At 34.4% G+C, this 144,179-nt stretch overlaps 1 protein-coding gene across 2 annotated transcripts; it reads left to right on the forward strand.

Annotated features, from left to right (window-relative positions):
- Positions 1–24,698: 24,698 nt before the first annotated feature.
- Positions 24,699–99,126, forward strand: HGF (hepatocyte growth factor). Of its 2 annotated transcripts, none has more exons than XM_090286719.1 (18): positions 24,699–24,920; positions 31,518–31,683; positions 35,045–35,157; positions 36,723–36,837; positions 42,147–42,274; positions 48,329–48,449; positions 49,820–49,938; positions 65,172–65,346; positions 68,408–68,535; positions 75,183–75,285; positions 78,279–78,412; positions 87,975–88,013; positions 89,213–89,309; positions 94,143–94,217; positions 95,017–95,163; positions 95,695–95,801; positions 95,919–96,064; positions 98,844–99,126. In XM_090286719.1, exons 1-18 carry the CDS (start codon positions 24,833–24,835, stop codon positions 99,018–99,020), a joined length of 2,178 nt encoding a protein of 725 aa, XP_090142845.1. In that variant the 5' UTR covers positions 24,699–24,832; the 3' UTR covers positions 99,021–99,126. The 2 variants fall into 2 exon arrangements, with proteins under 2 accessions (XP_090142845.1, XP_090142844.1); XM_090286718.1 differs by having other exon boundaries at positions 24,771–24,920; positions 42,132–42,274.
- Positions 99,127–144,179: the final 45,053 nt, after the last annotated feature.

Here is a 144,179-nt window from a genome sequence, read left to right on the forward strand (position 1 = left end):
TTAATAAATTTGAGGATAGGTAATGGAGACAATAGAAAAATATAAAATATTATTAGAGAAGTACACGAAATGAGTGATGTGAATGTGAAAGGAGTAATAAAAATAAAGTTGTGAAAATTATTTTTTTGTTATTATTTTATTTAAAAATATTTTTGTTTATTTTCCCACTATTATTTAGTCTTCTTATAATCCCCTCCCCCTGCAATCATCACACTGTTGTCCATGTCCATGAATCCTTTTTCCTTTTTACTCAATCCCTCCATACCTTGACATACCCCCACCTTAGTTTGCTGTCATCCTGCTCTTTATGAGTCTACTTTCCTTGTTAGTTCAGTTTGTTCATTAGATTCCATATGAGTGAAATCATATGGTATTTGTCTTTCTCTGACTGGCTTATTTCACTCAGCATAATGTTCTCCAGGTCCATCCATGCTGTCACAAAGGGTACAATTTTCTTTTTTATTGCTGAATAGTATTCCACTCTATAAATATCCTATAGTTGTTTATCCACTCATCTACTGATGGATACTTGGGCTGCTTCCATACCTTGGCAATTGTAATAACGCTACAGTAAACATAGGGATGCTTATATCTTTCAAATTAATGTTTTGGGTTTTTTTTTTTTTTTATATATATTCCCAGAAGTGGGATCCCTGGGTTAAAAGGCAGTTCCATTTTTAATTTTTTGAAGTATCTCCATACTGCTTTCCACAGTGGCTACACTAGTCTGCATTCCACAAACAGCAAATGAGGTATCCCCTTTCTCCATATTCTTGCCCTCACTTGTTGTTTTTTGGTTTATTGGTGATAGCCATTCTGAAAAGTGTGAGGTGGCATATTATTGTGGTTTTAATTTGCATTTCTCTGATGATTGGTGATGTTAAGCATCATTTCAAATGTCTATTTTCCATCTGTATGTCCTCTTTGGAGAAGTGTCTATTCAAGTTCTTTGCCCATTTTTTAAATTGTGTGTGTGTGTGTGTGTGTGTGTGTGTGTGTGAGAGAGAGAGAGAGAGAGAGAGAGAGAGAGAGAGAGAGAGAGAGAGAGAGAGAGAGAGAGAGTTGTAAGTTCTTTATAAATTTTGGATATTAACCCCTTATCAGTTGTATCTGGGAATATGGTCTCCCAATATTTGTGGGTTGTCTTTTTTATTTTGTTGATGTTTTCCTTTGTTGTGTAAAAAATTTTTTCTTTTGTTTCCCTTGCCTGGGGAATATATCCAATAAAATATTGCTACATGCAATGTCCTAGATTTTTCTGCCTATGCTTTCTTCTATGATTTTTATGGTTTTGGGTTTAACATTCAAGTCTTTAATTCATTTTGAGTTTATACTTCTGTGTGGTATAAAAAGGTATTCTAATTTCATTTTTCTGCACATATCTGTCCAATTTTCCCAACACCATTTATTGAATAAACTATCTTTAACCCATTGTATGTGCTTGTTTCCTCTGTTGAATAATAATTGGTTACAAAAATGTGGGTTTATTTCTGGGCTCTCTATTCTGTTTCATTGATCTATATGTCCATCTTTTATTTTTATGCATTTGCTTTTATGCATTTGTTACCATGCTGCTTTGGTGAAAATTATTTCAAAAAATAAATAAGTTGGTATTGGGGACTGATTTAATATAAGAAGGTAAAAAAGAAGAGAACGTTAAAATGATTGATGTTTCTTCTTTAAGAAAGTTCTACTAACAGAGGTAAGAAAGAAAGGAGTGAGGGTGTGAGAAGACAGTGTATTATCTTTCAGACATTAGGAGGACTTTCAAAATAACCACATAGAGAGTGTTCAGTGGTTTCCATGCCAAACCCAGATTGCAGGAAGAGTTAGAAATGTGACATAAGGGTATTATAGTCTGTGGAACTGTACAGAAAGCAAACATCTAATTATTATGATAATAACAACAATAGTAATAATAATAAGCAAATACCCTCTGTCTTAGATTAAGTTCCACAGAAGCAGCCTTTGAGACACAGACACGGGTCTGAATGATTATTAAGGAAGCATCCGAGGGGAAAGCAGTACTTGAAGAAAGAAGCCAGGACAGGGAGGTGGGATAAGTTAAATAAAACAGTGTTGTCAGATAAACTCTTGAGACAGTGGTTTCTGCTTGATATTGCAGGGGCACTCTGAAATTTACATTGTGTCCCAGGGTTGATCCTCAAGACAAGGAAGTTTGGTACCCTCTGTATTTCTTACAGGCCATTCCAAAGGGATAAAAATTCCCAAGCCCTAGCTGCCACCATAAAAAGAAGAGTCATAGGTGCTGAGTATTGAAAGTGAAGTCACATAGTGGATGGGTAGATAGGAAGGGCACAGGAGAGTGGAACAGCAACATTATCCACTACTATTTAAACCTAGTGGTCATTTTATGAGTTGTTTCAGCAATATTAGGCACTGTTTGATGTAGGAAGGTAGCATGAGATGGCTGAAAAAGTTGAGTAGGATTGAGAAATTTGGCTTTCAGTCTTATCTTGGTACAACATAATGAGAAGTGAAAAGCTATTTTACTTTTATGCTACAGTTTTCTAATCTGTTAAATAGATAAAATCACATTTACCTTGCTGCCTGGGAAATATTTTGGTGTAAAAAAAAAAAAAAAAGCACAAAAATTTTCAAACCAGAGCTGAAGACTGTTATCAAAAGTTCCTTTTTGGGCCCTGGCTGCTGTGGCTCAGTGGATCGAGCGTCAGCCTGTGAGCCAAATGTTGCTGGTTCGATTCCCAGTCAGGGCACATGACTAGGTTGCACTTTAGGTCCCCAGTTGGGGGCACAATTGAGAGGCAACCACACAGTAATGTTTCTCTTCTTCTCTTTCTCCTTTCCCCTCTCTCTAAAAAATAAATAAATATATATATATATATTTTTTAAGTTCCATTTTGGGGGTACTGCAAATATTTTTAAAATGACAATCATGACTAAAACCTATAAAAACCAAATATTATGATCAAGCTCTATAGTACTAATACAAGAGTGATTGAAGGACTGGAGAGAAATCAGTTTTAAATAATGATTAAAATGTTTCTCTTAATTATAAATTCCAAATGTTCAAACTGAGATGAAAGGAGATTTCTTTTCTGCCATGAAACAGCTAAGAAGTTTATAAAAGTAAATGCAGTGTTGTATTTTCTTCATGATTTAAAGTTACATTGTGGAGGACTTCTGGCCAAGACTGAGGCGTAGACAGACATACTGTGTCTCCCTCCAAAACTAAGAAGGAATACAACTACCTCAAAACTAGAAACAACCAGAAGTTCCAGAAAATCAAACTGCATGGAAGTGCAACAAACAACGATATAAAGAAGAATACTCACCCAGACAGGTAGGAGGGGCGGAGCCGGGGCAGAGAGGACACGGTGTGGTGGTGGCAGCAGCAGCAGCAGCAGTGGCAGGCCAGCAGAAAGCACAGTTACACATTTTAAGAGGTCAGGAGGGACACCTGGGAAGCGTTCTCAGCTCCTCACCAAACCGCAGAGCTCATGATCCCAGCACCGGGGAAGATCAAGCCTCATGCTTTTGATTGTACAAACCAGTGGAGTTGGGGTGGAGGCAGAAACTGCCAGCCTCCCAGCAGAGTCTGCTTGTTTAAAGGGCCCACACAGTCCTAGGACATCCGCAGACACATCCACTCTGGGAACGATGGCCAGGGCAATAGCTAGAGGGGTGCCAGTCTGATGCAAAAGTGGGAGAGGTGCCTGGGAAAGGGGCAAGTGCCGGGCAGGTGGCATTGTTCCCTCTCGGACGCCTCTCCCACATACAGCACCACAACGTGGTGAAACAGGTCACCCTGTACTGATGAATCCCTGAGGCTCTGCCCCTTACAACACAACAAGAGCCACAGCTCTACCTGAAATATGGAGGCAAACAAACACAGGAGCCTGTCAGAATGAGGAGACAGAGAAGTATGGCCCAAAAAGGGGAACGAACAGATCAAGGTTCCAGTGGGAGAACTAAGCGACAAGGAGATAGCCAACCTAACAGATGAGGAGATAGACAACCTAACAGACGCAGGATTCAAAATGCTGGTGATAAAGATGTTCACAGACTTGACAGAGATGCTTGAGTGTGGCAAATGCATAAGAGAAGAAGGGAAGGCTATGCTAAGTGAAACGAAGGAAAACCCACGCCAAACCAGTGGTGAAGGGAAGGAAATCGGGATTCAAATCAATGATTTGGAGCATAAGGAAGAAAAAAACAGTCAACCAACGCAGAATGAGAAAGCAAGAATTGAAAAAAATGAGGAAAACTTCCCAAATTTTGTGAAGGAGTTGGACATACAGGTCCAGGAAGCACGGAGAGTCCCGGGTGAGCTGGACCCAGAGGGGAACACACCAGGACACATCATGATTGAGATGCCAAAGGTGAAAAATAAAGACAGAGTCCTGGGGGCAGCAAGAGAGAGGTGAAGTTTGTCTACAGAGGGGTGCCTATTGGACTATCAGCTGATTTATCAGAGGACACTTCGCAGGCAGGAAGGGACTGGCAAGCAGTATTCAATGTGATGAAAGGCAACCTGCAACCAGGATTACTCTATCCAGCAAGGCTATCATTTGGAATGAAAGGACAGATGAAGTGCTTCCCAGACAAGGTAAAGCTAAAGGGGTTCATCATCACCAAGCCATTATTATACAAAATGTCAAAGGGACTTACTTAATAAAAAGAAGATCAAAACTATGAACACTAAAATGACAATAAACTCATAACTATCAACAACTGAATCTAAAAAATAAAAACAAAATCCAACTAAGCAAACCAGAATAGGAACGAAATTATAGGTATGGGGATTATTTGGAGGGTTATCAGCTGGAAGGGGGGAGGGGGAGAAATGGGGAAATGGTGCAGGCGTTAGGAAGCATAATTGGTTGGTACAAAATAGACAGGGGGAAGTTAAGAATAATATAGGAAAGGGTGAAGCCAAAGAACTTATATGCACAACCCATGGACATGAAATAAGTGGGGTGGGATTGCTGGAGGGAAAGGATGTACTGGGCAGAGAGGAGCAAAGGGGGAAAAAAATTGGAACTACTGTAACAGCATAATCAATAAAATATACTTAAAAATTTTTTTAAATCTCTTTTCTATTATGTCCTCAATAATGCCCATCATATAATGAGCTAGAGAAATTTACCTACTTTTGTGATCACAAATGTCTCCAGTGAATGATACAATTTATATTTCTTAAATAGTTTAGTATTTTGATTTTTTTTCTATATATCACAAATGGGATGAAATAGTTAAATTTTCAGTTATTGATAAAGTATCTTCATTTTTTAATTGTAAGATGGTGTTGAACCAATTATCAACATATTTTAGTTATCAAGATTGCTGAGAGAATATTAACCTTATTAGACAAATTTACAAGATTAAAAAATATATTTAGGATTAAAAGAAGAGATCTTTTTAAGATGCTTCATTGTATATACTATTTATGAAATATTTTATTTTGTAAATGTCACAATATTTGCTGTTCTGTAGAATCTCGAATTTTGCTCAGCATTTCTGGTTCATTGCTCTGTTACATTGATAAGACACAGCAGGACTGGTGGGTGGTCCAATCCTTACACTGATTTAATTGGTAATCTGTGTTTTTTAAATATCAAAGTTCTGAATTTGTTTCTAGGGCAATTAAATTCTGCCACCTATAAAGACTTAGAGAATGATTTAATCATAAAATGGAACAGAATACCTACAGGCAAGATTAAGTACTAAGAACATGCTTACAACATGGAAGAAACAGTGTCGAGGAAGGCAGCTGGGCCGCATCACTTTCTCTTCATCCAAGTTGACCACGTGTGACCAGGGATTTCAAAGCTAATGTTTTCTTACTAATGCCCTATTCCCCCACATCAACTAGCTTGTTGTTTAGTCTCATAGACATTCTGCTTAGCCAGTTCCATTCAGGATTTTCTAGTTCTCTCCCATTTGGCTTTGGCAATGCATGCTTGTGAATGGGTGATATTCTAAAAAGTTTCCATGGGGAAAAATGTTGACTATAGATCTATTCTAATTTTTATTTAACAGAATTCCGTTTAGTAAGACTTTCTGAGAAAATAAATATAATGCTGATAATAATAATAGTAGCTGCAATTTGTTGACTACTTAATATGTGCCAAACCCTGACTGAGCTAAATACACAGTATATTTAACACTTAAAACAACCTTAAAAGTTAAATATGAATATTATCCATCACTTTTTAGAGAAGATAATCAGTTTACTTACAGATCATGACAATTAAGTAGTAGAGCCATGATTAAGCCTTCTATAACTGACTCAGGGCTGGGGACCTGTGGTAAGTATTTTCATGGGTATAGATGATTATTTCACGAACTCCTTGGGACTTATGAGAAACTCATACATTGACTAAGTAATACAAAAAAGTATACCATTGAGTACTGTATTTTTAGTAGGTGCTATAGGCAACTGTGGAAAATCAAAAGATAAATGTGAATCTGGGAATCTTCAGGCAAGGTGGTCAAGCTTTTGCCTATTTAGAAGAGAAAGATCAAGAATTGGAGGTAGGAGCATTGAAATGAAAGATCAAGTTAGAGGGAAAAAGAATGAAACTTTTCAAAGACATCAAGAAAACAGCTTGGCTCCTTCTGAAGGGCCAGAGCACCAGTACCAGAGATTCATGAACACTTTCTGTCAGCCTAGTGGTTTTCAAATGCCTCCTGGAGCCCTGCAATTCTCAGACCCAAGTGACCCCATGCCTGCTTCCATTCAAATTGCTCTGCCTCTGTCTGCACATATTGTATATAGATATACATGCTGGCAGACAGCAAGCTTAATCTAGCACCATAGATTGGTTCAATGCCTTATTGCTTTTCTTAAATAGTTAATATCCATGACAGCTTCTATCTTTCTATAGGTTTGTAGTACATGTGAAAGGCTTTCATGGCATCATACGCTTTGATCTTTTTCACAACCAGGAGCATAGTAGGTGTTCAGTAAATGAATGTAAGTAAAAAAAGAGGAAACTCTATTGTAGGTACAGCAGGAACTCCAGCTTTATTTGTCTCCCAAGAACAAGATTTCTAAACTTTCAAAACTTTGTCTTCTATTACTGTCTTTCTTCTCCCAGAATAGATTTGGCAACAAAAAATATAGTGCACCAGATCTCTTTTTCCCTGCTTGTAATTATTTCCTCCAATCAGGAGGTAGTTTCAAGGGTGGCCAACATTGTCAATCACCCTCTACCCTCCTTTGAAACTCCTTGATTATGGGAAAGTGCTTTGCATGTAATCATTTCCTCTTACTCACTAAAACTTCCTGTGTTCCATATGCTGTGTTTTGAATTTGGGTTTTTAAACTGGCTTTTCCACTTTCCTTACATTTAAATATATATATATATATATTTGGAAGGAAAAGAACAAAATTGCTTTTAAGTATGACCACACATCTAGCTGTCCAAATTAACTTACCCAGCATGTATGGACTCATAGGATTGGGGCAGACAGTAGGGATGGTTTGGGCATCAGAATGAGGAGCTTTTTTGGCTGAGGGTTAATCTGAGACTGCAGATTCAAGAGAGATCACAAGCTGGGAACTTGGTAGCAGGCTGTTACATTTGAAACCATTCATTTAGTCAGAAATTCCTCTGGCATCAAATTCTGGGTTACTTTATGGGTGATACACTTCTCTGGCCTTTAACTTAATTTTTTTTTAAAGGCAATAAGGAAACAAAACCAAAAACAAATAAAGCAACCACAGCAAAAGACTCTCTTTTCTGGACCTCCCAGTGTAGGGAATAATAGCTTCAAAAAGAGATTCTCTCTTGATCTTGGAGGGCTATGACCTGCGCTATGGTATTATAGTCACTCTGTTGGCAAAGTCTGCAGAAAAAGCTTCCAGGATCCTGATCACGGGTAGTGTGGGGTGTACAGGACTAAGTAAGAACTCCCTTCTAATTGGCTTAGTGATGGCACTCCTATCAGAATAACTAGTCACTCAAACGACACGGTGCCAAGGGTCACAGATTTTTCCCTTAGAGACTCAATCATAGGCAGCGTGATAGTCTTCTTACAACACACTTCTTATTTAAAAGTTCACTGGAGACTATATCAGCATCATGTGAAAATGAATATACACATTTATTAACACCTACCATGTTATAGGAACTGTTCTAGGCACTAGTTATTCTGAGATGAATGAGACCTGGCTTTGGCCTCCAGGAGATCACAGGTGAAAGGAATCCTAATGGGGTGATTAGAATCCCCCTTCTGTCATTCACAAAGCTCAGACATCCGTTCCCAAGGACCTATTTGCGGTGGAGCAAGAATCAAATGGTACCTGAACTGTCAAAACTGTTTTCCATGATAGTTTTTGTCTCCTATAATCTATTCTAGACAAAATTTCCAGGATTAATGTTCTAATATCCCAATTTCAATTTGCTTAATGTGAGAGTGCTATAGACAGCAGAATTCTAAATTTTTCATTTTATCATCTAAAGATTAGAGAAAAATTCAAGACATGATAGGATTTGAATCAGATGGTGACACTGAGAATAGAAGGGAAAAAATTTACCAAATATTTTATATAATCAATAAAGTGCTTTCCTATATTATTATTTTTTTTAGTTCCATAAACAAAAGGGGTAAGGAAGATTATTTGACAGTCATTAGATGCCGATTAAGTTCTTTTTGTGTTGTATCTTCCCTTTATTCTTTACCAAGTATTGTAAAACAAGTATGTAGTTTATTTTATTTTATTCTATAAGGTAAAGGAACTGAGATTAAAATAGGTTGTTACATCCCTGAGGCCATAGGTAATAAATGGTGGGCCACATTTTAAATTAGTTTGCTTCTTTCCAAAATCAATGTTATTTCCACTAGAAATGTATATAATGATTACCTCTGCTTTACAGATGAGAAACTATGTTTTATGGAAGTCATCTAACTGGTCTAGGATGACAATCCAAGGAAGTAAGAAGGGGAAGATAGAAGAGCACCTCAAAACAACAATGGCCAATGCTTCCCCAAAAGAAAGGATGTGAGTCTCAGCTAATTCATGATTCTGAGCTCAGTAATTTGAGAAGTGGTAATGTCACCAGAAACATTTTAAAGTTAAAAAGGTTAGCAGTTTTAGAGAGGATGTTAATATGGTGGCCTGTGAAACTGACTCTGAGTTGATATCCAGATAATTATTAAGATGACTGGAAGGTAATGGAAGAGAACTGAGAGGGTAGATCAAGCAAGAGGTCGTTCTGGAACAGAGTTTTATAAATACACTTGTAGCTGCTCTTCCCTTTGTCTGGAATTCCCTGTCCCAGACTTTCCAAAATGATTTACTTTTCATATTATTATCTTACCTCTCTTCTTACCTCTCCCACTTAGTCTTCCCTTGTCCGATCTAAACTTTTCATGCCTGGCTGCCCCATCACTCTAGCGTATCAATGTGTTTTAGCTCCTTCCTATCACTTACTATTATCTGAAATAACCTTAGTCATTATTGATTTACATGTTTGCTGTCTTTTCCCACTAAAATATCATCTTTAGGTGATCAGGGACTTTTGCCTATCTTACCAGTGTATCTTCAGAGCCTATAACTATTGTTGGCAAAAAGTAGTCACACAATAAATTTTTATAGAAAAAAACAACAAAAAAACAGTGAAATAAAAAGGAATGGGTGTAATAATTCAACTCAAATATATGTGGGTCTCTGAGTTAATACTAAGGATTCGTAATTTAATGAAGCATATAACTTGTCATTAAGGAGCTAAGCCAAGATACTAAGCAGTATTCCGAGGAAAGGTATTTAAGCATAAGAACAAAATGAAGGACTAAATTCTGGAGAGTAGCCAAAGATGTAATGTCAGAAGACAAAACTAATGCAATTAAAAAGGAAAATAAAAGCACATAGTAAAAGTGTCATAATATAATTTCATAGGCACCAAATAAAAAGAAGTTTTGTGGTGAACATTTGCAGTATAGAATAAATAATTAAATTGTAATTTATAGTTAATTTCAAAGATAAAATAATATATAGAGCCTACTTAGATGCTAACTTATTAACTCCACTTTCAGTTTTCTTGTCCTATTCAAAGATAAATAATAAGTTAAAATTTTACTTTTTTTTTCTTTTGGCCTCAAACATTCCTGAAGTGTTTCTATGGTGATGTTTTAAATACAAATTTTCATACTGTTTTCATATGATATTTATATAGTATAATATCTAATAACAATAGAAAAAATATGATAATATGTGCTACATGTGACCAGTTAAGTGAAATTATCCTTCTATCATCAGAACACAATATTTAGCCTGCTATATATTACCATTTTCTTCTGAAATTGTGGCCCTATTTGGAGATAAGTTTAACATTGGTGGTAGTTCAATAGCTGGAAAAGATTAAGAAGAATGAAAACAATATTTATCCTGGCACAAAATTTAAATTACATTTTAATTATTACCATTTAAATTTTATTTTTGTGAAACTTACACTCAATCTGTAACTCATGGGGTAATTATGTACTTAATAGTTTAGTCTCTAAATTTGTTTGAGTTTTGGCTACTTTGTTTTGAATGCCTTTGATGTTACGATATATTCAATGGAAGGTAAAAAATGTTGGCTTCTCTTTGTTTTTATTTCAAGAATTAAAGTAAAATAAAGAATTAAATAATTCTATTTTTCCAAAGTCATTTTTCTTTTTATCATCATTTTAAATTATAGATCCATCAGCAAAATTTATATCCTTTCTTTATAGGACTAGATCTTATGCACATTTTTAACCACAGTAGCAGAAAATTAGATTAATCATGAGCACAGTAAATGTAGCACATTTTAAGCCATTAGTTAATTTGTATGCTACTGAAAAAAATATTTTTTATCCTTAAATCTAGTATATAAATAAAGATATTAAGTTAAAAATGGATTTGTCTTTAAAAAGTGTTATACTCTCAGAAATCCTTCATGAATAATTATCAAAATTTTTAGAAGTTAAAGCAAAGATAGTTTTGGAGATGACACTTTTAAGAATAATGACATTAAACTATAAATTATATTAATGAATATCTGTGAATTTCTACTTCTAATCTTCCTGCATACATTTCAAATATGAGAATGTATATGTATATGTATGCATTTATTTTCAATTAATATTTTCTTAATTTCTTAATGAGGAATTTAAAGAATGGTGATTAAAATGTATTTTGTTTCTTTAATTATTATAAAAGATTTCTTATCCACTGTTTCATTGTTTATGTTGAAATAACCAGTCTGATATTCTATACCTAAAGCCAGGTAAGCCATTATAATACAGGAATGATATACCAAGAACTATATAAATTCAAGATACAGGTGAAAACAATTTTAAGGCATCATGTATGTGACAGCATCATTTATTTAACATGCCTATCTTCATCTTTCTTCCTCATTTTCATGACACCAATTTACCTCAGTGAGATTTGGATTACATATTCCAGAATAAACAGAACTCAGGCTGTAGTAAATCTGTTTTATAGCTTTTTTTCCAAAAAAGAAAAAATAAATGGTAAGTCTATGATAGACAAATACTGAAGGAACTCATTATTTCACCAGTTAGTGGCAACCTGCTTTGCTCTGCTGCTTGGCTTTCAAGAGGTTATTTTTCTTACTCATTTTAAACTTTATTCTGAAATATGATTTTTTTCTTTGCAGGCATTCTGCCAAACCTTAATAAATTTAGAAAGGTCTGACAAGTCTGTTTATATTTTTGTGAACTATGAAGATCAGGAGTTCCTGGAGTAGATGTGAAAAGAGTGTTAGGTGTCATTTAGTTAATTTAAAACACATTATTGGACAATCATTCTTGATCATAATGGTATAATAATTAAATTTTATTCCAGTTGAAAAAAAATGGAATGTGGGTAAGTATTTTAAAGGTTTTTCTTTGTAATTTATGGATACTTTTTGATATTTTTTTATTTTACATTCCAAAGAGCTTTTTCTTAATGATATGTATTTTTTGCTAATTATGGTGAATTTCAATTTTGAAAAAAAAATTCTATGACCAAATGTTTATCTGTAAATATTACATAGTCAAATCTTATGTAAATATATGAACTGATATAACCTTATAAGCATAAGTTAAAGAATAAATTACATGGAAAAATAACACTTTAAAATTATGTAAGAATAGTTTTACTACATTGTTTAATACTGCTATAAAGTACATTTTTGCACATTTTATATTTTATTGTTTCTAAATATCTACAAAGTATGTAAGAGAAGTTTCACAAGGCTATTTGAAGAAGTGATACTGATTGGGCACTGAGAGACCACAGTGAACAAAATGTGGAGAATGAAAATTTGCATCTGGATAGAGATAGTATGCTTTGCTCCTCACATTACCCACCCAGTGGGCTATTATGAGGATTAAATGGTATACTGTTACATAAAGTTATTTCCCAGTTTTGGATTATAATAGTCAACCGATATGACAGATTCATGAATTGAATCCAATTAACATCTCTATAATTTTTAATTGTGTGGATTGAACCATGTTTATAGTGTTTCATTCTCCTCTGGAGAATTTAAGAGGGTATTTGAACATAAGAGCTGATGATGATAATGGTTAAAAGGACTGGAATAAGATGCATCACTTGGAGAAGCAATACGCATGTTTATGTGATATTTGAAAGAGAGTAATCTTACTTTCTTTGGTTCTGGGAGGCAAAAATCAGGAAAACATTACAGTTATAAGGTGGCAGATTTCTGATCAATATGAAAAAAATTTCTTACAATACAAATTCTCAACATCAGAAAAAAGTACCAAAAATGATGGTGAGTTTTTCTCGTCATTGAAGAAATAAAAATATGAATGGCTACTAGTTGAAGGTGTCATGTGTAGCAATGAGTGAGTAAGATTTAAGAATCAATGTTTTATTTCCATATCTAAGAAACTTTTAAACACTTTTAGGGTTCAGAAAAATGGGAAGTTACATAGATGTGTATAAGGTAGTAGGCAGTCCTGAGTAATGATTAAGAGAAATAACTAATTGATGCTGCCTCCTATCAGATGGAGAAATTAGTTATATTATTCATGGACAAATTTCTCCCCACTTTTCATGTTTAATTCAAGCTTCAGTTGGAATCAAACCTTTGTCGTTTGTCCTTAAACTACTGTGAAGTATTTGTCTTTTTTTCTTTTTTCTTTTTTGTTATTGGTTATGACATAGGCTCCAGGAGCAGTATGTGAGTGTTCCAGTCTTAGATTTGTCGTATACTAGCTGTCTGTAGTAAAACTCAGTATCTGTGAAGAGGAGATAATAATAGTACCTATCCATATGTTTGTCATGAGGACTTAAGGAAGTATTTTAAAAGTATAAAATATAAAATGTGCTTAGAATAGTGTTCCAATAAATGTCTGTTATTATTTATGATTTGGAGTTAATCTATTTAAATTATTTACAGCAAGATCAGTGAAGGAGATAACCTGGTGATTCCCCATGCATGTTTCTTAAATTAATAAAAATGCCATTTATAGTTATTTTTAAATTAGAAACTAGAGTGAAAATAATAATCTTACAGTACTGGAAATGGATAAATATTATTGACTAGCCATCATAATGACAAAAAGGTAGGATAACTGAGGATGAAAGGAGGATAATAAACCCAGTTCTACTTCCATAACAGTTTAAAGAACACGAGAAAAGTAATAAAAAGAATGGAGACACAAAATTAAATGTAAAAATACATGAAATAACTTTATGCATGTCCATGGCTCTCTCAGATTATCATTGTTAGGCATGTTGGTAGAATATAATTCCTTTGGTTGAGGATCATGTCTTCTATATCATTGTATGATCTCATATTTATTAATACCTTGGGCACTCAAAGGTTATTAATGTATTTTTCCGGCAGGTGCAAGAATTGGAGTAGGTTTTAACTATGATTTATGTTTGTAATAAGATGTGTAAATACAACAGTCATCCAAAAAATAGTAAATGGGCCAATAACGTGGAACAGGGAATAAAAATACTTTCAATTACCCACTTTACACCCCGACACGTCCTAAACGATGGGGCCAGGGTTCTTAGCAAAACCCATCTGTGTTTGACAGACTTTGTGTAACTTTTATAACTATTTTTCTGCTCCTTTTAAATAAGTCATTTGGTAATTTTTTACACTGTTACATCAATTTTTCAGTTACATTTTGCACAAGATCTTTGGATTTACATCCCAGCGGAGGCTCCTGGAAGCCAAGGGTATCAGATAAACTTGGCCTGGAAGAGTGCCAGACACAGAAAGGAGCCTCCAACAAGGATAATACACACTAGTTGTAAAAGCCTCCTTCTTTAAGAGTCTGAATAGATAAAGGAAAAGACAGTTTTGCAACTTCTTCTTTCAAAGATACATATCTCTGTCTTTCAAAACAGCACGGTTGTTTGTTAATGTTCCTGCAATGGCAAGTGTAATTTTCATGCTTTCTCCTGATTAATTGAGTAAACAACACATTGCAAAATGTTTTTCTCAGGGCAGTTAATGCATCATTGCACAGAGCAAGGCAGAAACCACTGTGTGGTTAAGATTGCTATCACACTCTAATCAGTACAAATAGTTAAAAAACAAACAAACAAAAAAACACCCAAACTTCCCTATTATATCATTCAATCGAGATTTTTGGAACACTTACTAAATGAAAAACATAAAGACAGGTGATTTGGAAAGATATAACGAAACGTAAGGTTTAGCTTCTACTTTTAAAGAGTTTACAAACTCTATACTCAGGGAAGTAATATATATTAGATATATTATATATAAAATATTTATATGTTTTTATTGCTATTGTAACCAATTATTACAAACTTGGTGTCTTAAAGCAATACATATTATCTTTGTTAGTGTACGTCAGACCTATGACATTGGTCTGACTAGAATGCAATCAAAATGATGGCATGGCAGTGCTTCTTCTGGATGCTGTGAGGGGAGAATCTGTTCCCCCGCCACTTCAGCTTCGAGAGGCTGCCCCCATTCCTTACTTTGTGGTCGCCTTCACTCATCAGCAATTTGCATTTCTCTGACCCTTCTTCAGTCATCCTGGCTCTCTGAACACAGCTTGGAAATGTTCTTTGATTTAAAGAACTCCTGTGATGAGGCAAGGTCCACCTTGATAACCCAGGATAGTCTTTGATCTCAAGATCCTTAATCTTAAATGCATATGCAGAGCCTCTTTTGCTATGTAAGGTTACATATTCATTGGGTAGAGGGATTAGGACATGGACATTTTGGGAACCTTCTTGTTCCTACCACAAGATATAGTCACTGTGGTGTCTTTAGCACCTAGCTGAGTGCTGCATTAACGTTTTGAATCGAGATGTATAAAACAATATGTTAAAGATACAAGGAAAGTTTTTTGGAAATAGACACTACTTGTACAATTATTTGGAAATATGAAAAAGCAGTTAATATTTTAGAAGAGACAAGTCCTTATATAGGACTGGGCTATGGCTACAGAAATATCTAATTTTTCAGAGTGAAAGATTTCAAGTCAAAAGATTTAATGACTTAAATTTAGAATTATTATAAGTATATGCATATATACTTATATATGCATTATAAGTGAATATATTATAAATATTCTATTCAATGTTTTCTTAATTATTGAAAATAAATTCTAATGTCAATGCATATTAATAATGCCTAAGTTTAGCTGTTATAAATCATATACTATTAAGAAGGTACTTATTATTGAAAAATTAATCCCTGCCTTTTGTCATCTAGTGGTTATGGATTGAATGATGCCTTCTAACCCTGTTACCAAATCTGTTGCCCCCAGAAAACAACAAGGATGCCAGCCTGTTAAACCAAGCACGCCATTGTCTGGGGATAGCCAACTGACCTGGAGTCTGCAAGAACCTTCCCCATGTGGGAAGGCCACCCTTCCCCCCACACCCCCACTCTTATTAGGGATTTCTGGACCCAAGGGTAGGTAGGACAACGACCATGTCCAGCTTGAAGCAGCTAGAGGAGCATGAGACCTTCACTCATTGTCCTTTATAAGATTATAAAGGGTCTTAAGTCTGAGATGGAGGGATTGTTAAAATAATTAATTAATTAATTAATTATCTAAATATATATATATATATATATATATATAAGGGTGAAGCCAGAGAACTTGTATGTATGACCCATGGTCATGAATGGGGGCAAGGGGGTATTGCTGGGGGAGGGGTGGTGCTGGGCAGAGGGGAGCAAGGGGAAAAATTTGGAACTATTGTAACAATATAATCAATAAAATGTACGTAAAAAATTTTAAAAGAAGGTACTTATTAGAGCTGAAATGAATCTCAATAGAGCATCAATGGATGTGGATCTTGGATTTTGTTTTAAATTAATGTCTAAAGAAGTATATCTGAAAATAGGGGATCTTTTAAAGTTCTAGAAAGTAGAACTTTGCTTTCGGTTTTAATTTTTTTCTCTTGTAAATTGACAGACTTTGAGTTACTTAAATATCTAATAGTTTAATAAATGGTAAACTGGTTTTTCTTAGAGTAGTTTGTGATGGATTGACAAAAACAGACTTTATTTATGCATTTGTATGTGTGTATGTGTATATGTGTATATGTGTGTCTATACATAAAATTAAATGGTGAATCTATTGCTATCTTCTCATGCTGTTTGAAGACAAGCATCAAACATTTTGGATATGTTAAATGAAAATTAATAAAGCCTATTCAGAGTCTAAATAGTTTTTGATAGTCACTAAGATATTCCAGACAGTACTATAGTTTCTAGTGGACAATATATGTTCAGTCATATACTCTATCCACTTTAATGTAAAGTGAGTGGCTAGCGTGTATTGTTTGGAAATAGGAAAAAAACAGTTCACATTTTAGCATTGAGAAATTCAGTCAATAAGAATGCTTGTATTTAAACCCATTCTTTACTGATTTAATGGAAGAAAACATGAGTACTATTAATTTCTGGATTCTATAATTCCCTTAAGTAACATCAAGAAAATTATTTTAATGACATTTATCTAGGCCAGGTGGCAATGCAAAATTGAGCATGACCAAAATTTTTACATATTAAAATATCAAGTTATTTTACTTATACATAATTTTTCACTAGCAATATTTTATAACATGGAATTCTAGAGCTTTTTCTTCTTCCCTCAAATAGTTTGTGCATGTATGCTATAAAGAAATTAAGTTTCTATCTCATGTCACTTAAAATTTATTATAAAGTATTAACAGGCACTTCAGATTAAATAACTGTTAAACACTAGAGGGTTTCCTAATGTCATTATGCCAAGAGCATGTCTTCATTCTGTATTTCAATTTAGGTATTTTCTGTTTGAGATATTAAATGACCAAAAGAGTATATTAAATGTTTCAATATCAACAAAAATAATTACTAAAATTATATAATGTTCCTAAATATTTCCCACCTTGCTTTGTATTACTATTCTCCAATTGCCACTATAATTAATAATGATCAAATATATAATTATAAGCAACTGTTGCAATCCTTTTTATATAACCTTTATTATCATGTGCAGAAGAGTAAAGTGAGTTAATTTGTTTAGGTTTGCTCAGTTACTAAGAGAATAAGACTTGAACCATCTGGTTTTGACTTTGCACTATATCTTTGCATACATTAAATCATGGGGCATTAGAGCTACATATTGTACAGAAATCATGAATTAAATATTACACAAGACACAATGTTTTCCTCTAAGTAACTCGCAGAATGAGGCTAAATAACAATAACATGTAATAGCACTTTGAAGAATTAAGAAGTTGTTTCTAAGGAAAGAAGACAAAAAAAAAAGCTTGAAAAAATATTAGTACACCTTTAAACATAAGAAATGCTACAACAAATCTACTATTTGGGGGACAGACAGAGATAGTTAAAGAAAGTATTTTATTTACTTTTAAAAGAGAAGGTTGTGACCTCTTATTTATAAAAATAAAAAAATAAAAAATAAATAAACCAACCATGGAAAAGAGATTCAGAAAACTCTACGAACATTTTTCTTTTATCAGGGGAGAAAAAATGTTTAAGATAGCTCTAATCTGGTGTTCTCCATGTGGGTGTTCTGCTAAATGTCATCACCTATTCGATATATGAGGTATAATTCTGTTTTAAAGTTGCAGGGTGAGAACATTTGGTTCATTCCAGGATTATTTTTCTCCATTCAGGATTAGATAAAAACATTGAGCCACATACCTCATCTGTCCTATAAGTTCAGCAATTTTTCATAACTTTATTATTTTCCCCTAACATTATTATGAATTATAAAAGCATATACATACAGCACAAGTATACAATTAACAGTTTCAGGAATCACGAATTTGTCTCCTCATATTCAGTGCTACACGGCTAGAGAAAAGCAATGTTTCTGAGAGATTTAATAGTTAGTCCCTTAGCTCCAAAAAGTCTCCAGGAGCTCTGTGAGTGTACATACTCCCAAACATGAGAAAAGTAAGAAGTCTGCCAATGACTCTACCATTTAGAATGAGAAGTCCCAGACTCATAGATTAGGAATTTAAGTATACATTTCTTTAAAAATCTAAACCATACCGCCTTATTATGAACAAACTAGATATAAATTGAGTCATTTAAAAAAAATTACCAAGGCTATTATGTTGTATGGGACCATGGTATCACAGCATTAGTTAAATAGCTCTTTGAGTAGGTCAATAAATCAGAAGAGCTGTGTGCACTATAATATATTATAAAGAAACACTTCCCCTCACACCCACGGACACATACACACACATTCACAGAACACAGTGCTCCACCAGGTGAAGCCTTTCTCTCAAGTTTGAAATGTAATTCCTGGTATTGAGTGCCATCTGGTAAATGGAGTTGCCCTCAGATATCCCCAAGACCACAATAAACATGCAACATGTACATATAATAAAAGGGAAACCTCAATTTTATTATATAGCTTTTGAGATGCAAAACAAATGGATTAACCAGTTGCTTTTAAAAGTACTTTATATTCTGGTATTTCAGTTTTCTTACACTAATGATTTTTATCCTCATTAGATTCTAAACTCAGAAAAAAGAAATTAATTTTCCAAATTTATACATTTTACTAATATCCCCATGTCCAACATACCAGGTGTGGAATGCTTAGGCTTTATAAGTTTGGGGGCACTCCAGATTTAACAAAGCAGCCAGCACCTGGAAAGACATAAAAGCTGGCCTCTAAACGCAAGGTGACGAGTGTTACTTAACTAGGCCCCCTGGATTCAGAGAGTGGTCCCTCGTGGCTCAGAAAAGAAAACTGAAAATGCAGCATCACAGAGTTTCGTTTTAGCTCAGATTTCCTGGTGCTCTCAACTCCTATCTTCTCTCTACTCCCAAACGGCAAGAGCAGCTCCAGTCATGACTGTCCTTTTGTTTTGTTTTTAGAAGAATTTATTTTAATATGCACCCACCATGCTATTGCTTTATCAAAATCGGTGAACGACACACACAAAAAATGATAATTTCTACTCCAGTACATAAAACATATTTCTAGAGAAATACAAATCCTGCATTTTTACGTACTTGACAATTCCTACTGTGTGGTGATGTCCTTCAACTGTTACTGTCATTTTCCTGGATGTCGTCTTGTGGTCTCACCACAAGTTCTGCAACACATTTCCCAAGAGTGTGGCAAAAGTCACGGGTGAGTGCTTGAGTCTATGATTTGACTGAGTAAACATTAGTCTTTTTAGTGGTTAATCATTATTAAATTTAATTTTTTTACATTATATCTAAGGATGTCAGTTGTTTTCAATTAGGTCATTTTAAAAAATGTTAGAGATTTGTTACATTCCCAGATCCTATCCATACTTGAACGTATGAATTGCATCACATTCTTTAGTAGAAGGTGTTTGTTAAAAATACCTATTTTTAAAAGACTTTTCTCATGACCAGTTTCTCTCTGTTTGTGTCTGTAGTGCGTGCATGACATATCCTCCAAACAATATGTCAGGCACACACTTTATAATCAAAAGACAAAGGAAATGAATTCCTGTTATCCTTGTTCAAACTATGTAAAATAGAAAGTGTGGGGATTTCAAACTAAATGTCACCAACTAGAAATATTCTTTAGTATACTCTTTTTGTCACATCTTTAACAGTAATTCATTTTCTTGCTCTGCTCCTCTGGTTGAGTTCATACTCATATTTAGATGACATTTATTCCAGTCACCTTAGACTACATCTACAATGATGAAAAAATTCAATATCTGCTTTGTCCCTTTGACAGCCCCTAGCCACACACATTTGGGTATTAAGTTCTTGAAATGTAGGTAGTGCAACTTTGAGTTTAGTTTTAATTTTCCTTAAGCTTGAATTTGTATGGCCACATATATTTTGTGGCTATCATAATGATAGCATCGAGGCCCAGGTTTTTATGGGGCCATTGTACCCACTCTTCAAAGTTTTTACAAATAAATATGCCATTATGCCTGCTGGTCTCATTGTGCTCTATCTATCCAAAGTTATAGTTGAACCATTACTCAATGTGGAACATTAGACACACTTTTGTATTTTGTTTTCTGAAGAACAATTGCCCAGTAACCATATTCCATCCCTGAAACACATATTCCTTCCTCATTAGGAGCTCCTGTCATAGATACTTGTGTCTTTGGTCTGTTTGGCCCGTTACAACAAACTCCACTAGTGGTGGCTTATAAACAACAAAAATTTATTCCTCATAGTTCTGGAGGCTGGAAATTCAAAATCAGGGTGCCAGTAGATTTGTTGTCTAGTGAGGGCCTGCTTTCTGGTTCACAGGTGGTGCCTTCTCAGTGTGTCTTTACTTGGCGCAAGGGCCTGTGGAGCTTTCTGGGTCCTTTTATAAAGGCACTGATTACGTTCACAGGGATGCCACACTCATGACCTAAGCACCTCCCAGCAACCCCACCTCCTCATACTGTCATCTTCAGGGATAAGAACTCAATATTTTAATTTTGAGGAAACACAAACATTCAGATGAGACCATTTTTTATATAAGTCATGGCAAATTAGTATGTCAAACAACAATTTTTTGCACATTCTCTAAACTGAGCTGTATTATCTAAAGGAATTTACCCAAATTATAATGTATTTTGCAATATTTCCTACATTAAAAGTAGTCAACACAAATTTCTCAGTGGTGAGGCCTATAGATGAAAAATTATCATTTAGAAGATGGAATTAATTAGAGGAGAAAGAATGAAGAGATATGGTTACATGGGAAGCATAAGCGATATTGAAGATTACACAGGTGCTTCTTTCTTAGATGTGGAAGGTTAGAATCACATGAAAGTATGATGACCACTAAAGTATTCAGTAAGTAGAATAATCAAATTTTAAAGCTGGGGGAATGCTGACAATCTCTCAGTCTGGATCTCTGTCAATGTGGCATGGTGTTTGAGTAACAGTGACTTCATACCTGGAGAACTGGCCTTAACCTAAAGCAAGTTACTTATTATCTCTAAATCTCAGTTTCCTTATCTATCAATCAGTGGCAATAATAATACATAACTCCTATATATGTAATATATAAAATTTTTTACTGAGTGAGTGCATTTGGTAAGTGAGATAAGCCATAGGAAATGTTTAGCACAATATGTGGTACACAACATCCTATTTTAGGGGTAGGTAGCTGAGGTATAGGGAGATTAATTAACTGTCTCAATAAGAATTCAGACCAAGAGTAGTACCAGCAAACAGAATGGCACCACACAAGTGCCAGTCACTTAATAAATGAAATGACTAGTCCAAGAGCACAGAATTCATCAGTGGTCTGCAGAATACAAAGTCACATCAGCTTTTTCCCAGCATAAATAGATGTAAATATCACTTGAGCTTGATAAACATGAAGGTTTTGAAGACAAAGTTTTGTTTTTGTTTTTTTTTTTAACCAAGTGCAGCCTTTTGAAAAAGTATAATTATGTACATTTTCCATTCAATCCATCTTGTTTCCATGGGATAATGGAGACCAAATCTAATGACAGATTAAAAAAATTATATAGGTAATTTGTTTCCATCCTCTATTTAACTAATTACATAAACTCTAAAATTTTAAAGTGTTCTTCTTGCAAGATTCTCTGTTTTACCAAACAATTTTCAGACACATTTTTTGGGGGGATTTATACAAACAGTTTAACTAACACCTAAGGAATATAAAGGCAATAGCAGAAGATGGGGAAAACATCATTTTTATAATTTAGAAAAAACAAAGAGAATGTGTTATCAAGAAAAAGTAAAATAATAGCATGTTTAATAGTTTATTTCATTTATATATTTCATTATAGTTTGAGAAATTTTAAATTATTTATTGGTTTATTTTGTAAATTAGTACTGAGCATCTTCTACATGTTCTGTCTTAGGCTAATTTTGGTGATTATAATCTTGAACAAAAAACATGTGGTTTCTCTCACGGAGCTTACAGAAATTAGTCACATCTTATGGGGAGTGCCCAGCTCTGCTTAAATCTCAAACCTGAATCTTTATTCTTTTGGGATCTTGAGCAAGTCATTTAAGAATAATTTCCTTTAAACTATAAATGGAAATTATAAATGAAAATTACAATAATTCTCTTAATATAGGTTTATTTTAAGGATTATATAAGACAATCTTTTAAAGAGTACTTGGCACAATGTTTAGCATACATTACAAGTTCAATGCATATTAGCTATCATTTCAAAATAGAGAAAACTAGTAACCTGTAAAAAGAGTAATATAAATATATAATGCTAAATAGGTTTATGCATTTATTATATTTAATGTGACAATAAAAATTAATGGAAATATGTGACTTATTAAATAATCTCTTATCTAGGATAGATTTTGCCCCAAGCCTGAGGTAATAATTGAAATTATGCTTATAGCCCTGATACTGCTGTGTGTGTGTGTGTGTGTGTGTGTGTGTGTGTGAGGGGGGAGAGAGAGAGAGAGAGAATGAGAAAACACAAAAACTGGTCTCCTTCATTCTTGACCTATAAGAATTTACTTACAGAAATATCTAGCTTTTTTTGAAAGAGTTTGAATCCCTATAAAGACCAAGAGACGCTGCAGGACTATTCAGGATCACGTTCATGCAATACACTAAAATAGAGATTTTACAAAGCCTGTAATGGAAAGTAAATGGATACTCCGAACATCATGGAGAGGATAACAAATGATTTTTAAGTTTGACTGGTTTGGTTTCCATACAGAGAAAATGATCAGAGAAATGTTAACAATAAAAAGGTGATATAAAGTGGATTCCTCAAAGTAGTTCTCTTCATCCCCAGCTTCTCTAGCAATCCTGTAACCCTGTTTTTTTTTGTTTTTTTTTTTTGTTTTTTTTTTCTGGAGGTGAGGATGGGTGGAGCTGGGGGGTGAGGAATGAGAGCTGGACACTGATGAACGGCTGCTCTGTGGATGGCTTAATTTTTTCCACTAGCCCTTCTGTTCGGCGGCACAGTGCTCCAGAGTCATTAGCATATTCTGCCCACTTTCCCTTCCTTTGTCCACAGAGGCGCTGGTTTCCACTTGTAGTCATCTCAGAGACACACTTGGCAACTATCCCTCCAAATCCATTAAAAATAAAGCAAGTGCTTGCCCAAGTAATCAGAGTAGTGCAAAGACAATTCCTCTCAATGAAATGGGAAGTCTGGGGCAATGAGTTCACAAAGAGTCTACAGACGTGAGCCGCGTCCGTCACCTTACTCCGCCCCAGCCCCCCAAGCTCTTCATCCCTCCGCTTACTTTTGGGAAGCTGATGGGTGAATGCAGGGAAGGAAGCTGAAAAAGAGGGGTTCATTCATTACTCATGTATTGAAACAGCTTGAGAGATGGTCGCACATCAAATAGGTATACTGTATGTGTGTGTGTGTGCATACGTGTGTACAAGGACTCACAGCCCATGCTATATTTGTCTGTCATGGATAGGCAGTGGATAATTCCAATTTCTTACACATTTTGAGAACACGACCAGATTTTATCAGACCCCTGATCAGACAAGTTTCTTTTATGCACTTTGAGTGCATTTGTAGTTGACTGGAGGTGGGGGTAGGGGAGCTTAGCACAGCTTGTGAAAAGTAACTGTCTGCTCTGAGCCCTTTGCACTGGGGCATCTTACCCACCTGACATTGTGGGTACTTTTGTTTTCCTTGTTTGTTTATTTTTACTGTACAATACCACACCCTTTTATTACCTAACCTCTTTCTACCTGGGAAGGACCTGCCAGCGCTCTGCCTCCCCCGCCTGCCGCCCCCTCCCATCTCGGGTCTCACACCCTAGGGAACCTGGATCAGTGTTTTGAATCCCTGGACTGCTCTAGCCGTGAAACAAGACAGATCAGAAGCTAAGGCACATTTGACTGAAAAGCAGCTCTTTGCTTTCTTCTTATGCTGCTTCCCCTTCCTCTTTTCCCAAATAGATATGTAAACACAAGTATTCTTTTTGTTTAAATTTAGCAAATTGGCCCTCTGTCTGTGCCTTGATTTAGCTATTGGGCTGAGCCTTGCTCCTCCCTTCCCTACTCGGATCCCAGCCACTGGGATCTGGAGCTAGAGCTTCCAAATTGAAGCTGGCCCCAGGCCAGGTGACCTTTTCTTTGTAAGTTTCTTTCCTAAGCAGAGTTGGGGGGGGGGGGGGGGTGGAGGGGGGCGGGGAGCTGGGATCTGTTTGGTGCTGTTTGGAGGGGTAGTGAGGAAAGGAGGAGGGTGGCAGAGAGTAAAGGGCTGTTGTTAAACAGTTTCTTACCGTAAGAGGGAGTTCAGACCTAGATCTTTCCAGTTAATCGCACAACAAATTTAGCTCATCGCAATAAAAAGCCGCTCAGAACCGACTGGCTCTTTTAGGCACTGAGTCGAAACAGGATTCTTTCACCCAGGCATCGCCTCCAGTGGGATCCGCCAGCGTCCAGCACCATGTGGGTGATCAAACTTCTGCCAGTGCTGCTGCTGCAGCATGTCCTCCTACATCTCCTTCTCCTTCCCATCGCCATCCCCTACACAGGTTAGTTCTCTCTTCTTCATCATCATTATTAGTTTAACTCTCTCCTACTAACCTTTGCTTTACCTAACACTCTCTCTTTACCCTATTCGCAGCATCCTTTCTTAGCTCTGTGAGTGGTAAGGTGGTTTTAAATTTTCCTTGTCATTTCTTTTGATCTATTTCTATTTGCAAAGCAGTTAAAATGATAATTAACAGCCCCTCAGGGTGTCTCCCCCATCCCCACCCCCTACTGACCCAGCCCCTTCATACTTAGCCTCAGAGTTGTGGACTGTGGGATAGGAATAAAGTGCTAACACTGGCTGGAACTTGGCTGGTTTGGAGAAGTTTAAAGCTGTGTAGAAGGTCTGGTCTGAAGAAGGGAGAGTGATGGTCAGGACAGCAGGGAATCATTTTCTTCCAGAGGATAATTTTCCATGACAATCCACTACCCTCACATCACTTGGTCAATACTCAGAGCCAAATTATGGCTTTTTGCAGGTTTACATTTGGAGAAGGCAGGTTAAACTGAATAGATGCATGTTATGAAAATGAAAGAGAAAGCCTCCCTTCTAAGATCTCATTCTTTCTGGGTATGGATGCCTGCCCTTTTGAAACTGCAGGGCAAGGAAGGCAAACATTTGTGCGACTTTGACGAAGGCTGCAGAACTTCTTTCAGTGTCTCATTTTCTCCCCTGAATATACAGGTTGGGAAGGAGTTGCTTGGGAGTTCAGATTGCCTGAAAGTTGAGAGATTTCATTTGCTGCGTTGGGAAGTTTTCTCTTGTAATCAGGGCAAGAGGAAACATCTGCATTTGGTTGTATTATCATTGTAGTGGCTGGGATGCCAACAGGAGAAGGTAGTGAGCATCATGGGTGGGCACAGGGGAATAAAAGGATGGAACAAAAACCCAGATGGTAGACATGGACTTTTTAGAATCTAAAACAGAGAAGTGGTTATGTCTTTTGAGATAAGTTAAATATGAAATTCATCAGACCTCTGATACAGTTTCTTATACAATACAAAGGTTGGAAACATCAAGGATTTGCTAAATAATAAGAAATCATTCAATCCACCTGGCTTTCTTCTATTTTGTAAAGTGGCCCTTTGGAAAACAACATGTGGGAAGGGTCTGTTTGAAAGCATTTAGGTCCGATTTCTCAAGAGGTAAAAAAGAAGTTAGTGCAGTCACCAGGTTATCATGCTTGAGATGTGTCATGTTAAGAGATCCTTAACAAGACATTGCTGGTTTAGGGGAGTTTGAGCATAAATTGGAATCATGGCTAATATTCTGAGGGTTTTCATTTTTAATGATTAACATGTTGATGGTGTGAAATAGACTACAGGTACCTGAAATCGTCTGTGCTAATGCAAGCATGGGCAACACAGTGTAGAAAACCCAAACAGTAGATCAACCATAGACAATGTCTATTTGTTTTTGGCATGCATTATGAAGTTTTGGCAGGAGATATATATTCATAATTATATTTCACATTGGCTAATGTTGAAATGACTGCGCTTCCTGAGTATAGAGAAAATGCAGCCCAAGAGTGTGCTGGCAGGCAAGGAGAGGCCAACTGGGAATTACAGATATGCTGTGAATAATTCCTGAAGCGGATAATGCTAAAATTGTCATCAAAAGAGGGTCTGCCTTTGTTTGGGTGGCAAGTTTATTTTGATAGTTTTTTTTAATAACATTCTTCAAAATGGGAAACATGGACAGCCCTCTTAGAACATACAAAAAAAGCTTGTTCTTTTTTATACCAGCTAACAAACATTTAGAATTTTTTGTTGTTGTTACTTTCTTCAGTTATACTTTTATCTCATGCATTTATATTGTACATATTGTTAAATAATGCAATGTAGAAAAGAATTGAATACTATAATGAGGTGACAACTAGTAATGACCGAACGTACTATGGAGATATCTTATTAGAAAAAATTTAAAGAAATATTCAATACAGTGGAACCAAGCCATTTTTATAGAATTTGGTCTACAGAGAATTACCCTCCATCTCCTCCTACCTACACTGGAGACAGATACCAATTTCCTTGTAACAACTGAAGCATTAAATGAGTACCTAATATGAGGGATGTAAGATGAACAAATGAGATAAAAACCTACACTACTGAGCAAGCTCTAAAATTAAAACCTATCTAATTCTAATATGATTGACATTATTGGACTCATCTAACATGAGGAAACTGAGGTTTATCTTAGTTTAAGGGATAGAGCTGAGATTTTTACCCAAATCTATGTGAATGAAATATATGAGATTTTTAAAAAAGACTATTTATACTAAAGCCAATAGCAGTAAAGTCAGTTGAAACTGCCTTAAAAAATCAATTTTGCTAAGAACTGTAAGAAACACTCTGCTTTAGAAATACTATTATACTGTGATTGAGAGAGTTCATTTCTAGGTTAAAGGATCAAACCAAGTTTAGGCAGTACATGGTACCCCAGCTAAGTATATAAAAAGATGGGTAGTGGTACAGTCAGCACCTAAGTCAGGGGAACACAGTGACCAAAGGTGTAGAGGTGGGAGAGTACAAGAAAGGGCAGCTAACCACGTGAGGCTAGTATACTGAGTACCTGAGGTGTGTTATAGGACTTGTGATTAGAGAAGTAATGTATGATAGCATGCCCCAGGGGTGAATACTATGCTAAACTACTCTATTCTGCATGTCATGGGCAGCCAGCGAATGTTTTGAGTTGACAAGGTACCTGACGGAAGTTGTATTTCAGTATTGTTGTCTTGGTTGCTGTGTGGAGGGAGAGGGGTAGGCAAAGGAAGAGACCAGGAGGTGTCTATACAGTGAAATGCTGAACAAGGCGGGGGAATGAAAGAGAAGGAGGGACATATTTTGGGAGGCCCCTGATCTCATACTGAATCTCACTTCATTTTGTAAATATCTTTGGAAGAGATCATTATGCTGCTTCTCAAATAGTAACATTTGATTTAAGCCTGACATTATCTCTTTCTTCTTGGTATCTTTGTTGGTGATACTATTGCCTTCTCTGAAGAAGGGGAGATGATTGTGAAATCCAAGTCCTAGATAATAGCAATTAAAATCTGGACCAGTATTTATGATTCTTGTCTTTGAGAAGTTTAAAATCTCCAGTCACAACCATTCCCTTCCATCAATTATTTGTATACTTTCATCTTAACATCTTGCCACTTCAAGCTGTTAATCACTAATCATGTGGGTAGGTTTGTCAGAATGTGTGTGTGGAGCCAGATTCCTGCTTCTTTCCACACCCTGCAAATCCTTTCCTTGCATGATTTTCCTTTGAAGTCAATGGTTAGTCCATACAGAGAAGAAAATATATGAGGTACTGAGAGAAATGAGTGTGAGGCCCAGGGACCAGAGGGAGAAATGTGTCTTTCTACAAGCACCTTGATACATTTGACCCTACTCTCTGTAGGTTTTCACTACCACCTTAATGATTTCAATTCTAAAATAGGGACTTGAGGTTCTTCAGAAAATATAGCTTCCAGAATGTTTTCCCATACTGGGAGAAGAGGAAAAAGGCGTTGCAATTTAAAGTACAGGAAAACATGACAAAGTTGGAATGATCTCTAACCCTTTGATATCATTTCAATATTTTGTTTATAAACTTCAACAAACAGTCATGCACAAAAAATAGTAGGGCAAAATCTGATCCAAAGATTATTTTTGAGTTTCTTCCCAAATTAAGCTTTTAACTGTTTTCAGTAAAACAAGCATCAGTTGTTAATACATATGGAAGAGAAAGTTGAAACCGTTTTCTGCAAAGAAATTTTATTTTCGGATGCTGTGTTTGAATGACTTCTGTTTTGAATTTTTCTTTTATTGAAGAAGGAATTACTTTCATAGATGTGTGGATTACATGATGTACAACTAGCTTGAACTTCACATTTTTGAGTAATTAGTTACTGACCCAGTAGAACGGATTGAATTTTAAGGGAAAGCTTCTAAGTCATGAGAAATAAATAGTGAAAAGGTAATCCTGATATCTGTTTCCGATTGCTCTTGATTAGCTTTGTAGCCCCAGACAGGCTTTGCACCCCTATTTATTATCTAGCAGAGGGAAATTATAGATTTATTTGTTTTTATAATGTTTTTTAATCTTTAGGTGAAAGGTAGTGATGGAAAATTTTATCAGCTAGCAGGAGTAGACTACTTTTATGCAGTATAGCCACATATTAACACATTTCAATAGGACAGGTGAGGAGCTGTAGAATTACACACAACCAACAAACACACAGACCTGTTCTTTCTCTCAGCAGTCTTCAATGCTTGCTTCCTATTCCATGGTATTGAGAAAAGAAACCAGAGCATTGACCAGGGGTTTTATTTTACTTGATAATTAGTAAAACTCATATCTGACCTTAATGTTTATCTTAGACTTTAAGAATTTCTCTCTCACTTAGATATGCATAATAAATACATTATATTTGAGGTCAGTTAATTCAATACTTTAAGTTAACATAATTTATTTGAGAAATAAATATGTATACACATAGATATAATTATTTCATTTTGGTGTATAGTTTTTTTAATACATATTTGCATCTATTAGCTATATCTGTTCCTAAGAAATTTTTACAGGTAGTGAGATAATTATTATGCTATGAAACATTTCATAGCACCTGAGAAATAGTGCACTAAGGTCAAAAGAAGGAGGACCTCTTGATGAAGAAATTCATCTCCCATTAACATGGTCCTGTGGTAGAAACCAAAATTTGATAATAATTATACCACTTTTTTTGCTTATGAGAATAAGTTTCACTCTTATGCCAGATTTTAAAGAATACAATTTCAAAAACAAAAATGAAAACATTGCATTTTAATAACATTATCCATATTGGTTTCCATAGTTTAAAAAGCTCCTTTTATTTCAAATAAAATATAACTTTTATTTTTTAGATCAAGTAACTGGCATATTAGCATTTCAGGTAATTAAACAAAGTCATTCAGCAAGTCAATGAGAATGCCAGAATTGTATCATCTGTCTGCCAACATTACGTAAGACATTTGGTCTACACTCAATAAATAACATGCTGATAGATTATTTGGTTGATTGAATTTCTATGTTAAAATGTCTTTTAAATTATATCAGTTGTACCATAGCCATTCAATCTTGTAGGGCAAAGAAAAGTTAAAAATGAAAGCATTACTATAGAAATTAGTACCAGTCTTTTGGGCCTTGTGCTCTGGAGTTTTATAGAGAACAAGAAATTTAGAGGAATTCATGTTTTTTCTTATTATTGTGAACTTCAGGTTAGGAGAGACTTTAATAAGTAGCATCTGTCCATTTAATATACCAACTAGAGCCAGTGGTTGCTGGCAAACTTAAGAGTATAATGCCATTCTTGGTACCGCACCCTGCTAGCTATATTTCCAAATTTTCACTGTTTTCTTGACACATTTCACCACGTATAAAAGCCAAGAATGCATTTCCTGTTCTCATGTCCCAGTTTCTTCTCTACTAATAGTCCTAAACTAAATCTTCAGGAAATATTTACAAGCCTTAATTTCACATATTTTTTTAGAAATTCTTACCAAAAAAATGGCATCATAAGGGTTTAAGAGTGGGAGTTCTGAAGTTAAACTGCTGGGTTTCAGATAAGATCTTCTCCATCTTAAAAATGAATATATTATCACTGCCTTTGTTATAGGGTGTTCAAAGGATTAACAGGCAGAGGAGGGGCACCATCATGTCTTCATGTCTACATGTCTATCCTTATATCATAGCTGCAGTCTCTTAGACATTTGATCCTCATGGTAAAGATGGTGATCATCATTAGAAACCAGATAATTTTAGGCAAAATGAGAATAAAGAAGAAAGTTCTTGATGCTTTCATGTTAAGTAGATTACATCTTTTAGGATGTTTTAGTTTGTTTTCAAGTTTTTAAGAGGAGGTTTCATGCTACCTAGGGGCCTTGTAGAATACTTTCATGAAGAAAAATTGTATTGCTACATTAAAGGATGAAGTTTTACATCATTGGATTTGCAGCATTTGGCTTGATTTCAAGACAAATAGTTCAGTGATATAAGAAATAGTGCCCCAAAGCAAAGAAAACACTTATGTAGGAAATGAGAAGGGCTAAAATATGAATAGTATGAAATGTTTTAAAGAGCAAGTCTGAAGAATTTGTCCACTGCACCATTTTTAGTGAGAACTTTCTCACCTGTCTTTGAATTGGCTTATCTTAATTAATTAATAGTATTACTTACTTATGGACTGATTATATAAGGAAAAGACAGATTTAATCATAAAGCATGATATGATATGCCTTGATCATTGCTTTCATACTGTTTGAAGACTATCATGTTAATTATTTCCTTACAGTGTACTCTGTCCTAATTTTTAAAAACAGCCTTCATTTGAAAGAATGTAGATTAGTGACTCTAAATGACAATTTGTTTATTCTTTACTGGTTACAATATTCCTCTCTTGTTCTTAACTATCTGAGACTGTCATTCCCCACCTCACTCCATCATCAAGCCCTGAAGATCCAGTATGTTGTCAGATGAAATCATCATCTTGTAGATGATCCTTAAGGACATTTTTTTATTTTACATGAGCCTTAATGTTTATTCTCCATGTTTTTATTATTATTATTATTAATAGAAGGACAGAGGAAAAGAAGAAACACACTTCACGAGTTCAAAAAGTCATCAAAGACCACTCTATTTAAAGAAGACCCATTACTGAAGATTAAAACAAAAAAAATGAACACTGCAGACCAATGTGCCCACAGATGTATCAGGAATAAAGGACTTCCCTTTACTTGCAAGTAAGTGTCTTCATTTTGTTCTTAGGATAATTTTCCAAATAAAGCATGTACTTATTATCATCATGATTTTTTTTGTATTCAATGTAATTTGCCCTTAAAATTTTAAGCTTGGCTTTAATTTTAAACACATTACAACAGAAGACATCTCTTAGATGATGGAAATTGGAGTAAGGAAGTGCATATTAACTGATATCTTAGAATACACAGTGCCTCTGGTTATGGAATTTATATTTTCTCATCTCATAAACAATTGAATTTTAGGAACTAAAATTTAATTAGGTTGACTTTTATCTCTCAACATTTAAAAATATTCTATTCAGAGTAAACATTTTTTTTTCTTGCAAGAAGTGTAAAGAAATTTTCAGAATATAAGTTGGGCAACAGCCAAAATTTACTATAATTTAATGTCATTGTCTTTGGGGATTTAAATAAAAGGTGTTGAGAGAATTAGATTAAAAAAAAAAAAAAACAACCTAGAGGGATTGGTGTCAGTAGCAGAGGCTTTTTAAGAGAGGTTAGGGTTAGTGATGATGATGCTTTAGGTGAAAAGTGACGGAGTAATTTGAAGAGGCATGAAAGGACTCAGTTTGTTATCTTGCGCAAATCCCTGTGTGACTGCACAGGGAAGAATTCTGTACAACGTTGCCAGTGATCCCAGAGGATACAATGTAAAATTTTGGACCATGAAGGTGACAATTTCATCTGAATAGTCTTCCTAACTGCTTGAGGAAAATGCATTTCCTGGTTCTTCTCCATACACATGTCTCCCCTCACTTAACTTACCACCCATTCATTCCCTACATCATCCCACATTTTATAGGATTGAGCATGACACCCTGTGAATTTTAAATTCTACTCTATTACATTTGGGTCATGACACGTAATGTGAACACAGATTTAGTAAAGTCATGGCAAGTGGTCTTAATTCCATCTTGCCTTTCTCAGAGAAATGAGTATTATGGACCAGAGGGGAAAGGACATGGTCAGAGAAGGTCTTGAACAGATCTAGAGGAAAGAGAGACTATCTCCTTTCTCTTCATATACAGCTCCTCTGCAAGTATTTTTATAGCCAAACAGCCACTTTCAGGGAGATATTTCTTAGCAAGGAGAGTGGGGGTATTGCCTTTGCAAGTATATCCCTATGTCGATTCTGTTTCTTTCCCTGACTTTCTGATAAAATCTTGAGAGAGTTAAAGGTAAAGTAGAGAAAATCACTCTCAATCAACATCTCTGGAGATGTTCTTCTGGCACCTGAGGAGGCTGGGGGTACTCTATTGTCCTCTCTCCGGGTTGGAAGGGCTGGGCAACAGGGACTGGAGAACCTCATCTCACTATTGGTTTTTAACTCTGAATCTGAAAATACACACTCCTGGATGCACAAGTAAGGAAAGAATTGCTGCCTTTTGATTTTCACATTAATCGGCCTAAACCTATTAAAAACAAAACAAAACATAAAACTTTTTGTTGTTGTTGTTCTTTTATTTAGGAGAAACTAAAATGTGTCTGCTTCATTGGAGAACACATGTGACATGACTAAGAAATTTTTACATATCTCATGTATATGAGGTTTTATATTTTCCTTCCATATTCTGGTTGTATTAAATTTAGTCACATGTAATAATAACCATGTCCAGCCCAACTTCTGCCTGGAAATTGTGTCATCCTTGTAGTTCATCTATTGCATTATGGGTATATTATACATATGTGTTTGGAATCACTAAAAACATTAGTTATTCAGAATTAAATAGACATACTGTGATACTCTGAAATTAGATTCTTAATGGATGAAAGGATCTTTTTGCTGACTTGTTATATGAACTAGAATCATTGGAAAACAATGGCAAATCGAGGAAAATGTTTGGAAAATACTGATAAAGCTGTGTGAAAGTATCTGTAATTGAGTGGTCAGGGGGTGGAATATTCTCAAATACTGTTTTCTTTTGAGAGGGGATCAATAATATTGATTTTATAGAGATTGAACTTTTTCTTTGTTGGGTTGGAAAGATGACCAGAATGCCTGATTCTAAGCTCTTCAGAAAATTGCTCTTCATCAATTGGCTCAGGAGAAAAACACAGGACGCTTTTCTCTCCTGCCATAAACAACTAGAAAACTAGACTAAATAAATTTATAAAATGCAGATGAAAATTAAAATAAGCATAAGATAAAGATTTGTAAAGCCAAACTTAAAAGAAGATATAACTCATGAAATTTGACAGTTTGAATCCAGTCCAAATGGAGGTGTAAAGATATAAGGAAGCACTTTCCTGAGAGAATATATAGAGAAAAACTAAATGAAATCAGACTGGAAACCCTGTCCCCCACTTTCCAGATGTAATCATATCAGTTTTCACAGAGAAAAATCTTGCATGTTACTAATGGGGCTCCTGCAAGGTGATCTCATGTCAAAGCCATATGGAAAAGTAGCTTATATATGTGGTACACTTTTATTTTAACATGAAGTTAAATGGCAAATTATTTAGTCTATAGCATTAAAATTTATTTTTAGATGTTTAGTTTTTTTCCCCATGTATTTTTATCTATGTTTCCAAGGTTATTTAACACCCTCCCTGACACCCTACTATAGGGACATAGGGAATTTAACATGTATTGCATAAGCATACAGTCAACCAGATCAAAATTTATGTCTATTATTAGCCAATTCTATCTTATCAAGTTTATTCTGCCACAGCTGCAAAAATAATTGTATGACTTGCTCTTAATTACTATTTCAGCTGTATAATGTTTTTATAGGTAGTTATTTTGAAATATCTATATGTAAATCAAAGCACAAAATTTATGAATGTAATGTTCTGAAGTTAGAGATATAGAATGCAATATAGTAAATAAAACAAAATAATATTTCTAAAATTTTATAATGTCTTTTTATATTTGTTTTATAAAACTTATTTTCCCTTATTTAATAATATTTTAAAGTTGTCAAATACTAAGAAATAAATTACTAAATTGAAATATCTAAAATTAAAAGATTATATTTTTTCAAAAATACATGGACTGGACGTAAAAATTCTTATTTTTAGAAAATATGTGTACTTTTAAAAGTTAGATACTTGTACATGGTAGCATTGTAAGTACCATAGTGAGAAATTTTAATACAATTTCTTAAAGGAAGGAAAATAGTTCAGAATTCCAAAATCATTTTTTGTATTGTAAAAAATGGTAACATTTAAAATGTAGAGGATTTTATCAAGTACTTTACTATTCTTGGTTAATACATTTTTACATTAATCATTTTTATTCAGAAAGACATTTATATTGCCCTCCTTGGTTAAACCATGTGCCCATTCTTTAAAAATTATAAAAGAATAGTATTCCTTCTTTTCATTCAGATGTTTTTTTCAGGGCCTTTGTTTTTGATAAAACAAGAAAAAGATGCCTCTGGCTCCCTTACAACAGCATGTCAAGTGGAGTGAGAAAAGTGTTTGGCCATGAATTTGACCTCTATGAAAACAAAGGTAACTGGCCTCTCCCTAAATGTCATAATGAAATAAAGTATAAAGTGTATGTAATTTCCTGTCACAGTGCTCTTTCCCACTGATTTTTCTATTATATACTGGATTTGTTATGCAGCTAATTCATTCATTAAGACAGATGACATGAGGACCTTAATGATATTCACTATGATACTTCGGAGTAAAAAGTTAATTTCCCCAACTTTCTATAAATTGATTATCTCTTCTCTCTTTGTCTATTTCTAGGAGCTTCTCCTAGAACTGGTATTCTCCATGTTATGCTTTAGAAAGTGCCACCTAAAGCTATCACTTGAAGACATCTTATGTTACAGCAAATTTGGGGCTTATTATAGTATTTTAAATTTTAACAGCTTCCAATAGCTAAGTTATAGTAATGATTGTTGATAATAAAAAAGTGGATATATTGAAAAAATTAGTTGGATCTATTAGTTGGATCTATTTCTAATTATTATGTTCTTCAAAAAATAATTGAGACCAAATTACTTGTTAATTTGTCTATGTTGGTATTCTGATATTATATCCACAAGATATTTACTTTATTCAAAAGCAGAACTATATAAATAATTGAAGAATGTTAAATAAATGTGAATTTAACAAAATAAATCTCCCATCACAAAAAATAACCATGGATTGTATTTATGATAATAATATTTATTTTAATTTCAATGTTTCTTTAAATCATATTGTTTTACTATTTGGGTATTTGTTAATATAAACATATTTTCTTATTAATAGGGTATATGTCTAAATTAAATTAAGATTAATTCCTGGTAGAAAATAAATTAATCTCTATACATCCCGAAAATTCTACAAATTCAAAACATTACTCATCATCTAGTATAAGACAGTCTTCAGTCTTCTAGGTTGCTAACGATTGTATTGTAGTTGATAGAATTATATTGTTTGACAGATATAGACAGCATGTTTCAATTTGATTGCCCTATAATTTAATAGTTGAAATGTTAGCAAAATATGAAAAAAATCAGCATAATGTAATATCTCTTTCACACACATTCGTGCATTTACAAAAACCAACACAATTTTACTGAGATAAAGACAAATTAGTTATTTTTATTATCTTAAAGTAACTTTCTGAATTCATTATAGTTTTACAAATGACTTAATTTTCACTTTTAACATTTTCTTAACATGATCTGCATGGTTGAGCAAATCATTGTGCCTATTTAAATTTGTCTGGGCATACAAGGATACTAAATTGTAATGAAAAAAACAAACAATACAGATAAAAAATAAATTTGGCAGTTGACTGTAAAGACTATGTTAAGTATATAGGCCAATTTCTGCAGTAATCTAGGTATTTGCTCACAAAATGAAACTTCTCAGTAGTCTTTTTTTGTTTGTTTTGAATTATTCTGAAATGTATTATTTTGAAAATACTAGTAGAAGCTTTAGGTAACATATTTTAATACGATCTGAGATTGTTTTTAAGCATTAATTGCTTAGAGATATGAATGAGAATTTCTTTTTCTTTTAAACATATACAGCATAGTTCACTCATAGCATTTTTCTCTGCTTTCTTCTGATAGATTATATTAGAAACTGCATCATTGGTAAAGGACGTAGCTACAAGGGAACAGTATCTATCACTAAGAGTGGCATCAAATGCCAGCCCTGGAATTCCATGATACCCCATGAACACAGGTAAGAACAGCATGAAAAAGAGAAGATAAACCTGTTACTCCTTCAGATTAATCCTACATGTAGTTCTATAACTTAGCCAACTTTGCTTAATTATATTAGGCCAAGAATTATGTGAACTCATGACTGACATTTAGCCAAAAACTAATAAGTTTATCATTAAGGTGTGGCCTAGTGTTATTTTATATCAAAACCTCAATTTTTAGCCCTGGCTGGGTAGTTCAGTTGGTTACAGTGTTGCCCCAACATGCCCAGGTCACAGGATCTACTCCCAGCAGGCACATAAAAGAGTCAACCAATGAATGCATAAATAAGTGGAACAACAAATCAATGTTTCTATCTTTCTCTTTCTCCCTTCCTCTCTCTCTCTCTCTCAAATCAATAAATTTAAAAAATAAAAATAAAAACCCCCAAGTTATAGATCTTGGTGTTTGTGAAAAAGGAATGAAAATGTAACTTTAAAAAAAGATCTTATCCCTACTTTGCCTTTGAGAAAGTTCATCACTCTGAAGCTGAAGTGAAGAGGTTGACTATATAAATTAGGGATGGACAACATTCTGACCTTACCCTGTTCAAGGAAAAATGTTCTTTAACTTGGTGGTTCTCAAACTTGGCTGCACATTAAAGTCACCTGCTAGAAGCCCTTAATGAATTCTACCACTGAGGTGTCAACATAGACCAATTAAACCAGAGTCTCTTGGAGAAATAACCCATGCACCAGCATTGTTTTATAATGCTTCCTAAATGATTCCAAAGAACAGTAAAAATTGAGAACCTTTGCTAAAAACTCATGTCTCAGGTTGACCAGCTTTCCCATCTTCCCTATAGCCCAATGACTGGAAAAGCTTTTCATTCCTTAGGAATTAAATGTCTATACTTAAGGATTCTGTTCATTATAACAGATGAATGCTATTTGAAGATGAATAAACATAATATCCATAGGCTCATTAGCCTGGAAGTTTTAATCCTAATGGAGAAACATAGATATCTACTAGCCACTAGAGAACTAAATATAGCGAGTTTTCAAAATTTATTTCACAAATAATTTTAACAGGAACTAAAGTAGTTGAAAATAGCTCTCCTTGGTTGTTACATGCATTAGAAGATTTAGTTTATCATGTGCCAGTTGCCTTGCTGAGCAGTATACCTACCTGGTTTATGTCATTTAATTCTCCCAAGAACCACATAGTAGGGGGTTTTATTAATTCTATTATATATATAGTGAAACCGAAGCACAACGAGCCTCAGTAACTTTTCAAAGTCATTCACAGCTAGTAAGTGGTTTGGCCAGAATCTGAGTCCAGCTAGTGTCACCCTATAACCTTTGCTTTTAACGACCATGGCGTGATACACTTAGCAGGTCAGTAGGACACGTGCTGTGACTTGTTTTTACAATAGTGAGGATAACTTTGCCTTCATGAATCCACTTTTTATTCCATTTCATTAATTTTTGCAGTGTATAATTATGTAAGATGATTTTATGTCAGTAAACACAAAGGAGGTAATTGGCCCACATACAAAGAAAAAATTTGTTGCTCCACATTGGGATCAAAACTGTGATCTCAGCCTAATTAACACCAACTAGAAATTGTTCAGACTGATCACTTTTACCGTATTTCAATAACAGAAAACATTATTTTTTCGAAATTATTTACTTTTAATTATATACAAATATTTCTGCAACCTAGTATTGTCCTTCTGTTACAAAAACAAACAATACAATTGGCTTTGTCCTATCATAAGTATTTGGATGGTGTCACTCCCAGGATAGTGAGGAAACCATTTTATTTAAACAGATAGATCAATGCTTTTCATGAACAAAGGAATAGCATTTGAAATCAATCCTGCCCTAGTCCAGGAGAGTGCCTTGGACTGACCCAGTAGAGGTCTTATTTCAACCCAAATTCTCCATGATTGTGATTCTCTGCTAGAGGAGTAAATCTGAAATAGATCTCCCTGGGAACAGACTTTCCAGTCCAATCAGCTATTTTTCCAACAAGGATTTCCTTGAGTTAGGACTGAGAAGATCTTGTACATTAATCAAAAATATTTAAAATACAATGGGAGCAACACTTACCATCAATGAACAGATTATTGCAATATCTGCATGATAGCTTAACATTTTTAAGTGTTAACTAAAGATTAACTTCATGGGAAATGGAAAGAGAAATATATATGTCTCTGTCTAGAGGAATGATTTGCTGTTGACTCCCTAGATTGAAATATTTTATAAGTGGCTTAATGGGAAGATGATGATAGATGATGAAATTAGTATAGAAGCTTAACTAGAAAATCAGGTGACCTGATATCTACATCTCTATCCTTCATTGGCCACCCTGCATTCATTAATAAAGCAGATGATGGAACAGATCAAGTTTCCTATGAACACAGTTTATATTAAAAGAAAAGAAAAGGTGACTAGCACTCCAAAAGATCTAATTTATATTTCAAAGTACCTTTACATATAACTCAATTTTAATTATGTCTTACTATCTCTCTTAAAGCCTTGCTAACAAGGGCAAAGAACAAAATACAGTATATATGTAGTAAAGGTCTATTACAGAGCCTATTGATTGGCACATAGATTTTGTATAACAGATTTTCATAAACATTTGTTGAATGAACACAAGTAAGTGAAAAGAATGGGACTAGGCTTCACTCCTCAATCACGTATGGGATGCTAAAGAAAAGCATGCTAACCCCACAAAACAAAAGAAAACCAGTTAATTTGGATAAAAAGCCAAAGAATGAGGAGATGACCCAGAATGCTCCTTTCCCTGCATGCCTTAAAGAGCAATTTGATATTCATTGATGCAGAATTATGGAAAGGAGCACACCTTTTCTCTTCATTTCTCATTTTGTTAACTCCAGTGGAAAAACCATATTCATCTTTCAGTCATATTTAGGTTTGATTTCTACTTTATCTCCCTTCCTACTTTCATTTTTCCTACTATACCATTTACTGATTAATTCACTGTGTTTTCACAGCTTCTTTTTGGCTTTAAAACCCACTGGAAATGTATATGTGTGTGTATATTTATTTGTGTGTGTGTGTGTGTAGAACAAAAATCTTCCCTAAAACTGTTGATATTTGTATTCATTTAACATGTGCTAAATCTATTAGTTCCTTTTATAGTTTTTATTTATTGATTTGAGAGAGAGAGAGAGAGAGAGAGGAAGAGGGAGAGGAAGAGGGAGAGAGAGCAAGAAAGATCCATTTGTTGTTCTTCTTATTTATGCATTCATTTGTTGATTCCTGTATGTGCCCTGACTGAGGACTGGACCTGTAACCTTGGCATATTGGGATGATGCTCTAACTAACTGATCTGCCTGGCCAGGGTGTATTTAGTTTCTTAAGTAAAGTTAATATGTAAAATGATACAAAATAAAGGACCTCATAATAATCCAATTCACTGCATTCATCTTGTAAATCTAGAAGTTGAAAACCCAAAGAGTAAATATATATATGTATATTTACATGGTAGCAATGTAGGTTTTTATTAATAACTTATTCTTACTACTCTATTGAGCTTTTCCATAAGATAGAGTTATAAGGGAATTTTCTAAGGTAAATTTGCTTAATGCATTATGTTACAAAAAAACATAAGATCAGTTTTGATTCTATCAAAATGATGAATATTTCATTATAAATCTACTATGAAAAGTTGGAGAACTAACAAAAACAAACAAAAATAAAATTTAAGCAATGGCATAAACAAAAGGTATCCTAAATTATTCTGGAATAATGGGGCTAAAACTAAGACACAGATGACTTCTTTTAACTTTGAAAATTAAAGCTGTTAGGAAACTGTGAAGTCATTATGATTTTTATTGTATTACTCTGCTGTGCTTCATGTTCAAGTGCAATTTGCAATTTTATTGCAAAATGTTGCTTAGTACCTGATGTACATCCACATTCATAATGATGATTTTTTTCATTAGAAGTTTCAATGTGAAAGGAACACATTTGAATGGTTTCTAACAACAGACTGATATCCTTGGACTTTTAATACTATTTAGAATTCAGAAGTCAGTAAAAGTAGAAAAAAAGGCTTTATAGTAAAAATGGAATTTAATATTGAAAATGCTACCAGATTTTTAAAAAGTGTTTACTAATGTTATCTACAAATGTACATTCTTTATTTATGATGTTTTTGGTACCATCTAGCAGACAAATGCAACATCATTGAGATCAATGCCACAGCAGTACGAAGAATAAAAAAGTTTTTGATTTCTGATATGGTGTTGAAATACTTTATGCTAGTTAACAAAACTATGACTAGGGCATTAGAAATTTTAAATGAAAGTGATGTATTGCAATCTCTGCACCCAATGGCCCACTATTAGGAACTAAACCTGGAAGCACAAAGTCTCAGTCACAGTGAAAATAACTAAAATTTTTGAAGAGAAGAGCAATTATGTTCTTTAGTTCCACAGAGCAAAGACTACTAAGTGGAGTGTGCTTAATAATAGATAGCATTTATTGTCAATTACTCTGTCATCTCTTAGAACTTTGCAAACAACCAGGTAAGGTGTAAGATGTTGTAAGTTATGGTTATATTTATTGTAAAGGTAAGCTAACAGGCTGAGAATAAATTACCCACCAGCTCTCCAGTCAGTAAGAGAGTTGAAATTCGAGTCCAGATTTAATTTGATTGTAGACCTTTTGTTCATGTTCATCAATCTATTTCCCAGTTGTGCAGAAAATAAGAGGGCTATTCTTCATAATAAAAGCAAAAAACAAACAAGTAATTATGTGGGATAAGCAGTGTAATTGTGAAATTTCGAGGTCAGTTGCAGTGTTTCTCCGGTTCTCTCCTCAGTAGCCTGGCTCAATCGCTTGCTGTCTCTGAGTGAGGCTTTGAAATTGTGGTTCAAACAATGCTCATTAGGTTCTCTCATGTATAGCTTTTTGCAAATCCAGAGATGAATAATTCTTCATGATTTTGAATATGTGATTAAGTTAGGTAAATGTTTATAAAATTTAAGGATTTTTAAGATTGGATGCAAATGACAATTCAAGTTAATATACTGGATGGGGCAAAAGCGGGTTTACAATTGTTCATATGGAAAAATAATACAGTAATTAATACATAACAATACAAGAATAAACTCTGTGCTTTGCATACTCACAAAAACTACAAACCTGCTTCCCCCCACGCTATTTATGGGATGTCCGAAATAGAATAAAGTTTTCTCTACTTTAAGGAAAAATATACCCACTAATTAGTAAAAATAATAGACCAAAGGTAAAGTTGCATGCGCTTATACTGTAATGATTATCATTTTAAAACTAGCTTTTTGCCTTCGAGCTATCGGGGTAAAGACCTACAGGAAAACTACTGTCGGAATCCTCGAGGGGAAGAAGGGGGACCTTGGTGTTTCACAAGCAACCCAGAGGTACGCTACGAAGTCTGTGACATTCCTCAGTGTTCAGAAGGTAAATGAACCTGAATGCCGTGTGGGGGCGCTCTGCTCCTCCTTTGTGTACAACTGCAGCTCGCGTGAAAGGTTGACAAAAACGAATCAAATCCCCCATAAATATGTTGTTCATTCAAATACAACTATGGAGAGTTATTTGAGCATGTTATGCAAAGTTTTAAAAACCGAATGTCGAATAATGGAGCGAGTTATTGGTCTGTGAGTTTTAATAGAGCCTGAGGCATTCTTCTGGGGAGAGTAAAAAGTGTGGGCTTCTTCATTTACTATCTGGAGCTAGCATACCTCAAAATCTGTTCCCATACATCAGCTGAAAGGAGCTAAATGAAGCTTACTCCTTTATGAGTAAAGCTAATTCTCTATTCATCCAGCTCCTGCTTCCACAGAAATTTTGTCAAACCTACTCCGAAGTGGTGCCGCAAGGGTATAGGGACCCAGAAGAGAATATGGGAGAGGTTCCCTGGAATTGGATACACCTGTGTGCATTTTGGTGCAAATGGGACTGGAACCAAATCTAACACATAGACTGGAACACCATTCAGAACAGTATCTGAAGAGATTAAAGTTGTCCTGAAGGCAGGCACCCTAAATCCATGTCTATGTTTTTACCTCCTCTCACAGCGTAAGAGGGCACTGCCCTTACTTTGCAGTGGAAAACTGAATGACTAACAAGAAGGAAGAGTAACCATTTCAGCACTGCATGTGGTTTTACTTTTCTTAGTTATCTGACTACCAAAGACCCGGCTTTTTAGTTCTGTCAGACACTAAAATTTGAAAATCCAAATGAGACATGGATTAAATTCTGATAGAAATTCAGTAGGATTTTGAAGTACTTGTGGGTGGGGGTCTGCTGAAATCCTGTCCAATTTTTATAGTAAGGTATCCTACCAATTTGTTATTAACAATCTTTTTTCTTTCATAAATATCAATTTAATATTAGGTTGATATTATCAAATAAAAAGACCATTTGTTAGTTAATTGTCACAGAAAAGGTGAATGTGTTTTCTGTTGTCAGTTAATTTAAAATTCTTGACTTCATGTGCTAGAGCCAGTTCCATCTGTTTGTAAATTCTTACTTTTCATTCATTCCATATCATACTCTGTTCACTATAACCTCTTCGTTGTTTTCTTTTCTTTTAAAAATAATAAACTGATCTGTGATAACGTTATGAACAAGTCTGTTTTGTATGAATAAGTCTGTAATTAATGTTTGTCTTAAATTTACACATGAAAAAAAATAACCTACTTTTTAGAAACTCTCCATTATCACAGCGTTCTGATGTTGCACATCACTGGTTTTTTCTGACCTGGAAACGTACTTTCAAGGGAAAGTAACTTGGTCAAACTGTAAACAGTTTAGCATTTATGTTACCTACCTAATTGTGTGAGGATGTGATTTTTCAACCCCTGGCTTATAAGAACTTTCATCAAAATACACTGGTATAATTATGAACTGAAAGACAAAGTAGAGTAAATGTGCTAGAAAAGAAGTAATTGTGAAACTCACATTTCGTGTTATTCTTATGTCATTATACTATACATCTCTAATATCCTCTAATCATTTGAGGTCATTGCATCTCCCTTGAGAAGATCATTGCTCATTAGTATAATGGTACATGATGCTGTTGGTTACCATGTCACTGAAGGTTGCAGATATGCTTTTTCTGGAAATAATTAGAGATCTCACAGTAGCAGAATAACCCTCCTGTGAGAGAAGTAAACCAACACCTGCGCTATAGGCTAAACATATTTCAGGGAGTATGAACTGAGCTGTGATTCTCGAATTAATTTTATAATGAACAATGTTTTAGCAGGATTTTAATAAAGAGGATATAAAATATGAAGCATTGTCAATACATTAATAAAAACAGCTTTTTATAAAATAAATAGTTAAAATACACAAGATAATGTACTTATCATGTAAATATCTATTAAAATACAAATATGAGGAGGAAACCTCAAAATCCAGAATGCTACTTTAATCTATGGATATACATTTATTAAATGGCAATTAACAAGGGTTGCAACATTATGGATGAGGTAGTAATGATCAAATCATTTTGTATGTTTAAAATTAAGCATGAAAAATACCTGAGGTCAAACTTTAAACTGTTCTTTTAAAAAGACATGTAGAACAATATATACTTTTTTTGGAAATACTTATAACAAACACTTAACTAAAGAATCATATGAAATTTGTCTGAAAGTTCGGTTCATAGAGGATTATATATATATATATATTCTGACGTTCAATGGTTAATATTATTTTCTTATAATTTAAGCCTTTGAAATATAGTAAGCATCCCCATAGAAAATATTTTTTCATATTTAAAATATTATATAATTATGTAATGGAAAAAGGACATTAATGTTTGATTTGAAGAGTGTAGAAAACCGAGGTATGAAAATCTAGTGTCTTATTTTAACATTTGCTTGGGATTTAAAATAAAGCCACCACTAGTCATTGGAACAGATGTTTTTTTAATGATTGCCAAATATTCAAGTAAATACATTTTAAGCAATAATCATTAATTTTTAATGTCTTAAAGTTAAAATATCAAGTAATACTGCCATAACTTGATGTGTTAATTCCATAGTCTGAGTGGACAAAGAAGTTTAAAAACAAAGATTTAAATAAAACTATTATTTATAAATATGGATTTGTGAGAATATCCATATTTTAAACATTCAGTCTTTCTGAAGTAATCACCAGCATGGAATTTTCAGAGAGATACCTTGAAAATATCTATTTTAGTCTGCAACTCAGATCACCTGTGCTTTTATGGTCAAGAAAAATGGAAAACAGTATTTTTGAGAGAGTTGGTTAATAAGAAAGATGTTAAGTTAATTATACTTATGATACAATTTGTGTATAGTTTTTATAGTTTTCTACTACTATTTAGGTCAGAGTTATATTTAGAAAATTTTTTCCACTTTTTAATAGAAATATTTAGTGTGTGTTTATGTGATCTGGAACAATATTTTACATTTTATTTTGGTTTTGTTTTAAATGGAAGAACTTGCTAGAAGGGTTAAATAATACACTGGCTATAACAGAGATAGCCAACAGAAAATAGAACAGGGGGAGCAATCCTCACTCTCTTGTACTGTTGTATAGGCTATGATTTATCCTGGTTCCTTGAGTAGGTGGACTTGGTTTCTGACTGTACTGCTTAACTTTAAATGGGAGAACGTAAGAAGAATCTTAGAATTCTGAAAGTTTGAAATATGACTGTGAGCTAAAATTTTGGCATTCTTGAGTTAATTTCTATGACTAACTTGATGGTTTGATGCAATGGTAAAACAACAAACTTTAGCCTTGGAAAAGATGACCAATCTACTTGCTTTGCCATGGCCTCCTTTTCCATATCATCCAATAGGTGAAAGTCCAACAGGTGGGCAGCCTACTGTTGTAAACAAGAGGGTAAAGGGTAATTAGGGCAATGTTAAAAAAGTCAGGGAGCCTAACTTCCTAAAATTATTGCTATCAGTTTAATTTAAAGTATGACCAGTTAAAGTGTATAAGGAACATGTTAAAATACGTAGAACACGAAGGCAATTAGGGAGAATGGAAAGAACACTGAACTAACTGTAAGTCAGAAGACCTGTGTTCCAAGTACAAGTTTGACATATTCTGTTTTAGGTAAGTCCTTTAAAATTTTTGTGAGTTTTTCCTCACTAGAAAGATTAAATAATTTATTATATATTAAAATCACTGAATAATAAAAGAATATATAACAATAATATATTTAACATCTCACTCTATCACAGAATACATTTAATTTTTGCCCCAACAACAACGTTCATTGACTACCAGAATCTAACATTATTCTTTAAATTTTTTTCTTTTAACTTTTGTTTATGCTATTCCAATTGTCCCAATTTTTCCCCTTTACCCATCTCCACTCAGCCTGTCCCCCTTCCCACAATCAATTCCCATTTAATATTATTATTATTAACCTTTATTACTTTAAAAAATCTCACTAGGTCTGAAACTGCATCTGTAATTATCTCTTCACTATAAACATAACATACTAATTCATAATTCTATACCATTTTGCCCCTTTATAGCTTATCCAACTCTCATCCATCCTTCATGGAACAAGTAAAATCCATTCTCGTCCGAAAAGCCATTACTGCTGAACACTTATAACTTTTAGAGTAGAGCAGATTACCTACAAACCTGCTACTCGACATGAGGTCCATGGACCAGAAGCATCAGCATTCACAGGGAGCACCCCCACCTCCAATACACTTTGTGAGAACTCACCCTTTAACAAGATCTCAAAGTGACATGTTATGCATATTAAAGTTCGAAGCATTGGTCTACCACACTCAACCTAGAAAGTTGTCATAAGAAAATTAAAAATCTTAAAGTCCAGAAAAAAATGTTTCATAATGATCCCCATAGTACAGCTTCCTGAAAATAATTTTATTTACTCTCATATAAAGCGATATATTCTTATAAACTGCACTTGCTGAAAGAGACAAAGTAGGTATATTCTAATTCCTTGAGTGCTATATACAAAGTTGGAAATTGCATATCTGATACTGATCTCTTATGTATGACCATAGTATTTTATCCTACTTTTTCATTTAATTACATTCAATTTTTTATTCAATTTCATTTATTTCATTACAAAGAAGCAAAAAAATAATGATAAATATCACATCATTTTCTGTGAAGATATCAAGTCTTATATTCTTTTTAAAAGAGCGACTAAATAAATCTGTACCTCATTCCAATGGAAAGCTGAAATGTGATAAGGCACAATCTATGTTGAGCGTTTCAGTGTGGAAATGACCTTGGCCAAACAGAGAACCTTTATCCATATGCTCTTGGACCCCTCTTATTTATAGTTCAGATGCTTACTGACTGTAGTCTGGTGAATCTCAGGATCAAATAAGAAGCAGCTAAATTGGTCCCCATCTTAGTGCACAAATTAAAGTATATTAAAAGGAGATGGATCAAGCCAAACAGTTTCATGCTTTGGGAAGTTAATAGTTAATGCCCTATTAGATTATAAAAATCAAAGGTTCAAAAGTGATTATTCTGCTATTGTATCCTAAACCATTACAAATGTTCATTAGGCTAGATCTTGGTAGATAAAACTAAACATTGATATCTTTGCTCCCTTTCAGCTACAATTAGATGATCAGTGATCACAAGATACAAATGATGTGTTTGGGGAAGTTTGCCTTATCTGTAGGAAAGCCAAGCAATGATTTATTCCACAGGTTGCCTGCTGTGCTACAAATCAACCTGTCCATTTGAGACGTCTCTTTTTTAGCTAGTTGATGTGATTCAGAGTTTTCAGTGTGACTTAAGAGGCCATCCAGAAGAGAACTATTAATTAACCATATAGAATCATCAGTAAGATCCTGCATAACTAGATCAGTTTATACATTTTAAAAACAGTGAGTACAAGGAGTTCAATATCAGGTCAACTTCCATCCTAAGCTAGATAAGAATAAAGCCTGCCCAGTTATTCAACATGGATGTTCATTAACAGAAAGGAGCTGTCATTTCTTCTTGTAAAGTATTTGTGTTATTTGAATAGCACCAGATTTCTATCCAATCTATCTTGCCCTGATTTTGGCATTAGCTGTAGAAGTAAGATGTATATTCCTTTTCTGGGTATGTAATTGAAGGGTAAATTGAGAGAGGAGCATAATTGTACTGACAGTATAGATACTGCCATTCCTCATATTTTAGACCAGTTAAGAGAAAAACAGCAAAGCTCTATTTGATTCCAGTTCCTAAGTACCCTTTGGACAGTTATTGAAAAATTAGGAAGGTAGTGTCCTGGCCCTATGATAAATCTATATGACACTAAGTATAAAAATTCCATTTAAGCTATATGAAAAGTTCTGTAAGCAGTATTTTATGTTATTTTTTATGGACATTAAGCCCTAATTTAAAGTTAAAATTATATGTAAGATTTTCTAAAAATCTCTTTGCTAAATAGGTGATTTACTATTCTTTAAATAAAACAGTGGTGCTCTTGATTTTTCCCTCAGAAGCAATTAACATGCCATACTTTAATTTTATTAGTGGAATGCATGGCCTGCAATGGGGAAAGTTATCGAGGTCCCATGGATCATACAGAATCAGGCAAGATTTGTCAGCGCTGGGATCATCAGACGCCACATCGGCACAAATTCATGCCAGAAAGGTAAGATACCACCAAATCACGCTATCAATGATCGATTTCTCAAAATTTTTTGCTCCATAAGAAACTGAAATAGACATTCTTTTTATACGATGTACTCTGGAAAGCCTTGGACGAAGGGACTTGTGACAAGGTATATGTGAATTCTGGTGCACCTTCAATTGGTCTTGGCTGATGAGATTAATATTCCCAGAAATCAGGATGGTCCTGCTGAGCATCAGTGGAACGTGAAAGAGAATCATTAACAGAAGCTTCCTCTTTCTCTTCCATATCAGAAAAAAGACAGGAGCCCATTTAATAGTGACCACTTTGACAAGCTTGAGCTGTGAGAAGAGGCATTATTGCTAAATAGAAGTCAATCTTCTAAAGCCACATCTTCTGTGAGTTAGGTACAGTGGGCTCACATGAATGACAACATGACAGGGGTCACGCCCATGGAAAGGGAATGAAAGGTAGAGTAATCAGTTTTTTGGTTGCTTTACCCTGGTGTTTTTTGAAATTGCCAATCTGGAGAAGTCAGGTAACCAAATCTACTTTCTCCTCAGGAGTCGGTTTGGAACTTAAATAGTTCAAAAGAAATGTCTACTTTGGCCCACTCATTTTACATGAAACATTTTAGTTGAAAAAAAAATTATCTTATTTTTTATTATAAAGAATAAAAGCACAGATAATTACAGAGGAAGCTCTATCCCTATCTTTGTTTAGAAACTACTGAAAGGTATTTTTCTTCTCTATATTTTTGTTTATTGTTCTTCTAAATAAAATTAAAACTCTGCTTTATTTTTAAGTGCATCCCTTGTCTTTCAAGTAAGAGCAGAAGGGACATGGTAGCAATTAAAATCAAGTCACCAATGCAGGCCCCAGTTAATTTAAAAGGACAAGGGTATACAGAAAGGGGTGTGATGGAGTTTGTCTCTTCTCTGGTAGAGGTGAGGGCATGACCTAGAAAGGCTCTCATTCCAGAATTGAGCTATCATTAGTAACATCCATTGGAACTTACCCTTCGGTTTAAACTTTAAGCCTGCTATAGAAGAGGACCTGTTTTCTTAAGGAGCATTTTACATGCGGTCACATTTAAGTAATATGTCCTTAATTGGGCTTTTTAAAAAGTGGACTCATTTGGGACCTCAACTGGTAGACAAGAACCAAATGGACTTATCAGCAAAGGTGATGGTACTGTATACTTGGTGGGATATGTAAGTTAATAGCATTACCAGTCAGTGATTAGCAGTCCTTGTAAGGCAAAACATAAAGAACTTGTTTGTTCCCCAGCTAGCATTATCCGAGCTAAAGCAAAAGTTATTTTGTGAGCTGAGGGCTGGGTGGTGTTTCCAGGCAGATTTACATGACACTTTTGTTGGTGTGGTTTGCAGATATCCCGACAAGGGCTTTGATGATAATTATTGCCGCAATCCTGATGGCAAGCCGAGGCCATGGTGCTATACTCTTGACCCTGACACCCCTTGGGAATACTGTGCAATTAAAATGTGTGGTAAGTTAGAGTCAAATTTATTGCTTCCTTTTCCTCTCACAGATTGGATCTAAGCAGGTGATTATTAGTGAGACAGGTTAACAACTATTTTACTTGATGCTTTAATGTGTGTAGTTTTTAATATTTTAAGAATGTGTTACATAATCCTGCCCAAGTCCTTATTTTGAAAGAGATAAATATGCAAGTATACACATACACACTAAACATTTATACTTATTGAAAGACCTAAACATTCTCATATTATCAAAAATAAAGAAGAAAAATTCACAGAAGGAGAAAAGGATCAGGGAATATGTGCCATATCATATAGGCTGTAAAAGTTAAGGCCTTAGATTCTTACCTTCCAATCTACATCCTTTCCCTACCTTTCCTCATCAGATATAACATGAGCTGTCAGCTCACTGTGAACCTCTTCTGGTGAATGGCACAGCTGCAGTGATGAATAACAAGTCTACTAGAAGACTCACAGATGTCTTTTTAAATCTCTAGTAGCTGATCCCCACCTGTCCCTGTACGCAACCTACATTCTGTTTCAACCTCTTTTAGTAGTCCCAACAATTCTTTTCTAAAAATATATCCTGTTCTTTACCATTCTCCTGAATTTGTAATAAAAAAAAAAGTTTCTTACTTACTTTGTGGTATCCCTTTAAATCTCTGTGCTTGGTCCTCTCCTCCATGGTTAACTCACATATTTCACTTTTTTCAAATAATGCTACTGAATAATAATTAGATATATACATGCATTTATTCCTATGAGTACAGGTCTTATTTTTTTCAATTGAATCCTAAAATGTTTCAAGATGAGTAGAATTGCATAAATTTAGTAAGGTATAATATTGTTATGAACTGGCTTGATAATATACATATATATATATATATATATATATAATCAGGTACCAGCACTCAGGATGATAACTATACAGTTATGAGGCTATGGACATGTGTATGTGTATTTCCCTGGAACAGTAGGAAGAGGGGGATATTCCTTTAACAAACTTAAACCTAATTCAATGTTATCCACAGTACGACACTGCCAGGTAAATCTCTCTTCACTTAGACATGCTAATAAGAGTGTTTTGGATGACTCAAAGCCCATAGATAGGGGACATGCCTGGCACATGTGAAATAACTGCAGAACCCGGAAGGCCCTCAATGCGAACACAATCTTGCAAAAAAAGTGAATCATCTGTTTGGCCCTCTAAAATAAAGATGACTCCTGTGACAGTGATTCTCTCTATACATCGAATTAGTTCCACTTGTTGACTTTTAAAATCTTGTTACTCTTTCCATCACACTAAACTATTTAGGTACAACTGTTTTCATTCCTTTTTGTGTGTGTTTTTTAGGCATTCTTAAAAGTCATCTTTGGAATAAGACCAGTATAATACACACACACACACACACACACTCATGTGCACACTCACCCTTCAACTGACACACACACACACCAAAAATATCCAAATGTAGTCTTCTCTTCATTTTCCAACCAATTTTTGGTTATTTTTAAAAGACATTGGGAGAAGAAAGAAATAGAGTGAATATAATAACACTCCCTAATTATCAGACCTCTTTTTTCTTTTCCATCCAAGAAAGAGTTAACTAATTATGCAAGTAGCATGCAATAATTCTCATGGCTTTGCTAAACAGAGGTTGGTGTTAATAGGATGTCAATTCTAAAAAAATGGAAGAACTTGTACATTAAACATACAGAGTTAAGATTAAAATAATCTTCTGAGCTTTGGAAATATTATAGAAATAATTTATTACAGAGTAGCTTTTAGTTTATGAAATTACACAGAAAGCCCACATTTTTGATGCCCAGAGGGAAGGGGGGGGCAGAGGCTGGGTTGAGGTGGGCAAAAGGGGTGCAGAATGGGAACATATGTAATAGTGTTAATAATAAAAATAAAGAAAAAAATTTAAAATTAATAAAAGTTGACATTTTGGAATTCTGGAAACTGAGAGATAATGTTTTATGAATATCCTTTTAAATATTTTGGCTTCAATATATAATGGAACCTGTAATGCAAAATCAAGAATTTTGGTGGTGGTTTCAATTGTGTGTTATTTTTCCACTGCTGCATAACAAATTACAAAAAGCTTACTGGCTTAAACAATATCTTTTTTTTTCTCTCACAATTTTTGTTGGTCAGTAGTTCAGGCATGACTCAGGTGGGTTCTCTGCTTAGGATCTCACAAGGCCGCGATCCAGGTGCCTGCCAGAACTACCATCTCATCTTAACACTCAGGGTTCCATTTTAAGTTCACTGGGTATTGGCAGAATTCAGTTTCTTGTCGTTGTAGTGCTGAAATCCTAGGCTCCTAGACAATACCTGTTGTTTCCTCTGATATGATCCTCTCCACAATATGTCAGTTTACCTCTTCAAAGCCAACAAGATAGCTTTCTGTTACTTTGAGCCTCTGACCTCTACACCCTCTTTTAAAAAGCTTGCTTAATTAGGAAAGGCCTACCTAGGGTACTCTTCCTTTAATTAACTTAGAGTCAACTGATTAGGGACTTTAATTACATCTATAAATTCTCTTCATTTTTATGAAGCCAATATAAACTAATAAGCTAATCACAGGAGTGGCTCTCCCATAATGTTCACACCCTCACTCAAAGGGAGGGAGTTATATGGAGTGTACACAAGTGGGTGGGAATCTTGGGAGTCATAATTGCATTCTATATATCACACACATATTTAAATGCACTGGTTGTAACAGAATATCGATTAACACTTTTTATATGTATTTTTAAAAATTTAATTTTTAATATTTTTATTATTGACATTATTACAGATGTCTCCCATTTTCTCCCCCTTTTCCCACCATATTGTTTTCTTCACCATATTATTGCCTGTGTCCATGATTGCATATATACATATATGTTCTTTAGCTAATCTCTTCCAGCCTCCATCCCTCCCCTCTGACATCTATCGGTCTGTTCCATGTGTCCATACGTCTGGTTTTATTTTGTTCATTAGATCCCACATTTGAATGAGATCATATAGTATTTGTCTTTCTCTGACTGGCTTATTTCGCTTACCATAATATTCTCCAGGTCCATCTATGCTGTCACAAAGGGTAAGAGTTTTTTTCATTTTTATAGCTGTGTAGAATTCCATTATGTAAATGTACCATAGCTTTTCTATCCACTTATCTACTGAGGGGTACTTGGGCTATTTCCAGACCTTTGATACTGTAAATAATGCTGCTATGAACATAAGGGTGCATATAGTCTTTCTGATTAGTCTTTTGGGAATCTTAGGTTATATTCCAAGACTTGGGATCTCTGGGTGAAAAGGCAGTTCATTTTTAATTTTTTTTGAGGAAACTCCATACTGTTTTCCACAGTGCCTGCACCAGTCTGCATTCCACCAACAGTGCACTAGGGTCCCCTTTTCTCCACATCTTTGTTGATTTATCGATACTCTGTTCTGGCATGTGTGAGGTGATATATCATTGTGGTTTTAATTTGCATCTCTCTGATAATTAGTGACGTTGAGCATTTTTTGATTCTTAGATGAGCTTTCTGGTTATCTCTCAGCCCAATTACTTTCATTCATTTTCAGTTTTCAATATGTTTGGAAAAAAAGTGGAGTTTATTATGTCACTTACCTTCTTTAAAGTTGGAGGTAAATTTTATTATATATCATATTAGAAAATCATAATTGCCACCATTTATTTAACACCTACAGAAAGGTGTTTTTCATCTACCAGTAATTCTTATTTCAGTTCTACAAAATGGCTGTGATTAGGCCAGTGAGGAAAGGTGTGTAAAGGCATGAATGAGTGGAACATGGTAATTAGGTTGATATGGGTAGGGATGGGCTGAAAACAGAGAAGCTGAAGATGACGAAACAAAATAAGAGTGATGGGAGGCAGATCAAATAAGACCCCGAAGTAGCTCCTTTACTTTCCGTGAGAAACATTGAAAAATTAAGCAAAGAGAGTGGTCATATCTGATTTGTGATATTGAATAGTAGTCTCCAAATCAGTGTCAATGGAACCCAGCGGGGCACAAAGGTCTGTGGGCATGGAAGCTTCAAGGGCTCAAATTCTACCTCCTCTACTTCCATATGAATTCTTTCCCAAAGTCTTCTACTGAGACACATGTGTTCCTAAGGAATCAGTCAAGTTTAATATGTTACATTACTGAAAAAAGGCCCATCCTTTCTGAATTTTAATATGATACATGGAGTTGAAAAAATTAGGGACACTGAACAAAGATCCCTTTGAAAATACTATACATGCTGCTTATGGTTTATGTACTACCAATAATGATATAACTCTATCCAGAATATATACATATACATACACATGTATATACACATGTGTTTGTGTGTGTGTTTAGTGAATGTGTGTTTTTATCTCTTAGCATTTTGTAGTCCCAAGAAATTTAAAAAATAATTTCCATATAAAAAAATATTTTAGAAGACTATGATGGGGCCTTCATAAATAAAACAGACTTCAACATAAAATATATTACAGTAGAATAATACTCTTTGGATAAAGTGGAATGGAAGTGATTCAAGGAGAAAAAGAGCTTGAAAATGTTCATTTTTAGCCACAAACTGGTAGGTATCAAAATACTGTGGTATTTACAGTTTATTAAATCCATTAAAAAATAACATTTTTTGCTTAAAAATGTCAATAGTTATGCTAGAAATCACATTTTTGCAACTATTTTAACTTATATTAAAAGTGCAGAGGTCAACTTATAAACAGAGGAAATATAAATAATTTTTCAAAGTATTTTAGTAACAAGAGAAAAAACAAAAACAAAGAGCCAACAACATAGGAAGACCATTGATCTGGAAGAATTATACTATACGCTTCAAGTCGTTGGCATGGAGAGGGTGGAGGAAGGAGGCAGGTGGGTCTGATAGGATCTGATTTAATAGGGCAGTAAGACATAAAGATAATTGAACTAAGGCAGTAAGCTGTGAGTATAACAGGGTGAGGAAGGATGTGAACACTACTAACGAGGTAGAATATCCAGGATAATGACAAATTGTGTGTCGTGGGGAATAAGATAGGGAAATAGAAAAGTTTAAAATATTTCCTACATTATTGGGTAGATGCTGCATATTTGAATTAAAAGTTTGAGGAGAACGATAATAGGTTTCATTCTCCTTATATTAAAATGCAGGTGATTGATGTATGTACTCATAGCACATCTAAGTTCAGTCTCTTGTGAAGGTCATACAAAGTCGTAAGTAAATAAAAGTGATAGTAAAAGTCTTAGGCCTAACAGGAATCCCAGGTAGCACATAGAGAACACAAAGAGCGTTGTTTGCCCCTTATTGTAGGATTTATTTAATAAATATTTACTGAGTAGGTCTTTCGTGTCAAATGCTTTTTCAGGTTGTGGCAATATAGCAGTGAACAAAACTGACTAAGGCCTATGATAAAACTGAAACTTTAGAACTTTAGCACGAACTAAGAAAGTGAAAGCTGACGTGGCCTTGACATTAAGATATTCACACCTTCTCCAGCCAAGGTTTTGAATACTGCTCTCAGTTACTTTTATTTGTTAAAAAGCTGAATGAACCACAAATTTGTTCCTGTCACTTTGCTTCCAACCTTCTAATCTTACAATCACTGTATCACTGAAAGCAAAGGCTGAATGTTGCTTGTCACCTGATGAACATGTGCCAGGGTTTTCTAGGACAGGTCTTCTCAGTCTTCCTTCACACCACATTCCTCAGAAGGGGTTGTCTGTCCAGTGGCAGCAGCTACATAGATTCTGCCTATATAACTTTTAACAGATTTCAAAGCATTTGGAGTTTTAAGACATTGCAAACACAAAAGATTGAACGTCCTGTACAGTGCCTAGATGAAGTATTGATGTTCTTAGGGTTTTCCCTTGTAATAACTTTATATTCTGAAACACAGTTTGTTCAGTGATTTTCAGGAAGGAATATTAATATTTGTTGGGACTGATTGTATTTTTCTGAACTGAATTTTAACAGTTCTCTGGCAATTGAAAAAGTTGTTGTTGATGTCCCTCGTGAACTCTCATTGATGATTTAAATCAGTTGTTCACAAAATTCTTGGGCTGAAGGTATCTTTGCAATCTTCAGCATTGTTGAGAACACTAAATTGTCAGTGTGGGGTATATGAACCATTATTTATTGTTTTGGAAATTAAAATAAAACGTTTAAAATTTTATTAATTTCCTAAAAATAGGCTTATTGAATGGTAATATAACCTATTTTAAATGAAAAATAACCTTTTTTTTTAGAAAAATAAGGGAAACAATGGCATTGTTTTGGATTTTTTTTGCAAATTCTGATGTTTTTGTAACTTCTTTAATGTACCCTTAATTAGAAGAAGACCACTGAGTGTCTCACATTTGCTTCTGCATTCAGCAGTTTGGGATATCATACACTAAGTGCATCTGGAAATTCCACTTATAAAAATTGATGTCTTAGCATTGTTATGAAAATAGTTTTGAACTCCTAGATCCCTGAAAGGATTTCCAGAGCTCCAGGTGTCTCCCTGCAATTTTTTGTTGTTGTTGTTGTTGCATGTTAGACATGTAAGGTTGATGCAGTCCCGTTAGCATACACTAATTAGAACATGCCTGTCAGCTGCTCCTCACCTCTCACCACCAACTCACCTAGTTGGGGATCTTTTCTATCATTCATTATTTTTATCTCTGATTTTCTTTATTTATGCTGTAGGATGGCTAATCTGCTTTTTAAGTTCTTTTGTATGATTGTACCACCATTACACGGTTTAAATGCCAACACCTAGAATAATCCTAGACATGCCGTTTTCTTCATTCCTCACATTCAGTCTATCAAGACCCGTCAATTTTATCCTCCACGTACTGCTCAAATCTGGCTATTACACTTCATCAATGTCTCCGTTATCCAAGAGAGCATTATTTTACATCTCGAATATTTGAATGACCTTGTGAGTGCAGCTGTACCCATATTCACCAGTTTCCCCTCCAATTCCTTCTCCACAGTGCAAACAGTATGTATTTTGAAAATCTGAGTATATTATTCCCCATACCTAGCATACACCACTCACACAAACCAGTTAAAAATCCTTCAGTGATTTATTTTGACCTCAGGACAAAGATGGAACAAAACCATCTTTTCCTCCTACACCCACATCTCTAACCTCATATACTGCCACATGTCTCTCCGTGCTCTCTGTTCCATCCAGAAGAGATTCTTTCTCATACCTTAATATTTTCCATATTGTCTTTATAGGTCCTTTACCCTTGCCAACCCCTCTGCCTTGAAAAACGTTCTTTCTTCCTGAGTTAAAAGTTCAACTCAGTAATTGAAACCCCCCCCCAAAAAAAAAGTTCAACTCAGTCATCATTTCTTCAGTTATCATTTCTTCATTCAACCTTCCTGACTTGGTCAAATTCCTTATTATATATTTATAGCACCATAAGCCTCTTTTTCCATATGCTTCTTAGGGTGCAGTTTTTACACTTATTTCTAAAATTATTGGTTAATAGATCTCTAAAAATTTGTAAGCTCCAGCAGAGCAAGAACTATGTCTCTTTTTGTATCCCACAGTGCTAACTAAGCACATTGTCTTGCACATGACAGAATTTCCAAAAATTTGTTGAATGAATAAACGTGATCTTCCTACACAGTAATGGTTTTCACTTTCTTTTTGTGACTCCTGGAATTTCTTCAATGCCTCTTGACTTTCATATGAAAACATTGTCTCCCAGGAAGATTTGCTTCATACCTTCTTCCCATCACCTCATCAACTCATCCTCAGGTTTCATGCTTTCCTGGCCTAATTTTTTGTTCCTTTGTTGCTGGTTGTCTTGATGGTCTTTCCTTTACCAACAAAATAGACAGGACTTTCAATGATTTACCTTACTTTTCTCGTCATGTTTCTTTTCCTTATTATTTTTAAACTTCTCTATATGTAAGTGTCCAGAGCCATTTGAATTTTTAACAACTTTATTGAGGTGTAATTGATCTTAAATCTTCACATATTTAATGTTACAATTTGAGGGATTTGAACATATCCTTATAACTATGAAGCCATTTCCAAAATCAAGGTAATAAACATATCCATCGCCTCCAAAAGTTTCATTCTGCCAACCTCCTGCCATTTGTTTATTTATTTATTGTGGTAAGAACACTTAAGTTGAGATCTAGTATCTTAATTGTTAGCCTGCAATACAGTATTGTTAACTATAGGTACTATGTTGTCCAGTAGATCTCTAAAACTTACTCATCTTGCGTAACTGAAACTTTGTACCTGTTGAAAAACTCCCCATTTCAGAATTCTGACCTAGGCAGATCTTTGATAGGTAGGATTGCTATTTAAAAGTGTTGTTATGGACAGAATGTGTCCCTCCCTCACATCACACATTGAAGCCTTAACCCCTGTTGAGTCTGTATTTGGAGATATGGCTTTTAGGATACAATTAAAGTTAAATGGGGTTAAATGAGGATTAGTGATCTTATAAGGAGAAGAGATCATTCTCACTCTCTCACTCCACCATATGAGGACACAGTGAGAAGGCAGCCATCTGCAATCCAGAGACCAAATTGCTGGCACCTTGATCTTGGCCTTCCCAGCCTCCAGAACTGTGAGAAAATACATATCTGTTGTTTAAGGCCCCCACTCTATGGTATTTTGTTATAGCAGTCTGACCAAGCTAATGCATGTTGCCATTGGTAATTAATAAAGGGAACCCTTCCTCATAGTAACCAATGTACATCAGTAACATTTTAAGAGAATATTTACCTTTTAAAATTCAGTGTGTTTGTATGTTGAGAAAATAATTTCCTAAAGTTATATACAAATACATTGAAATTATTCTCTTTTTTAAAGAAACCTGGTTATTTCTCTGAATTTTATTAATCCTTCCAAAGCCAGGCAGGGATTTATAGAAACAAAATATTCTTATTGTAGTCTGAGTCAGGAAAAATAGTGCTATCATACCCTTTCTCAAGGGAAAGATCTTATACTTGGAGGTTTTTTCCAAGTCATCTACTAAAGAATAAGAGTATAGAATTGAAGACCTTTCATGAAAGTCTTGTCTCTTGAGCATTTTATACCAGAAAAGGCTTGGATAAAGTCCAGGGAAATGTTTCAGATAGGAAGTGTAGGTTCACATGGAAAGCAAACGTGCAAGCAATTTGAGGTTTGCTTTGGAGGTCTTTATACTACTTTCCCACATCAATTTTAAAAGAAGAAGCTCTTTAAATTTACATTGAACCCGATCCTGTCTTTTGTGGACCCAAGAGTACAAGTCTGTTGACAGGAGAGTAGCTTTACACACTGTTCTCAGTCTCCAGGGACTATCCTAAGGACACCCTGCATTTCAGTTGCTCTTCAATAGCCGGAAATAAGAAGTGGGTTGGATTGAAGGAAGAAGCAGGTATTTGTCTAAGGGCCTCTGAAGCAAATTGATCTTCTCTATAGGCAAAATAACAGCAATAGCATATCACCCCTGGATAAAACAAATTTGGGGGATGTAGGGGAAGTGTAAATGTAGGGGTTTACTTATCTACCATGTAAATGTTACAGAGCCATGGTGTGGCTCTCTGTAATGAACATGTGCATTTGAATTCTCCAGTTGCCATTCATTGACCTCCATCAGGGCTATATAGTCTCTCTGCATAGATTTGGCTAGCCTTTCACAGAGAAAATGGATCAGATTTATTAGTCATCTTGTTCTACTGGTCTCTTTTTTTTCAGGGGGTCAGATGTTTATCCCAAGAATTACATCACAGTTAATGTTCATTCTCTCAAAAAAAATCTTCTTAAAACTTAAAGTTCCCCACTAGCAATCAGATCATGGCACACCCACACCAACAAAGTGAAATGAATGTTCCAAGAGGCATCCATTATATTTGATTGTATTCTAGCAGGAGAATAAAACTTTCAATAGCAAATGTTGTTTTCCTTAAAGCATTTTCAAACAGAAACCTTTGTGTCAATCATCAAAGAAAAACATTCTCTCTCTCATGGGCCACTGAGGATCTTATAAATATCTTTGCATCTGCTCCAAAGGGTGGTCAGTACTGACACCGCTGGCAAATGTATTATTTGTGAGGAACTCTCAGAATAGTCCCTGGTATTTTCAGTGTGAGCTTTGTAGATATAACCTGCAAAAATATTTGTGTATGTGGGGATGCAGCATTTTAAAAACATGTTGCTTTGGCTGGACTTGATCAGCTTCAGCTGATATTTGGGGATGTTTCTGTGCTTATTTAACACTTCACTTGGCTACCAGAGACTCTTCAAACCCATCCCTTAATTCAGGTACTACATTAAAACATTAAGTCTAAAGGAATAGCTTTCCCAACATTTAGTGGCTCTTCCCAAATTAATTGTCATAAAACATTTGTTTTGTTTTTGTAACAATTTTTAATATTTATATAGTAGGACATCTGAAGAAGTTTATTTTATTACAGTTCAGGAATAATTTATTTTGTTTGAATAGTAAGTGCATGTGTAGGCAGCACAGATCAAACATTTATATAACAGTTAAATGGTCTATGGACAAATCATTCATCATGGTCCTCATCAAATAGTATTTATTAAGCAGCTGCATGAGTCTCATAATAACTATTTATCGAGGGAAACTATTTAGTTATCTTCTACTTATTTATATTTTTGCCTTTGTTATTTACTCTTATGCATTGCTTGCCATCAGAACTAGGCAGTTCTTGTTTATGGGGTTACTTCCAGCAATCGAATGTCAAATGGGATAAGTGCAGATGTACTAACTTTAGAAGGTACTTTTTAAAGTAAAATGCTATCTAGATACTGCTAGTTTGTAGTTAAAGTCATAAATAATATTTCCACTGGATTAAAGCACAAGAATAAGTAAAACCATCAAGTTGTTTGAGGTTATATATTTGAAAGTATGGATGCTTATTAAAATAAAAGACAAAAATAATATTATCATTTAGATTTTTTATATTTTAACTGAGGCTTGTTTTAGTTCAGACTGCTATAACAATACCATAGACTGGGTGGCTGAAAACAACAGACATTTATTTCTCGCAGTTTTGGAGTCTGGAAAGTCCAAAATCAAGGTATTTGCAGATTTGGTAACTGATTCATAGATGGCCATCTTCTTGCTGTGTCCTCATATGGTAGAATTAGTTGGGGAACTCTGTGATGTCTTTTATAGGGGCATGTATCCCATTCATGAGGGTTCTGTCTTTTTAACCTAATCACCTATCAAGGCCCCATCTCCTAATTCTATCATATGAGCAATTAGGACTTCAACATATAAACTTAGGGGAGACACAAATATTTAATCTATTGCAAGGCCTACAGAAAAGTTATAGTTATTCTGTACCATATTCTGTTAATGCACATAGTTCTTTGTATTCTGTAACTTGTAATTTTGAAAGGTTTTAGGTTCCATCTCCAACTTAGAATTTGTTAAATAATCCAAGTTATTTAAATCAACTCCAAGATTTTGGTTTTTATTTAACCATTTTAACTTATATTATCTTTTTGTAAATATTTAGTGACTCCTTAAGATAAGATTTATCAAAGGTTTTAAAATAAACTAATGAAAGTTTAGGAAAAAACTCTTCAACATAATTGTTCAAATAATGATTCTATGATTGCTACTTTTAAAACTGAAAGATTCCTTAATAAATCTCATTGGGAACCTCTGCAGTTGAGGTGCAAAGTTAAAATCAACAATATAGTTCTCTGAACTTGACACTGAAATTTTAGTGGATCAATCAGCAGTGAAATATTTTCCTTTTTATTCTTATGTAAGTAGTATTTTCTTTGACTCAGGGTTTTGTGATATAGATATTTCTTTTCATAAATTTACTTTCTAAAATGTGAAAACTTTGCCCTCAAATTAGGGAAATACTTATTTCTACTGGCTTTTATAATTTAGCATTCCTGTTAATATTTTCTGATGATCATGCGATTGCTAACTCTTTGAATTTTCCTGGTATTAGTTTCCTAATGAACTATGATAATATTTAAGTTAATTATCTCATAAAGAGCAGTGTAATTAAAATTGTTTTTGAGTTTAGAGCTCTAGGTATTCTTTCAAATTTTAACATCTATGGGTCATTTCTATTATACAATAACATCACTCTATAAATAGTGTTAGTAAAAAAAATTTACTTTGAGAATGCAATTATTCTCTAGAAATGACACCTTATATTTAATCTTATATTAACATTATAGGCATAACATTTTGCTCTCTCACCCTCACACACACAGGCATAGTTTTAAAATAAGAGGCTACATTCGTATAGTAGGGAAAACAGCCCTCTGAACCTGCGTCCACATTTAAAATCCATCAAATAATGGCCAAGTCCCTTATCATCTCTGAATATCACATTCCTTTTTTTCACTGTTTGGGTTGGTATCTGGCTAATCATACTGTTGTCCAAGGAGAAGAAGAGCCTCTTAGTCTCTGATGGGCTGGGCTCAGCCTCATCCTAGGTTCCTAGTGAGATGTGTTGGGCCCATCTCTAGCTAAGGGTGGCCCTGATTGACAAGACTGTGTTTTTCAGGTACATGTTCACAGTATCAGAGCAATAACTGAGCCTGGGAAATAAACTCCCCAAACTAGGTTTTAAACTCTTGCTCCCCCCTCCCCAAACTTCTTTAGGAACTGTTTTCTAAAAAATTCTGCACTCTATTTTCCTTCTAAAAAATAAAAATACTTCAACCAGGCTCCTAGCGACAGATGGGTTTCCATCAAGCCCTAGGGTTTGTTTTTTGTTGTGCATATGTGTGAGGGTGGGTTTATTCTTTCTTTTTTTTCTTTTTTAAATTAAATAAAAGCTAGTGATGACTTCCTTTAAACTGTCCACATAAAAATAAAGAGTTATAGTTTCAGCCTTGAAAAAAAAAATGGGCCAGTAATAAACAAATAAAACTACACACACACAAATAAGTAGGAAAGTAAAAGAGTAGAGTACCCAAGACAGGCAGTGTAGGTCTGTGCAAAGCTAGTGGAAGTGTTTTCACTTTGACTGCTCTAACTCTGACCTTTCTCCCATTGCCAGGATTCTGAGTCCTGACCAAGGTCACAAGTTTGCTGCCCAAGGAGATTGTGTCCAAGAAGTGAGGGAATCAAAACTTTTCTTCTTTAAATGTTAAGCTAATGAATTGATGGATTCCTGGGGATCATTGATTTTTGTCTTCTTTCACATCATAGTTTTATATATAGATATGAAATATAGCAGTACAAGCTTGAGCTTTTATCTGTTTTAGAGTTATCATCCGTTAAAGACTTCCCCCCATAGTCTCTTCAAGTAATTTAACAGTAAACTCAAATCATTGGAAATGTAGTAGTTTAGTGGCATTTTTTTTTAATGAAATATGTACAGTTTCTTAGGGCCTATGAAATACATCTTATTTTCTATTTATTGAAATAAATTTAGTAGGTAATATTATAATGATAAAGGACTTGTTAATTAGAACAAACTTTTTCTATATACAAGCCATTTCTCCAAGTCCAATCATTTTTGTTCTTCCTGAATCAATATGTATTTTATATCTATCTATCATCTATCATTTATCATCACTCTCATATCTATCATCTCTTTAACTATCATCTATCTAATCAACACTCAAAGACCACTTAATGGGTCAGTCTTATCTCTATTTGAATTTCCTATTTAGGATAATTCTGAGCCACATTTTTTTTTCTTAAGATACATACATTAAAAAAATAAAGCATTTAAAAATGAGCTGAAGTTATTAAAAGGATGATGTGTAGAAATTTGTGTATACAACATATTCCAGTGGTTGGAATGGTCATTAAATAATCCTCTTCTTTTTTTTTTTCACAAAGCTTCATGGAGTAACACCAAAATTAAGCTCTATGTAGTTTCCATGGAATTTAATGAAATAAAGTATTTGGCAACACAAGGTAGTAATTATCTATAAGAAAGATATACATTTTAAAAAATTAAAGAGACACTTTAAAAGAATTTACATTATTAAGCAACACTTTTATAGACATCCCCAGCCTCTGAAGTAATGTCTAATTTTGACTTCCCCTTTGGAAAAATGATACATCTAATTCCAGATTACGGTAGATGAATCAAAGACATTTATTAAAATCTTTAACTGTCTTGGAAGGTGTCAACTAGAGTTTTATCCAGCAATATCTTGAATGACCACTGGAATTGTAAAGGTAATTGAGGAGTTTACACTAACTTTACTCTTGCGAACTATAAACATTTCATGTATGTTTTGAGAAGACTTATTAGTTTTACTTGTTCCAGAATGTTTTAAGTTATATTTTGTTTAAGTGGGTAACATTAAGAACAAAAAGAAAGTCCTAGCTGTGGTAAAAATTTAATTTTGTAATTTTTTTTTTACTTTTTAACTGATTTTAATGATCTTTACATAGTATGGTAAGACTTGCAGTTGGACTAAGAAAAGAGCAAGAAATAAGTCTGCCTAGGAGTAAGTAATTTGCTTTTATAATGCCAACAAGTTGATTAAAAAGAAAAAATTAGCATATCAGCTTAGAATATATTTGTAATGTAAGAAGAAGACCCTGGTTAATACCATGATGAGTTTTATATGTATTTAAGCAAATTAATTTTAGGAATAATGGTATAGTTATTTGAGAGACACTGTATATTCAGCATATATAAGTTATGCCTTTAAATAACTTTTCAAGAAAACCTAATTTGGTGTTTGTAAGGAAAATTGGAAAGGAGATAGCAATAATGATAAATTAAATTTTTATAACCCTGCTCTCTAGACCAACATTAATTTTCCTTTTCTTAATTTTTTTAATGGCCAAATTTAGACGTTACATTATTAAAAAGCAGAGTGCTTTTAAAATGTTCTACTTGATTACTGTATTACTCATAGATGCTTTTCAATTTCCAAAGTAAGAAAAATTATTTAAAAAAACATGTATGTGGTACTAAAATGTTAATAGAGAGGTTTTATATCTAATATTAATAAATTAGTTGACAGGTTCAGGAAATTTAAGTATTATTCATTGATTTTTTTTAAACTGGTCTGGATAAAGCCAAGCTAAAATATTCTCTTTAATAAGCACAAAAATTTTGCAGCTGAATCCACCTTGTCAACTCATTGTTTTAGGTTGAGTATGATAGTAATAATAAAAAATTGAATTTATTATTCCAGTCAATTACTATAAAAACTTATGTGACAAAAATCCCTGGTAATACAAATGCAAATGAACACTCAGAAGAAAATGACAGGTTGAAAGATTTTATGTAGTTTATATTTCTTTTCACGAATAGCTCACAGTACTATGAATGACACGGATGTCCATATGGAAACAACTGAATGCATTCAAGGTCAAGGAGAAGGTTACCGGGGCACTGTCAATACCATTTGGAATGGAATTCCATGTCAGCGATGGGATTCTCAGTATCCTCACCAGCATGATATAACTCCTGAAAATTTCAAGTGCAAGTGAGTAAATTAGGCAAATATTATAAATTTCCAGTAAGCCCTGGGGAAATGAGTCAGGGTGGTTACTTTTTAGTAGTCTGTGTTTGTGATCCTTAAACTTTAGTGTCCCTAAGGATTATCAGGAATTAAGAAGAAGATTAATCCACTCAGAGATTTTAATATTTGAACTTCAAATATATATTTTAACAAGTACACTAGGTGATTCTGAATCAGATGATTAGGGAGCACATATGTAGGTTTCTGGTCACAGCTTTGTTCTCACAGATTTATTTAGTAAACCTTTTTAAATTTTCATATTAACTTTAGGGGAGTTTACATACTTTTTCTCCTACAAGAAGAGGAATACCTTGATTTAGGCTGACATTTTAAACTGATGTCTTGCCAGCCTTGAAACAATTTTTTTTTTAATTTAAATGAGTATTTTCCTATTCTTTCAAATTTTTCTTTAAAAATGTGGGTAAGTGAAACAATTGTTTAGATGAATCAAGCCAAAAAAATTTCCCTTGAATATCAGTTATGTAGTTGTATGTGCCTTCTCTGTGGCTGCTTTTTTTCACCACTTGACTTTTGTTGGAGAGACTGCCACAATGCCATGTGTTTTTAAATTGTCCACCTTGTTATTGGGAAACATAAAATGATTGCTTTTAAAATTTATAACACACGTGTCATTCATAGTGGCTTTGCTGAAATAGCACCTATAAATAACATATATTGGCTTTATGTAATTGGATTTTAATAAGAGAGCTTAACATTTCAAGATGGAGAATTATGAGCACTAGTTGGCCCATCCACTGGAGAGGGGAGATATTTTATGGTTTTATTTTGTTTTTAGTTAATTTAATGTATTTACTCAGATAGTAAATATTCATCTGTTATGAGTTTTTCATTATTTTATAAAAACAAATTTATAGTTGTCATTCTGGGTTTATTTCCCACCATTTTCTTCACAGCAGTACACTATTCCTGACCTATGTATTTCACACCTTAAAAATAAATATGGAAGTAGAGAAAGCAAAGAAAATGAGCAAAGGTTAGTTAAGAGAGACAAAGAAGACAGTGTCAGTGCCATTCACAGTTTGTTAACTTCTAATGACTGGAAATACTCAAGTATAAATTCATGTATGCATGAATATCCAATCAGATTCAACTGTAAGGAAAGGAGAATAATTATAAAAATTTAATTCATACATTTCACAATAAAAAAATTATCAAAAGTTTAGCTGTTATTTGTTATCATAATTTAAGTAATCTTTTCTTCATTTAGTTGTTTGGTCAAGATAACCAAACTTACATACCAAAAAGCAAAAAGTGAGCTTTGCTATAAAACAGATAAAAATCTGACTCAACATTTTTCTCAGAATATTGATGCATTTAATATTTGTGGTCTTGTAGAGAATAGGGTGCTGCTCAGTTGTCTCTGTATTAAACACTATTTGCCTCAATACTAAGATTCATTAATAATGACAGTTTTTAAAACTATAATGCATCTATAGTTCCTGTGATGCATCTACATGAATTATATAATGATTCATTTGTTTTAGCAATTGTAAACAATTCTTTCATCAAGTGAAGGGAAAGATTTTAGGAAAAATATTTGGGCACACCTTGACTCTCAGACTTGCTTAATTTAGATTAATGACGTGCTTCTAGATGGATTTTGAAAGTGGGCCTAAACTAAAAGTTTTGTTAGCCTTAGATCTCCGTTTAATTATCTTGCCTTAATTAACAATTCAAAACAATTTAACTAAGAAATCTTTATCTAAAATTATAAATTTGTGCAAACTTTATGTAAATTTAAATGCACATATTTTGTACTGTCATAAATTTTTGAAACATAAATATAAATTGGTTTGAAAGAAATAAAAGATTTTCTTTATCTTTCCAGTTAATAATTTTATCATTTTATAAGAAGGCTAATGGCTTGAACATGGGTTATAACTATAAAAACTTGCTGTATTGGCAATCACTGTTCTTGTAACCTTAAACAACAAAGTTTGTGTTGGGACCTTTTTTTAACTAGATAAACTCAAGGTTTTATAACCAAACTCAAGTTTATTCCTTTAAAAACTCCTCAGTTTCTAATGGTCAATTTGGGTATTAATAAAATTATAGTACTTCTAATTGGACCTATGTAAATAATGTAGTTTCCAATAAATTGAATATTAATTTTGTAAAGTTATTAGCCATGGATCTAAGAAAAGAAAGTACAAACTTGCTTCATATTAGAGAACAGTTTCAAGCAAAGAACATTATAAATTCAATATTTTATTTAAAATTAAGCTTATATTAAGATTCACATTAAAATCCTTTTACATACAGAACATATTTGTATAGACTTTTTCCTTATTGAGAACTCTAAATAATTAACAAATCACTGGTAAAATAAAGGATGTATGTATACTACACTGACATCTTCTATATAGTTAGGTTTCTATAGTATAATTATGCCTTCATTTTACAAAAAAAAATATTTATAAAGATTTGGCTAACTACTCTAAATTAAGACATAACTAGTTTGAGGTTAAAGTAGATACATAGATGTAGCCAATTAAATAAATCAAGGTAACAACTCAAAATAGAACTAGCTACATTTTCTTTTTCAAATGTTTGAATATGGGAAACTTTGATTTTAAATTAGAGGAGTTAATAGCCTTTCTTCTGCAGAAAGATACATGTTGTTTCTACATTATATATGAACCATAAAAACATAATAAATAACAGGTCAGTTTTTAAAGCTTGTAACCATTCAGAGTCCAGTTCCTGAGAATGAGTGAGAAGAATGAAGTGGCACTAGTTCTCCCTTCTGTGAAGCAATAGTGTTTCTCTGGAACTCCAGGCCTGTGAAAGCAAAAGGATACCGATATCTGACAACATTTATTTCAGTAATGGAGGCAGTATCAGTTGTCTACTGAATTCTAAATTCGTAAGACAATCCTAAAACTAAAACATAGAACTCTAATTATAGACATGCACACATACTGGGGTTCTAGAAATGTAATAGTGCTGATCCCATCCAGGTAAGAACTTGGGCAATTTACATTAACATGCTTATTCTCAATAGGGACCTAAGAGAAAATTATTGCCGAAATCCAGATGGGGCTGAGTCACCCTGGTGTTTTACCACTGATCCAAACATCCGAGTTGGCTACTGCTCCCAAATTCCAAAATGTGACGTGTCAAGTGGACAAGGTAATAGTTGACATTTTACAATGTGGCCATGATTAAATTTAGAGGAAATGCCTAAAGGGAGTACACATTTTACAGCAGAAGACCTACTTCTCATTGTACTGCTTTCTCTGCAGAGCAAGCAAAGTCACCAAATCTAAAGCTGAACTTATTTATCATATTCATTTGCTCAGCATTTATTTATCTGTTTGCATGTTTACCAGTGCCAGATGCCATTCTAGGCACTGGTGATATCCGGGAAACAAAACAAAATTCTCTGATGACATGCATGGAACTAATTTCTAATAAACAGAAAACAAGCCAAGAAAAAAGGTGGGGTTAATAAATTAATGAGTGCTAGAGAGAAAAGTGTCCCAGTCAGAAGATAGGGGTTTTGCTACTTTATGTTTTGTTTCAAAAGATTATATATATTAAGGAAATATTTAAAGAGTCCCAGAAAGAAGTGCTGGAGCAAAATGTACCATATGTACATATTTATAAAGAGCATTCTAGGTAGAGAAAATCTGCAGCTGAAAATGGCATGAGATGGGGGGAGTGCTTGAACAGTTTAAAGGAAAAAGCAGCACTTCATTGTGGCTAGTACAGAATGAGCAAGTTAGTAGCAGGAGACAAGGTTACAGAGCAACTGGGCTAAAATTGCATAGGCCTTGTAGGAATTAGAAGGATTTACACTTTTATTCTGAATGAAAAGAAACTGTTGTAGGGTTCTGAGAAGAAAATTAAATGACCTGTCAAACTTAAATTTTAACTGGCCAATTCTGGCTGCATTATGGAAAGTAGCCAGGACTTCTGACAAGAGCCAAAAAAAGAGAATCAACTGAGTGACTGTTTCAATAATTCAGGCACGAGATGAGAGTGATGTGGACTGGGTGTTAGCCATGGAGATGGTATGTAGTGGTGGAGTTTCTGATAAGTCACCATTACACTTGAAAACATAGATGCCATTGAAGACAACTGTTTCAGGAAGCTGCAGTAGAGAAAAGTCAGATTGAAATAGGTTTAAAAATAAATCATTTGTCAAAGTATAATAATAATGTTGGGCTCTGGGCATTTATTGCTATACAATTAATTGAGTTATATTTTTCAAATAATAATGTTTTTCACATAAATTTAATTATGATGGTCATGGTGAGTCCTAAATCATCCTAAAATATCCAAAACAAATTTAAAGCTTCATTTCTATACATGCTCATCTGTTTTTTTTACTTCTTTCTCAGTAACATTTTCATGGAAGAGTTGTAGAGAAAAGAAGGGATGAATCCCTTTTCAGTCAATTTCATTGTTCTTTGGCAGATTTTAAAGATCATTTAGAAAGGAATTTAGAACCAATGATTAAGAAAGTTTTGGTACCAGCTGGATGTTCTGTTCCTATCTGGTTCATTTAACTTGTTACTGATAATTTGTGATAATAGAGGCAAATGAGAACAATTGTTTTATAAATGTCTGGTATATATTGAGTTCTTTTATATACAGTACATATATATTACTTACTTAAAGGATCAGGTAATATAAAATGAGCATTTTGGATTTTAGAAGTTAAGTTGGTGTTATTGCTTATCTATTAAGTACACACAGTAATAGATGAAAAAATTAGTTTTATGGAATTTAAATAACTTGCCTAAATACTCAGGTTAGTACATCTGGGATTGGTTATACCTCTCCTTAAGATGATCTTTCCATTACTCGATGCTTTCTTTCTTTTATTAACACTTTAACAGTGTATTCCATTATTTTTCTTTAATAATGTATTGTACCTGGTGCATTGCAACAAAGTGCAGGCTCTGTGCAGCAATTTAAAAATGAAGAAGACCTACTTAAGAGACACAGTTAGCCGACTCAACATACAGCTGTGATATTTTAACACTGTTATGCTATTGTATGCTATTGCCAAGCTAATGGTATGCATTGTTATATAGGTGATATGTATGCACACACGGACATAGACACGCACGCACACACAAACAAAAGGATGTTGCTCATATTCTCTTCATATAACAGAAAATATAAATTACACTAACAGATTGATGAGTTAGAAACTTCTCAAATCTTGCAAATCTAAATTGACATATGTATAAATGCTCTTCTATGTGGATATTAAATAACTGTTTAAAAATAAAAACTGCAATTGCAGAATTTCTTTAAAAATGCTGATAAAACACCATTTATTAGATTACACTTAAGACAGTAAGCAGAAGACAATTCACAGCTTTAAATATTTATATCAATATCATAAATAATGAAGACAAGCCAATGAAATTTCCAGCTCAAAGAATTGGGGAGAGTTCTGGCCAGTATGGTTCAGTAGATTGAGCACCGGACTGTGAACCAAAATGTTGCCGGTTCGATTCCCAGTCTGGTATATGACTGAGTTGTGGGCCAGGTTCCCAGTTGTGGGTGTGTGAGAGGCAACTATATCACCTCTCTCTAAAAATAAGTATATAAAATCTTTAGAAAAAAAGAATTTGGGAGAAAAGTAAACCAAAAACATTATAAGAAAACAAAGACAGATCAAGAAAAAGGGAACTAATGAGTAAATTATGATTCTTTGAAAAAATAAATAAAATAGACCTCACCAGCTATTTGTCTCAAGAAAAAATATGTAAAATATATTAATTTTTTTAATTATAAAATACAATTATTTCAAATATGTGTGTTATATATTATGTAATTATAAAATATAATTATCAAAAGAGATAACCATTGAAACAGGAAAATTGGAAAACATAAGAGAATACATTATACAACCTCTTGTAAAAAATCTTTAAAAATAAAAATAAAATGGGTAATTAACTAAAAAAATTCAAGTTATTTGAATTGCTCCTGGTTAAAAAAAAAAAAAAAGCTTATATAGACTAATTCCTAAGAAAAATATGAAAATTTATTACTGAACAATTTCAGCAAAAATAACCCATGCCTAGATATATTCACAGATGAGATTATCTCAGCGCTACATGAATTGTCCTGTAACTTAAACAATATAGTAAACTTCCAAATTATTTCTATAATAGAATTACAATATTGATACTTAAACATGATAAATATAGCACAGATGTAATTTCATCGTCTCATTTGTGAATATTAACATATAGATCCTAAATAAAATTTGAGTAAATAGTCCAATAAAGAAACCACCACTTAATTGGAGAAACATTAGAGGCACTCTTAATAAGGTTAAAAAAGTATTTTAAAAAGGACTATCTGCTATCTCCTTTACTATTTAACATTGTAAATACTGCATGTTATTTATTTCCTTTAACATTATATTGGCGATATTATCTACAATTAGGTAAGAAAGCATAATTATTAGATAAAAAAGCAAAATACCTGCTTTTATGCAAATGATATAAAGATAATATATTTGGAAAACTGAATTTAAGTAATAAAAATATTTACTAAAGTAGCAAGATATACAATTAATATACAGCTATCAGTTGTATTATACACGAGCTTGACAATCTAAGTAAATAGAAAACTACATCTATACTAGCAACAAAACTGATGAAAACATAGGAATAGACTTAGAATTGTGTAACATATATGTAATAAAAATTTTAAAGTACTTCTGGAAGCCACTGAGTTGTCCTTTAACATGTAGAAAAACATTCCTTGCCCAATGTCTTAAATACATAAATTATGCCAAGGTTAATTTATAAATTTGATATTAATAAAGAGATCAACAAGTCTTTTTTTTAAATACCAAACTATGATTATAAAGTTCTCCCAGAAGGATAAATAACAAACACAATAAAATACTATGAAACTGCAAAAAATATGATAAAACTCTGCATGAGCTAATATAGAGTAATTTTTAGGAGTGTTGTTAATTTTTTAAAAACCCAGACACTAAAGTATATATTTGGTATTCTTTTATTCATAAATAAAGGGTTTCATACATATATATATAGAATATATACAAATAATTTGTATATTCATAGTATATATGTGTGTGTGTTATATATACATATGCATACATTTTCACTGTTAACTGATTCCTGACCAAATTATTAAGTTATTTATAAATTTTATTAGAATTTGTTCCTGTTATTTATTATAATCACAGAGTGGAATTAACACCAATGATAACAGTACGATTTACAAAGTTTAATAGTAAAATCCACAGTTTTGTTTATACAAAACTTAGGACTGTTTCAAGATACTACTTTTTAAAATATGTGGTATTATTTCAAAATATGAAATAGTGTTTCTTTTAAATTCTTTTTTAGGATTTAAAAAATTAAGAATATGAACATATACCAATATTTAATAGAACACAAATTGCTCAATTGAAAAAAAAGTAAAAATAAATCATGGTTTGAGCTGGGTGGTGGGCACACAGTGCAATATTAAGATCTTGTATCATGGAAGTGTACACTTGAAACCTGTATGATCATATTAACCAATGTACCATAATAAATTTAATTTAAAAAATTTAAAGAACACATGGGGCATGATGAATGACACAGGAGCCAGTTTAAAGTGGTTTCCATTAGCTAATTATGGGACAATTTGAGCATCAAAATGAATGGGAATAGATTACATATCCCACTGAATAAAAACAATTCATGAGTCCATATTTATGTCATTCTGTTTACGACTAGCATTAGTATCATGACCACTATCACTACTACTACTACTACTACTGGTAACTACTTGTAGTAGTGATCTTACTGAACTAAAAGAACAAAAACAACATCTACAAAAAACAAACAGATAAACAGTTTCAGCTGCCTGTTGCCACAAAAGCTGAACTTGTGAGGTGGGTGCTGGGTTACAAAAATAAAAAGGTTTATTTGGATGCTGAGCCATTTTGGAGAACGGGGGATTCCGTGTCTTGAGGCACATCTCAAAACCCAGAACAATTCCAGCCATCCTCGGCAAGACCAGAACAAAAGGCAGTGCCCAGAATTTCTGCTCCATTTTAAAGTACCATCCTTTGGGTCCCAAGGTAGCAGCTAAGCAGCCATCAAGGTAGTTTAGTGTGTTCCCAGCTGCTGCCTGGCTTCAGGCTCACTCCTGCAGACTGTGTGTGGAACAAATGTGACCGTGGCCACATGACTACTGGGTCACTGGCTCATGCAGAGGAGGCAGGCCAGTGCACTATCCCAAGCAGAGCCAGGTACTTTCTCAGAATGACCGATTAACTTCCTAAAGTTTGCTTGTTTTGGGTGAGTCCACATCCCAACCAATCCTTTCTTTCCCCAGGCAAGGCTGACAGGCCTCTTTGATCCTGCACCTCCCATGCCACCATTCTGACTTCTAGGGTACATGTGCAGACCTGCCCCTAGTCCCACCCCAATCTGGTACCAGAAGGGCAGGGGCAAGGGCTTGCCCCTTTATTCAATTATCTTCATAGCTTTTGACACACTGGTGGGGTGGGGATTCTCTCCATTCATACCTCTAGCCTTGAGCCTGTTGTGTCCCCATCCATTCATATTTCCAGCTTTCAGCAGGCTCAGTGTGAGAACCTTCTCCACACCCCACCAGCCTGGAGGCTGCCTGGCTTCTCTGCTCTGGGGTCTTGGGGTCATAGTGGCTGCAGTGGTTTCAGGCTAACACTGCTGTGGCCGGCCCAACCACTGCTCCCAGTGGGAGAGGCGTTACCCTGCTGTTGGTGGTATCTCCCAGGGTTCCCACTGCCCTGGACTGGGCAGTCGCAGCCAAGACTGTGATCAGCTGAGGCTCCAGGTCCTTGCCCCACCCACAGAGATGCACCCCCCTCCTCCCTGCAGCTCTGCACTCTGCCCGGCAGGTGGCATCTCAGCCCCCTGAAAAGCAGTGGGCGGAGGGGTAATGGTTCATCCACTGGTAACAATAACACCTAAATGGAAGGAGTAAGGGAGAAGGAAAAACTCACAAGAAGAATGACAACTAATAAATAGAGAAGTTTAGGAGATTTTAAAAATAACCAATTTTAAACCAGCATAGTAAAGAATCATGCAAAATTAACCAAAGTATGCCTAAGCCATTTTGAAACTATTGTTTGACAATGGATGTTTACTCAGTCTCAAGGCCCCAACAGTTTATTTTTGTTGTTGTTATTATTATATAAAAAGAGAAGTTTTTACTTCACACTGCTTAACTGGGTAACCAAACTCACTACCAATAACGAAAACAAACAAACAAACAAAAAAAAACTGACATCATCTGAAAAGGATAAAATATCACTTATGCAATATTCCTGTCTTTAACTTGATTTTATTCATGAAAAAATATGAAATGAAATTAAAAAGCATTTGTAAAACAGCTGGCTTGTGTGACTCAAATGTCAATCTCATGAAAGATAAAATCAAAACACAACAAATGTGATGAGTGTATGAGTATTCATTCTGTCATTCTTTCCTGTGGAGTAAAATTTTTCAGGAGAAAATATTGGGAAGTATATATGTCATTCTAAAATTTCTCATTTTAAGTGTCCTTAAAAGCTACCCATTTAATTTTTTATTTGATTTTTTTTAAAAGATGTGTAATTTATGGTATAAAATCTCATTTTAATGAAAAAGAAATTTGGCTGAAAATAAAATAAATTTAATTTGTACAGATTTTAGAGTGACTTAATTTTTTGTTGATTTTTATGAATTTATATTTTGGCAAAAGAAAGTTTTTGTTCTATACGCCCTAGTTTTACTTTTTTTTCATATATTTATGTTTAGATTGTTATCGTGGAAATGGCAAAAATTATATGGGCAATTTATCTAAAACACGATCTGGACTAACATGTTCAATGTGGGACAAGAACATGGAAGACTTACACCGGTGTGTAAATTTCTTTCTTTCAATATATAGCATGTAAATATAATAGCAAATAGGTATATTCAGGAATATATACATTGCTATTTCTTTTCATTATATAATATTCATAAGGTAACAAAAACATTAGATTGATTATGTAGCAAACTTTTAAATAAGAAATTCAATTCAGCGTATATTCACTGAGCATTTACTTTATATATGTTCTACCACAGGAAACATTAACAAAAAGGATACATTTTGGTTCCCATTTTTAAGGAGGATATGGTCATATTGAGAAAATAGTTACATATCTTGATAAGATAGTGTATGTAATTAAGTGACAAATCTCATGTTTCATCAAGTACGTTATGTTATTATGTTCTCATAATTATTAATATTCATAAAAATCAGTACATTATTATTTTCATGAATATACATACCTTAATATTCAGCTAAAAAAGATAGGTTTCCTTGTAGCCTTATTTTGACATAAAGTTTTTCTATAATTCAAGGAATATGTATGTAATTGGAAAAAATATTTATATTTTAGAGAAGTAGATATTTTGACATTGGACATATTCACAGAAAAATGTTATCTTCAATTTAACCCTAGCAATAGTGCTAGTGTGTTTAAAATTACAAAAGAGGTATAAGATATGGTTGTGACACAAAATCAATTTTTAATAAATACCCCAATATATGTAGTAGAATCAAAAATAAAAGTTTACTGTCGTTTGATCAAGTACTGGTTGCTTTATATAAGTTGATAATGCATTTGACCATTATAATTTTATGTAGAAGGTATGTCTATATGTGGGAACAAGAATTATAGGACTCAGAGAAGTTGAATCATTTTGCCTCCACTCCCACTTTAACTTTACAACTTTTATTCTCTTCCAAAATGTACTCACTAGTGGGTGATATTATTTCAATTAATTCACTTCACAAATAATGATAATTTTAAAGTAATGATCTCTGATGTAAATATGCAATTCATATATGTAAGCTATACATGGACTTTTAAGTTTTCACATAGCCACATTTAAAGAAGTAAAAATAAACAGGCAGAATTATTTTTATTAATATATTTATATCTAAACTTTTTCATTTTAATATGTATTCAATATAAAATTATTAATGAGATCTTTAAAAAAATTATATTAAAGTTTCAAATCTGGTGTGTAATTACAATTATAACACTATTCAATTTGGACTAGTCACATACCAATTTCTCAGTAGCCACATGTAGCTAGTAGCAACTGTATTGGACACAGTGGCTCTAGAACTTTAAGCAGAAATCTGTCCCCATAGATCTCACATTCTAGTATATAATGCCAGAAAAAAGCAAATGCTGATACCATATTGTAAAAATTATGAAAATAAGATATTTTATGCTGTGGGAATGCAAGAAAGAGCCATCTAAGCTTTTGATGGTCAGGGAGACTTCCTGGAGGAAGGGACACTAGCTTCAACATACATGATAAATTGGAATTGGTAATATAAGAGGAAGAGTACATCAGACAGAATGAATAGCTTGTGCAAAAGCCTAAAGATTGAAGTGTTTGAAAATCTGAAATAATGTTGGTGGGGTTGGAGCAATGTAATTTGGCCACTGTCCACAGATGAGGAATTCTCCTGGGAAGACCACAAAGAGGTCTATAAACTGTGTTAAGAAGTTTGGATTTTATCCTACTCATTAAAGGGATTTATTAAAGAATTTTAAAAAGCAAGAATTGGCATGATTACAATTAAATGCCAATTTCAGCATTACTGTTTTTAGAATCATTTTTGGAAATACAGTGGGGTAGATCTGGCTCTTATGGACAGACTTGTGAGAGACAGTTGTACCAGCTCTGCCTTCTGTGATGTCTCATTAGGAGGTTGACATTTTTATGGTAGAAGTATTTACATCACAGAAATCAGCAGAGACAACATATAGAGACTCCCCTCATACACACATCAGAGTGTCAGTTTTTAAACACTTAGTAGCATGCCATTGGAAATCTGTGACATACTTAGGTATCGTAGTTGTTATAACTATTAATTCATTGTGTTTAGGTTTACTTTTAGAAATAGTTAAAAATCATTTGGAAATTATTTGTAGGAAATTGATGAATGATTAAGTTGCATGGTAACATTTAGGCTATATGTGTACATCACAGAATCTGGTATGTAGTAAGTATTATATGTGCTTGCTGTTGTTATTGCTGCAGAAAATGAACCTGAGTTTGAAAAGATTATCTAAGTTTCCATGTTCCAGTGCTTCCTGATTTTTGTAATGACATATGAATTACATTCAAACATGGTAATAATTAATAATCCAAAATAAATCCAGTTAATGTATAGTTTTTATGATTTGGTTAGGATGGCCATGTGGAATTTGACTTCATTAATGTTATTGAGGTAAATATAAGTATTGATGTTATATGAGCAGGTATGGTCTTATAAAATAATATGCAATATTTTTGCTTTTCTTTTGTAATATATTTAGTAAAGATGTAAAATATGAAAGGCCAAAGTGTTACTCAGTTATCTGTTAAAAAATCATGTTTTGTAACTCTGCCCAGTGATATTTTCGAATTTAACTATTTCTTTAGTACATTATTATTAATTTGTCAATGTTTCTTCTTGTACTTTGGCATAGTGATTTTGTTAGTGATACATCATATGTTTCTTGGTCTTCTTTTTCATCTTCTGGCAATGTTTCTCTATTTCTGTACACAGGTATATTGTTACCTCACCACCGTAATTATTAAATAGAAGTCACGAAATCTTCCATCATTTTATCTATGCTAATTATGAAGCCCTATCCCATATTCCTAATTTAGAGAATATTCTTCCAAACTCTAATAAAAACAAAATAAACCTCAAACAAAATAACCAATATTCATACCAGTTGAAGTTTGTGCTGTAACTATAATGAAAGTTATGTGCTAGGATTATATCTTCTTGGTGACATTCTGTTTTTCTTGGACAAAATGAGCATCTTGTGATGTTCAGTGTTTTTTTTTATGCAGGCATATCTTCTGGGAACCAGATGCTAGTAAGCTGAATAAGAATTATTGCCGGAATCCTGATGATGATGCCCATGGTCCCTGGTGTTACACAGGGAATCCTCTCATTCCTTGGGATTATTGCCCTATTTCTCGTTGTAAGTACATTTAATGATTTTTCTCAGGTAAAATATTTTAAGTATACTGCTTTTTATCTAAACTGATACCTTAATCAGAGGGGAAAATTATATAGGAGGGCTGCATTTGATGCAGAAATGAGAATATACTCCAAACAGCAACAAACACACACTTACACTCATACACACACACACACACACAAAACCTTCTTCATCTTTCATCTAGACAAGGAGACATTCTGCTGACCTTTTAAAGAAGATATTTCCTTTCTCAGATGATTCTCATTTGTAATCCAGAAGCAATAATTGGCCATGGGTCTAATATAACTGCCCTAGAAAGACCTCCCCATCCCTACCACCAGTACTACCTGTTGAGCTGCTAAATGTAGCAGAGCTTTTATTGAAGGCCCCAGCCCACTAACCATCTGATGAACAGACCTGGGGTAGTGGTGCTTCTATCTTCTTCTCGGTTCTTTAGCCCAAAACTAAGAAGCCTGGAGCATTCTGTCCACATCTCTGAATCAAGGACAATTGTGTTAAGAGTATTAATGTGTAAAGTAAAAGATGTATGAACCTCCAGCCAAGATGGAGGCATAGACAGACACGCTGCATCTCCCTTCACAACTAAGAAGGAATACAACAACCTCAAAACTAGAAACAACCAGAAGTTCCAGAAAATCAAACTGCATGGAAGTCCAGCAAACGAAGATAAAAAGAAGAAATACTCATCCAGACAGGTAGGAGGGGCAGAGCCAGGGCAGAGAGGACGTGGTGTGGTGGCAGCAGCAGTGGAAGCAGCAATGGCAGCAGTGTCAGGCCAGCAGAAAGAACAGTCACACGTTTTAAAAAGTTAGGAGGGACACTTGGGGAGCATTTCCAGCTCCTCACCAGACCTTGCAGCCCACGGTCCCAGCACTAGGAAAATCAAGCCTCATTGCCTCTGACTGTGCAAACCAGTAGGGGTTGGGTTGGAGGCAGAAATTGCTGGTCTCAGCAGAGTCCACTTGTTTAAAGGGCTCAAGCCATCCTAGAATGTCCACAGACCCACCCACTCTGGGAATAATGGCCAGGGCAGCAGCTAGAGGGGCGCCATCCTGTGCAGAAGTGGGAGAGGTGCCTGGAAAAGGGACAACTGCTGGGCAAGCGGCATTGTTCCCTCTCAGACCCCTCCCCCACATACAGTGCCACAATGTAGTGAAACAGATTGCCCTGTACTGATGAATCCCTAAGGCTCTGCCCCTTAAACATAACAGGAGTGACAGCTCTACCTGGGATGTGGAGGCAAACAAACATAGGAGCCTGTCAGAATGAAAAGACAGAGAAGTATGACCCAAAAAGGGGAATGGATCAAGGTTCCAGTGGGGGAACTAAGCAATAAGGAGATAGCCAACCTAACAGATGAGGAGATAGACAACCTAACAGATGCAGAATTCCAAACACTGGTGATAAAGATACTCACAGGCTTGACAGACATGTTCAGTATGGCAAATGCATAAGAGAAGAAGTGAAGGCTATGCTAAGTGAAACAAAGGAAAATCCACACAAAACCAATGGTGAAGGGAAGGAAACCAGGGTTCAAAGCAGTGATTTGGAACATAAGGAAGAAAAAAGCAGTCAACCAGTGCAGAATGAGGAACCAAGAATTGAAAAACATGAGGAAAACTTCCCAAATTTTGCGAAGGAGAGGGATATACATATCTGGGAAACATGGAGGGTCCTGGGCGAGCTGGACCCAGAGGGGATCACACCAGAATCCATCATGACTGAGATGCCAAAGGTGAAAGATGAAGACAGAGTCCTGGGGGCAGCAAGAGAGAGGTGTAGAGTTGCCTTCTGGGTGGTGCCTATAGGACTATCAGATGATTTCTCAGAGGACACTTTGCAGGCAGGAAGGGACTGGCAAGCAGTATTCAATGTGATGAAAAGCAACCTACAACCAAGGTTACTCTATCCAGCAATGCTATTATTTGGAATGAAAGGGCAGATGAAGTGCTTCCCAGACAAGGTGAAGCTAAAGGGGTTCATCATCACCAAGCCATTATTATATAAAATCTCAAAGGAACTTAAGAAAAAGATCAAAACTATGAATACTAAAATGACAACAAACTCTCAACTATTAACAACTGAATCTAAAAAATAAAAACAAAATCCAACTAAGCAAACCAGAATAGAAACAGAATTATAGGTATGGGGATCATTTGGAGGGTTTTCATCTAGGAGTACGAAGCATAATCAGTTGGTACAAAATAGGCAGGGGGATGTTAAGAATAATATAGGAAAGGGTGAAGCCAAAGAACTTACATGCACGACCCATGGACATGAACTAAGGGCAGTGGGATTGCTGGAGGGAAGCGGGGTACTGGGCAGAGGGGAGCAAAGGGGAAATAATTGGAACTACTGTAACAGCATAATTAATAAAATATACTTTAAAAGGATTAAAAAATGTATGTAAAACATATATCTGATCTACTTTATATAAAAGAGCCTCTATATATAAATTAAAAAGGCATGATAACTCAGCAGATAAGTGAAGAAAATTAATCCTCAAGAATAAATATAATCAAAAAACAAATGAAAAGGCATTAAAACTTAATAGTAAGAAAAACGGAATTTTAAAAGCCTAAGAAATAACTTCCACCTATCAGGTTGGCAAATAAGAAAATAATTGTTAATGCTCAATATTCATGAGGGCCTATTTTTTTATGTTTCATAAACATTAAGTTTAATGATTTTTTGTACATTTTATTTATTATGCTGTTACAGTTGTCCCAATTTATTTTCCTTTTACTGTCCCCTGGCCAGCACCCTCCTTCCCTCCACCAGTCCCACCCCCCTTAGTTCATGTCCATGGTCGTGCATATAAGTTCTTTGATTTTACCCTTTCCTGTATTATTCTTAACATCCCCCTGTCTATTCTGCACCTTCCTACTATGCTTTTTAATTCCTGAACCATTTCCCTCTTTCTCCCAGCTGACGCCCCTGCACATGTCCCACATACCTATGATTCATTTTCCACTCTGGTTGTCTGCTTAGTTTGTTTTTGCTTTTATTTTTTAGATTCTGTTGCTGATAGTTGTGATTTTGTTGTCATTTTAATGTTATAGTTTTGATGTTCATTTTCTTAAATAAGTCCCTTTAACATTTCATATAATAATGGCTTGGTGATGATAAACTTCTTTATCTTTACCTTGTCTGGGAAGCACTTTATCTGCCCTTCCATTCTAAATGATAGCTTTGTTGGATAGAGTAGTCTTGGTTATAGATCCTTGCCTCTCATCACTTTGAATATTTCTTGCAAGTCCCTTCTGGCCTGCAAAATTTGTTTTGAGAAATCAGCTCATAGTCTTATAGATACCCCTCTATAGGGAACTCTGTTCTTTTCTCTTGTTGCTTTTAAGGTTTTCTATTTAGTCTTAACCTGTAGCATTTTAATTATGATATGTCTTGGTGTGGTCCTCCTTGACTCTAGCTTGATTGGGACTCTGTGCTTCCTGGACTTGTGTGTCTATTTCTTTCCGAAATTAAGGAAATTTTTCTTCATTATTTTTTTCACATAATTTTCCAATTTCTTGCTCTTCCTCTTCTCCTTCTGGCACCCCTATGATTTGGGCGTTGGCACATTTAACTGATCCCAGAGATTTCTAAGCCTCTCCTCATTTTTCAGAATTCTTGTTTCCTCTTGTACTAGTTTACACTTTATTTCTTTCTTATGTTCCAATTCATTGATTTGAAACCTGGTTTCTTTTCCCTCACCACGAGTTTCATGAAGATTTTCCTTCATTTCACTTAGTATAGTCTTCATTTCTTCCCTGTCATGCTTAATCTTTTCTGTCAAGTCTGTGAGCATCTTTATCACCAGTGCTTTAAATGGTGCATCTGTTAAGTTGGCTATCTCCTGGTCGCTCAGTTCTCCTGCTGGAACCTTGATCTTCTCCCCCTTTGGGGCTGTACTTCTCTGTCTCCTCATCTTGACAGTTTTCTGTGTTTGCTTCTGTGTCTTAGATAGACCTGTCACACCTGTTATATTGTAAAAGGCAGAGCCTTAGGTATTCATTAGTGCTGGTGACCCATTTCACCACGTTGTGGAGCTCTATATGGGTGAGGAGTCTTAGAGGGAACAATGCCACTTGCCCTGCACTCACTCCTTTTCCAGGCACTTCTCCCCCTTCTTGTACTAAACCATCTTCCTCCTCTGGGAGACTGGCAGTTCCTTCCTCTGCCCCAACCCCCACTGGTTTTCATTGTCAGAAACAATAAGGCTCTATTTCCCCCAGCTCTGGAACCGTGAGCTGCATGGTGTGGTCTGGGCCTGGGATCACTTCCCAGGTTTAAATGTATGGACTGCACTTTTCACTGTGGCTACAGTCCCTGTGCCACTGCTGCTGTTGCCAGCCCTGCTGCAAGCACCTCCCTGGCAGCCACTGTCACAGCACCACACTTCATTCTCTCCACCCCTCCTACCTTTCTGACTAAATATTTCTTCTTTATTTCTTTGTTTGTTGAACTTCCATGTAGTTCAATTTTCTGGATTTTTTTTTTTTTTTAATTTTGAAGTAGTAGTAAATTCCTTCTTAGTTGTGAGGGAGATGCAGCATGTCTACCTACACCTCCAGCTTGGTTGGAAGTCTCTAGGTCCTGGGTTTTCAACCTCAATACTAACAATACTTTATGCTGGGTAAATCTTGTGTGAGGCTATCTTGTGCATTGTAAGATGTTTAGTCAGCCTTAATCCACTAGATGCCAATAGTACCACAAATCCCTCCAGCCATGATAATCAAAAATATTTCCAGACTTTGCCCGATGTTCCCTTTGGGGGCGGGGACATACCCCCATCGAGAACCACTGATGTAGAGTGAGACATATTAAGATAGAAATACATCCTCAACTTGTTATTGAGTGAAAAAGCCTTATTATAAAACTGTATAGGAGCAAGAGGTCATTGTAATATACTACATATCTTACAGCTAGCTCTATGTTAATAGCAAACATCTTTAAACACTGTTAAACTACCTTTTTGTTTAAAAAGGACATGCTTTAATGAGTTTAGAGTCTGTTTTAAGAATGGATTTCTTGTGAGACAATTCAGTAACAAGAACCATGAAAATAACAGCAAAGACACCTGCTTTAGAAAGAGACATTAGATTGGAGAAATTGTTTGCTTTAAAATATGAAATATAAACACGTCTATATTTTCCTTAATAAATGTCCATTTAAAAAGATAATTTTTCACCTGAAGTGGGAACATTAGTCATGGTTCATGAAATTATACATAAAATGGCTAACCTTAAATATAATGTTAATTAAGTGTATCTATAAGTAAGACTTGGAACTTCCCAATTTATTTTTAATAAAGAAATTCTCTATAATAATAAATAAAAATTATATTTTTGCAAAGAAATACTGTTTATATTATCATATTTTATTTTATCAGCTATAATCATTGCCTTTCAAATTAATTAGTGTTTCTCTGGTATTCTATTTTTCCCATATTAGGGTTTACATAGATTCTGAAAATGTTCTACAGAACATATCTTTCAAGTTTTAACACTAAAGCAAACAAACCTACTTCTCTGGCACACAATGTTTTCAAATGGTTAAATTATTTTTTCTAATATTAGGTTTATCTCATGTAACTTTTTTGTGAAGTTTTTGTGATTAAGAATGATAAGGCTACTAGACTATCCAATGATCTAAAAAGAAGATAAAAGAATCTACTTAATTTTGAAGTAGTAGTAAATTCCTTCTTAGTTGTGAGGGAGATGCAGCATGTCTACCTACACCTCCAGCTTGGTTGGAAGTCTCTAGGTCCTGGGTTTTCAACCTCAATACTAACAATACTTTATGCTGGGTAAATCTTGTGTGAGGCTATCTTGTGCAGAATTCCTACAGAATTCCAGATTTGTAAACATCACATTAGCTTAATTTTAGCACATAGAATGCCCTTCCTTGTAGGAACTCTGGAAACTATGCTTTGGATTATAAACCTAACTGCCACAGGACTCTAATAATTTAAAACTTTTAGGACATATTTTCAACTAACATTTTTAAACTAAAAGTTGTAATGTGGTGTTGAAAGATTGAGGGTGTTGCTAGTATTTGATTAAATGCTATTGCAGATATCTCATTTTTATTACAATGTATTCAGGACATTAATTTTTAAAAAGATTTTTACAGTCATTTTTCTAACTAATATTTATAGCCAGAATTTATTTAGGTTTTACCACTGGTGAAAGGCTAATAAAATTTATCTTTAGAACATTTGAGGTATTATTTATTTAACTACAGAGATTATATAAATCATTTTCACATTATACATTTGTAATATTACAAAACATGTAGAGGTTTATATTACTTTTAATAATATTTACAAAATAATATTTAACATATATTTTAAGAATATCAAATATTCAAAAGTAAAACTGTAGAGATGTTAATATATTTGTCTATACACAAACACATTCAATATAGCTTAGAAAAATCTTAGGTTTTACCAACTGAGAGTGTAGTGATTAAGAGCTTTAACTGACTTCTTGGGTAAGAATTCCAGCTCTATCACTATAAGTGCCTTGGGCAAGTTACTTCCACTCAATATTTATTTATTTAGTTAGTTATTGTGTGCAAAGCCCTATATATCATGCTAAGTACAAACAATATAAACAATGTTTCTTACCTTTAAATAGTTTTCAGTGTAGAAAGGAGACATTTGTGTAAAAAATTGCAAATATAATCATTCAACAAATATATATTAATATTAAAATATATAATGAGGATAGGAACTAGATGTCTGCCTAGAGAAAGATGTGATGTTCATAAAGTTTTGAAACTGAGTCAAAAATTTAAGAATTATTGAAAATTTCTTCTGTTTTCAGTAACACTTTATATTTGATCCTGAGGCCATATAAACACACAGACATACATTTCTTGCTCTTAGATATAACTTTTATCGTTGATGTTTCTTTTCTTCAAATATCAGTTGAATCAATACAAAATCAGATTTGTATCATATTTATTTTTTCATATTTGTGTACTGTGGTTGAGATAGTGGGGAACAAGTAAGAGAGAAAAATTGAGAACAGTATTTGGTGATAAAATGGGAAAGACCTAAGGAGCAGTTTTTCAAGGTTTTGCTCACAATAGACAACAGAAGAATCTGGAATGCTTTTTAAAAAATTTATAATCTATTCTTCAACCCAGAATCTTCGGCAGTCTGATCTTAAGTGGTATTTCAGCTTATTCTAAAGTGTAAGACATATTGGCATAGAGGAAACTATATGTGTATATATTCTCAATTATTAATAATATTAGTATTAATGATATAGTAACAATTAATTGTGATTAATTGTTAAAGTCCACAATTTACTATGTCTACAAATTTTTTTTTATTTAAATATTTTAGTAAAGTACAATAATGGACTAAATACTATATTGACCTATTAACTTGATGCTTAGAAATAGAAAACTTGATTTGCAATATTAGTCTTTCTCTTCAGGGTAACATAAGAAAAAAACCTAGTGTTTTATTTTATACTTTTTAACTAATTGACTTGAGTGGAAAAAAACAGTATCCTTGATGTTTTAATGACCCACAGTCAGCCTCAATCCTTATTTGTACTATAAACTAAAACCTTGACCTCAGCCAACTATTAAGACAAAATCCTCCCCCAAGATAACTAAAGGGAAAGATAAATGATGAAATTTATATGTTTGATTTTACCCTAATTCGTTTAAAGTACCAATTTCTGGTAATTGAACTTAAGTAGAAACTCTTTAGCATGTATTTATTCTCTAGAGATTCCTGATAAATAACAATCAAATTTGCATCTATTACAAAGAAATCCATATGCCATTATTCTTTTGTTGGCAGTTTATTTGAGTTTAGGGTATTTCCAGAGATTAACAACCAGCTGGGTCCAAACAGAGCCTGACTAAACTCTATGCCATCAATTCTGAACAGTCAGACATTAAACTCCAGGAAATGTCTTGTGCCTCGTTCATTACTGCATAAGTATTCTCAAATCCTGGCATATTTCAAGCCTTTCTCTCGGTAGCAATTAAGCCCAGTGGGGAGGTTATGAAAAAGAAATGTTATGAGGTTTTTGTTAGAATTAATTTCCAGTTTCTAGTGTTCTCTTCTTTCCATAGTCTAACAAAACAAAATTGTATTCCGTTATCCCTTTTTGTCCATTGATGATGTTATTTTCTATCTTCTAAAATTCTTAAAAATTTCTGAAGCATATGAAGTTTCAATTATTCTCAGCCATATTTTTTAAAAAGTAATTTTCAGAATAAATATAAATGGGCCAAATTACAGTATAAACATAATTTACCTATATGACTGGCTCAAGCAAGCAATGATAAGCATTAGTACTACTCAGTGAAATACTCCTTGTTACAATGTATAGAATGAGGCAGTTCCTTGATGCCAAGAGAGAGCCTCCACTTTTATGAAACAGGCTTTCCTCCCATCACCCACTACCAGTAGGTACATACCTTCAATGTTGTCCAGTAAAATGTCACATACTTACTCAAAGGAGAACTATTGCATTTTATCCTTGAATAGAATGTCAAGAATTTTAGTAAAATTGTTGTTTGGACAGCTTCACATTCATAGGGGTGCCAGAAGGAGAAGAGAAAGAGCAAGAAACTGGAAGTTTATTAGAAAAAAATAATGAAAGAAAACTTCCCTAATTTGGTGAAGGAAATAAACATGCAAATTCAGGAAGCACAGAGAGTCCCAGAAAATAAGGATGTAAACAGGTCCACACCAAGACACATAATAATTAAAATGCCAGTGGTTAAAGATAAAGAGAGAATCTTAAAAGTGGGAAGAAGAAAGCAGTTTGTGACCTACAGGGGAGTTCCCATAAGACTGTCAGCTGATTCTCAAAAGAAACTTTGCAGTCTTGCAGGGATTGGCAAGAAATATTCAAAGTAAGGAAAAGCAGGGACCTACAGCCAAGATTACTCTACCCAGCAAAGCTATCATTTAGAATCAAAGGGCAGATAAAGCTTCCCAGACAAGAAAAAAACTAAGAGTTCATTATCACCAAACCATTTATATGAGATGTTAATGGGTCTTATTTAAGATAAAGAAGAAGATCAAAACTATGAACAATAAGATGGCAATAAACACATTATCTGTCAACAATTGAATCTGAAAAACAAACTATACAAACAAGAAGAACAAAGACAGAATTATGGATACAGAAAGGGTTTTTATGGTTTTTATGGTTGCCAGATGGGAATGGGTGAAGAGGTGACAGAATAAGAAGTACAAATAGATAGTTACAGAATAGCCATGGGGATGTAAAGTACAGTATAGGAAATGGAGTAGCCAAAGAACTTATATGCATGACACATGGACATGAACAATAGTGAGGGAGGGAAAGGCCTGAGGAAGTGGGGAGTGCTGGATGGAGGGGGGGAAAGGAGAAATATTGGAACAACTATAATAGCATAATTAAACAATATAATTTTAAAAGAATTTTAGTATATTATCCAATTCATGGATATTTGAATTTCAATATATAATAGAGATATGTATGTATGAATTATGTATATATGTATATACTTACTTTTACAGGTGAAGGTGATACCACACCTACAATAGTCAATTTAGACCGTAAGTAATATTTGGTATATTTGAGTCTCTATGTGTCAGAAATGATGTCATTATTTTTACTCATAGCAACATATCTTACCAGCTGACTTTCATCATAAAAAATAAGTTAATCTATTTATTTTTACTTAATTTTTGATGTGCATATGTAATGAGGTTACAAAGGTAACTGCATAGTAAATATCAAGATTCAATTCTCTATCAGGAAATTTAAGATATTATATTTAACTTTAAACAAGCATTTATATTGCTTTTAATTCTGGGCAAAATGTACATATGTGTGGACCGTCACTCTCCTTTTAAATTAAATAAAGACTCAAAAATCAAGAGGAATGAAACCAAAGGCTGGAAACTTGTAGTATCTCTATCCCTCTCTATCTTTAAAGCTCTATTAGGCAAAAGATGACACAGTCTGAGAGGTTCAACTAATCCTTATTTAAGAAAATCTTTTGAGAGCTACTTGTTTTTGATTTTCACATATTTCCCGAGCTAAAGTAAGTCACTCATCTTTTGATTTAAGAGGCCACCTGCTTTGTCCCAGGCTGAAGAAGCTTTTGGAAATCAGTTTTAGACCATGGACTGTTCTATAAAGGACAAGGCAGGAAACACAGAGGAAAGTCAGGAAAGACTTTACTTCAAATAATTCTCTATTGTGTCATTCAGATATATGATTAGAATAATAATTATGCCATTTGGATACAGTTTCAATAAGTAGAATGTTGGTAACCTGTTTCAAAATCCCTCTGTATTCTCACTGTATAATTTCAGGTAATAAACCCAATATATTTTTCAAAAACTTTTGTTTCAGGCTATTGATTTCCATTGACATTTAGAAATAACCACTGTAAATGACATTGTTTTTTATTGTTATGTTGAGGTTAGTGAGGGAAATACAATTATGTACCAAGAGACCTGAAGAACTTGGACTTAGTGTTGGGTGAGGAAAGCCACTGTTACTGTCATGGCAATACTGTTGACCTTGAGTTGATTAGTTTTTCCATATTACTTGTGTAACCAAAATGAGGATAACTTACATTTTGGGCCCGATTTAGAACTTTAGTCATAATATTTTCCCCCAAAAATGTTCTTCTGATCTAATTACAATAGTTTCATTTGTCTAGTTACCATGGCATTTAAGAAAGCTAAGAGGAAGAGTATTTGAAGATGTTTTGTCAAAATGTTATGTTTGGTCCTCTTTTTAGATCCTGTAATATCTTGTGCCAAAACAAAACAATTGCGAGTTGTAAATGGAATTCCAACACGAACAAATGTAGGATGGATGGTTAGTCTGAAATACAGGTAATTGTTGATAAACACAAATTATATATGTTTAGCTTATTTGCAAAAGTTGCCTTCTCAGCACTGTGGCCACATGTGGTCATGCAGGTTGTGCCCTCCCATATGAGGGGGGCACAAGAGGGGACTGATGACATTGTGCTTGCCAAACAGTCCTAGATTGTGCAACTTGTGCCTCCAGAGATAGTGCCTTTTTAAGTGTTCACAAAGGTCCCATATGTGTTGACTTATCTCCAATTACAAGTGACACTTCAGTTCTGATTAAGCAAAAGATAACTACACAGAGAATTTACTTATACCTTGATTATCACCAAGCTAGTTATAATGCATATGTTATTAATTTCCCAATCTAAGATATTTTGACTTTATTTTTAACATGCCTATGCATAATCATACCACAAATTTTATATTTATTTAATTTTAAAAATTTTTATTGTCATACCAATGAAGATGGCAATAAGTTTGAATTCTATAATATTTTACTATTAAGAAAAATATTAACAAACAATAGTGATAGTATAATAGTCCTGCTATTATAATATTTAGTGTAGATAAAAAATTCTTGACATGTCTATTTTTCAATGCTCTTAAGAATGAATGGAATGTTCTATGAAAAATCACTTTACAAAGTATACTGTTATAACAAAATTAATCTTAGTAATTCTGTTGTAAGAGTTTAATATTGAAAATGAGAGCTAACTTAAAATCTGTTCTTAAAATTTTCTACATACTACATATACCATATGGTAATCTGAATGTTAAAATATTTTTGTCAATATCTATCTCTCCTGGAACCACATCAGGAGAGATAGCTACACCTCAAAATACACCCGAATTCTAACCACAGTTTCTCTTGTTTTCAAGACACCTTATGTTTCCCTTTCAAGCTTTTTGCTGTTCTTCCTGCTGCATGTTGTAGCTTTCTTCCTCCATGTGGAGGGTTGGAGAAGCCTTCTCATTCTTCAAATACCAACTTAAATATCTCCTCTTTTGGGAAACCCTCTCTGTTCCTTTAACTATAGCCTCCTAGAGTAGAGAAAGAAAGCATATCTTATACTATAGTTAAATTATAGATATTGAAGTATAATAGAGTCAACTTGAAACTGAAGTTCTTTTATCAATAAGACAATTCTTAGCAAACAAAATACATATATACATACATATAGAGAAGGTGACCTAAAATTCTCTTTTAGTATGTCTTTCTTCTGAGGAGTAAAGGATCACATTTTTATAAATATGTACGTTGATAATTGTAGTGTAGCTGTCTTAAGAATGTAGTACTTAAGTAGAATTGTGATACTCACCAGAATATTAAAGATAATTGTTCAATATTAAAGCTAATGTAATGAAGGCTATAAAATTTGGGGGGAGTGGTTCATTTTATTTATTATAAAAAGTGTTTCAAGAATTCATATCTAAATTAATAGTGGTTATTTGAAAATTTCATAACTATAGAAAAAAGAAGCATGTACTTCTGAATTTATTATTACCAATGATTACAAGAATACTCCTTTGGAAGTTTTCATGTAGAAGCAGGTGAAACTGTTTTAAATCAGTGTACTATAAAATTTGAGGGAAAATGTATTATTTTCTTTTAAATCCAAGTTCTTAGTAATAACAGCTGTTTAGTTATTATTCCAAAAATACATACTGAGATGAACAGAAATTTAAAATTAATATATAATCTTATCCTCCCATAGTACAGGCGATACATAACCATGGTTTAGTCTGGGAATCTTCTATTACTCTCTCAAGCACTGAACATCTGTACACTTTGGAAAAGTAAATTGTGAAAAGCTGTACTTTTTTATTTTCTGCCAAAAATAATGGACTTACAGATTTTAAATATCACCAAATAAATGTACTAGTATCTATTATTCTCCACAAATATCTTATAATTTACCAGATGATATATCTTGGAAAATTGTTTTAATTTTCTAAATGAAATAATCTATTGCTGGTCTTAAGCTGAACAAGCAAATGTACCCAGTTATATTTTAATTGATAAACCAGAACTAAATAATGACAATGGAAGAAGAAAATAGTGTACAAATTTTTTATATTGCTACCACCACATGAATTTAAATAAACACTCATCAATAAATATAATACATCACCTAAACAGAATGAAAGACAAAAATCACATGATCATATCAATAGATGCAGAAAAAGCATTTGATAAAGTACAACACCCATTTATGATGAAAACACTCAGCAAAATGGGAATAGAGGGAGCATACCTTAACATAATTAAGGCTATATATGAGAAGCCCGAGGCCAACATCATACTCAATGGACAAAAACTGAAAGCATTCCCCCTGAACTCAGGAACTAGACAAGGTTGTCCACTCTCTCCACTCCTATTCAACATAGTGTTGGAAGTCCTAGCCACAGCAATCAGACAAGAAAAAGAAATAAAAGGTATCCAAATTGGGAAAGAGGAAGTAAAACTTTCATTATATGCAGATGACATGATAGTATACCTAGAAAATCCTATAAACTCCACTAAAAGACTACTCGATATAATAAGTGAATTTGACAAAAATAGCAGGGTACAAAATAAATATACAGAAATCTAAGACATTTCTGTACACCAACAATAAAATATTGGAGACAGAGACAAAAAAGAAAATATCATTTACTATAGCAACAAGAAAAATAAAGTACCTAGGAGTAAACTTAACCGAAGAGATAAGAGACCTGTACTCTGAAAATTACATAACATTGAAGAAAGAAATTAAGGAAGATACAAATAAATGGAAGCAAATACCATGTTCTTGGATGGGAAGAATCAACATCATCAAAATGGCCATACTACCCAAAGCAATTTACAGATTCAATGCAATCCCTATTAAAGTACCAATGACATATTTCACAGACCTAGAACAAATACTCCATAAATTCATATGGAACCAAAAAAGACCCCGAATAGCAAAAGCAATCTTGAGACAGAAGAACACAGCAGGAGGAATCACAACACCAGATATCAAACAATACTACAAAGCCACTGTAATCAAAACAGTCTGGTACTGGCATAAGAACAGACATATAGATCAGTGGAACAGAATAGAGAGTCCAGAAATAAACCCAGGCCTCTATGGTCAACTAATCTTTGATAAAGGAAGAAGGAACATAAAATGGAGTGAGAAGAGCCTCTTTAACAAATGGTGCTGGGAGAACTGGATAGGGACCTGCAAAAAAATGAAACTAGACCACCAACTTACACCACACACGAGAATAAACTCAAGATGGATCAAAGACTTAAATGTAAGCCGTGACACCATAAAAGTCCTAGAGGAAAACATAGGCAAGAAAATATCAGATATCTCACGTAACAATTTCTTCACGGATACATCTCCTAAAGCAAGAGAAATAAAGGAAAAAATAAATAAATGGAATTACATCAAACTAAAGAGTTTCTGCTCAGCAAAAGAAAACATCAGCAAGATGAAAAGGAAACCAACCATATGGGAAAACATATTTGCCAATGACATCACAGACAGGGGACTAACTTCCAAAATATATAAAGAGCTGATACGACTCAACATCAAGAAAACAAACAACCCAATTAAAATATGGGCAAAGGACCTGAACAAACACTTCTCCGAAGAGGACATACAGAAGGTCCATAGACACATGAAAAAATGCTCAACATCATTAGCTATCAGGGAGATGCAGATAAAAACCACAATGAGATACCATTTTACACCAGTCAGAATGGCCATCATCAACAAATCAACAAACAACAAGTGCTGGCGAGGATGTGGAGAAAAGGGAACCCTACTGCACTGTTGGTGGGAATGCAGACTGGTGCAGCCACTATGGAGAACAGTATGGAATTACCTCAAAAGATTAAAAATGGAACTGCCTTTTGAACCAGCAACTCCACTACTAGGATTATACCCGAAGAATCTTGAAACACCAATTCCAAAGAACTTATGCACCCCTATGTTCATTGCAGCACTGTTTACAATAGCTAAGTGCTGGAAACAACCTAAGTGCCCATCTGTAGATGAGTGGATCAAAAAACTGTGGTACATTTACATAATGGAATACTATGCAGCAGAAAGAAAGAAGGAACTCCTGCCATTTGCGACAACATGGATGGAACTAGAGAGAATTATGCTTAGTGAAATAAGCCAGGCAAAGAAAGAAAAATACCATATGATATCACCTAATACAGGAAACTAAAGAACAACACAAACAAAGGAACTAAATAGAACAAAGAGCAGAATAGCAGTCAATAGAGGGGAGGGGAGAGGGAGAGAAGGGGGATAAGTAAGGGAAGGGTTTAGTCAAAGAACCCATATAAATGACTCATGGACATGGACAATGGGGAGGGATATGATTGCAGGAGAGAGGGTGGGTTGGGTGGGGGAGAGAAATTGGGGGAAATGGGCACAACTGTAATTGAAAAACCAAAATAAAAATAAATAAATAAGCACTCACATTTACATTTTTCATAATCAAACACTGAACAGGTCTACGTTGTTTTTGTTGTTCATATTTTTGTTCATTCTAATTATCCTATGTTTGTAGTACATACTTTCTCTCACAAGGAATGAGTCTTGGTATGTAGTGAAAGGGTTATTTATATAAAAACAAAGTTGAGCTCATAAAATTCTAATCACATTATGAAAAAAAAGTGCTAATGCTACAATCACCAAATATCTTTTCTGATAAAGGATTACTCATATTATTCTGGTTGTATTAATTTCTACATTTTTCTCTCAAATGCATTTATTTTTTTAACAAATGTAGCTATAGGTTTTGCATTAATTGGCAGCCAACCTTCCTGCATAGATGTTACTTGTTTCTCTTTTCTCTTTCTCATAGAAATAAACATATCTGTGGAGGATCATTGATAAAGGAAAGTTGGATTCTTACTGCAAGGCAGTGTTTCCCTTCTCGGTAAAGTGATTCTGAAACTAGTTATTTGTTTTGAGCATTTTAAAATTTGTATGGCTTCCACTTCACTTAGTATGTGTATTTATTTAACAGATTCACCACCATGGGGTGAACAAACTAATTTTTAAAAAATTTAACTAACAAAACTTTCTTTGACTTCATCAGTATTTACTAACTGGGTACTACTTCTATTCACCTGGGGCAAAAATTGTGTATATTTTACTCCAACCTCTTGCACTCTATATTTCCTGATAGAAGTTATTTTTTGAATTATCAAAACCTTTCTTTCAATTATTACTTCTACACTCTCATGTAGAGCCAGCCTCAGAATCATCCTGGGAATAATTTTCAATGAAAATTAGCCTGAGGAAAAGATATGGAGGCAGCATTTGTAAGCTAACTTCCTGATTTTCATTAAGGTCACTCTGATTTTGTTAGTATAAATCTTCAACCCCCATTAAGAAACCAAACATATACACAGCTGAGATAAAAAGGAAATTTTGTAGTAAAATTATAATTCATGTAATAAGCTTTACCTGAAAAAATTTTCTCTCTAGCAAGCATAATCAATTTTTTTTCAAATAGCCATTTAGATGTTCAACAGTTTAGAGGTTCTTCCTGCTTATATATGCTTGCAGCTTTCAGAATTTTGCATAACAAAGGTGTTGCTCTTTATTATACTTTAAATCAAAATTTAAATGTAGGTGATTTTTCTGCCCTTATAAGCTAAAATAACAATATATATAAATAATATTATACAATTTAAAATTATATTTTACTTTTTTTTTTTTTTTTTACTTAGAAACAAAGACTTGAAAGACTATGAAGTCTGGCTTGGAATTCACGATGTCAATGGAAGAGGAGATGAGAAACATAAACAGGTTCTAAATGTTTCCCAGGTGGTATATGGGCCTGAAGGATCAGACCTGGTATTACTGAAGCTTGCTAGGTTAGTTCCTTTAGAAGGTTTTATATTTTTAATCTAGACAGGAATTGTTGAAGCTCTTTCAGCTATGGTTATTTCTTCTCTCCCATGCAGATTTATTATAAAAATATGTGTCCTATGTTTTATGTATATATATGGATATGTGTATCTGTATGTGTACATATACATGCACAGAGAAGCATTTTCAAAATTTTCAAAAATGAATAAGTGAAATTGGGCCAACAGTCTGACCCACCTACTCTATAACCAAAGCTTAATGAGCAGTTAATTATTTCATAACTTTAACAGGTAAAATATTGATTTAAAAATAGCAGTTTCTATTTATTCTTACATATTAGTGAATAACTAATTTTCTGCCACTTAATCCAGATTTTGACATTATATATTAACATCTCATTTTTCTTTTTTCTTCTTCAAGAAACATGACTTTTTATTCTGTCAAAATGTCATATTAAATATTAACACTCTATTTCAATATGTTAATCTTGTGTTGAATCCAGTCAAGAGTACTACCATTATATTTTCTCTTTCCAGGCCTGCTGTCCTGGATGATTTTGTTAGTACAATTGATTTACCTAATTATGGATGTACCATTCCTGAAAAAACCACCTGTAGTGTTTATGGCTGGGGCTACACTGGATGTAAGCTATTTTTAAAAAGATAAAATGAAATCATATTTTTTATGTTTAATAGTATTTAAAAATATTTTTTTCACCTTACTCTGTGCTTATTAACTGTACATTTTTACATTGTTTTAGTGATCAACTCTGACGGTCTATTACGAGTAGCACATCTCTATATTATGGGGAATGAGAAATGCAGCCAATATCATCAAGGCAAGGTGACTCTAAATGAATCTGAAATATGTGCTGGAGCTGAAAATATTGCAACAGGACCATGCGAGGTAAAAAAGGCATACATGAAGAATAGCATAGTTTCTCATGTTTATTTTTTGTCTATTTTCCTCAAATAAAAATTATTGTATGCCAACATGTTCCAAGAGTGAGGAATTGGGAAAGATAACCCTGTATTATCCTTTTACATTTTTTTAAACTAAACAGTGAGACAATAGACAATCCATGTTTCATTAGCAGTAAACTATGATGACATTTGTCTCTCAAAAAAGAAAAAAAAGAGAGAGAGAGAAAGAGAAGAAAACCCTAACAAACTAATAAAGCCATAATTCTAAAGGAAGCTGTTCTAATTAGAATTATTCAATAAGTGTTTGATATAATAGCTTTAATTGTTCTAATCCTTTTTTGAATTTATTTGATCTTCCCAAATTCTTCCTAAATGAACTATATGGATAATTTTAAGAAGTACCTGTCTAATTTTAAACTTTTGAATGGGTTTTTGGTTAAGCTGTTGTGTGTATGTGCCTATCTGTTTTAACAAATTTCTATTTTAAAAAACCAAAGGGTCAAAGCCTGTAACTTTAAGAGCTTGGACATTGTAATTTGTTAGGCAACTGTTCTTCCAACTTGGCAATGTTCCTATCCCAGTCTGACATAGACAAGCTGTTAAACTGTTATTTTAGATGTATTTTGAATGTAAGAAACATGCTCTCCAAGCCTGGGAACTGTGGAATTGAAGGATATTATGTGTAGTAAAGCATAAAATGAGTTCAATAATAGTGAAATGTCTTTTGACATGTAGGAAATGTCCTAAATATGGAGCATTAATATGTTTAGAAATGCATGTGTTATATATATTGCTCTGAGATTTATTTCTGAAAAGAAAACATTTACTAAGTTAAAGCTTTTTTAGAATTGCTTAAAATGATATGATTAGAAACAGATTATGTGTTTATAATCACTTTTAATTTGTTGGTGTTTTCAGTAAGTCAGTATTACTGCATTGATTATAACAAGTGAAAATCTGCTAGAAGAAATATTCCTCCCTCCCTCTCCCCTCCTTCTTCCCTCCCTCCCTCCCTTCCTCCTACCCTCTCTCTTCTTCCCTTCCTTCCCTAAGAGCCCTCTAAACCTAAAGTTCCAGCCAGACCCAATCTTTGAGATAATTTAGGAAGCTATGCACTTATCCCAGCCCTAGTGCCATTACTAAAAATGCTTTGGCAACTGCTCTTTAGGAATAGCCTGTGATCTGGTTTATTATCTGTACATTCTTAGATTCCTAACTTTAGCATTGAAGTATTTATCACATTATCACATATTTGTTATTTTTATTCATATGGACAAGGCTTGACTTCAGATTGATTCTACCACTTCTCAAAAATGCAGTTATCTTCCAGAATGTTTGTTTTTACATCAGTTATTTTTAAAACAGGCAATAAAATCACTGAAACTACTGAAATCTAAGCACTTACAAAAGAAGTCTCCTGTTTGTCTGATAGCATTAGCACCACATTTAGAAAAAGTTTCCCAAAGTGAATTGCTTTGAAGAGATTGTATCAATAATTACTGGTGCTTTTATCTAAAAATCAAATTAATCAACCCATGCGGCATAATTTAAGTAGTCTCTCAGAATAAATGATTTTTCCTTACTGTTTTATATTCTCCTTTACCCCTGCCTTGATTTTCCCCATCATAGGATGTCCATAGCTGTACTCTTTCCACCTGTATTACAGAACTAAATGTTGCAGTAGTTTACTTCTAACTCATCACAGCACTGTTGTGGGAGAATTTAGGTAGTCCCAAACACTCTTTTTCATACCAGAATGCCAAAAGACAGTCATCACAATCTGAGGAGGCCACATGGCACATAAAAGCGATGCAACAATTTAGTGACTATATACAACAATATGTGTAAATGCAGGGTGGGGCAAAAGGTGGTTTACAGTTGTGAGTATGCAAAAACCGTTTATTCTTGTTATTATTATTTATTACTGTACTATTTGCTATGTGAACAACTTTATATGTGTGTATAAAAATATACACACAAAACAATCTATTTGTTTATTCATATATCTATATGTATATCTGATGATGTAACAGGGTTACTGTACAAAAAATGCCACAAAATCACAGGCTGCCTTGTACAATGGGGGTATTAAAAAATAAACATAACTATATTAGCTACTAATATCAACAGTAAGTGCAAAAGCATTCCTTTTTTATGCCTGGAGGAGCAGTTTCTCAAGAGTAAATAGGATTATTTAACAACTACATATTTTTATTTCACTTGTTAAGATCATTTTAGAGACAAGATTGGATAAAGGAATAAAAAAGCTTTAGAAATAAGATAAAATTTAATGCAGTTTAATCATTAAATCTCTATGATTATGGAGGGGGTTGTACTTGCATTTTTCTCCATTTTCCAAATTTTCTATATTAAACATATTTTGACCATCAGAAGAAAATCAAACTAAGTATAAAATCTACCATCTTAAATATCTGTCAGTGGCTATGTGTTAGTATGCATTTAAGAAAGGTAACCCCGCTTTAAAATGTGAGTGAATATTTTGGAAAATATGTCATTCTTAAATGAATACTACACATAATAGAACACTTTGAACTTTTATACTTATCTCAATCCTACTTGGCTAATTCAATAAAAAGATATCCAATGGTGTAGCAAATCAATTTTATTTAAGTTGTGGTTATTCTCTTTTTTTGTATATATGTACTTTTGAAATATAAATCTATATAGACAATGTTAATGAATGATTCTTTTTTATTTCTAAAATAATACTTTGTTGTTATTGTTACATGTCTTCTTCCTAGGGGGACTATGGTGGCCCGCTTGTTTGTGAACAACATAAAATGAGGATGGTTCTTGGTGTCATTGTTCCCGGTCGTGGATGTGCCATTGCAAATCGTCCTGGTATTTTTGTCCGGGTAGCATATTATGCAAAATGGATACATAAAATTATTTTAACGTATAAGGTACCACAGTTGTAGCTGATGTAACTGTGTCTGAAGCTTCCATCAGTACAACTCTCTTTTACATAAAGATTCAGAGAACATGGAATTAAAATGTCACTTAAAACAGTCCTAAGGCAACTACTTGAGTGTCATGTTTGTTAAGATACTCATTAATATTTATGGGTGTTTTCTGTTATTTTGTTTGTCAGTGTTATTTTGTAAATGTTGAAGTGAATTAAGGTACATGCAAGTATAGTAACATATCTCCTGAAGATACTTGAATGGATTAAAAAATGTAAAGGTATAATTGTTGGAGGATAAAAGGTTTAATGGAAAAAATCAATTAATCTCTCTATGCTGCTTTCCCAGGTTAGTTTCCTAATAATGAGTAAACCATAAGTTAAACATTATTTTAACCTCACAAAAACAATTTATACCTTGTTTCTTTAAATTGTAACTCAATATTAAATTGTTACCTTTTATATGCCATACATTATTTCATATGTTTCTCCTTACTGTGTATCCTGTAATACTGATACACAAACTTTTTATAAGAACATGTATCCATATACACATGCCTGGGTACACGTGCATACACTAGAGTTCAAATGGTGGTGTAGCTAATATAACCCTTAAATATTCTGAAAGTGTGTACTTATAGTTTTTTCTTAAGGAAAAAAAATAGAAATTTCTAAAGACCAATAGGAATATTAAGAAAAGGCGCAAGACAGAAATGACTAGCTCAATCTAATATATAATCTGCAGATGACCTCTACTGGTTGGCATTTTAGTTGTATTTCATGACCCACAAAGTTAAATAACACCTAATCTAGATGGTTATTCAATACATAAATTTATCATCCTAGTTATTTTATGTAGTTTCTAATTCTTAAAGGGAAGACAGTAATATGTGTTTAAGTACCATTTTTTTTCTTCCAAATTTAGGGCCACATTTTTATGCAAGATTCTTTTAGATTCATTTTCCTATTTTTAAAATTCTTAGATAACTATGTAATTTTAAGGTTTAAAAGTATTTTAGTCTTTAAAATGTATTTAATTAAGTTAACTCTAAGACTTGCTGTGATTGCCTTCTAGTTCACACTCTTTAATTTTTTAAAATTATTTCAGAGGGAAGTTTCCATGTCTCCAAAGATTTGCAAATAGCCCTTTCTTAAATTATGCATTCAAGTATGTATTAAAGAAAAAAATAAGAATACTACTTTTTTACCTGAAAGTCTTTTAGCCTAATAAAACTTTGTTCAAGAAAAAATATATAAATGGAAAGAAAATAAAATGGTTTGTCTAAACTCTGCATTCACTTTTTAAAAAGTAGAGATGAATCAGCTCATATTTTATCAAGATATATTCTTTTTTTTTTTTGGTTTTTCAATTGATATATTCATTTTTATCTTACTTCATTTTATGTAGCTCTTTCCTATGACATGGAGGTAAATACTCAAATTTTGTATTGGGTATGATAACTAAATTATCATATTGCTGTAGTTGTTCTGATTAGCTAAAGATCGTGTATTTGTCAAAAAAAAATGAGATAAAGAGTAATAGAATAGGCTGTGAATTTTTACAAAATCTTCCTGTACAAGAGCCCTTCAAAAATAATTATTTAAGTTACTCAAATTCAGTATTCCCACTCCTCTAACTAGTTTCTCTTGAATGATCTTTAATAAGGCTAGGGATTTTATTAACGGGTAAAAACAATACCACCAATGAACCATCGGACATGGTGCACAAAGCAGTCCAGTTGGAAATTTTCCTTTGTAATAGAGGGAGGTGGGTGGAATGGACAATAAAAGCAAGGTGAACAACATCCGTGTTATTTTAGGTGGTAGAACAGGGTATAATCATGTCTTTTTCTCTGGTGAAAGATATTATTCTTAATAAACTACAAAAAATGGAATATCCAATTTATCCAAAAATCCATTTCATTTTGAGTCATGGACAAAACAATCTTGTAAATTAGAAGTTTTCAGTGCTGTTTTTGTTTTGGCTTTTTGAATAATGGTTACCTGTTATTATAATTTTGGACATTTTCTTATGTCTACCAGGAATAGTAATGTAAAATTAAAATATTTGCCATTGTGCCTCTGCTGTGCAGAAAGAATGATAATCCTTTTGTATACTTCTTTATTTTTATTGTAAAATATGTAATGACTTTTACCTATTTTCTGTGGGCAGGTCCTCAGTAAAATGGTTTATATTGAATCAATCTCTACTATTAACAGGCTCTTGCTTGCTATCTACGTGTTTCAAACTATGGGAAATGTGAGACACTGGAAGGCAAGAAAAATAACAATAATGGGATGTGATAGCAAAATTCTATTTCACTTATTCCTGTGAATAGTTCTTGTTGGTACCAATGGTACTGTACAAAGTGAATGTTATAACCACAACATTCTCTTGAAAAATAACACTGTCAAGAAGTGAAAAATTCCTGTCAGGCATTTTTTTATTGTTTCAAAACTTTTTTTCAAAAGAAATACTGGTTTTGTAATACAGAGATCATGATATAAATAACTTTAATAAACTCTCATACTAAAAAACTTAAAATTGGCTTAGTGAGGTTCAAAAATTGACTACTTAAAAAAATTATACCCCGTATTTATAGACAAACTTATTTGAAAAATAAATTAATTTACATAAAAAGACATAGTCTTTGTGTGAATAAATTATTTTTACAATAAAGTCGAAAAATAAGTTATCTTGCAATGTTCAACTAAATTCTAAACTAAGAATTTACTAATACAAAAAAAAAGTTTTAATTCTTTGGAACTTATAAATATTGACAGTGTAATTTTAAGTAGATTCATTTCCATTTGCACAGAAAGTTTCTGTCTTTAGGAAACTGAATATGGAATACTGTGGATGTTATGAGTGTGTCGTGTAAATAGGAAACTGATAAGCTGCCTATTCGGTGGTATAGCGGGATGCTTACCCAAAAAGGGAACACTGTGGTTGTGACTTGTATATGAAGTTAAATGTAGTTAATAAAATTATTATTTTTATAGCCATGATTATATTATTATTAATAAAATATTTTACCAAAATGCTCTTCATCTTTTATTATAATTATATATATATATGTATGCATCTGAGCCCTGGCTGGTTTGGCTCAGTGGATTGAGCATCCGCCTGCGAGCTAAGTGTCGCTGGTTCGATCTTCCAGTCAGGGCACATCAGAGAAGGAAAACTCTGACTCCAAAAAACCTCCGCTGCCTTGCGGCATACCTCTTCAGGGGAAAGGCTAAGGGAGTAAACCCCGACAGAAAATCCGGAGCCGGAGTCCCTAAGGCGGTTTGACGTTGTAGTCAACACCGGCAACTCCTGCGGCGCACCTGAAGCCAAGCTGTATCGACTCTGTCTTTCCCTTGGACCCTTCAGCTGCGAAGAGAGGGGGGGTCTGCTGCATGGGCAACAGTAGACCCTCCATATCACCCTGCCCAGGCTCTGTAGCTTCAGCTTCACTGGAGAGGACACTCCAGCGTCATCGCAAGATGTCGATTCAACACGGGAGGAGACAGATATCGTGTCACTCCCGAGTCGGACTGCACAGCCATTCTTGGCGGTGCAGATAGACTCTTAAGAAGCTACACCATCGTCTCTCGAGACGGACGGCTGCCGATGATGATGATGTATGCATCTGAATCAGTATTAGGATTTAATGCAGGAAACAACAAATGACTTTATTGACAGAAATAACGTACAATTTCTTGCAAGAAATGCCATATAACTTGCTTATAGAACAGGGTTAAAAGTTATTATTTTATTCCAATATCTATCCATGGTGATATCAGTGGTCTTCAGTACACCATTAATCTCTTTGCATTTCAGTTTTTCCCACTATGAAATATAATTATTTAGTCATTCTTCATATTTGCTAGAATGACTCTATGATGTAATTTACTAACATATACAAAATATTGTTATGAACGATCACCTAAACTTCTTTACCATATCACTATATATTATAAAGGTAATTATAAATGATTCAATTAATCAATTTAGAGTATATCTTCAAAATATGCATTAAACTCAGAATAAATATGAACCGAATGAGCTCATTTAATTCAAATTTGAAGCAAGATTGAAAGAACTAATTATCAATTGATCAAACAAAAAAGAACTCTGTAACACCATTGATTATTTCAAGCTATGCTATACTGCCTCTTTTCTGAAAGGGCTGCTCTAGTTTTTCTGGAATAGACACCTATCTCAAGTAATGATTAATGTCTATGATAAAATATCTGATCTTCTTAATGATTTTAATCCAAGAAAAATATATGCACTTATTAATTTCTGGTGTTAGAGTATTTCAAATCTGCATACTAATATTTCAAATATACATACAAAATTTAGATTTCTCTAAATTTAGACATTTCCTCATTTTTTCTAGAATTTCATTCTAAACCTAATTCTTCTATTTTAAATAGAGTAGTCCAAAGCCCTGGCTGCTGTAGCTCAGTGGATTGAGCATCGGCCTGCAAGCCAAGTGTCGCTGGTTTGATTCCCAGTCAGGGCACATTACTAGGTTGCACATCAGGGTCCCACTTGGGAGCATGAGTGAGAGGCAACCACACAGTAAAATAAATAAATAAAATAAAATAAAATAAGTACAGTAGTCCAAGAAACCTTTAAATGATAACATTTGAACAGGATTCTCAATGAAATGAGAGAGCAAGCAGTGTAAATATCTGAGATCTGATAAATAAAACTTGGACAGTATTTTTGTTAGTTTATTAATATAAGTTATTTATTTACTCTTACAAATTGTAATGCTTTAGTTAATCGCTGTTTGTCGGTATCCAAAGATAAGTACCTTGGTTTGCATTTTCTCAATGTTTTAGTCCAGGATTTTTGTCGTCATTCTATTTCATTATTTTCCTACACAGTCACCAACCTTAATCTATACAATCTACATAATTTCACCAAATTAAAATCCTGTTGTGTAAAATTCAGATTATATGTCTTATTCTAGACAGTCTATTTTTTCTTGTACCTTACATTTATAAATATCTCCATTGCATGTGTTGTTTAGAAAAGCTGAAATTTAAAAGTAACTTCAAGATAAAAATAATATTTGTAGTAAATTGAGCAGTTTACAGGACTATAAAGAATATGTTATTGTCTAAATCACACCTAGGCAAAATAGGATATACTGAGTAAAACAAAGACACTTTTACTTATATAATTCAAAAGAAGTGTGAGATTATAGATTGTTTATAAATATATTTATGCTTTTAAAAAGTAAAAAATATCAAGCAAAACAAAAGCTATCAATCTAATATTATTTAACGCCAAACTGGCTTTGGACCCTTATCTCTTCCAAATACTCCTTAACACTCATCACGTTATTTTCATCATTTGGAACATTACGTCACATTTAAACATCATGCCTGCATTCAAACAGTCCCTGTGAACAAAAAGCTTTTCATTAACTCCTCAAAACCTCCCAATGTCACATAATTTCCCCTGTGAATCTAATTTCAGCATCCTTATCTAGAAATTATCTCTTTCTCTGCCTATTGCTGGGTTTGCTGAAACTCTCTCTTGTTATAATAGTCTGCCTATGACCACATGAAATTCATTTTGTTTTGCTTTGCTTTGTATTTAATAAGCAATCTGTTTCCACCCTGTGTGGGTTCCTTGGTGACATCAGCAATGCCTGACTATTAATATTTATGTATACTTTATTTTGCATGGTACTTCACACATAATGATAGCCTATATAATTTATAGTTATTCTGTAATTATTCTATCAGCTTTTTGAAGGCTTATCAGTGTAACCCAGAGGTTTGCAGTTTTTTAGAAATTGTACAACTTTTATTGACGGTTAAGAATTTCAGGGTTTGTATTTAATTGTATTATTTATATTTGAATTAATAAGTGGGACTACTTTAAGTGGTTTATTATATTTCATACACTAGATCATGCAACTAGAAAAGAGAAAGTATTAACTTACAGAGATTATACATTTATATTTGTAAATGTGGCTATTAAAAATAAAAATGGAAAACTAGGTTTTAGTTTATTAATGGATACAAGTGTTTACTGAATGTAACCGACTATAGTTTTGATTACATTGGTGAACACTTCCTATCTGTGTGTCTTACACGAAGTGCTGATGTCATAACCCTGAGGGGAAAAGTCATATGAATTATTGCAAAAGAATTGTGAGTCAACAATAGTCTACTCACTACTTATGTGAACATATGCCATCTGCTGTGCATTGAGAAGTTTCACAATATTGTTACTCAATTAGCAAAAGGTTTTCATCTGATGACTTTTCTTAACTGAGAACAGTCAACTTAGTTAACATTGCAATACAGTGAAGTGGAGAAAAGGCAGATAGATTTTCAAATTATTTTTTTCATGTGTTTTTAAAGCTTTACAAAGATATTGTTCAGTTTTCAGACCTCTCATTCTTAGGTGACTAAAATACAGATGCAATGATATTTTAGAATACATGACTTTGCTCTAAAACAAAGACTTTATATGCTATAAAAGAAAAATAATGAATAATTTAACAAGTGGAAATTTGACACCGTGGAATTATAACAGTGGCTAAGGACCTTTAAGGTAGACATGAGAAGTTGCACATGTAATTTAATATCTTCCTTCAGTTGTTCCAAAAGCCATGATGAGAGAAAATGTTCAAGTCTTTCTGGTTAAGAGAGTAATAATTTGGGAAAAAAATAAGATTAATATTTTAGTCAGATAGTTTAGGTACCAGCCAGAACTTCATAATTCTGGAGGTTACAGAGTTTATAACTGAATAAGAAAAGAAGAATACTATGGACATTTCTTAAAACAGGAAATATTTCTTCGATGGCTTAGGAAAGCTTTACCTCAGCTGGTCTCTTGTAGAACAGAATTCTGCAGGATTCTTAAAAGTTGTGCTGAGAACAAAATGTGCAGGCCTTGAATAAATTTTAGAAATGCTGAGATGATTTACATGAGATCATTTTGCTGAAGCATTGTCAAGGGTCTTGGATGTTCATGTGCATTTTGAAGCTCCATGAGGGAGCATGATATGCCATATTCTTTAAATTTACTGTACCACAGAACCCCCTTAAAATTATGGGGACAATATTTACACCTTTAGCATTAGAGTTCTGCTAAATGCCTTCAGGAAAACTTGATTTATATATTTATGTTCTGAATGGGAGATGGTAGTTAACTACATAGATTCTTGCTGTCTTTTACAACCTACAATAATTTTCTTTTCTACAAAAGCATCTCCCAGCAACCTTTTCGTTTGGCAAATTTTCTCAGATCAAATTTTGTTTTTTACATGAATTATATTCTTTATACTCAATTTGAATAAATTTTGGACACATAGGAGGAGTTGAGTCACATATTTCTTGACATGTGTATACCATCTGCTTGGCCTCTCAAATCATATCATTAATATAAGAGCAAAGTTATAACACCAAATATAAAGGTGATACTATTTACTATCTAAAGCTAAGAGAAAAAAAATACAAAATAGCCTTTTTCCCCCCTATCTTACTAGCCTGCACAATACCCCATCATCTGCTGAAATTTTCAGCTTTGGAAAGTTCATGGGGAAACTAAAGAGAAAAAAGACAAAGATTATAAAAGAAAAATATAGGAAAGAAGAAGAAAAAACCTGGAGGAATTTGGAAAAAGTCTTCTAGGAGTGTTTACATGTCCCCAGAAATAAAGTCAACAAAAAGATCTAAGGCATTATTTATTAGCCTCTTTTTTTCCTTAGTGACAGTCATTTGTACAAAAACAGTAGAAAATAAATATGGGAAAATTTTATTAACATATATTACCATTCTTATTCTGTATACTGGAAAATACTTATTTGAACTCCTTACAAATACCTAAATGTTCCTTTATGTAGCCTGACCCTATCGTTTAAATAAAATACCGTTATCACTAGGTGATGTTAGAAAATTGTACCTCGTCTAAATAAGTATTATAATAATATTATCTCTTTACTTCCCGTGCTTCCCATCTAAGCCTACTACATGAGAGAGACCTGTATGCTAGGTATTCTCTTACAAATTACACACAAATCTAAATACAGTAGTCCCCCTTATTTGTAGTTTCACTTTCCATGGTTTCAGCTACCCATAGTCAAATAAGATCTGAAAATATTAAATGAAAATTCCAGAAATAAACAATTTATGTTTTAAATTTTGAGCCATTCCTAATAGCATGATGAAGTCTTCACCACCCTGCTCTGTCCCACCCAGGAGGCGAATTACTCCTTTCCCGTGCACCCACTGTATCTGCGCATTAGTCACTTAGTAGCCATCTTGATTATTAGATTGACTGCCATGGTATTGTGGTGCTGTTGTTCAAGTTACCCTTATTTTACTTAATGATGACCTTAAACACAAGTGTAGTGATGCTGATAATTAAGATATGCTAGAGAGAAGCTATAAAGTGCTTTCTTTAAGTGAAATCTCTTGATTTAATAAGGAAAGAAAAAAATTGCATATTCAGCTTGGTAAGATCTATGGCAAGAATGAACTTTCTATCTGTAAAATTGTGAAAAAGAAAAAGAAATGTGTGCTAGTTTTGTTATACTCCAGACTGCAAAAGTTACAGTGGCAGTGCCTTGATAAGTGCTTAGTTAAGATGAAAAAGGCATTAAACTTTATCATAGGTATGTATGTATAGGAAAAAAACATAGTATTCTATATATAAGGTTCTCTCCTATTGCAATTTCAGACCGGGGGTCTTAAATCCCTTGTGGATGGGGGTGGGGGAGGTACTGTAGTTGGGAAGAAGGAAAAAAGAAGGTTTAAAATTTTTCTTTATAGAAGTAAATTTTCTCTATTACAGAGTTTGCTAGTGTTCCCCCAAATCCATTCTCCATGTATCCCTTAAAAATAGAATCCCCAGTATTTAGCTGGACACATGGAGTCTAAGATTTCATATATTCTAGCTACCCTTTCAGCGAGGTTTGACTAAGTCATGGCCAAGGAGCTTTTCGGAAGTGGCACTAAAGGGAGGGTACTTTTTCTTCCTCCCTTCCTCTTGCCTGCTACTTAGAACACAAATTTGTTTATAGAATCTTGAGCAGTCATTTTGGACATAAAATTGAGCTGAGTGCTGAAAATAATGCAGCAATACATACAATAGAAGAACAAGTCTCTGATGATTTCCTGAATTTATTATACCAACTCTGGTATAATAAATTGCTTTTATAAAAAATAAAAATAAAATTATTATTTTGACTTTTTGTCAATTGTAGCTAAATCTAATTTTAAAGGATAAACCCACACCTTTTCATAATAAAGATTTGCTATCTGAATATTTAACCTTGCAAACTACAATAACAAAATCACAAAAGTATAGATTCTCTTAATATTACATTGTTCTGTTAAGTACTTAAATAGAGTAGCAATTATAGTGATCCAAACTACTGCTGGTTAGATTGCTGGGGTAGGGGGATATAAGGAGTCTAAAGGGTAATGGAAAAAATACAATAAAAATTAAATAAAATATAAAATAAAAAAGAAAATAAACCCGAGGTTATAATTATCATAAAAGGTATTTGTGTGCACAATTTTATAAATCCCATTTCATGGAAAGGAAAGCAAAAATATCAGAATCTACATTTGATGATAAACACCTGTTCCCCATGCGGTTGTGAGCACATTAGGTAACACTTGATGTGGAAGCTGAAGCACCAAGAAAGAGTCAGTGTGAACCATGTCACAAGCGTTTTACATGTGACAGTTTTTCAAGCCCTTAAGGTCTGGGCCCAGTTAATAATTATATCGCTGGGATGCAGTTGCCGCAGGGAAAGTAAGTTCTTTACCGATATCCATCTAAACACAGATGGAACAGATCTAGAGCAGTGTTTTCCTTCCAGACAATGGGGCTGGCAGGACTAAACAAGAAAGTAGGACCCAGCCAGCCAGCTGTTTGGGATAAAGACCAAGAAAGAGGAGGCTACACCTAGGGTCAAACCCAAAACTTAAGTAGAATTTAGCAAAAAATGGAAATGGTAGGCAAAACTATTTCAGGAAGACAGAAGACCATGACGAAGTTGTTGAGGCAAGCAAAAAGGAAAAATAAAACTTAACTAACAATAAAACAAAACAAGTCACTGGTCTTTCAGGCAGCTACTATAGTATCTCTTTGCCTGAAACTGAGCTAACAAGGAGGGAAGAGGGATGGAGGGAGGTCTGGGGTCACTGAGAAGCTTTGGGTCTGTACCCTGGCAGGTGGAGCGCCGTAGAAGGGCTGTACGCTTGGGCTGCTCTTGCTGTATTTGCCTTGTAAGTGGGTCACTCTAGCGACACAGAAGAGGATTTAGATTTAGCCTTGTAGAATACTGAAGCCATGGGGGAATAAAAGGAGGGCTTCAGCCAGGGAAATAAAAAGGAAGAAGAATGACCATTTTAAAGGCATAAGTAGGTAGCAAAAGTAGCAGACCTGGTGATCTGAGCCTGGGAGGTGGGAGAAGAATGGATGACCCAGAGCTCTAGTTTTGGTGGTTTTGCAAATGGTACTGTCACCACTGGAATAAAAACTATTAGAGGAAAATCAGATTGAGGGGGAAATCTCTTCCAGGTTTGGAAAACACTATTTAAAGTACCTATCTCATGGGTAGGTGGAGAGAGAGGAATTTGTATTTCTAAATAAACTCAGGACAGCATTTTGGGCTCCAGATATAATAAACTGAAAGCATAACACTGCAAGGGCCAAAATATTTAATTGACTAAAACATATGCCACATTATTGTGAGGTTAATGAAAACAACATTTTTTGAGGTTGTCATTACTATTGCAAAAATTTTTTAAAGGTCAAGCTTAGGCAACTGTACATCACTGACCATGTGTTGAAAACATTGATCATATCGCATTTGCCAACCCTACCTCTTCCATATCAGGACTGTCACATGAAGGAAAGAGATTGCACAATTTCCAGATCGGTCCCCTGGGCTGATGTGGGCTTTTGTTGTGTTTTTAGCTATATGGACATTCTGAGAATGCTCATAATATTTTAAGGTGCATAGAAACAGATCATGAAGATTCAAACTGCTGAATGAAGGTGGCTGAGGCATAATATTGGGAATTATAAGTACCATTTAATAAACTTGTAATCCCAATGTGTAAACTTGTATTTGGGAAATTTAGAGCTAGAGTTCCAAACTCATCTGCTCCCAGGTTGCATATCTGAGGAACTAAAAGCAATTTTAATCTACCAACAAAGCCAATCTTCTAAAGCTGCATTAAGAAATGAAATCACCTTTTAGGTCAGGAAATCTTTCAGATTTCTGAATTGGTTAGCCCCCTCAGGTTCATTCCCCTAGAGTTGGGAAGGACACTCCTGCCCTCACCATTCTGTTTTATGCTACTGCTTGTTAGCTGTGCTCTTGCTTCCGCATTTCAATTCCTCTTTTGCCAAAAATTTAATCCCCCAGTTTGTCCTTCTGACTGGAAAGACTTCTTCCTGGTCCAGGATGGGGCCAAATCACAAACTGAACCAGGGAAAGAAGCCAAATGACATCCTCCTTGGCTCAGTATTTATGAAAGACTTTGCTAGATTTTTACTTGCAATGACAGTTTTGCCAATTGTCCAGACCCTTTACATTGTAAAGAACACTGGATCTTACTTTTGCTTGAATAGCGTTTTAAGTTTTTGTTTTAAATTCTTTTAAAATACTGCAATTCTTTTGAGGTTTTGACTAAATTTCAGTATTATATACTTTATGTTTACGATCTCAGTTTAAAGATAAGTAAATAATAAAACCAAGGTTTTTTATTTAAGAAGGAGTAGGTTTTGTTCCCAGAACTGGCTCTGTCTCTAGCTGTGTCACCCTGGGCAAGTCATTACACTTTTATCTTTTCTTTTCTGTAAATTGATGAAGTGATTTACAGCAAGTCTTTGCAGATGTCAAAGTCTGTGACTCCACATAGTATAATGCAAAAAATAAACATGCAGATTTCTTTTTCTGGGACTGCAGTGGCCTTATATAACAGATTATAATTTCCTTTATAGGTGTTTTCTTCCCTCTTTCATAAAACACCCTCATATGTGCAATAGAGGGAAGGCATACTTACTACTTTTCTTTGTTTCAGAATAAATTCTGAGCTGTTTTCTCCACTTCAGGGCCCCTTTGAATTTTTACCACTATGTGTTTCTCTCTGGTTCTTACAATTTCTCTCTCATGAGCCTGTTGTTTTTCTTCACCAATAGCTATACCACCCTTCTCCATAAAAGATAAAGAAACCTCCCTTATTAAATTAGCCCCTTACCCCACTAACCTTCAACTCCACAGTACTTAGCATTACAAGCAACTTATATTTGAGCCATTTTTATTTGAAGGTGAGGAGGCCAGGCTCCTTTAGGTGGTGATTTTAGGGCAAAGCCTGCTTGAAAAGCAATTTGACCTCTGAGTAGCTTCTTGCTCATATCCTGCCCGGATGATGGCAGTGTTTTTTGTTTAAATGTGCTGCTCTCCTTTTCCTATTTTTCTGGAAATAACTAAGTCTTCATTAGACAAAATTGAACTAAAGAATCAAACAAAATTGACACTGAAAATCTTCCCCTTGTTGTGTTTTTATTACAAGTTATTTGAATACTTCTTTTTCTCTAAAATAAATGTAGTTACAGAACTTGCCTATGTTACATTATAATGATGATTGAAATAAGATGAAACAGAGCCCGACAAATAGAAAACAGTGACTAGGCATTATCTATTGTTATTAGATCATCTTCAAATATAATTAAAAACTTATGACGATAAAACATTTACCAATCTTGAGCTAGCGAAAGAAACCTTTATAATTTCATCTCCAAATATTGCCAAGGTTCTTATCATTTGAAAAGTTACATTATTCCCTTGATAATAAGTTCATAAAGCACTCTGAATATACTAAAAGTGTCATAAGATCCTTGGGAACATCAGGAGGGAGAAGGGTCAGGATTTAAAAGATTAGGAACTTGAAAAATTGAAGAAAGAAAAAGGAAGATAAAACAAATGCAAATCTAAACTTAGTTAAATTATTAGTAAAGCAGTGGTGGAAGTGTTCATAAATAGAAAAACTGATATTCAAATGAGCAGGATTTAGAACTATAACAATATTGGAAGATTAAGGGAAGATGAGCCAAAAACTCGGTAAAATCTTGTGATATATTCCAGGAGCTATTTGGACTTCCTAGTACACACTGTGAGGTTCTTGTTTCATGATTGTCTCCCACACTTGTCTGTATTTACAACGAGGTAGGGGACAAGCTTTATTTACTCACTGTTGTGTTCCCAGGACCCAGCACTGTCGTGGTAAGAGATCAGTAAATGTGTGCTGACATAAAAGAAAAATGTGTGACAGAAGCCAGTGAAAACCACCTTCCCAACATTATCACCAAAAGACTTTGGAGATTGTATTATTTTAATAGTAAAGAAAATTTAGAGATTACAATCAGATTATAGTTTGGAATTGAATGAAAAATAATTCTGTAAGCAGATAATTACTGATACATTCATTTAACAAATATTTATCATGTAGTACTTACCTAGTAATAAAGGTAAATGTGTGTGAAGAATTTAGACAGCCCATGTTCTCATGAAGCTTGCAATCTAGTAGGAGATACTATACAAAAGTGCATACACACATATGTATTACATACACGCATATGTGTGTGTGTTTATATGAAAATAACTGGTGCATCACACTTTGAGCTGTGTAACTGGATGGAGAATAGGTGGGGCACAATTGGTGACATTTAAGCTGAATGATGAAGTAGGCATTAGTCAGGCAAGAACTGGTGGGTGGGGGAATAATTTCAAGCAGGAACAATAGCAGAGGCAAAGAATTTGAGGAAGGAAAGAGCTTAGCCTAGACCCAGAACGGAAAGAGTCTGATGTAGTTGGAATATAGTGGGCAAAACAAAAAGAGGTGATGGATGAGTTGGCCAGTCAAGGGGAGTTAATATAGATATAGGTAGGTCAAGGGAAAATAACTGAAGGATTTGAAGGAGGAGAATGATACATATTTTAAAATGTGTCTCTAAAATTAGGCAGAAAATGGTTTGGACTATCTGGATATATTATGTATAGTTTTACTGTAACTGATTTTGTATAATTTATTGGAGGTTTTTTTCTTTTTTTTTAATGCAAGAAAAAGATCTAAAAATACCTAGTTTGATTAGGAAGCCAAAACTGTACTTAACATCTTCTCATGAGTATTTCAGGTAACACTCATATGATTTGATAATATACGAGATAATTATGAGTTAGATTTTATACAGAAAAAAAATTTAAGTAGTATTTTTATGCATACTCCAGCAATATTTTGATTTAGCTTAAACATATTTATATGCCTATAATAAAGAATGCATTACATCAAAAAATACCACTAACACCTGATATTCCATAATAATGGCTTATATGAGTCTATGTATTGTACTTATGACTAAAAGCTTTTGTTTTACAATGATCAAATTCTTAAGTTAAAATATATATCTAATGTAATGCTTACTTTTTTATTACTATATAGACATTTCATTTGGAAAATATTTATGATTAATTAGTTAGTCTACTTCCAAATAATGATTTGTTATATACCTAAAATGTAAAGCATATTTATTAAAGATAATTTAAAACAGCTAATATCTGAGTGCCTCCCATATGACAGATAATATACTAAGAAATAAATATAGATTTCTAATTTAATCTTTACAATAATCTTCATATTTTTATTTTACATATAAGTTAACAGAACATTAGGAACTAGGCATGGTGATAGCTGTCATGTGATACGTCCATTCTGTGCTCTTTAACACAGATTTTCATCTTGAGGGACCGTAAAATACACTTCATTCTCATTACTTTATAGTATCAAGATGAAATAATTAAAATATCTATTTTAACATAAATACTAGAATTATCGTTGTATTTGTTTGGTCTGCTTTCCTGGTGTTTACGTATATATATCAAGGAATTAATTTATTATCTGCTTGTTGATAATTATGGAAAAACCATACATCAAGGAAATAAATCACTTATTTAAGAACAGGAAACTCAGTCTTGTTCTAAGTTACATTTTTAAGTTAATTTAACCTACACATATTTATTGATGCTATGTGTCAGGTACTTTTCTAAGCATTGAGAACACACAGTGAGTGATACAGGCAGTAAACAAGTAAGTAAATTTTCCATCTTAAAAATATATAAACAATTGTTTAGAAGTGAAAAAAGAAGAGTAGGGAGATAGATCATAAGAACCTGAGGTATTAGATCTACAGTCAGGGAATACCTCTCTCTTCATGAAGATCCTATTTGGGTAAAGACAGGAAATATGCTGAAGAAAAAAAACTGCTCTGTGGGGAAGGAAGGGAGAATAAGACATGAAGTGGCATATACTTGAAGAATGAGAGCAACAAAGAGGCCTGAATGTCTGGAGGAGAATTTGGGAGGGGGTGGAAGATGAAGTTTAGAGGTAGACAGGAGCCTGATCGTATATGCAGAGCTTTCTAGGCCATGATTAGGAGTTTGAGTTTATTCTAAAAGTAGGATTCTCTGCTTGCTCAGACTGATTGAAATGTCTCAGTCTGGACCACAGCCAGCCATCATTGCAGAAGAGATTTAAAGCTGCTGCCTGCAGGCAGACAGTGTGCCATTTGGATAAGCCAGAGTCTATCACACATGCAATGTCATCCTTCCCCAGGGAGTGGGAGGGACATTTGTGAATAATAACATAACCTATCACAATGACTCTCTGTTACTTTAAGGGTGCACTGGGCCCTCTAAATACATTTCATATAGTTTATATAACAACATTTAAATCATACAATTTAAAATACTTTTTTCCAAATTTTAAAATAAGATTGTTCCAGCTATTTCATTAAACAGATTCATCAGTTAAAGAGGTCAAACTCTATTTACTTAAAGCCCCAGAAAAAAGTATCACTTGATTATTGAGATGATTATTTCTGAAGCTCTTCACACATATGGTCAATTGTCTTCAAAACAGGGTTGCATGAATTTAAGCTCCCATCAACAACCTGAAAACTGAAGTGTTATTGAAGCATAATTAGATTGCTTTCTGGCTTCATGTGTTTTGTTTTTTTTCACAGAGTACAATAGAGACACTTATGTCCTGCTCTGGGTTCCAAGAGGATATGGAATTTGAACACAAGTCTGTCTAGTTCTGAAGATGGCCTTTTTGTGCCCTCTCCACTAGCAATGAATATGTGGGGTGAAAGAAGTAAAGCTGTTGTCTTGAAAGCCATCAGGATATTCATGTTATCATCATGACATAACCTAGCCTATATTGACTATTTTAATTATGCATCACAGGACTGTAACTAAAATACAGTAAGACCACTACATGAAGGTCAATCAATAACAACACACAATAAACAGTAAAGTTTTATGACAATTTTATTTGTAAATTATACCTCAATGTATATGAGAAAACAAATGGTGATTCCCTATATGAAACCAATGTTATATTCAGACAGGCAGACACTCCAAATGAAGAGGTATAGATTTAGAGTCTACCTGCCACTCATAGGCAACTCAGGTTTGGGCCAGGGAGACTGGTGTCAGGGACCTATTTATTATACATATTACTTTATAAAAATTGTTTTTCTATTACAGCTGTCCTATTTTTCCCCCATTGCTCCCCCTTTCCTGCCCACCCCTCAGATTCAATCCCTACCCTGTTGTCCATGCCCATGGGTCATTCATACTAGTTCCTTGACTAGACCCTTCCTCTTCTTTCCCCTCTTTTCTCCTCCTCCTTGCACTCTTGTCACTGTCAGTCTGTTCCTTGTTTACATGCCTCTGTTTCTATTTTGCTCATTTGTTTGTGTTGTTCGTTAGTTTCCTGTATTAGGTGAAATCATATGGTGTTTGTCTCTTGCTGCCTGGCTTATTTCACCAGGCATAATACTCTCCAATTCCATCCATATTGTCACAAAATGTAGGAGTTCCTTCTTTCTTGCTGCATAGTATTTCGCCATGAAAACGTATCATAGTTTTCAACCCAGTCATCTACAGATGGGCACTTAAGCCGTTTCCAACACTTGACTATTGTAAATAGCACTATGCACATAGGGGTGCATAGGTTCTTTTGAATTGGTGTTTTAGGATTCTTTGGGTGTAATCCTAGCAATGTAATTGCTGGATCAAAAGGCAGTTCCATGTTTAGTTTTTGAGGAAATTCTATACTGTTTTCCATAGTGGCTGCACCAGTCTGCATTTCTACCAATAGTGCACTAGGGTCCCCTTTTCTCCACATCTTGCCAGCTCTTGTTTATTGATTTGTTTATGATGGCCATTCTGACCAGTGTGAGGTGGTATCTCATTGTGGTTTTAATTCACATTTCTCTGATGGCTAGTGATGTTATTATACATATTACTATTGATTCTTGAGAGCAGGGTTAAGAAGGCTTAATCATCTAGCTTCGGAGAACAATTATATATGCAGAGAACAAAAAAATGCAAATGTGTTTATCATAATAATTTTATAGTACTCATATGCTGAAAAACTTAAATATATAATACAAACTCATATATTTTACTGCTATTAAAATGTTTCATTGCTGATGTTACATGAAAAATGCTCATGCTTGTGAAATCTCTCTCTCTCTCTCTCTCTGCAAGAAACCAAAATAGTGACATTTATAGCCATAAGATGATGGACTAAGGAGTCATTTAAATAACTCTTGCTACTTTTTACTAAATTTTATTACTTTACAGTGTAAGCACGGACCCACATTTAATACAATCAAAAATAGGGGCTATAGGATTTGGCAGGTAGAATGTGCTATGGCTGATCTTAGACAAGATTCGATTGAGGTAAAAAGAAATGAAACATGATATACAGGTAACTTTAGTGTGTAATTTTCCAAATGTTTCTTCTCAGACTTGGAATTATCTAAGCATAAAACATAATGTATACAAATGCAAAATGTTCTTAAAGTGTTTAAAAGAGAAAATATGAGTTCTCATCTACATGAAAAATAGCATTTTCCCTTTAGCACTGCCAACATTTTTTGTGCAACTCAGAATAAGAGTCTTTTTGACTACGTATTAATCCATTTCATAATATTATATCTTCAATTTATCATTTGAAAATGACACAACTTTCTTAACTGTAGCTAAAATCTCTGAAAACACATCCTGTGTGGCTGTAGGTACCATATGCTAAAGCTTAATTTTGTGCTATTTATCACTTTGGTCCCTGACCACTTTTGCTTCTAATTCTGTACAGAATAAAGAGGAAGATTTATCTTTATTTATTTAATTATAACTTCACAGATTGCCTCTGCTGCCCATGCATGGCAGCAGTGTTTGTAGTCAGTAACCACAAATGAGTAGACGCATAGCTCTGCATGTCTCTTCAATTACCCTCCCCTGGACTTTCTCAATGTCAGCTTTATCTTCATTAAGTTAAAGCTACCATTCCTCTTTGCATTTTCATGAGCTGGGTCCCTATGTAAAAGGAGTTGGTTCTTTATGCTATCTTTGGTGTATTATCTTAGTATAAAATAAATAAATAGCTTGCTGAAGGGTGTGTATATGTGTATGAATAACCAAATTTTGTATTTATAATAAAAATGCAATGCATGCTTATGAAAAAATGCAAAGAATGCAGGCAATATAACAGTATAAAGTAAAGTTGAAAGTAACACATCATCACAGAAATGACATTAACAGTTTGGCATATATCTTTTAAATAGTATTCTATTTACATAATATACTTTTTTTCTAGAATGGGATCAGCCTACACATATTGTTCTAATTTGTTTGGTACACATTTTGTGTGCATCTTTCCATGATCACATTTATATGTGATCTCATTATTTGAACATTTCTCTCTCCCATATCTAAAATCATTATATATTATAGTTGTATATATAAAGGTCAATATTTCATTTGAAAACTATTATTTTTTGTGTTAATGTATATAACTTAATTATTGTCACTCTTTTAAAAATCACACTGCTTGAAACAAGATGGCGGAAGAGTAAGTGGAAGCTACACTAACCTTCTCCCAGAACTGGTCTGCATTTACAGCTTAATTTTGGAGAAATCATCTGGGATAACCAACCAAACACTAGCTGGAGAGAAGTCTTATAACCACGGAGAGACAGAAAAAGCCGCTACATCACAACGTGACCGGTAGGGAGTGCGGAGACGCAGAAGGGCTGGCTGGACTCACACGGGTGGCAGCTGAAGGGACTGAGAAACAGCTCAGCAGCCAGGGATTCCCCCTGAGAAGGACAGGGTCTAAACCCCCAGCTGAGCTTCCCAGCCTACAGCAACAGAGCAGAAAGTAAAATAGTATCTAGCTGTGAAAAGTGAAAAGCCACATGGTTTCTTGCTAGCCGGAGAGAAACAGCTGGAGAAAAAGAGCTCTTAAGCAGATCACATACGAAAATATTTTGGCCCCCACTTACCCTGGGCTCGAGCGGAGGGAAGGCTTAGAGGACTGGAAATGCTTGGGGAGAGTTTGTTGTGGTGGCTTTGAGGGGAGAACTGGGGAAGCAGCCGACCAGGTCCCAGTGCTGACTCATCCCTAGTACAGCAGGGAGACCATTCCCCTCCAAGTGGCGTCAGCCTGAGGGGAAGCAAAAGCCCAGCCTACAGGAATTAAGCTGCCACACCCATGGTCCTTAAGCCTGATGGCTAATCACAGATTGAATAGATTAACAACTAAAGAAGTCAGATAAAGGCAGTAGATCCCTGGAAGTCTCCAACAGGCTGCCTAGGCCCAGACTGGTACAGGATCTGATGCCACTAGGGGCAGATCCAGGAAGTGCAGATCATTCTAAGAAGCACCAACAAACAATAGGAATCAAAAGATGGGGAGACAGAGAAACAACCCCCCATCGAAAGGAAAGGTAGAATCCCCAAAAAGAGTGCTAAATGAAATAGAGGGGAGCCAACTATCAGATATGGATTTGAAAGCATGGATTATGGAGAAGCTCAATGAGCTCAGCAGAAACTACGAAGAACTCCAGGGAAACTACAAGGAACTTCAGAAATACTACAAGGAACTTACTGAGAATTACACCATCATGAAAAAGGACATAGAAGCTATCAATAAGAGCCAGGAGGAAATGAAGAATATGATCTCTGAATTGAAGAACACAATAGAAGGAATTAAAAGCAGGCTAGAGGAAGCAGAAGATTGGATCAGCGAGCTGGAAGACAATGTAGACAAAAACTCCCAGACAGTGCAACAAAATGAAAAAAGACTGAACAAGACTGAAGAGGCTCTAAGACAGCTGCAGGACATGAAATGTAATAATATTCATATCATAGGAATGCCAGAAGGAGAAGTAGAGCAAGGGATAGAAAATCTCTTTGAAAAACTAATGACAGAAAACTTCCCTAACATGAGGAGAGAAAGAGTCACACAAGTCCAGGAAGCACAAAAGGTCCCAATGAAGATGAACCCCAACAGGCCCACTTCAAGACACATCATAATTAAAATGGCAACATTCAAAGACAAAGAGAATCCTAAAAGCAGCAAGAGAGAAACAACTAATAACATACAAGAGAACTCCAATAAGGCTATCATCAGATTTCTCAGCAGAAACGCTACAAGGGAGAAGGGAATGGCAAAAAATACTTCAAGCAATAAAAAATAAAGTCCTACAACAAAGACCACTCTACCCAGCAAGGCTGTCATTCAAAATGGAAGGTGAAATAAGGAGTTTCCAAGACAAAAGAAGGCTAAAAGAATACATCTCCACCAAACCAGCATTGCAAGAGATGCTAAAGGGTCTGCTTTAAGAAGATGAAGAAACAGAGAGAGAAGAGAGGAAAATGAGTGCAAAGGGGGAAAATGACAATGAATAAGTACTGAAAGAAAGAAGGAACTTCTACCATTTGCAACAACATGGATAGAACTAGAGAGAATTATGCTTAGCGAAATAAGCCAGGCAACAAAAGAAAAATACCTTATGCTATCACCTATTATGGGAAACTAATGAACAACACAAACAAATGAGCAAAATTGAACCAGAGCTATGTAAACAAGGAGTAAACTAACAGTAACAAAGGGGGAGATAGGAGGGAGAGAAGGGGGTAAGAAGAGGAAGGGTCTAGTCAAAGAACATGTATAAATGACCCATGGACATGGACAACTGGGTGGGGACTGAATGTGGGAGAAGAGGGGGCTGGGTGCAGGGAAGCAAGAGGGGGAAAAAACTGGGACAACTATAATGGAAAAAAATTTTTAGTGGGGGGAAAAAATAAAAATATAAAGAATAAAATGCAAGTTCAGTGAATATTAGAAGGACAAGGATTTTCCTTCACACTATATATTTTTCTCCCTATCCGATCCCTCCAGAGTTTGGCATTCTAAACAAGTAAGTAATGACATTAGTTTCTTTGCATAAAACTAATAAGACCAGTTGTTAATAGAGGATTTTTTTTTTTTTTTGACTAAGACTTTGACTGGAATGTCATGCCTAAAGGAGACATGCTTGGGCTCTGGTTGTTACCAAAAAGCACTGAGACACTGGGATTGACTTTCAAAGGTAATAAAATCTTATGAGATAAAAGGTCTGGTACCTTAGTTGAATGTGCGGTCCACGGCAATCTTTCCAGGGAAGGAATGAAGGTTGTTTTCCTGAAAGATGGCTAGAAGGGACTTTAAGGCACAATGGAAAACCAGAAGAACTTGGAAAAGACAGGTGTTTACAGGCAAGGCTGAATGCCAGGAATGTGGTTCTGCTTCTGTGCCCTGAAGGGCAGACTGAAGGTCACCCTAAATGTTCCTTGCGTAAGTTCCAGCAAAGCATAACTAAAGATCATATGTGATCATTTTCCGCTCTTGTTGTGTTTATGCAAATAAATAGGATAAATTAAAAATGGACTTAATGCAGTCCCTTTAATAACAAGGAGGATAATCTTAGGGAGAAAAATCATGATTCAAGGAAAATTACAATGCTCAGTAGTAGACTATAAAGTAGTGCAGCTAACCATCTTTAAAGTTTATCGTCAGTTAAAGTTTGTTTTGATTTGAAAATTAAACTATGTCTATGGTATTATCAAAGATGTTTAATTTACAGACAAGAAGAATGTCAAATGCCTTGCAACTGGATGTCTTTCCAATAAGACAGTCCTACAGATTTAGAGACTTGTATTTGGGTTATGTTACATAAATTAACATGTGTTTTCTGTTTTTAAAGGGCATAAGCCTATGATCTCATTACCTGAGTGATTGTCTGTACATATAGGCCTCACTTAATCCTGTCTGCATTGCTGCCTCCTGAGACTCAACGGTTTGGCTGAACTAAGCGGCTGGGTTGGTGAAGAATGGGGTGGTCTGTGGGCTTCACTTTAAAACTGGTTTCTCTTTTCTGTCCTAATGGCTTGGACAGAAAGAGCCCAGCGGTCTGAGAGGGGGGAAACCTAAACTATTTCCCTCAGCCCAAACTAAGTATAATGGGCAAAGGGGTTTTGGACAGGTGAGATGTACCTGGCACACTTTCCTCCAAAGAAGCCCTTCTTTTCCCTAACTGGGGACATTGAAAAATTAATACCTGCCTTTTGTCATCTAGTGGTTATGGATTGAATGATGTCTTTTAACCCTTTTTGCCAAATCTGTTGCCTCCAGAATACAACAAGGATGCCAGCCTGTTAAATCAAGCATGCCATTGTCCAGGGATAGCCAATTGACCTGGAGTCTGCATGATCCTTCCTCATGTGGGAAGGCCACCCCCGCCTCCACACCCCCACTCTTATTAGGGATTTCTGGACCAAAGGGTAGGTAGGACGATGACCATGTCCAGCTTGAAGCAGCTAGAGGAGCTCGAGACCTTCACCCATTGTCCTTTATACGATTATAAAGGGTCTTAAGTCTGAGAGGGAGGGATTGTTATCTTTTATTGTTAAAATAATTAATTAATTAATTAATTTTTTAAAGAAAAATATATGAAAGGGTGAGGCAGGAGAGCTTGTATGTACGACCCATGGGAATGGACTTGGGGAGGGGGGATTTGGGGGGGATGGGGGTGCTGGGTGGAGGGGAGCAAAGGGGAAAAATTGGAACTATTGTAACAATATAATCAATAAAATATACTTATAAAAAATAAATAAAATAAAAATCACACTGCTTAATTTTCAAGATTTCCTTATGGCATCTTCAAAGTAAATTCTTATTTTTTGCCTTATGAAAATAACCATAAAAAATCCATTTATTTCAGTTTTAAAATAGAAAGGGAAATGAACCATTGTACTTCATATATGCTAGAGTTTACACTAGGAACTTTGAAAGTATACATTTTTTTTTATTGTCATACAACCCTATGAATAAAAGCCATTGGTAGGAAAATATTTATTGAACACATATCATGTACTTGATGTTTTGTGAATTTTGTCCAGCAATCATGCAAGTTAGATATATTATTACCATTTTACAAAAAAGAGAGAACTCTTATTAGGGTTTTCTGGACCCAAGGGTAGGTAGGACGACGACCATGTCCAGCTTGAAGCAGCTAGAGGAGCTTGAGACCTTCGCCCATTGTCCTTTACAAGATTACAAAGGGTCCTAATATTTGAGAGGGGGGGGGATAGTTAATTTTTACGAACCAGGGGTATGGACTTGGGGGGGATTGCTGGGGGAGGGGGGAGCTGGGGGGAGGGGAACAAGGGGGAGAAAATTGGAACTGTTGTAACAATATAATCAATAAAAAACATTAAAAAAAAAGAGAGAAAACTGCTTCTAATGGTTAAAAAATAAAGGTGATAAATAGTCATGACAGTATTTGAATGTGTCTGTAAAAATACATAGCTTTTATTTTTTCCATTAAATCATTTAATGTCACTTATTTAACAGTTTATAATGAATAATATTCATTTTACATTGCTCCACAATTTATCTCTCTAAGAATAAAATGTAAAAGTTCTACTTAAAAACTTCCAGTGGTTTCAAATTTCCTAAAGGATCTAGTTTTCAATCATCAATAATGTTTAAAAGCCATGGAAACTCTTTTGTCTCTTGTTTCTTAATACATATCATCATCATACAGGACTAGCTTTTATTCACCAAAGATGACATATTATTTCACAATTTTGCATATGTCTTCTCACATGCTACCCCACCTCTCTTCTACAAATGGTGAACTGATGTTCATATTTCATATTTCATTATATTGTCACCACCTCTGGGAAGCCTCCTAGTGTTCCTCAGAGAGAATAATCAATTTCTACTAAAAGCTCTTAAAGCAATTTTGACATGCTTTCATCATAGTACATGTCATAATATCATAACATATCATAGGACAAGCATGTTCTATTTCCACTAGAACAAGCTTTTGGAAAGAAAGATTTGTGCTTGAGACTTCTGTTTGTCTTCCCTACAGTCTAGCCTGTTGGCTAGCAAATAGTCAGTGCTCAAAAAATAAGAAATAAATACCATGCAATACTTACTTTAAGGTTGTATACTGACTCTGACCATAAAATTTGAAATTATGAAATCTACAAAGAGAATACTGATCAGCTTAAATCTAAGTCTTCATCTTTGTGAGAGAGTCTTTTTGTACCTTGTGGAAGATGCTAATTATGGGATAAACCTTACCACTTCTGTGACTTATTCTACTTCAGAGTTGATATGAAAAGGGGAGAATGCAGGACAGATGTCTCTTTTCGCTATAGAACAATACAAAAAAAGCCAAGAAATATTGCATAGAATATATTGCTTTGTTGGGCAAAAGCAGACTCGAGGGAAGACTCCTTTGGCCTCTTTTTGAAGGCACTGGAAATTTCTTTATCTTCATTATAGTTAATCTTTCTCCATTTATAATTTTCTAGTGCTGGTAAAGTCAACATTGGAAAGTCATGCTAGTGTCGTTTTTACTGGATTTTGCTGACATTTGAGTGGCTTTTGATTCAGTTTTATAATCACCTTCTTCTTATAATTTTAGAAATAGAGTCTTTGCAATGGAAGATATAAGAAATTCATTTCAATAATATACTGTATATGGAGCCTATTTTCCACTGGTTGAATGCATATTTATACTATCATAAAATTATTTTCAATGAAGTATGATTTCTATAAACTGAAACTCAATATTTTATTAAAAATAAAATTACATTTAAGTGAGAGAACTCTAACAAAATAGTGGTCAATTGCATTTTGATGTTTAAACTTCCTGACTTTAATTATTCAATAATTACTAAAAACAATTGTGGTATTTAAGTATACAGTTTATTAAGAATAGCTTTTATTTTACTGATGAATTAAGTAAAATAGAAGCATACATGATAAAAAAACCCAGGGAAGTCAGTTTGGAAAAGCAATCTTTTGAACACAGTCTAGCATGGATTGGAGTTATTTGTACAAAGATCCTCTTTTCATCTATCAATAATCTGAGACTCTAAGACTAGCATTGAGGAGAACATTTTTTCCCTTTGCCTGAGCCATGCCTGCCTCTGTTAAACCCACCCAAGGAAGAGGTAGCTGCTGGCCTGCCTGATCAGAGCTCAAGTATGTTATAAACCACAATGGAGTCACTATAACTTAAAAGGTGATTGCCATAGTTTGGTTCTTTCTCTTCCACTTCCTCTTTATAGGCAGCTTAGTGGATGAGAGCCTGACTGAGCCATCCAGTGCTCACTTTCTACCCCTGCATAGAAATATTTCAATTAGTTCATGACTTACTTCCTTTAGGTCTTTGTCAAAGTGCAAAGTTCTCAATGAGAACTGTATTCCATACTTCTGCCTCTCATTGTTTTTCCATGCCTTTCCCCCATGCTACTTATGATTATCCAATATACTAAAAATCTAACTTGTTAATTGCCTCTCTTCTCTCAACAAAACTTAAAAGTCCAAGAAGGTAGAGAAGTCTATCTTCAATTCTGTAATCCTAATTCTTGACACAGGGTAGGCACCCAATTTTTACTTACCAAATGAATGGGGAAAAAAAGAAAAAGATAAGATTGGAAGAATGTAGAATGCCCAAGCTATGTATCCACCTAAGTGTCGCTGGTTCGATCTTCCAGTCAGGGTACATCAGAGAAGGAAAACTCTGATTCCAAAAAACCTCCGCTGCCTTGCGGCATACCTCTTCAGGGGAAAGGCTAAGGGAGTAAACCCCGACAGAAAATCCGGAGCCGGAGTCCCTAAGGCGGTTCGACGTTGTAGTCATCACCGGCAACTCCTGCGGTGCACCTGAAGCCAAGCTGTATTGACTCCATCTTTCCCTTGGATCCTTCAGCTGCGAAGAGAGGGGGGTCTGCTGCATGGGCAACAGCAGACCCTCCATATCACCCTGCCCAGGCTCTGTAGCTTCAGCTTCACTGGAGAGGACACTCCAGCGTCATCGCAAGATGTCGATTCAACACGGGAGGAGACAGATACTGTGTCACTCCTGAGTCGGACTGCACAGCCATTCTCGGCGGTGCAGATAGACTCTTAAGAAGCTACACCATCATCTCTCAAGGCTCTGTAGCTTCAGCTTCACTGGAGAGGACACTCCAGCGTCATCGCAAGATGTCGATTCAACACGGGAGGAGACAGATACCGTGTCACTCCCGAGTCGGACTGCACAACCATTCTCGGCGGTGCAGATAGACTCTTAAGAAGCTACACCATCGTCTCTCAAGACGGACGGCTGCCGACGATATCCACCTCAATTTCACTGAGTTTTCCCTTGGGATTATGGAATACTATCACAGTGGGCACTTTAATTCTCCATTTGCTGTTATTCTTTAAGAACAATTGTACAGGAAATTTCACTTAGTAGTGGAAGACAAGGATAATTTTCATTAGCTAGGGAAAATATGGTTATTTCTTTTTGCCTGGATTTAATATCATCAAATACCATCAATATCTCATTATAATATCTAATAATAATATACAAGTGCTCAATAAATGTTGCCTTATTCACATTAATATTGTATTTTTCTTTATTCCATCTATCTGCATTTTTCGAGAAAACCAATGAGATGAGAAGCTTGAGAACAATCCTACTAGATATTATGCCTGATTTCCCATTTATAAAATGCGGGTAATTCCATAAAATGGAGCCAAGAATAGTATTTTCAAAGGAAGAAGTGCTTAAAATTATGTGCAGCACATATTAGTATAAAGTTAGCTAATTAATATTACCACAATCACTCTGTTGGCTATCAGGTCCTGATGAATCTCTTTTTTCCAGTGTCTCTCAGGTCTAGCCTCTTCTTTTTTTTTACCACTGATAATGACAAGGGGTATTGGTTTCCAAGTTGTTCACGTGACACCAATAATAACCAAAGATTATTTTAATAATATGTAAGAATAAATCATAAAAATTGTTATTTTAAAATAATATGTTTTATTTCTGAATAACTAGATTGAATTTTAAAGCAAGTAGATATAAATACAGCATTAACTAAATACACATATAAGTTATAAGGTGATATGTGAAAATTCCTGGTGATTTTTTATGGGAATGACTAAATCTGTTACCTGGACTGTCTTTATAAGTCCCCAGCCTCATGCTCTACTTCTATCTCCATACTGTCTTCTGAATTATTTTTCTAAACAAAAATCTGATCTTGTAGCTCTTGCCTTAAGTGTCTTTCATTCCAAGCTTCTGTAAGTGTATGAGTCAGGGGAGCAGTTCTGCTGATGTGGACTGGGTTTAGGTCGTCTTGGCTGCGAGACTTCATAAGCCTGAGGTAGGCTGGCAGGTTGGCCACCACTGGCTAGGCTCTTCTTTCCAGTCAGTCTCTCACCCTTCAGCAGGTTGCCCTAGGTTTCTTCTTATGGCAAAGACAGGGTTTCAAGAGAATGAGTTGCCCTAGGCCTCTGGAGGTCCACGCTCAGAACAGGCACAGTCATTTCTGTCTCATTCTATTGGTCAAAGTAAATTACAAGGCTAGCCAAGACTGAAGAGGTGGGGAAATAGACTTCATCTTTTAATGGAAGGAACTGATCATTCATATTGCAAAGGGCACAGGTAAAGGGAGAGGAAGAATTGGTGCGATTTTCTCACTCAATCTGCTATATTGACGTAAACAACATTTAGGAATAGGGTAGTGCTGTTTCAGAGATTAGATATGGAAATAGAAGTCTATCAGGATTTAATCTCTGTCTTCCTCTCTTTGACTCTAATCTGCAGTTTTCAGGCAGCTATATCCACAAGGCTGGTTCTAAGATTTTATGTTTATAATGAAAGTAAATTCTTCCTCAGAAACAGTGAAAATAACAAACCTGGGAGAACTCTTAATTTTTTTGCTAGGCATACAAACTCATCTATTGTCCTTTCACTGTAGCCAAGGATAAAAGATACCATAATTAATCCAGCCAAGGTACACTAGGATGCTCCTTGCTCCCAGAACCAGAACAAAGGAAAAAGCGTTTTTACTAAAAGGGAGAAGAACGATGGGAAGGCAAAATTAACCCAACCCTGGACTTGTACAATTCAGTTCCTTCACATTCTTTTACTGCACGCCATCACTGCAGTTTTCACAAATGACAGATCTCAAGTTATTTCCTAGCATAAATTCAGGGTCTTTCACTGACTGAAATTAAATACAAACTTCTTAGCATGATGTGATGTGCGAAAACCATCTCAATTTGTTTACACACATATCTCTTCAGTCTTTTTGTCTGCTTTATTTCCCTTGGTTACTTAAAGATATTTTAGCCACAGTGACCTATTTGTCATGACAGAAATGTACCATAAATTTTGCCAAAACTTCAATTAAATTTCCTTCATTACCTGGCTCAAATCTATATCTTACACTGTTTCTCACAAGACTATTTCAGCACCTGGTAAAGTATAATCAAGCCATACTATATTTCTGTCCCCAAACTCCCAATATTCTTTTATGCATCAATACCTTTGCTTATGTTCCTGAAATAAAATGTCTTTCCCTTTCTCATTCTCCATTTTGTGTAATTCTGATTATTCTTCAAATCCCAGGTCCAATATCTTCCGTTCCATGAATCTTGCCTTCCATAAATTGTTCACTCATTGCTCTCCCATAATCCTTATCATACTACATTCTGTTTGCTTGTATTTTAAAAAAAATCTTTTCCCTCTAGGATTCTTTATTTGTTTTGTTTTGTTTTTTTTTGTTTTTTTTTTAATCCTCTGTGCTTAGCATTATGCCTAGACAATACTACCTAAACAACAATTCCCGGTAATTATTTTGTTTATAATAATTAATCATTCTCAATCATTTATTTGTTTAAGTGAATATAAATGTTTTGGCTGAATAAAAAAAGAGAACACTATGTAGGCATAAAGAATATTAGCAAATCTTCTTGGATAGAAAAATCACTATGTTTCAACCCTGAGCAATGGAATAAAGATGAGTGCTCTAAAATGTTCAGTTTTCAAAAAACCTTCAAAACTCGTGAGTCTAGTTCAAAACTAATTTATCAACTTTATCTTTAAAATTTCATTATTGTATTAGTTATAAATTATTCTCTCCTCTTGTACAAAAACAGCGCTACTATCTTTTGAAATTAAATATCTGATGTTTCCTCCTCAGTCTAATTCAAATGTATCCTCTTTCTAAGCTGAGATAGATGCGTTTTTACTTTGTTCTGTAAAATGCTGGTGATAAATGAGCAGTGTCTGTGGTTACATTTGTTCTTATCTCTTTTGAAGCAGAAAAGCTGGCAGTCTCTTATCTAAACTTAACAAGTGGAGATAAACCTTGATAAAAAAATGTTTCTGGACTGCCATCACTTTTACCAAGAGTAAACTATTTAAACTAAAAGCAGCTGTTTGATTTTTTTGAAAAATAAATCTAAAAGTAAAATTTTCTCTAGAGGATGGCTTATAATTCAATGTAGCGCTCAATCAAGTGCAAATGCAACTGTACTGTGCATTTATCTTCTATAAGTATACAGCAATTTTATAAATTAAGTTTCTTTGGCTTTAGAACTAAGGTAGTTATTGAAATAATGTCTAGTCAATGCCTTTAATATGAACAAGGAAGTGGTGCTAATTTGCAGTGCAGGTTCTTAAGCTTAGAAGCATCTATATTTCATTTTTGTAACAACTGATGAATTCATTTGCTCTTTTTTAACTTATGTCCCAGTAACTGGGAGTTTCTCCAGAAAGTTCTGAGAGTAGATCTTGGCTCCTAATGAAGGAAGGCAATTCAAGAGTGGAATTGCTGTTCCTTTTTGGAAAGGACTAGAGAAAGATTCCATAGATGAAAAAAAAAAAGACAAATCCTAACAGTGAAAAAGGAAGCAAATAAACAAATATTTCTTCATTATGAGGGAATAGATGTATATGTGTGTGTTTTGGGGAGTGAGGGGGGAGAAATTGAGCAAAAAGAAAAAAGAGAATAAACTAATGGACATTGACAGCAGTGTGGTGATCGCCGGGTGGGGGGGGGGGTGCAGTGGAGGGAGGCGGAGAAGGGGATAAGGGAGATAAGTGGTGAAGGATGGAGACTTGACTTGGAGCAGTGAACACACAATATAGTGTACAGATGATGTGCCTCAAAACTGTGTAATTTTGTTAACCAGTGTCATCCAGTACATTCAATATAAAGGTAACAATCAAAATAAAAACAATAAATAAATCTGAAAATTTGTCACCCACTTTGCTCTAATTAGCTTACTGCTCTGACTGCTCTGCTTTAATTATAAATGCAAACTGGCTCTTTTTTTTTTTTTTTTTTTTTTTTGATGCTGATCCCTTGGGATGTTTTAGTACAACTTTTTCTTCTGTGCACATACTAGGCTGATATATAATAAGATATAATGTGTGTGCAAGTTGTTTCATTGACAAAATGATCAAATTTCTTTTCTTCCTTTTTTCCTCCCTCCCTCCCTCTGTCCCTCCTTCCTTCACTCTCATTCTTTCTTCTATTTTACCTTTGTCAAAGCAAAAGAGAACATTACCACAATTAAGCAAAACTTACTTCCCTTGATAAATATATTAATATAAACATATATGTATATACTTTAACTAAATCATATTAAGATCAAGCGGTAAATTAAGCCTAATTGCCTCAAATGATCACATGTACTTCTGTGAATCTAAGTACCAAGGGATCATTTTTCTGTCATTTCAGAGAATGTAAGTCACCAAGTTTGACTTCCAAGTTCTTGTCCTTTCTAACTCTTTCCTCTTTGGCTCAAAGGCACATGTTTTATCTTTAACATCAGAGTTTACTCTAGAATTACAGATAAGTTTTGTTAGAAATTTGAAATATAAGGATTCTGCCCTGTGTATGTCAACAACTAACTTCTATTTTAGTGGTTTCTTGGGTAAATTCAGCTATATTACTAACCATTCTTCTTTATAGTTGACATAATGATTAAAGTTATCTATGTGCCTTGTCTTTGTCCTTTGAGAGACTACAATACTTGAATAAGAGTGTGTCTGGTATTGTATTTTAGTCATGGTTTCAGTTTTGATAGAATGGCAATACACACACACACACACACAAATCCAGTAATACTACTACTTTAAAATTATGAAATATTTCTCTTGGCATGACCATTTATAGTTGTAATTTTTTCAACCCCAAGTATTAGTGACAACAAAGAGCTGTGAGGGGATAGGGCACATGTGATCCAGGAAGTTGAGATGGAGGTAATTGAAAGCTAACTATAAGGCAGCTAAATTATGAAAGAAAGAAAGAAAAAAGCCAGAATCACTCCTTAAAGAGGAGTTTTTAAGGTTTAATGTCACCAAGACTAAAGCTGTTAAAGTAATTATCCTTGTTAAATTGTGACATGCAAAAAAATAAAATAAATAATAAATAAATAGACTTGTTTTTTCTTAATATTTTATCTTCATACTTTCAATAATCATGTTCTCAGTAGGTATTAAACACATGCAATTTACTTCACCACAAAATAGAGATCTTGGCAGAGGAAAATAACAAGTGAATTACCAGTAAATTATAAGTAGATACAGCTTCAGAAGAAGTTTTATCCCACCTAATGGATTTTTCTACTTTCTCTTAGTCCTTCAAACAAGTTACATAGAATTAGTATACTTCGTGGGTGGTATATTTGTTTTGCTTCTTTGGCCTTAATTTTCAGGTATAACCATTATTTGTCACTCAATTTTTGTTGTTAGTTTATCTAGGGTTTGATAATGCCTATATCTGCGGTCTTAAATGCTTCTTTTAATTTCATAATGGTTTTCACCTTTTCCTGTATATGTAACTTTAGTCTTCCAAAAATATTATTAGAAGATGATGGAATATATACACAATAAGTAAATTGAGGTAAAATAAATTATACATTATGAAAAATGAAATAAATGGTGCAATGTAATACATACCAATATAATTAACAGTAGTGCCATTACCAATCTACAGAACTTTAGCCTTGATTTTAATGGTGGAGAGAGCCTTTCTCAAAAGTTTATAATTAGTAATAATGGCTAATTTTTATGTTGATAATTAACATTTGGCCAAAAGGAGAGTAGCTGCCTTTGTCAATGTATTTATTGTATAAAGATTTATGTGGAGGAAGACATCAGTGCTGCCTGTTGAGAGTTTAGTTTGTGGTGTGAATGTCACATAAATATTTAAGAAAAGGAAACCCGAGGTCTCCCATGGACATACATCTGCTACTGAAGAGCTACAACTCACACACATCACGTGTCTTCCCTTGACATATGGCATGTAAGAAAAGAATGTTAAAAAAAAGTAAAAAAATGTAAACTCCTAGCAAACACATTAAAATTGTGTGTACATAATAATACAGCTATGTCTCATTAAAGGCCTCTGGAAAACTATCTGGAACACATATGGAATAAGACAGCTGTTAGGTTGCTGTAAGTTTAAACAGATTTATAACATCTCCATTATACTCCCCACATGTTAATATCAGGAACTTTTAGAAGTGATTAATATTAACGACATTAAAAAGAAAACAAGTGTGTGTTTCTTTGAAAAATCAGGTTTTGCACATAATTTTTGAATTGACTCAAAGTGTCAGAGTATGTAAGAAATATTATTTTAGGCAAGCCTAAAGAATGCTTTAAATAAATCCAAATGAAAAATGGAAAGTATTAAAAGATTGCAACTACTTTCAGAGTCATAAAAAAAAATAGTTGTTTCTTTTATGTTAGATTCCTTAACATTCTCTCACAACAGTTTTATAAAAATATGAAGAAAGCAAAAATGAATTTAAAAACCTCAATGAATTGCAAAAAGTCTGAGAAGTGCAACTTCAAAAGCAATTATCCCTTGGAAATCTACACAATTATAAACTTAGAATATTTATAATTTCTCTTTCTGCCTGTACAATTCTGTCTCCCTCTGTCCTTTTGTCTTCATCTCCTCCACTTTCTCTATTTATCCAGATTCTGCTGTTTGTTATTCCAAAAGGATTTAAGTACATGAAATTCAGCAAGATAACTGTCAGGCTCTAACCAGGAAAACAAAAAATGCTTTAGTCATGTTTTAATAAGTGGATTTAAGAGAATAAATTATTTACACAGGTGATATATTAGGGAAAGACCAAACAAGGGACGATGAGGCAACACAGAAATTAACAACAGCAGGAAGCAGCTGCCATCCTCAGTTGAGGGACATAGTGATGTGGCTGTGTTCTTGGGACATAAGGACTGAAGTTTCCCCATAGGAGACAGACCCACTGAAGGCCTTTCTGGCAGGAACGAGGGCCACAGGGAAGAAGCAGTTATTGACTGCATCTATGGAGAACAGAGAGATGGGGAGGAGTACTCTGGCTTCTCCCATCCTGTGGACTCCATCCAGTCTTCCAGAAGTACCTCCCATAGGTGAACTCATCAGCTGAGGGGAGCTGGGAAGCTCATCTCTCAGAGGCCAGCCACCCTGTGAAGAACAGAGCAGGGGAAGGTCACGGTGCATCAGTATTGAGTCTCAGACTGGCACATTTAGTTTCCAGCAGCCAGCCTGGCTGAGCTGCCTGGAGTCATTGTCTTCATTTACAAGAAACAGGGTGGTGTCTACTGGGCGAGTTCAGGGACGAGCAGGGGTTGAAACCTGGACCAGAAGCTAGAAGTCACTGCAAACCTCCTGTCCCCATCACACACTGATTCTACTTGTATACCTTCTCTCTTTTCCCCAGGTTGGACTTCAGGAGAGACTGAATCAGCAAGGTCTCTCTCTGCAGCTTCTTCTCACCACACTTGTCTACGGACTCTCCTCTCCTCAGCAGCTTTCTCCACAGCTAGCCATTGCTACCATCATAATTGGTGCTGATAATTTCTATAATCTCCACTTCTATAATAGATACTATACCTGTAGTATCTCTCTTTGGAGGGGCCAGCTCACAACACCCAGAAAAAGAATAAAAAGAGTATATGAGAGAGAATTCCAAAGGAAGAACAATAATAGCAATATAACACTGAGCAAAGATGAGGTTAGTATGTAGTGTAAGTGCCTGAGAAATAGCTTTCTGATTGTAAGTGCCTGGTGTTAAGGTTTTGATTGCTGATGCATACACATCTCAAATAAATTTATTTCCAGCCATAAAACTAGATACAGAGCCAGGCCATTCCACCCATGGATTTTCCTTTTAGAAAGCCCAAGTTCACTCAAATACCTGACTTCTTGAAAGACACTGCTTTTCCCTTCCCATGCTTTAATTCTTGCTCTGTTTTAAGTTCACAAATGAAGAATGAAGCCATAAAATCTTAGGCATCCCACCTCAACCCCAATAAAAAGCAGAACCTCAGGTACATTCTTGCTCTCCTTCTTTCACTGTGTGACTTCACTGTGTGACCCTGCGCATGCTGTGTACCTTCCGGGAATTGTAAGTATAAAATTTGTTTTTTATAAATTCCCTGATAGTTGTTGCTGAGCTGTATCTTGAACCATAGTAAGAATCACAGAGGCTGGTCCATCCACAGCGTTGTCTCCCACTAGGGAATTGTCTGTGGACTGGCCACAGCAGTATGGTCTGTGTGAGTACTGTTAGATTCATGTGAGGAAGAAGGGAGGAGACATGAAAACCAGTTCAAAGCCTTTATTGGGAAGGTCCAAGCAGGCAGGCTGAGTCTGGAGTGACTGCAACAGCGAGCAGAAGCAGAGCAAGGGTTTTTAAGGGAGTTGAGGGGACTTTCAAGAGTTCAGTTGGAGCTAGTAGTGGGGAAGTAGGCTCTGAAAACAGAGAGGTTACGAAAACCTTGTCAACAGAAAAACATCTTTGTTAAACAGAATAACCATTGGGAATAGGCAGTTACTGGCATCAGCAGTTACTGGGGGCAGCAGATTTATTGGGGGCTTGCTGAAATTAGACCTGAATTCCCGGCACCCACGTCTTATGCCTAAGAAATACCATAGTCATTGCTAGCCCACAGCTGAGACCAACATAAAATGAATACAAAACTCAGCCTCAAATGCATACTAGCTTGAAAAACAGAGGCCCCCTTTTTTAAAGCTTCTTAACAAGTCAAAGAGAAATATATAAGTAGCCACATAGTTTATACTATCAAAAATTACTCAGAAGAAGAGCTTTCCTGATGCCAAAATCAGAAATGAATTTGTTCTAAGTGCTCTAAAAAAGAAGAAATAAAGTAATGTACATGGTTGAAAAAGAAAAGTCAACCATGTACATTTGAAGATCTAATTGGCTTTATTAAATGATTAATAAATTGGATAGTGTCCCATCTAGTAACTGAAGGATGCTCCAGTGGCTGTACAGAATGTTTTTTTTTTTTTTTTTTTTAATAAGAAGAAGCATGGCAAGTGAGCTATTAATAAAAGCAAAGACAAAACAAAACAAAACATTATTTATAGACCAGGACATCTTCTGGAGGGAAGAAATTGTGCAGGGTTTTTGTCATGCAAGCTACCTCTTCTTTCTACGGGGGAAAGACAAGGGAAGATGGAGAGGCCCAAGTGACAAATCACCTACTGATGCTTGAACTGATCATTCCTGACTGGTTAAGACTACATTTCTGGGCGAGGTTGAAAGTGAAATAGATTAGGTTAAACCTATACAGATTTGCTATCATGGGCTTTTAGCATAAGTGATGTCATTTTGGGCCTATAATTTTCTCTTTAACGACATTGTCCTGAAAATCTTTATAGTGATGAAAATCATTTCTTACAAGACTTTAAAATCTAGACAAATACTATTCAATAAGAAACATTTGGGGAAAGCTCTTCTAAGGACAAAATGCATTTAATAAGATCCAAGCAGGCTATTCTCTGGTCATCTAGATTCTAGATTAGTCCAGGAACAGACTTGTAACCATGCAAAAACTTTATTTCTTTAATATGACCTTTTCTCCTTTCTTTCCTTTTAATTCAGACTGGCCTCCCTGATCCAATAAAATGACTCACCTCACTTCCGCCATCTTTGCACATCCACTCCCTTAATCATTAAGCCCTCAGGACAATGAGTTTCTGCTCAGCATATAACAGTCTTAAAAACAAAGTCTAGGGCTTTTGATCAAGGAAATAGACTTTTTTTTTTTTTGAGCTAAAGGCAATAAAGACTCTGTCCATTCACAAATAACTTTTACTTCTCTCTCAAAAAAATTAAATTAACCAAGAAAAACTTTATGACCTATCTGCAGAACAGGACCAGCTTCTAATTACTGAACATCTGTTCTACTTACTGTCTTACACTGATGCTTTCAATCTCCAAGTCACCTTACCTCATCCTTAGCTCAGAATGCCATGTATACAGCATTTAAACTTTCTGTCCCTGGACCTCTCATGTATGTGGGTCTCTGATTGGGTTATGTATGTGGGAATCTCATATGTATGAATGTAATTAAATTTGTTTTTTTTCTGTTGTGAACCTGTCTAAAGTAGGTTTAATTATCAGACCAACCTAAAAATCTTGAGGGTAAAGTACACTGTTTTTCTTAAGAGCTGAAATATGCACTTTCTTTTCCATGACATTTTTTTTTTAAGAGTTTTCAACTAATTGGTGTTCAGAACACACATAAAACCCTCAGGCATCTAATATAAGCAACTGGTCTTACATATTATTGCTAATAGTTACACAGCATAGTTACTGTTGTCTAGGAAACTGATGATGCACAATATTAAAAAAAGAACTTGAATTTTAAAGGTGAATATCTAAGTATATATAATCTTTTGGATATAGCATCAGTGAAGTAAATTAGCATAACATTACTGTTGTCTGGACACTATACGAATCTTAAAAGAATATCATTTGCCAGCTCTCACAGTATGCAGTTTGTATATATTGTTCATGTAAAGCTATGATCCTGCTTGTTGTGAAGAATGTAAAAAAATCTAATAAAACATATCTGAACAGTCTAATTAATGAGGATATATTTTTGTTCCCTGGAAAATAACAATCTGTTCCCTTTTGCAGAATCATACCAAGTTCAGCAACTATTAAAATCAAATTGAAGTTATTAAGAAATACAAGAGTTATCTTACAATGCTATTACATAATATTAGAAACAATGATATATTTTTAGAAAGGAATAGGAAAAGTTCAAGAATGTATAATATTAAATAAAAACAACATTAACTTTTCTTTTACTACCTGTAAGTGAACTTGTCTACATGCTTTGCAATTAAGAGACAGCATTAGGCTATGGTTAAGAACCTTGCCTAGTGCTGAATCTGGCTTGGCTACTGAAACAGTCCTCATGATTTAATTTGATTTATGACTATAGCTTTAGAAATAATTTTCTCTACCTTCTCTCTTTCTCTCCTGTCTTTTTCTGTCTCCACCTCAGAGACCTAGTCTTTCCCTCTCATAATTATTAACCCCTCAGCCCTGAAGCAACATAAAACAATAGCCTGCACCTGATTAACTGTCACAAAGTCTAGACCTCCAGCAGACTAACTATAGCATCTTGACCTAAATTATGTTTCGGCTCCTGAGTCCTGAGGTGGAATGACCCTCTGGCTACTTTTCCATAAAACCAGACCAAGGAATGCTGAAGCAGATTTCAGAGCTGTCCTCAATACCTGAAGAAGTGATTTAGTACCCTTACCTCACCTCTGACCAATCAGCTACTAACACGATCCTTGACTCCTAACCAATGATGTCTTATGGTTTTGCCCTACAAGTCTGTAACCTCCATGCCAAGGAGATGGAGGGGTTGTGTTGAGTCTTTCAGAGCACGAGCTCATCCGCATTCCAGATTGGCCAATCCTATAATAATAAATTACTTCTTTCTTCACTGCAAATTCCCGGTCATGCATTTCTTTAGGCCAGGACTTACAGGCCATATCAGGGCTCAATAACACTATTCATTAGCTGTGCAATCTTGGGGAAATTACTTTATTTCTGTTGCCTTAGTTTCCTTATCTGTAAAATAGGGTCTGTATTAGAAACTTCCTCATTAAGTTCTTATAATATATTAAGTTAATTAAGTGTAAATTGCTTAAAACATTTGACACACACTAAGTTCCATAAAATAGCTATAAATTAATAAATAAAAACTTTAGTATACCTGTTTTTAAAAATGAACAGTAAAGTTATCTGCTTACTAATAATGAATAAACTTACAGTACTTTGTATAATTCTGACAAGGCTAAAATTTTTCTAGGAATATCTTACTATTCAGTATGTTTTGATATTCATAAATAACCAATCATTGACCTATATAGGTAGTTCTCTGTGATCAACACCATTAATCAGATTAAAGCAAAGTATATTGAGTTTTCTTTACCACATTTTAAATACATTAATTCTTATTACCCAAATCTGTTAGAGCAGAGAGAGAGAGAGAGAGAACAAGAGAGTTAAAATAAATGGTAGATGTCTGAAGTTCTCTGTACTTGCGGAGTTAGAAAAAAAAAAATGTGTCAAGACAAAAACACTGCTGAATGTCTCAAATATAAACTCTTTGTTAGGTACTTAAATAAGTTTTACATCTGGCTGGCAATTTATTATTCATTCTACTTCCTAGGGGGAATATTTCAAATGACAAAGCATATGTTGATTTGGGATCGGTTCAATAAAAGCTCTTTTTATGCAAATATTTATCTTAAATTTCTTAAAGCTACTAATGAACAGCAAAGATTTTGAACAGACAATAGAATATTGCTACCCCTGGAGAAACTGAGGGCTTAGATTTTCAAGGATAAACTGAGATTCTTATTGTTTAATACTAAAGGAAGTTAGTATATTGTTTAACTTTTGTTAAAGTATACATCTGTTGCTTTATAAGCAGAAAAAACTATATACAGAGAGATTTAAACAAAAGTGAATAATGTATTTCTATAATAACAATAGTAGAGCTGCAATTTTAACTGAACTACATATTACCTTGTTTCATCTCCTCAGAAGCCATGAAGTCGATAGTGTTTTTCTTAATTCATTAAAAAAAAAGAAAGAAAGAAAGAAAACTGAGGGTAAGAAGTGTTCACTATCTAAAATTATCTTATAATTATGTTTGACTGAATACTACACATCTCCCTCACTAGAATGTAGTCCCCAGGGGAGCAGAGACCTTGTTCTATGTTTTCATGATCATTTCCTTAGTGTCTAGAATAATTTTAAGGTCTTGAAGAATAAAATAATATCAAATTAATGACCCTGCTAAGATCCCCAAAATAATAATTTGTTTGACTAGACGCAAATTCAAATCATTCTGGATGATTTTTTTTAATTGTGACAATGTGTTTAAAATATATACATATAACAATATTTTGAGAAATGCTCAGATAGGCTCTGAAAATTGAAATGCTTTTTATCAAATTCAAAGCAAAGATAATGTCCCAACTTTAATAATCATTTTCTCAGAAACAGCTGCATGACCTTAAGTAAGGTACCTAAGCTCTCTGAATAACAGAGTAAAACTCTATTATTGGTTTGATGAGGATTAGACACATTAGAATTTTATAAAGCTCTTAGAACAGTAGCTGGTGTTTAATAAGTGCTTTAATAAATGTTAATAACTGTCATTATTATTTTATTAAATTCACATTCAGCCAGTTGCCTTACCTTTTCCAAATTTGTACTAGGGAAACACCAGAAATACAAGTATGTCCAGTTGATCATCTTTTAAAAGCAAATAAATTTGCTTCATCCTGCTCATACAAATAAATAAATAGGCAGGTAAGAAGAGCAGAAAAAGTAATACTAAAACTTTTTTGAGTAGAAAAAAAACACAGTTCCCTCAATATTGTGTGTTTCTGCCTAAACTCTTGAATTATCAGAAATAAAAATAAGATAGATATTTATCTATCTATATACCTATCATCTTTACAAATTATATGTACAATTATGTAAGCCTACATATATATTGGAAAATTTACAACATATATATTTTCCTGTTACTGCATGTTATTCTTCCAAATAACACCCTGTTGTTGTTTGTTTATGTTTTACCAAACATTCCCTATGACAGAGATGCAGAGAAGAGGAGAAATTATTGTTGGCCAGTTTTTTAGAGGCTTAGGTGACTGAATTTGACCAAGTTGCAAATTGCTATTTCAAGGAGTAGAGATTGCTAAAGAACAAAATTAAATTCTTTTGACCATGTGAGGTTAAGGTCAAATAAATTAAAATCTAAATCTCATTCTCCCTGATTTTTCATTCTGCTCAGTCTCACCAAAAATGTCCTCAATGCCCATGTGGATGTGAGCATCTCTGAGCAACTGTAGCCTGAGATCTCTTCATGGGAATCGTTGTGGTTTCTCCAGTCCCTCAGTGGCTTAATTAGTCTCTCAGGTGCCTCACTTTTAAAAGAATTGGCAGAATTACTAAGATGATCACTGCACTGGCCTCTCACCCAGGAAATTAAACAAAGAAACACACAATAGAAATGTAGAACTCCAGCCCCTAAAGCTCTTACTTCATTCAAACCCAGGTCTCCAGAATGACTCCAAATACAAAGTGGAGAAAGAGAGGTGTCTCACACAAGGAGAGTAAATATATAAAATCTGTTTTTGCCTCAACTGATGCCATTTTTTTTCTGTGTTAGTTGTCCAGAATTTACAGCTTGTGATCCTGGACTTAATTGGGAGACTCTCCTTTCAAGCAGTCAATTTAACATTATGTGTATTTCTGTTGGGGAAAAAGTCATTCATTTATCTCTGTCCCTCTCAGAGTACAGCATTCTGGCCAGCCCACTTTAATTTGCCTGTCCAGAACATTTAAATCATCTTACTTGATATGTTCTTCCTATGTTGAATTGGGTATGGACTTCATGGATGGTATGTCTTCCAAAGGCTTTCAGTTGAGTACCTGCCTTCTAGGGAAGGTTTATCCCTCATTTCCACATTTGTTTCAGTCATATATTTGTTCTCAGATTTCTGAATTGAGTCTGCAGCTGATGCTTTTGAAATGTGGACACCAAAGTTTAAGTCAAAACCAATGGCTCTCCTTGTGGTCCCCAGGGCATTGTCATTCTTAAGTTTTTTAAAGGCTGGTGTAGCTTTAAGACCTTAAGCAGCGTTCTGTCTCCTGTATCATTTGTTAAGCCACAATGGGTTAAGTCTCTAGTATTCAATTTCTCTCTACTCTTCATTGTTTTTAGGAAGGCTTAGCTGAGTGGGTACAAGTTCTAGTTACTTCCATTCCATCTTTAGTACACTTGGACTAAAACTGGGTCAGAAGGTTTTCTTTCATATTCTTTGCCTTTTCCTTTCTTACACCAATATCTGCTCTGCCAGCCACTTTCATTAACTCCTATTTGTTGTCATGTGCTATATTCTGTAGGATAAATTGTAAAATTAGTTCAGGGACTCCCTGAATCACCCACTGTCCAAATAAATCTTGTCCTTCTTGAAGTCCTTGATTTAGAAGAATTACACCAAGCAGATACTCTCCCATCAGAGCATTACCTAGGCCTGGAATCAATCTGTCTTTGTCTTTTCTTGTTCATCCTCAGTGATTCTACATGCCTCTTTTCTTTCTCTTAGAGGCCTAATTTCACCCATCACTTTGGCATAGGTAGTATCTGTAGTTCCACCTACAGTACCTTGAAAATCACCTACTAATCCCTTGGGTATTTTATCCCAATATCCCTGGTCCTCCCCTCACCAAGTCAGTGAATTATTTTCTGAAATCATGTGGCCTAGATGCCTGTCTTTAAGGAAATAATTTTCTAATTGCTCTTACTATGAAGATTTAAGAGGCAATTTTCAATCATCTTCTGGATCTGAGCTTCCTTTGGAGGATGATACAATCTGTTCTTTCAGACTTCACTTCACTGGGGACTCAATATGATCTAGTCACAGCAAGAACATTTTCTTTCTTTATTTACCTCTTTAAGAGTAATTAGATCTGAAAGCAAATTTTTTTTCCTGCAGTATATTATTTTTTCCAATTTATATCTCCAGCTAAACTTTGGATGTCAATCTTTTACCAAATGATAGCTCTCTTTTCTTCCAATTGAATCACTGTCTTCCTTCCATTCTCCATTTTTTTCCCTCTGTCTCGCTCTCATTTATTGAGTTCTGTTCTCATTAAAGCATGTTTTACAAACCACATTTTCTCTTTGAGGAAACTTAATTCCTAGAAACAGTGGTACATCAAATCCCTGTATAATTATCTTTTTATATGTGGGTTTGAATAATTTCTATCTGTTCAATTTTAACCTAAAGAGATAGTGTATTTATTCCCTTTAAAATATAGGACTATGCCCTGGCTGGTGTGGCTCAGTGGATCGAGCACCAGGCTGCAAACCAAAGGGTCACCAGTTCGTTTCCAAGTCAGGGTACATGCCTGGGTTGGAGGCGTGTGAGAGGCAACCACACACTGATGTTTCTCTCCCTCTCTTTCTCCTTCTTTTCTCTTCTCTCTAGGAATAAGTAAATAAATCTTTAAAAAAATAAAATAAAATATAGGACTACATTTCTTTTATTAGTTCACTGATTAAAAACTATAATGTTTGCCTAGGTGAAGCTGAGATGTAAAGGTCTTTGATTTCTAGGATGTTACTAGAATTTACATACTTAACATATCCAGGGTCAACTTGAGACCCTGTAAGGTGAGCCTTAAAATATTTTGGGTAATTCACATGACTCAAGGGTTCAATTCCTACACTTCTCTTCAGATTAAAAGGCACAATGCAATTTGGAGCAGCTAGCCTAGAATTACCTGCCAAATTAGGCACTAAAAATTGAAACTAGGACTTGACTCACAGTGTGGTGGTGTTTTTGTTTTTTTGACTCAATATTGACTAGAGTGGGTTGAGAGTGGTTCTAGGGGATGCTGCTGCTGCTGTTGTTTTGTTTGTTTCCTATCATAATGGTCCTAATCCATGGGCCAGGAGACAGATGCAAACATTCTGCTAATTATTAGATATATTCACTACCACTAAATATTTTGGGTAATTAATTTTACTCAGTTATTAGTGTTTGATATCTTATTGATATGCTGCATATGGTATCACTCTGTAAGTTTATGATCTAGTTGTTCACAAATATATGCTTAATATGGAACAACATAAACAATATATTTGATTTTTATATTGACCTTGTCTCATCAACCTTTCTAATTTATTAATTCTAACAGTAAAATTTTAATTTTGGAAAAGTAATATAATAGTACACTGTATAAATTCTTATATATTTTTTAGCTATACAATCATTTTGACTATAAATAATGGCAATTTTATTGCTTCCCTTTCTTACTTTACTGGGTAAGATATACAGAACAATGATCAAAAGAGATGGTAATAATGAGTATATTTGTTTGTTTTTGAATACCAGTATGTAGTATGTACATTTTCTGTAGATACCTGTATCTCAGAATAAGGGTATACTCTTCAATTGCTTATTTCTGAATATTCAGAAATTGTCAAATATATATCTGGACTTTTTTTTTTTAATGTTTTTTATTGATTATATTGTTACTACAGTTCCAATTTTCTCCCCCTTGTTCCCCTCCACCCAGCACCCCCCTCCCCCAGCAATCCCCCCCAAGTCCATACCCCTGGTTCGTAAAAATTAACTATCCCCCCCCTCTCAAATATTAGGACCCTTTGTAATCTTGTAAAGGACAATGGGCGAAGGTCTCAAGCTCCTCTAGCTGCTTCAAGCTGGATATGGTCGTCGTCCTACCTACCCTTGGGTCCAGAAAACCCTAATAAGAGTGGGGGTGTGGAGGGGAGGGTGGCCTTCCCACATGGGGAAGGATCGTGCAGACTCCAGGTCAGTTGGCTATCTCCGGTCAACGGCGTGCTTGGTTTAAAAGGCTGGTGTCCTTGTTGTGTTCTGGGGGCAACAGATTTGGCGAAAAGGGTTAAAAGACATCATTCAATCCATAACTACTAGATGACAAAAGGCAGGGATTAATTTTTCAATGTTCCATATTAGGGGAAAAAAAAAAAAAAAAGGGCTTCTTTGTAAGAAGGTGTGCTAGGCACATCTCGCCTGTCCAAAACCCTTTTGCCCATTATACTTAGTTTGGGCTGAGGTAAGTAGTTTAGGTTTTTCCTCCTCTCAGACCTCTGGGCCTTTTCTGTCCAAGCCATTAGGATAGAAAAGAGAAACCCGTTTTAAAGTGAAGCCCACAGACCACCCCATTCTTCCCCAACCCAGCCATTTAGTTCAGCCAAGCCGTTGAGTCTCAGGAGGCAGCGCTGCAGAGAGGATTAAGTGAGGCTTATGCGTACAGATAATCACTCAGGTAATGCGATCATAGGCTTATGTCCTTTGAAAACAAAAAACACGTGTTAATTTATGTAACATAACCCGCAAACAAGTCTCTAAATCTGGAGAAGAAACTTTTAAGACGGTTAGTTGCCCTGTTTTATACTCTACTACTGATCATTGTGATTTTCCTTGAATAATAATTTTTCTCCCTAAGGTTACCCTCCTTGTCTTTAAAGGGACTACTACATTAAGTCCATTTTTAATTTATCCTGTTCGTTTGCATAAACATAACAAGAGCAGCAAATGATCACTTACGATCTTTAGTTCTGCTTTGCTGGAGCTTACCCAAGGAATATTTGGGGTGACCTTCAGTCTGTTCTTCAGGGCACAGAAGTTGTGCCACATATCTGGCATTCATCCTTGCCTGTACACACCTGTTTTTTCCAAGTCTTTCTGGTCTTTCCTTGTGCCTTAAGGTCCCTTCTAGCCATCTTTCAGGGAAACAACCTTCATTCTTTCCCTGGAAAGATTGCTGTGGACCGCACAACCAACCATGGTACCAGGCCTTTTATCTCACGGGCTTTTATTACCTTTGAAAGTCATTCCCAGTTCCTCAGGGCTTTCTGGTACCAATTTGAGCCCAAGTATGTTTCCTTTAGGCTTGACATTCCAGTCAAAGACTTGGTCAGAAAAAAAAAAAAAGAACCTCTGTTGACAACTGGTCTTATTAGTTCTATGCAAAGGAACTTATGTCATTACTTACTTGT

The sequence above is a fragment of the Furipterus horrens genome, unplaced genomic scaffold (genome assembly GCF_987537825.1).
Source record: "Furipterus horrens unplaced genomic scaffold, mFurHor1.1.pri manual_scaffold_9, whole genome shotgun sequence".
In the NCBI taxonomy this organism is placed as follows: Eukaryota; Metazoa; Chordata; class Mammalia; order Chiroptera; family Furipteridae; genus Furipterus; species Furipterus horrens.

Coding starts and splice junctions, on each gene's coding strand:
- HGF (XM_090286718.1), top strand. CDS start 24,833: ATGTGGGTGATCAAACTTCTGCCAGTGCTGCTGCTGCAGCATGTCCTC. Junction 49,939..65,171: donor CTGTGCAATTAAAATGTGTG/GTAAGTTAGAGT, acceptor TTTCACGAATAG/CTCACAGTACTATGAATGAC. Junction 75,286..78,278: donor AACATGGAAGACTTACACCG/GTGTGTAAATTT, acceptor TTTTTTATGCAG/GCATATCTTCTGGGAACCAG.